Consider the following 132404-nt stretch of genomic DNA (forward strand, 5'->3'; position numbering starts at 1 on the left):
ATTTATAGAACACTTAACATGAATTATTTCATTTGATCCTGGCAACAACTTTGTGAGGCAAGTACTATTACCATCATCTCCATTTTAGAAATAAGGAAACTGAGGCTTAGAGAGGTTAATTAACATATCGAAGCTCCCACAGCCAGAACAAAGACTCAAATTCACCACACTAACCACCATCCTATACATGGGTTTTCTGGAGACTGCATAATGGTGCTGAGTCCTGTGTCTAGGTTTGTATGAAATGAGAACAGAAGCTGTCCTTGGGGACAATTGGCATCTGGATTTCAGTCATTCAAAAAATCTTAAATCTCCAAAATACATAACAAAAGTAATTGGGAAAACAATAGTGTGTCCAAGTCATGCCAAGGAAAATGTATCTCTACTTATACTCCTAAGAAAAAGACAATTTAAGCCAACACATTATCCCCAAAAAAGTATGACTGAATCTTTCAAGGAATGAAAAAGCAACTGTAATACTTGTAGACAGGCAAAAAGACATACAGTCCTTAAGGGAATATGAATTTGAATAGAAAAATTTGAACAATGGAGAACAGTCTGCTTCTTAGATCCCCTGATGTATGAAGTTTGGTCCATTTCCAATAGCAATCAGAAGATGCTGGCAGTGGCCCAGCTGGCCCGCCTGTAAGACCATCTGGAAGAAAGGGAAGTGTCAACCACACACTGGTCAGGCTGACAGCAGCAGTGGATGGTTCGTTCATTTTTACAGTACCTGTGGAATTACTAGGTAAGGTTAAAGAGGAGTGACATCAACTCCATATCACCCTTGACTTCAAAGGAATTTAAGTGTCTCATCGAAATATTAAAGGGGACTTTTCAGCAACAGAATGAATCATGCTTAGAATGACTTACTACCAAGTTTTTTAAAAATTGGTCTGGAGTGCATCTCTGGTCTAATTTAAGGCCAATATTATCTTTCCCCCTGAACGTAGTTCAGGAAAGCTGTCTTTATCATTCTGCTTGTATCTAACAACCCAGACATTAAGTCTCTGACTTGAATATATAGCTTTGAGGTTGAAAACTGTTATCTCCCCTAAACATTCTGTTTTGGGAGGAAATTGTTTTTTATACAGCAAGGGACAAGCCTAATTCTTTACCCTTTTCTAAGAAACAAAGATACAATATTCACAAAGATTCTTCAAACACCAGAGATAAAATACTCGATCATAAAAAAGGTGGTTTTTAAATCTTACTAGATTCATGAAAATGTGGGTACAGAATAGATTTTCAGTAGTGCTTTCCCCATTTTGAAAGAAATACAACGAGAGTTGTTTTATCACAAGTTTACTGAATTTCAAGCCTGTCACAAAGCAACAAGAGGTAAAAAGTTAAAAGAGTAGAGAAAATTCAGAATTAATCACTGTTTAATGCAAATACTCTTTGCAAAATAAAAATTTTACCACAAATCTATCAACGTGATACACCAGATTAACAAAATGAAGAATAAAAATCACATGATCATCTCAATAGATGCAGAGAAAGCATTTGACAAGATACAGCATCCATTTATGATAAAAATCTAAATAAATTGGGTATAGAAGGAAAATACCTCAACATAATAAAGGTTATATATGACAAACCCACAGCAAATATCATTCTCAATGGAGAAAAACTGAAAGCTATCCCTCTAAGAACAGGAACCAGACAAGGATGCCCACTGTCACCACTCTTATTTAACATAGTATTGGAAGTCCTAGCCAGAGCAATCAGGCAAGAAAAAGAAATCAAAGGGATCCACATTGGAAAAGAAGAAGTGAAACTGTCACAATTGGCAGATGACATGATTTTATATCTAGAAAACCCTAAAGAGTCCACTAAAAAACTTTTAGAAATAATAAAGGGATACAGTCAAGTTACGGGATACAAAATCAATGTACAAAAATCCATTGCGTTTCTATATGCTAACAACAAAGTAGCAGAAGGAGAAATTAAGAATACAGTCCCATTTATAACTGCAACAGAAAGAATAAAATACCTAGGAATAAACTTAACGAAAGAGGTGAAAGATCTTTACACCGAAAACTATAAAACATTGTTGAAAGAAATCGAAGACGACACAAAGAAATGGAAAGATATTCCGTGCTCTTGGATTGGAAGAATTAACATTATTAAAATGTCCATACTTCCTAAAGCAATCTATAGATTCAACGCAATCCCTATCAAAGTTCCAACAACATTTTTTACAGAAATAGAACAAAGAATCCTAAAATTTATATGGAACAACAAAAGACCCCGAATAGCCAAAGGATTCCTGAGAAAAAAGAACAAAGCTGGAGGTATCACACTCCCCGATTTCAAATTATACCACAAAGCCATAGTAACCAAGACAGCATGGTACTGGCACAAAAACAGACACACAGATCAATGGAACAAAATTGAGAGCCCAGAAGTAAACTCACACGTTTATGGACAGCTAATATTTGACAAGGGAGCCAAGAGCATACGATGGAGAAAGGAGAGTCTCTTCAATAAATGGTGTTGGGAAAACTGGACAGTCACATGCAAAAGAATGAAAGTAGACCATTCCCTTACACCATGCATAAAAATCAACTCAAAATGGATTAAAGACTTGAATATAAGACCCGAAACCATGAGACTTCTAGAAGAAAACATAGCCAGTACGGTCTATGACATTGGTCTGAGCAGCATATTTTCAAGTCCCATGTCTGACCGGGCAAGGGAAACAAAAGAAAAAATGAACAAATGGGACTACATCAAACTAAAAAGTTCCTGCACAGCAAAGGAAACCATCAACAAAATGAAAAGACAACCTAACAATTGGGAGAAGATGTTTGCAAACCATATATCAGATAAGGGGTTAATATCCAAAATATACAAAGAACTCATACAGCTCAACAACAAAAGAACCAACAATCCAATTAGAAAATGGGCAAAAGATCTGAACAGAGATTTCTCCAAAGAAGAAATACAGATGGCCAACAGGCATATGAAAAGATGCTCAACATCATTAGCTATCAGGGAAATGCAAATCAAAACTACAATGAGGTATCACCTCACTCTGGTCAGAATGGCTGTAATTAAGAAGACAGGAAACAAAAAATGTTGCAGAGGATGTGGAGAGAAGGGAACACTTGTACACTGCTGGTGGGAGTGCAAACTGGTGCAGCCACTATGGAAAGCAGTTTGGAGTATCCTCAGAAAATTAAGGATAGATCTACCATATGATCCAGCTATTTCACTGCTGGGTATTTATCCAAAGAACTTGAAAACACAAAGGCATAAAGATACTTGCACCCCTGTGTTCATTGCAGCATTATACACAATAGCCAAGACTTGGAATCAACCTAGGTGCCCATCAAGGGACGAATGGATAAAGAAGATGTGGTATTTATACACGATGGACTACTACTCAGCCATAAGAAATGACGAAGTCCAGCCATTTGTGACAACATGGATGGACCTTGAGGGTATTATGCTGAGTGAAATAAGTCAGAGGGAGAAAGTCAAATACCATATGATCTCACTCATAAGTAGAAGATAAAAACGACAAAAAAACCACATAGCATTGGAGAGTGGACTGGTGGTTACCATTGGGGAAGGGGGAAGGGGGGAGCGGGGAGGGCAAAAGGGGTGATTAGGGTCACATATGAGGGGATGCACTATAATTAGTGTTCGGGTGGTGAACATGACGTAATGTATCCAGAATTTGAAATATGATGTACATCCGAAAAAAAAAATTTAAATTAAAAAAATAAATTAAAAAAATAAAAATCTTAGGGGGAAAAAACTCCTAAATGTTCCCTAATAATACCCAAATGGATTAAAAAAGACAGAACAATGAAAATTGAGAAGATATGTAGTAATATAAATGTAGATAAATTAGGAAATCTAAAATTCTTGTAGTAGATTTTCTATTTTATCAGTTTTTCCCTTGGAAGAGAATGTGTCAATATTTTGTATGCAGTCAGAGGAGTAATCGATAATGAATTTCTAAAAGAAAATAACTATAATTGCAAACCAAGTCCACCAGTCACTCCATCGGGTTACTGATAATGTAGGTGCTGTCATCTCATTTTCATTCTTTAAAACACTTATCACTCACTTACACAAGTCTCTTCCCTACTGTAGGTCAACGTAATGTAGATTATATATTTATTCATTCATTTAACAAATATAGCAGTAAACTTAACAAACTACCATGTTATATGCCAAGCACTATGCTAGGTGTTAAGAAGACAACTATGAATAGCACAGATGGTCCCCGCCTACATGAAGCTTTGGGAGAGACAAATAACTAAACAGACAACTGGAGCATAATAAGATATTAGGAACTAATGTAATTACAATTATGATAACTCTTAGAAGGGAAAGTGTAGGGTGCTATGAAAGAATATAAAAGTGGGACCTAAATTTGAATATTTATTTTACCAAAAAACTCACTGAGATATTTAGTGTTGATAGAATATCTATGCTGTCTCCCAAATTTTCCAACCTACCCTGTCATTAGGCAGGGTCATGTCATTGGTTCTAGGCAATGGGCTGGGAGGAGAAATGTGTCACTTGGAAGAGGAAGCATTTAAGATGCTACGTTGCAGGTCTTTCCTCCCCTGCCACGAAGGTCATGGAGGCCATGTGTTGAGACGAAGGTTCACAAGATGGCAGCATCCTGGATTGGTAGGTCACAACAAGGAGGACAGGTAATTGGAAAAATTACCAACTTTCCCAAACTTCCTGTGAGCAAGAGATTAAGTTTGTGGTGCTAAGGCACTGAGGTTTAGAGGTTCATTTGTTACCACAACATGGCCTAATCTTCCTCAACCATATGCTCGCAGAAATCATGCTCATTCTCATGACATCTCTCCATTTACCAAAGGAGAAATGAAGATACGGAACAGAGAGTAAGTTGCCTGAAATTAGTCAACAATGAAACAGGATATCTTGCCTTCTGGGTGAGAGCTGTATTGAAAAGACAAGCATTTTTCAAAAACAGGTTGAGACACAGTAATCCAAAATCAATTTATTGGGGCACAACCAGGAATTTTTAAAAAATAAAATGGAACAGACTAGCCCCAGGTAGAAAATATCAGAGTGCATTCCATTATTAAGTATTGTTTTAGGAAACTTTTCTTTCAAATACACATACACACATGTACATTGCATTATGCAGACCCACACATGTGTACACATGCATTAGGGAGTCGCCACGTAAATGCATTTCTTACTGTGTGTTATAGACAAAAAGTTTGAAAAATGCTGCATTATACCACACAATGAGTTGTTCAATGAGAGTCATTTAGATAAAGCAATATAAGAATATTAATGAAGTGGATGCATTGTTTTAATATCATTCATCAGAAGCTTTGTTATTAGAGAAAAATAAAAAGAAGCATTATGGATTCATTCTAAGATGCCAAAAAAAGAAATTGTAAAAACTGCCATTCTACGTTAATTAAAATAATATGAAATGTAAGAGAAAATGTAAGGGAACCCTAGGCAGCAGGAAGATGAAGGCTAGGATTTAGATTCACTCATGCACCCATCCATTCATTCAGAAAATATTTATTGAGCACCCACCACCTGCCAGGCACTGGGCTAGACCCTGAGAAAACAGAGATGAGCTAGATATGGATAAGTTAGAAGTGTTCTCTGCCTCATGGAATTAATACTCTAAGCAGGGAAGACAGACAGTTGGTTTTAAAAATACACATTTTGTTCTTGAGCCATGATTGCAGTGGGTGCTAAGGAAGGCAAGGCCCTGAATGCAGCAATGTGCTGCTAAATGCTTAACAACCCATACTCTGAGACAGAACTTTTTGTGTATATATAGGTACATACGTTTGCTATAAATTTTACTGACATAAAGGATACGTAGCACACACCTTACAAATAATAATAAAATATACAATATTCTTTATTTTAAATACCGTGTAGGCAATTGATTCTCACGGAATGCTTTTGCTGATATTTTGGTGAACTCTTGTATCTGTAGCCAAGGTATGGTTGCAATGGAGGAAAGCCTGTAGTTCCAATATGGGTGTTGGTGGGTATTTTCATTTAAAAGAGATGAGAGTGAAACAATGAAGTTGTATGTCAGAATTTGACTCACTTATCAATGATGTGAATGCATTCTTTGCTGAATAATAGTTCTTGAATACTAGAAAAATATTTCCTTAATTTTTTGTGCTATTCACAATGTAACCATTATGGACATGACATATTTTTAAGTTTAACCTGCATTATTGTCACTTTCTTAAGTCTAACTAATCAACAAAACAATAAATAAGGCCCTGACTTGTAGCCTGATTTACACCATTTCACAGTGTAAATTTCCATGGGAGCACCATGGCCAATTTCAAGCTACCAACATGACATCATAGGACAGGGAGAACACCGAGGTAGAAAGAGATGTGCAGTGGTAGCACACCATTATACTATAATTTTCCAACATATGGACATAATAGACATAAATAACCTCAAGAGCACAAGTAACAATATAATGTAATAAAATAATTAGGGAGTGAGGAGCTTTGAATATATATTATCTTTGTTTTAATATAATTTATTTAGTTTTAAGTGAATATAATTTAGGTTTTTTTTTTAGGAAGATTAGCCCTGAGCTAACATCTGCCAATCCTCCTCTTTTTGCTGAGGAAGACTGGCCCTGAGCTAACATCCGTGCCCATCTTCCTCTACTTTATATGTGGGACGCCTACCACAGCATGGCTTTTGCTAAGCGGCGCCATGTCCCCACCCAGGATCCAAACCGGCGAACCCCAGGCCACCAAGAAGCGGAACATGCTCACTTAACCACTGCGCCACCGGGCTGGCCACAGCATAATTTAGTTTTTAATAATGGCTGAATTTAACAATCATCTCACAAAATTCTTGAAATTTTCACAATTGGCTCTTGTGAACATACCATTGCCTGAACTCCACAAGGATTGCAGAAAGCGCAAACTGAAGGTGGAGGAGGCTCTCGAGGGAGAAATCCTGCTCTTCTCTGTCCTTGGACAAGGAGGGCCTGGTATTGTGGAAGAACTTGGTGACAGTGGGACACAAGCCCAATGACTCTGAGTGTAGCTCCCAGGAATTAGTCTCCATCACTGCCAATAACTGGATGAGCCTCTCCCTTGCTTTTCCTCCAGAATAGAGAAAAGGATGTCTGTGTAGATGAATAGCAAAGTATTTCCAAAATCCTTCCCTCCCAGCCTCTTCTCATCGTCTTTTTATTTTCTCTAAAATACTTAAGTTGTTTTTTAATATGGCATAGATTGCAAAGACTACCCTTTTCTTACCTCCAAAATCTCTCTACCAGTTTGCTGAAATCCCTTTAGCAACAGAAAAATCCTTTTATTCTAAAGTTGAAGCTAAACAACTAAAAATGCGCCAAAGTAACACAGTGATGGAAACAGTACACAGTAGAGACAGGCACATAGTGGGTCAATAAACATTAAGTGACATATCAGATCCTTTCCTAGTTGACAATCTGAAGACACATGATGGCTACTGAAAGGGGGAAGAAAGTCAACTGCAGAGAGCCAAAGTTGGGCGTCTTTACCAACTTACTGGACAAATAGATGTTAACGGGGGTACTATTGGTCTCTACGGCTGTGCACATTTACATTGTGGCTTGAGACAACACAAGAGCAGTGTCTGCATATGCATAACCTAAGCTTTTAATTTTTAACAGAGTCCATCATAATAAAGGAGACTCCTCCTCAGAAGATCCAGGAAGCACTAAAAGGGTTACTCACAGTAGCTGTGACAGATAAATTCCAACCTCACTAAAAATTTATGTGCATAGCTTTTTATTACTTTTTCCCACATTAGATTATTATTATTTGTGTATATGTTTGTTTAACCAAGAGAAGGGATTCTATTCTATTTATGTTTCTATATGTGACACATAGAAGTACCGGCATAGAGAAGGGACTCGAAAAGAGGATCTTAGAATGACTGGGAAAATGTACATTACATCCTTTTTGTTTGAGATCCTCAGACCTTCACTCCAGCTTCACTGCCTTTTCTCTGTAGCCCCAAGGATCATTCTTCTAGGCCCCTGTTTATAGGAGTCAATCTTGCCTGGCTAATGACTCAGGATAAATGTTCAAGCTGTCTCCATGCCCTGACTTACTCAATACTTTAGTATCTGCTATCCACCAGGTTCACTGTTTCCAGATCCATCGCTTTTCTAAAACAGCCAGCTTTTAGGGCAGAGAAGTGGGGGAGAGATCTGATTTGTACCATTGGCCAGTTTCTGTAGTGCTGATTTCAAGCTACCACTGTGACTTCACTGAACACAGATTTGAGAAGAGATATATGTAAGAGGCTCTCACAATCAACTTCAGCTCATCACTGATTTACATCTCATCAAAAGGCTATGGTCACCAGTATGACCTTGGTGTTAGAGCTGGATACTAGTCCCAACTCTACCACTGAGTGACTTTGGATAACTTACCTAACCTCTCTAAGCTTCCGTTTCTTTGTCTGCAAACTGGAGATAATAACAGTAGCTACTTGATAGCTCTTGAGTGTTAAAAATGAGATAATGAATATAAAGTGCTCACCACAGTGACTAGTACATAGTAAGTGCTTAAGAAATATTAGCTACTACAATCATCATCATCATCTTATTAATCCCCTATCCTCCAAAGGTCAGCATCAGTGCTTCCATAGAGCATCAGGACACTACCTTTCCCATCTGCACAGCCTTCCAGTTGTCACAGGCAACCCCACCTTGTCTGGCTTATTGTATAAATATTTCCCTAAGCATTAGCATACCAAAATCCTGCTGCATTTTTGTTATTCAACTTCAAACTAGTAGGAGATAGGTCTGCAATATTTTGAATGGAACTGCTTAACTTCTGTAACAGAGAAATGGAATGTGCATTTGTTGAGTACCTCCTTTGACACCTAAGGCACTGTGCTGGGATTTTGTTACCTCATTTAATCCTCACAACAACCAGGAGATATTAAATCTTAGTTTCATTTCCATGGATGAGAAGATTTAGGCTCAAAGAGATTAAGTAACTTGCCTGAGGTCACACAGCTAGTGACACAGAGCCAGGATTCTTCCAGCTAATTCTGAAGCCGCTCTTTGCACTGTACCATGGTATTAACCTCTTCAAAAATACTCCAGCGGTGAGATGACAGTCTAAAGTACCACGAGAAGGCACTAACTGCCACAACTAGCTAGTAGCAAATGTGTTAGACAATTAAGAATAAATTTAATCTGCACGTAACAGAAACTCAATTACAGTGTCTTAAAGAAGGATTCTTTTTCTCGTGCAACAAGAAGTCCAAAAGGAGGTAGACTAAGCCTCACGCATTTACTGGAGGGAATCATCAAGGCCTCAGCCTCCTTTAGCTTCCTGTCCATCAGTCTTTAGCATGTGGCTTTCTTCTTCATGGTCATAAGAGGGCTACCTTTCTCCAGGTATTACATGTACATTCCAGACAGAAAGAAGTAAAAAGACACATTTCTTGTAAGTGTGCTCCTTTTTTATAAGGGAAAAAATCACTTTCCCAGAACCCCCACCCTGTGGACTTTTGCTTACATCTCATTGGTCAGAACTAGCTCACAAGGTCACCCCTAGTTGCAAAGGATCCAGGGAATTATGTCTTTTTACCTGAACATGGTAACATTCTAACTTTCTAACAACCCTGACTGAATATCAGAAGGGCAAGCAGACGGCCTGATCTCCAGTAGTACTCAGAGCAGCCTGCCATTTTTCAGGGTTGAAAGGAGAAAGGAGAAGCAGCACAGAAACTTGGAATGGAAAGACACCTTTGAGATCATTGGTCTAGTCCAATTTCCTGCCTAACGAAGGAGGCACTTCTACAACTTCTCTAACAAATGGTTATCCAGCTTCTACTGAATACAGACAATGTAGCAGTGTCTGGATGCTTGACTATTACATGCAAGAGAGAAGGACTTAAGGCCCTAGCAATAAACTCACTGCAGAATCACAGTTAAGAGCCATAAAAGAAAAATGCAAAAACAATATACAGTCTAAATAAACAGCAAAGGGGAATATTACAATCTAGATGAGAGAGTGCAGAGTTCAGTGAGTTCTAAGCATGCAGTAAAAACATTTCCATCTTCCTAAACCATAAGATAAAAAGTTGAAAAAAATTAACTAAGTATGAAACCTAACATATGCCTAGGGGACACATGACAAAAGGTGGAGACTTGCCCCCACTGCCACAGCAGACAAATCAACTATGAAAGGCGGCTCAGCACTGTCACTTGTAGAGTGACCCCGGGTAGAGTTACCCTGGTAAGTAGCACCCAGGTCATGGCCTGATTATTTAACTCATTATTATCCAACTCAGTGGTTCTCAAAATGTGATCTGGGGGTGACTGAACCGTTCCTTTCAGAGGGATTTATGAGGTCAAAACTATTTTTATAATAATACTATTGAATTTTTGGCCTTTTTCTCTCTCATTCCCTCACTAGTGTACAGTGGAGTTTTCCAGAGGTTACACGACCTGTGATATCACCACTGTGTGAATGCAGAAGCAGATATGAGAGTCCAACTCTCTTTAATTAAGGCAGACATTTAAAAGATTTACAAAAATGTAAAACAATGCCACTTTTCTCACTAATTTTTTTAAGAATTTTTTATGCCTTAGAAAAAATAGGTTTCTTGTCCCATAAAAATGTATTGTTTATGTTAACATGTAATGGGTTTAGTATTGTTATTTTTAAATGAATCAAAAAATTTTCTTTAATTTCTCAGATTTAATTTCTGTTAATAGTGAATATCAATAGTTATAACGTATAAATAAAAGCCCTTTGGGGTTCTCAATAATTTTTAAGGATATAAAAGGGTGATGACACAAAAAAGTTTGAGAAACGCTGATCTAATTTATGATCCAATGGGGGTGTTTTGAGAACCAGTAACTTTAGCCCAATGGAGATGGTATATCTGCTCATTGGATAAGTGACTCTATAATACCAAGAAGGCATTGAAATAAGAATAATGATTGTGAAGTAACCAAACTCATTACTAATTCGTTTGTGTTAAGTTTAGGAATAAGTTTTATAAACATCAAGAAAATCTCTGGGCCGGCTCTGTGGCCGAGTGGTTAAGTTCGCGTGCTCCGCTGCGGCGGCCCAGGGTTTGGATCCTGGGCGCGGACATGGCGCCACTCGTCAAGCCACATTGAGGCGGCGTCCCACATCCCACAACTAGAAGGACCTGCAACTAAGATATACAACTGTGTACAGGGGGGGTTTGTGGAGATAAAGCAGAAAAAAAAAAAAAAAAGATTGGCAACAGTTGTTAGCCCAGGTGCCAATCAAAAAAAAAAAAAACCTCAGTATGTTTGTAATTTAAGGTGTTTGAAATGTTTAAGAGAATCTGCCATATTATAGAAACTGATATATTAGCCCTATGATTTATTGAAATTTTCCGTGTGTCTTTTTCTACCTATTTTAGAATGCATAACAGAGTTTGATTACATTTATAAAGAGTATTTAAACACTTCAGATATACTACATTGAGAAATCTGTATTGTCTTAGTCTGTTCAGGCTGCTATAACAAAAACACCACAGACTGGGTAGCTTACAAACAGAAATCTAGTTCTTACAGTCCTGGAGGCTGGGAAGTCCAAGACCAAGGTGCCAGCAGACTTGGTGTGTGGTGAGAGTCTACTTCTTGGTTCACAGATGGCCACCTTTTTGCTGTGTCCTCACATAGGGGGAGGGGCAAGGAGACTCCTGGGCCTCTTTTATAATGGCATTAATCCTATTCGTGAGGGCTCTGCCTTCATGACCTAATCACCTCCAAAAAGCCCTACATCCTAATACCATCACCTTGGGGGTTAGAATGTCAACGGATGAATTGTAGGGGGATACAAATATTCAGTCCAATGATATTAATTTAAATGTATTCAGGAGCTGGCCCCGGGGCTGAATGGTTAAGTTCGTGGGCTCCACTGCAGGCAGCCCAGTGTTTCATTGGTTCGAATCCTGGGCACAGACATGGCACTGCTCATCAAACCACGCTGAGGCAGCATCCCACATGCCACAACTAGAAGGACCCACAACGAAGAATATACAACTATGTACCGGGGGACTTTGGGGAGAAAAAGGAAAAAAATAAAATCTTTAAAAAATTAAATAAATAAATAAATAAAATGTATTTAGATTTACAAGAATTGCTTAAATGCTTAGAAAGATTTTGCTTTTTTCAAACCTAACAAGCAAAATGCGCTGCATTTGTATTATTTGAGATCTTCAGATATACAGTAGTTTATCAATTCCAAGATGCACATTTTTTTTTCTCATTATAACAAATCTGCAACCTGAGTATGTCTTACAATCGATGTGATAAGATAGCATTGGTAGTGTTTTCCTTTCTTGGTACTACATAAAATAATGGTGCATCTTACAACTGATGGCATCTTAGATTTGATGCTATGGTATTAAACTTGTAAATAGTAGTTTAAAATGTTTAAGAAAACTCAATAAACTAGTTTTATTTGGGGGAATTTAATCTGTTGAATTTGTAAATTAATGGAACATTGATTTAAAAGGAAAGTGAAAGCAATTTTTCTTAATTTTAACAAAAATTCACAAGATTTATTAATATTAATAATAAGTTGGACTTAGAGATTTAAGAAAAACAAATTTTTCCAATTTATAATTATTATCAATTGGTAATTAATTAAATACAAGTAAATGTGACCAGACCTTTCACACATGATGCCACCCTCAGATATAAACTGAAAGGACATCACAGAATAGCATGCAGAATGGGGGAAATAGTCTCCACTGAGAGTTCTTCTCTATATCTAATGGGTTAAAAATATATCATTGTCTAAATATGCCTGAAGTATTTTAGTAGCAAGCAATTTACCTTTCTCAGTGCTGAACTTTGAAGTTAATCAAAGGTTAATTGTGATAGGCTTTACACAAATGCATGAACTTTTTTCCCATAACAAAAATGCTATGTACAAGAAGTCCATCTACACTGGATAATTTGTCGAGGTGGTTTCAGAGAGATTATCTAAGAGAAGTGTCCTTGTGAGCACTGTTAAGACAGAGGAAATTCATCTCACTAGAGGAAATGCTCTGACTGTAATGGTATTACCTATAAAAGCAAAAAGTGTGTGAGTGAGAACACCTTGTGTGTAAACCCCTCACCTGCCCATGGTTAATGATATCACTTGCCATTCAAGTGGTCAAGCTTGATTCCTTCTCTGTTCCCATGTCCAACCAGGAACCAGACTTTGGTTCTTCCTTTGACATGGTATGAACCTTCCTCATGGTATGAGCCTTTGGTCCTTCCTTTCACACGGAATGACATATGACGGTGGTGGTGAGAATGGATGGGCTCATACCTACTCCCCCATTCTCACTGCCACCATCATACAGTCCAGCCTTTATTCTTTCCCATGAATGCTTTCTAAATATGGAAATGTTTAGAAGATCAACTTTAAGGGTGAGAGGATCTCACTCTTGATTACTGCAGGATTTAATTTAAATAAAAGGCTAGTTTTGCTTTTCTAAGGTAATGCCTTTTGTCTTCAGCAGTTGCTGAAGAACCAATACAGTATGTGTGTGTGGAAATACTAATGAGAATTCTGCTGTTCTTTTTCGGTGCCTAATCTCTCGTCTCCTGCTGAGCACTAGTTCCTCCAGTGTCTATCAGATGTCCCTCCTAAGGCCATCAGATTAGACCCTGGGGCTGCCCTTGCAGTTTTTCTTAGAATGACCAGCTCAGCCTCTAAAGCAAGGGTCAGAACCTCCCAAGAGGGCCTTCACAGCCAATCAGCTGTTTCTTCTGGCTCTAGTTCAGTCCCAATCTGTACTCTATTTAAAGGACTGAAAGTTAGAGCTGAGCCAAAGAAATAGCTAGGAGGTGACAGCAGCTAAGCCCTCAAGGCTTTAAATAGAGTAAAGACACAGCATAAGGAGTAGCTTCCCTGGAGTGTTCCTACTCAGTAAAGGGATCTTTCATAAAAGTCACTCTCTGTGTATTACTCATGATTGCACTGGAATCAAAGGCCTGGTTGCAGTCAAGTTAAGAAAAAGGTGGGGCAGCAGTGCCTACATTGGCCAGGAGACAGATTTCTGTCATCCTAATGTACAGGAAAATACCATTTGTTATGCCAGAAAAAAATATGTCTTACAGGGGGTCAGCCCAGTGTCACAGCAGTTAAGTTCACACGTTCCGCTTCATCGGCCCAGGGTTCGCTGGTTCGGACCCCAGGTGCGGACCTACACACTGCTTATCAAGCCATGCTGTGGCAGGTATCCCACATATAAAGGAGAGGGAGATGGGCACGGATGTTAGCTCAGGGCAAGTTTTCCTCAGCAAAAAGAGGATTGGCAGCAGATGTTAGCTCTGGGCTAATGTTCCCCCCCCACCCAAAAAAAAGTCTTACAAAACAAATGAGAGGACTGTGTCTATTGATCAATTATTATTTCATCTTACTCTATGAATTCTTGAACTTCAGATAAATGATTCTTCACCAGAGGAGACTTCAGTTCCTAAAGAGTTGTCCAAAGGTGGGGCCACACAGGCCCCTAAATGTGTGAAATTAGAAGGTGGAAAATAGGGGTTAACTGACAAGTTCACCGGCATCTAAAGACACTCAGATGTAAACATATTTAAAAACTCTGAACTGGTCTTACAAAACCAAAACACAGCTGCAGCCGAATCTGGCATACATGTGCTGGCTTGCCTTGCTGGCTCTCTGGTTAAGCAAAAAGATTATAAAAATCATCAAAGGCTTGGAAATGCTACTTTTTTTTTTTTAACTATGTGGCTTAATTTTAGATAGCATGAATTGACTCTCTGCTATGAAAGATGATACACTCTTGTTATTTCTCCTACATGTACTTTTCCCCCATTCCATTTTTCATTGCTTATATTACATTTACTTTGCCAGGCTATAAAACATCACATTGTGTTCTGTAATTGTGATACTTCTAGTAACTTAGTCCTTGTTCTTTTTTAAAATGGATCCAGTGCTCATTTCCGGTTCTTTTACCACTCCTAAATTCTTGATCTTCATTCATTTCTTTGGCTGGATTTCAATGTCAAATGGATATTTTTCAAGAAGAGCTCTCAGGTTTTATATCTCTTACACACTAGATTCTAAATACTACTTCCCTGTATTTTTTCATGTTTCAGAAAGCCTGCTTGCTGACTTTATAAACAAGCAATTATTTGGTTGGGTCACAATATCTTCTTCTCAGAAGTTTGTAAATATTGCTCCATTGCATTCTGGTTTTGAATACCGCTGAGAAGTCTAAGGCAAGCCTAATTTTCCTCCTTACAGATGACTTACTTTTTCTTCCTGAACAGCTAAACATTTCTTTTCTTATCCTTGAAAGTCAATAACTTAACCAAAGTATGTCTCAATGCTTACTGTGCTGTATCAACTTTTTCTAGCATGCAATGAGCCCTTATAGCAAAGGATTCAGTTTTGTTAATTTTAGGGAAAGCTTTTTTAATCATCTATCTACTTTGCCTATTCCATTTGTTATCTATATTGGATGGTCTCTGTCTTCCATATTGATTGCCTTTTACATATTTTAATCTTTGTCCCTTTTCTCTGCATTCACCGATTATTGCAAGCATTTCCTCCACATCACTAATTTTATTTCCAACCATTGTCTATCATGTTCCTTGCTCTTCCTAAATTATTTATTAGATCTATAATGGTGCTTGTTGGGGTCTTAGTTTCCTTAGCTCTGAAATTTCCCTGTTCATTTCATTCTGTTGTTTTATTATCACATTTTTGGGCCTTAGTTTTATAGAATAATAGTATCACAAAGTTATTCTATACCTTAAAGGACTCTGAGGAAATCTTGTTTGAAGAAGGTATATTTAGTTATTTTAAAACCCATTTTCCCCCTTAAAATATGTTTTTTTGTACTTTCTTCTTTCTTTTCCTTCTCCTTCTCCTTCTTGTTCTAATGCATTTGCTTACTTGTCATGCCATTTCTTTTCATTTTTCATTAGATAGCTCTGCCCTGACTTCCTATTTGCTGTAATATAACGTTTCTATTTTATTTAGGACCAGTCTGCCTGACCCATTTGGAGCTAATTTACAGCGTTGGAGTTGCTTTCAATCCACTTATCTTTAGCCTGAGGGCATGGTGGGAGGGACGTGAGGGGAGACCCACACTAGGTCGGGAGGAGCCTCTGATTTCTCCTTTAAAGTTGAGTTAAACAACATGCAAGGAGTGCTGACCCCACCCAGTTGTGGCTGTATTCCTCTCATTCACCCTACTCCCCATAGGGACCTGGAAGATGGGAAGACATGGAGGCCTTCCTGCCTCTGTCAAGGCCCCATAGGGGTAAGAAGGGTCAGCTACACTTGAGGCATTTTCCTTTACTTTTCCCAGGGTTACCTACCTACTCCCTCAGACTGCTTCTGTCCAAACTGGAAGACTGTTAAAAATCACCAGATTTCTCGATACTGTTCCTGTGGAGTGGGTGTGAAGAAAAGAGCTACACCAAAACTTCTGTCACTTTTTGAAGTTTATGATGTAAAATCGTTCTCCTTTATTCAGATGCTGTTCATGAATTGTTGTCTTTTTTTCCCCTGCTACTTCTGTTCATTTCATTAGATTTGGAGGAAGATTACTTAATCTGGCTTTATTTTGCAATTTGTATTCAGAGGTCTCTTTACCCTTCCTATTTTCAAATCTTATAAACTTATAATAATGTATGAATAGGGAGCTGGCCCCGTAGCTGAGTAGTTAACTTCGTGTGCTCTGCTTGGGTGGCTGAGGGTTTCACTGGTTCGGATCCTGGGCGTGGACATGGCATCACTCATCAGGCCATGCTGAGGTGGCATCCCACATGCCACAACTAGAAGGACCCATAACTAAAAATACACAACTATGTACCGGGGGGCTTTGGGGAGAAAAAGGAAAAATAAAATCTTTAAAAAATAAAATAACGTATGAAGAGAAAACATCTAGAGAAATATTGCAGTTACATAATTTGTTAAAAAGTAAAAATTATTGATCAGACTGTTTATTGCTCTTGGTTAAACACTCCTCAAAACTGCTGCTGTGTGACAGTGAAGAGGCACAGACTTCAACCCCAAAACTCTGCAGACCTGTGTTCAAAATCTCAATTCCACCACTCACTAGTGGTAGGGTACTGAACACGTTATCTAATGCCTGGAAGGTCTCAGTTCCTTCATCTGTAAAAAGGGGATGATAATAATATCTACCTCATCAATTGTGGGGATTAAATAAAATAATGTACATTAAGTGCTTATCAGAGTGCCTGGCACTGAACCCACTCACTTTCTAAGTTCTATGTGTGGCTTCCCCTTTCCATGATGCAGACCACGCAATAGGAATTTTTAGAATTACAAGGAACCAACCAGTTAATCAGATAAACAGGCCAGTTAGAAATGGTTATGAGCTAAGGAAGACTAGAGTTACAACATCCCACTCACTGGTCCTCCCAGAAAATGTAAGAGACTGTGGCTTTCAGAAACAAGGTCTTCATCTTTGTCGGTGTCGCAATCTAATGTACACGTCAGGATAGATGCGGAGAGGGCTGATGGCCACTCTGAGTTTATTATAACCAGCGTTTCAATATATACATAGCTTACATCTGTTAAACATACTCAGGTGTTCTGGATGAAGTAATTATCGAATGCCAAGAATTCTTAGTGATTTCTCAAGGAGCCCTCCCTTGGCCTCTGTTTTGATATTATCATGTTATTGCTGTGCTGGTATATTTTTATCTCGGAGCAGGCAAGGTCTCCTAGGTAATGGCCCCTCCTGCTCCCGATATCAATATCGTGTCTCCATCTGTGCCCCTAGGCGACCGCACCTGTCTTAGGTTGCCCCGCCCTGGAGGTCTTACCCGTCATTGGCTGACCGGCCTTCTCACCTCTGGGTCACAGTTTGTTGGCAAGCCTTTTCCAGTGATTATTAACCCTTCCTGCATCAGGGGCCGCTACAACCTTTATTGCTTAACCTAAAGGAATGCCTTCAGTGGTAGAAAACTCATGTCATTGGAGCCAGAAGGAAGCTATGGCATCTCATATTTGTTAGAGGTCCCTCAGGGCTATAGCAGACTACTAAACGAAATATAACATGGCTGGGCGAGACTCAGAGGACTCCTCAAAGAAGCCCAAGCACATGGCTACTTAGTCCTGGTATTAAACATCTCAAGCCATAGTGGCTCTGGTGTTGAAGGAGATGGCCACCCTGGTCAGTTTCTCACCCCTTGTTGAGGTTCTAATGTTCTAAAATGGCTCAGAGCAGAGAAGTATCAGGTGACTCTTCTCCATACTGAACTGGGACCCCTGAACTCTCCAATCACCTTTTTCTCCAGTCCCACTTAGACCCAGGCTGGGGCAGTGACATTCCACGCTTCCTGGCACATCACTTGCTCTCAAGCTGCATTTTTTTCCCCTTCCCAGGAAGACTGATAGAGCTGCAGCAGAGCACTGGCCAGGAGACTGGAGAATGTTGCTTCCCTCCAGAGCAGCTCTGGTTAAGGTGCACTTACCTGATGATGCCTGAGAACAGACTCTTCCCTGTGCACAAAATCAAAGCACTTTCTAAGGTTCAACAGAGAAGCTCCACCTACTGAAATGCACTACACTATACTCTTAACTGAAAGCTAGGCCACTCAAAGCATCTAGCTTTCTCAGTAACACTGATTCTATCAATTTTCATAACAAAGGACAAGCCAGAAATTTCCATACAGATAGGTTGTTCGTTGTTTTCATACAAAGTGTATTACTCTAAATAAATTCAAAGGCCAAATCTTTGAAACTCAAACAATCAAGTTATAAGGAGAGCTTCCCTTGCTGAGACCTATAACATATATAAAATAGTTAATTATACTTCATCTTTTAGACTCGGTTTTTGACAACGTATTTTCAACATTTTGCTAATGATGCATTATTTTGCTTTTTTTTTCCTTCACAGTGAATCCACAGTCAACCAGCTTAGACCGATGAGTATCCATTTCAGACTGAAGAGTCACAACTTTTGGCATGCCATATCCATGTTCTCATATTCCCTCAAGTAATAAAACCCTGAGTTTTAGCTGGGTGTATTTCCAGGGGAAGTGTGGCCATATAACTAAGTTCTGGCCAATAGAATGTGAGCAGAAGTGGCATATGCAATTTCTGGGTTGTGCCCCTTAAAGTGGAAAGTGTGCCTTTTATTCTACTCCTTCTTCACCCATCTTGGTGCCTGGAACTTGGACTTGGTGACAAGCCATGTAGAACCAAGCAGATGAGGTTAATATTCTAGGGACACCGGTGGAACTATAGGATGGAAGGAGCCAACATATCAAAATTATGTGAGAAATGAATCAGACTGCTAAATGAGAAATAAAATTCTATGTTGTTTAAAGCCCTGTACGTCTTTGTTAAAGCAGCTTAATCTGTATCCTAATTGAAACACCTCACAATTTTAATTTCAATTGTATTGCATTTAGAATTTATGCTTTTCTTACTAATTGCTATTTCATTTTCATTAGTTGTTACAGAGTATGTAAGTCAAGGAGCAATCAAACATTCCAAGAAATATACACATTTCTGTATAAAGAGGAATGATAAATTTGCTAAAATTGATGGCCATTAACATCACGCAATAGTTCAAAATGATCATTTTATTGGCTAATTATAAAAATCCAAATCCAGTGAACAAACCCTGTTCTCAAGGTTATGTACAATGCCATCTACTCATAAAGAACATTAATGTAATCTGTTAGGGGAAGTGCACCTGAACATTGAACTTGGTTCTTTTTGGAGCAGCTAGGGCAAAAGCTAGAAGTATTCCAATAATTCATGATAAGCAAACAATTTCCAGTTGCTAAATCCTCTTAGCAGATGTAAATGAATTATTCTAAATCTATATTTAACAACATTTGACCCTCAGTTTTAAAGTTGGCTAAGAATAGTTTGTTCAGAAGAGATAATGGACACATTTAAAACTTTCTGATATGCACTTGGATTGTTCTAACTATGAACAATTTTAGAAAGTAGATTGCTATTAGATGCAAATTTCCACACATAAATAAGTCAGCTAGAGAACTAAGTGAGAAAGCAAGTTTTGAGTCATTTCTCTTAGAATTCTAAAGACAAGGAAGCAGTCAGGAAAGGAGAAATAATTTTAAATAAAGAGCCCTAGTGCCTAGAAGTTTTACTTCACTGTCATGTTCAATATGACCATAATTTCTTTTCTACTGTGGCTACCACATATAAAAGACAGTGAAGATAGAAGTAGCATTAGAAGAGGAGAAGAAATGTGTGTTTCTAGTCTGTCTAACTTTCTTTGGGCTACCAAGATTGAGCGAGAGTGGTAAGTCAGAAAACAGAAGCCCTAAATGTTGCTGAAAGAAAAAGAAATCACACGGCCTTCAGAGAACCTTTAGGGAGCATCTGGGAGAGGCTATGAGGACTTTCAGTTTCACAAACCATGAATAAGTCCTAAGAGTCATCTCATTTCAAAATGAAGATTTGTAGCAATAAATTAACTTCTCTCAACTTAGCTATTTTCACTAATGGAAGTGATGCCCATGTCACATGAACCAATCACAGAACGTCAGTCATCTATCCCAGATCTTATCCTGTGTTAATGGACTGAATTTTTTCCCCTCCAAAATATGCATGTTGAAGCCCTAACCCGCAATGTGACTGCATTTGGAGATACAGCCTTTAAGGAGGTAATTTAGGTTAAATGAGGTCATAAGGCTGGGCCCTAATCCAATAGGACTGGTATCCTTACAAGAAGAGGAAGAGCCACCACAGATCTCCCTCTCTCCATGTACACACAGACAAAAGGCCATGTGAAGACACAGTGAGAAAGTAGCCATCTACAAGCCAAGGAGAGGGGCCTCAGGAGAAATCAACCCTGTCAGTACCTTGATCTTAGACTTCCAGTCACCAAAGCTGTGAGAAAATAAACTTTTGTTGTTTAAACCACCAGTCTGTGGTATTCTGTAATGGCAGCCCAAGCTAACTAAGACATCCTGTTACTCTTGTCCCCGCCCGACAGGCACAATGCTCTAGCAGCAGCCCTTAGCTGCAGTCAAGTAAACGTCTCCAAAGACACATCGCTTCTTTTCTATTCCAAACTTTTGCTCATGTTACTCCTCATTATCACTATATCTGACTGTTTTGATAAAGAGCACCATTATTTCTTAAAGTATAACAGTAGGCAAAGTTAGTTAATCTCTCTCTCTCAGATCTTCCTGCCTATGATTGAAGCCTATTTGGAAGAGGAGGCTACAACTAAAGCACTAATGGGGGTTTTCTTACTCTGATTGCAGACAGAGCACACACATGGAACTAAACAATCTCTTCCAACAGGAATCATAAAGTAATTGCTTGCTAAATTTGCATTTGTCCAGCACTTTCACATACATAGATTTCATTTGATGCTCACAGGAGAAGACTAGGAAGCTGATAATTTTCTTGACCAAAACTAGATATAACTATGAAATATTATTTTAAAGTAATTAGTATTCAATATTATAATTTATTGGTTTTATTTTTCCAAGAAAATAAAGTCTTAACATATTTATCTGAAAAAGATTCTATCTACCAAAAATGTCCTTTTTTGGTAAAGGGGATAGATTTGTACTGAAGCAATCAAAGCTCTCACATATATTCACAAAATGGCTCATCAAGATTAAGGATCCCAGCATAGACAAAAGAGATTTCTCCAAATAGAAACCATACTTGATACTTGCAATTCACTTGCATCATATTCTAAGCAAAAAAAAAACCAAAAAAAAAAGCCCATTGAGTTCAAGTAATTCATCAAATTTAGGATATAAGAGATGTAGCAAGGCCAAATTGGAGTAATAAATTTACTAACTACTAAAGTTGATTTTTTTTAGAATACACTATCAGTTCTTTTGTCAACTTTTGAGTATTTCAGGTTACTCATTTACATGAGCACTTTGGTCTTTCCCAGCAAGGACACCTGTTTCTTTCCTTTCTGCTCAGCTACCAAAATAGCTACTCATTTTTACAGACACTAGGTCTCAAATGAGGTTTGAGGTCTTATTTTTTTTCTCTCTTCCAGTAGATGCCACTTGTCACCTTCTAAAGAAGTTTTCTTTTTAGTAATAAAGGTTTCACAAGTTTAGAAATACATCTTAAAATTTAACTGGAACCTTAGAAGCCATTGGTCATATTAATAAATCACATGGATTGGCATATCTTAAAATTTAGTGGTGGCATTATTCAGCAAAATGGGCCTCAATGAAACACAACACTTAAATAAATATTATAACTCCTAGGAAGCATTTCCCAGGGAGGCATTTTAAATTTAAGTTATACTGATTAATTATCAAAAAAAGATTATCCTCTTGGGAGAAATTTTTCTATGGGTCAATAATAAGCTTCTTTTCTATTTTTCAAAGATGAATAAAAACTTACTTTAGAGAGAAGGAAGAAAATATTTCAGAAGACAGAAGTTGGCCTCTGAACAAATTCCTTCTGTGACCGTGCTCACGTGTGAAACCCACGCAAAATAGTTGCCACTGCTTCAGCTTTACCTGGTACAGACAATGGGTGATTTTGTATGATTCAGAGTTTATATCTCACTTGCATCATTACTCACCGTTCAGACTTAAAATGTCACCAAGACTCAATGGCTTCTCTGGGCATATAGGCACAGTCGTACTATTCCTTTTCTGTGGTATTTGAAGTTGTTTATATGATGTGCTGCATAATCACCCCATGGGTAAAGTTTCAACGAAGGAAAAAAAACCAACCTTATTTTATTCTGATTAAAAGGATAATATAGGGGCCGGCCTGGTGGTGCAGCGATTAAGTGCGCACGTTCCGCTTCGGCGGCCCGGGGTTTGCTGGTTCGGATCCCATGCTGTGGTCGGCATCCCACATATAAAGTAGAGGAAGGTGGGCACAGATGTTAGCTCAGGGCCAATCTTCCTCAGCAAAAAGAGGAGGATTGGTAGCAGATGTTAGCTGAGGGCTAATCTTCCTCAAAAAAAAAGGATAATATATTTTCATATACAATATTCAAACAACTCATAAAAATGTATAGAAAAAAGTAAAAAACACCCCAAAGTCCTAGTTTTTATATGTGGCTACTATAAACTATTGTTATGATTTTGGAGAATATCTTCTCAGATGTCTCTCTAACAATATATATATTCTAAAATTTTAATGAACCAATACTAAGTATGTTATTTTTGTAACCTGATTTTTTTCACTTATCAGTGTGGCTTTCCATGTCAGTATATAATTGGTATACATAGATATATATCATATTCTTTAATGGCTGCATAATATTCCTATCCTCGTGTATGTCACAACGTATTGAAACAATCACCTCTTTAGGTTGCTTCCAACTTTTTGAGATTGTAAACTACAATGTAAAGACTATGTGATTTCAATTTTGTGTATTTGTCCAATTATTTCTTTGGGGCAATTTCTTAGCAATGGACTTTGCTGGATAAAAAAATATCCACATTTTGAACTTTTGATTTCTTTTAAATCTATATTCCCAAATTGCCTTCAGAAAGTTCTGTACCAATTTACTCTCACCAGCACTGTATGAGAATGTCTGTTCCCCCACGGCCTTGCAAACACTGAGTTTTGCCCATCCTTTCCAACTCTGGCAATATAATAGGTGTATTAGTCCCATTGCTGTGTCACAAGTTACCACAAACTTAGCAAATTAAAATGTATATAGCTCACAGTTTCTGTGAATCAGGAGTCCAGGTACAGTTTAATTATCTAAGATTTCTCACAAAGCTGAAATCAAGGCATGAGCCAGTGCTGGGGTCTCATGTGAAGGCTCAACTGAGGAATGATTCACTTCCAATCTCACTTACTTGGTTGTTGGCAGGATTCAGTTCCTTTCGGGTTTTTGGACTGAACAGTTCTCAGCTGGCTGTTGGCCAGAGGCTGCCCTCAGTTCTTGCCACATGTGCCTCTCCAACATGGCAACTTGCTCCATCAAAGCCATCAATGAAGAAAGTCTGTTAGCCAGATCAGAATCTTTTTTCTGATCACAGAAATGACCTTCCCTCACTGCTGAGGTAGTCCGTTCGTTCTTAGAAGCAAGTTACTTAAGGGGACAGAATTACACAAAGCTGTAAATATCAGAAGGCAGGGATCACTAAGGGCCATCTTGGAAAATGCCTACCACAGACCATCCTCTGGTCCCCAGTGATTCACATCACTTTCATATGCCAAATACATTCATCTTCTCCTAAGGTCTTCAAGAGTTTCATCCCATTATAGCATCTGCTCAAAGTTTAGAATCTCATCATCTAAATTAGGTCCATGTGAAGATGAGGCTCCTTAGGTGTAGTTTTGTTAAGTATGTCTCCTGGAGCACAATTTAGGGGAAGTGTGAAAGTGAAGAGACAAGTTTTCTTCCTCCTGGATACCCAACATACAACGCTGTGACAAGCAAAAGAAAACAACAATAGACATTCCCAAAGGGGGGAAATGGAAGTACGAAAGCATCAGTGTACCACAGCAATTCTGAAATACAATTCAGCAAATATTGGAAGTTCTTTGATTAGGTTTAAAAGTCTAGGAATAATTCTCCGTGGGTCTTGGCTCCACCCTATGGACTCTTGGTTTCACGTTCTGAGTCTCCACTTCTTTTTCACAAAAGGTAGTACCAGTTTGCAGCTTAGTTTTCTCAGCCTGCCTTCTGCCAGTAGAAGTTTGGAAGTCCAATACCTTCTTTTCATTTTGTACTCTCTGTCCCTTTCAGTCCAAAGTGGCAGTGTTTTTGGTGATACAATTTTCTCAAAAGTTTTGTCAGCTGTCTATGAATTTCACTGAGATTCATTGCATTGGACAAAAACCCCATCCAAAAATCTCTTCTAGGTAAAACCTTCTCTACTTTGGGCCCTGTTGATTTTGCTGAGGAACAATGCCCTTAAACTTCCTAGAAGGTCTCTGGTTTAATTAAGAGGTTCCTTGAGGCACACCCTTCATTTCTTTCAAGGTCCTTTTGTGTGACCGAATATTCCATTCCTTTGATCTTTCTGAGGTTTTAACAAAAGGCTGTATAGTCACATCTTCAGTTTTTTCTCTATGCCACTTTTCCAGTCAGTGCTTGGAAGCCATTCTTAGTTTTAGGATCTTTTCCCATCTGAAAAGGCTGAAAATTTTCAAAATCATCAGGTCCTGGCTCCTTTTGCTTTACAGTTCTTTCTCTGAATTTATTTCTCTCCTCTAACATTTTACTATAAATATTGAGAAGAAACCTCGTAGCACCTTCAACACTTTTGCTTGGAAATTTCCATAACTATATATCTAAATTCATCATCTACACGTTCTGCTTTCCATATAATTGCAGGAGACATTTGGCTAAATTTTCTACCATTACATAACAAAGATGTCCCTTCCTCCAAAGATGCCCCTTCTAAAAACATGCTCCTCATTTCCTTTTAAGCCGCACTGGCATTGTCTTTAACATCTATATGTCTACTGACAGTCTGTTCAAAGCAATTTAGGCTTTCTCTATCAACCTCCTCAAAATTCTTACAGCCTGTGACTACTGCTTGGTTTCAAAGCCACTCCCCCATTTTTAGGTATTTATTATAGCAGCATTCTACTACCAGGTACTAAAACCTCAAAATTGTCTATTGATACATAACAATATTACCACAAATTTATCAGACTAAAACAATACATATTTATTATCTCACAGTTTCTGTGGGTCAGGAACATGGACACAGCTTAACTGGCTGCTTTGCATTAGGGTCTCTCAGAAGGTGTCAGCCAGCACTGGGGTCTCATCTGATGCTCAACCAGAGAAAGATGTTTCCAAACTCACATGGTGGTTGGCAGGATTCAGTTCTTTCTGGGTTGTCAGACTGAGGGTGTTGCTTTCTTGCTGGCTGCTGGTAGGAGGCCACCCTTATTTTCTTAGCATATGGGCCTCTCCTCAGGGAAGCTTACTGCATCAAAACCAGCAAGGGAAAGTGAAAATAGTGTCTATTAGCAAGGTGGAAGCTACAATTTTATGTAACATAATCACAGAAGTGACATCCCATCGACCTTTTCCATATTCTATTGGTTAGAAGCAATATCTCCCATGCTCAAGGGAAGAGGATTACACAAGGATGTAAATACCAGGAGGCAGGATAACTGGGGGGCATGTTAGACTCTTTCCTCCACAATATACTGATGTCTTCAATTTGGAATATTTCTTTGCACCATTTGTAAATACCTATTGTGATTTTTTATTCACATTAACATCAACTATTCTTTTAAATATGTTCTGAGCATCTACCATGTACTAGGTATATAGTACAATGATGAGCAAAACCAGACACAGTTCCTGTTCCCATAGTCAGAAGGAGAGAGAACATCATATGAATAAACATGAAATTAAAATTTTCACAATTATACAAAAATTCATGGTACTATGAAAATAGGTAACACGAGGAAGTGACCTGATTTACTGGTTGGCACAGCCTCTGGTAGAAAATGATGTTTCATTTGAGACATGAAGAATGAGCAGGAATTAACTAGTAAAAGCAAGCAAATCAATTCCATGCCCAGGGAAGAGTAAGTTCAAGGGACTTGTATGAATAGAAAGCATCAAAGGATTGAGGAATGAACAATATGATTGGAACAAAGAAACCAAGAGGTACCTCCAACTCTCATTTCTCCTCTGGAGTCCACACCCATGTATCCACCTGCCTATTTGATATCTTCATCTGGGTATTTTTCACTCCTCAAAATCATTGCGTATAAAACCAAGTTACTAATCTTGCCAAACTTAGTTCTTTCCCAATACTCCTCACTTTATTGAATGGCACCACCATCTGTCCAGTTGGAAGTAAGAAACCTAGGAGTCATTGTCGACAATTCCCTCTTCAATCTCTCACCAAAATCTTAAGGATTTTATCACTGGTTACAAAACAGTGTTCATCATAACCCAGACATACTATGTTCTCTCATGCCACAGGCCTTCACTTTTGCTGGTCCCCATGCTTGGAAATTCCTCCCCACCCTTTCCCTTCTCTTCTTAGCAACATTCTACTCATCCTTCAAGACTTAATCTAAACATACTGCATTTAAAGTGTTCTACTACCCCTGTGCAGAAATAATCCCTCCCTCTTTGGTGATACCAAAACTTTGTAAATACCTCCTCATCTTTGTTACAGGTTGGGTCCTCTGGTAAGCAGACTTTGAGATAGATTAACATATAAGGAAGTGCTCTTGGAACAAATGCCAGTGGAAGGAGGAGAAGGAAGTAGGACTGGGCAGAGGGAGAACTGAGCTGAGATACAGTACAGACAGTCCTCAGCCAAGCCCAGGGAGTGCTCTGGGGCTAGGATGGTCCTTTAAATTCGTCCCAAGTTGGGGCAAGAAAGCCAGAGTTCATACCCCTAGGCTGATGAATCACTGGATGCGGGCTATCCCTGGAAGAAGACATGACCTTGGCTGAAAAAGTTTTCCTCAGGAATCTCCCCAAAAATCTGATACCTAAGAGACGACTTCTGGTAATACTCTGAAAGATGGGGAATAAGTCCTTCATTACTGATGGGGGATCTCAGAGGTGCATTGGCACAGCATGCAGTATGATCCCTTACTATAGCAATAATCTCCTGTATTAAGACTATTTAAGAAAGGGCCCATCATCCTCACTAGGTTCTGAGATTTCTAAGGATAGACAGCATGTATTTAAAGCAAAGAGCTGGGATTTAATAAAAGTCCAGTGAAAAAATGATTGAATAAATGACCCAAGGAGACTGATTAACCAAAAACACAGGAGCTTAACTGATGAAACCAAGTGACAATTTCTTCCTTTACACGAGTATTTCTCAACCATTTTTTCAATATCACCCCTCTTAGGGCCTTTTTAGAAATTTTTTCCCAATCGCAACCCATGAAATTTAATGCCACAGATATACTGTGTATCCGTGCATCTAGTGTATTTTGTCTATACATTATACATTAAAAAGGCGTGGTTTTTTTTGCCCCAAGAACTAATAATTTTCACCCCTATGGGAGCAGTATTGCTCCACTGAGAATGCATGATTTATACTAATATAACTGCTGAGAGGATCAGATTACTTAAGTCAGCTCTTCAACCCATTCTCTCTTATGTAGTAAAGTCTACATGAAGCCTCACATGGGTGTGGTGTGCTGAACATGAAATCAGAGCAAAGGGGGTTAAATGACCTTAGGGGATACCTATTGAGCTAAGATGGCCTAATATACTTTTCTCCACTGTAAGATTATAGCAACCCAGCAATTGTATAGTCAAGGGAACCTCTTATTTTGTCAGGCTTCTGTGCAAACTATTACTTTTGTCACTTAAATTTAATTACAAAGTATTTCGGGCATACAAAAAGTAGAGATCATCCAAGGAGCAGTCTTGTACCCATAACCTAGTTTAAGAGAGAAAACATTATAGATACATTTGCAGCCCCCTGTATACTGCACTCCCCATTTCTCTTGCTTTCCCTAGAAATAACCACTATCCTCAATTTGGTGTACATTATTCCCATGCATGGTTTTACGTTTTTATCTGTAAACTTATTTTTTGAACTTTGTATACATAGTATTAGAATGTAAATATCCTTTGATATGTTTATTGCTGCAAGGCATTCCACTGAATGACTACATCACAACTTTCACTTTTGTTGTTACATTCAGTTTTCTCTGCTTCCTCTGGCCTCTAGCCTCATGCTCTAATTTCAGTTCCATACAGGTTCTCAGCATTTTCTGATCTTTCAAAGAGACTTGGAAATGTCTTTGCACTTTCAGCAACACATTTATAAACCATCTTTCACCTTAGGATACTTCTGCAGATAATTTCCTTATTTACTAATTCTTACTAGATTTATTCTGAGGATAACCCTATCCTGACCATATCTCCAAATTCTTGGCAAACTGCAGTTGCCTGACTTACTGTAAAATCTTCCTCCTAGGTGTATAATTCTGTGACCCAGGAGTTTATAATGGAAATAGTCTACATTTTAAAAACCCAAGCCTACACTTTTCTTTCATCGGTCCTCAAAGATAAGCTACTCGACAGAAGCTTCCTGCACTGTTAAGGACTGAATGTTTGGGTCTCCCCTCCAAATTCCAAAGCTGAAGCCCTAAGCCCAATGTGACTGTATTTGGAGATAGGGCCTTTAAGCAAGTAATTAAGGTTAAATGAAGTCATAAGAATAGAGCCCTTATAAGACACCAGAGAGCTTGCTGGCTGGCTCTCCACCATATGAGGACACAGAGAGAAGGTGGCCATCTGCAAGCCAGGAAGAAATCCCTCACCAGAACCTGACCATGGTGGCACAGTGATTTCAGACTTCCAGCCTCCAGAACCGCAAGAAAATAAATTTCTGTTGTTTTAGCTACCTAGTCTATGGCATTTTGTTATGGCAGCCCGAGCAGACAAATACACATGCTAACCCCAGGAATTGATCACACAGTATACTGAAAAAGGACCAACCAAGGGGTCAAGAGCAGTGGGAAGACTGCGTTCTGCCCTGAGCTCAGCCACTCTGACTCTAGGGTTTGACAACCCTTTGAAGTTTCCTTTTTCTCTTCTATGAAATGGGAGACTTTAAGTAGAACTTCTGCAGCTCCCTTAAAACTTCCAAATTAAAAAGGTTAAATCACATATTGTGGGCTATGGCTCAGGCAATTACAGTGCCAGCATTTTATCCTCAAGAAGTAATTATGGATATTCACAAAGATCTAGTTAACAAGCATGTCCATGACAGAATTGCATTCAAGGGCAAAAAACAAAAACAAAAAATTCGTAAATAATCTAACTATCCAAGAATAAAGTATGTTAAATAAACTACAGTAGAGCCAGAAAATAAGTGAATATTTATTGTGCACATCTGTAAAAACTGCTTTTGTTAACTAACATCAAGGATATAGCTTGATGGATACAGTTGGGAAACCTTGTTTTTTAAAATCATAGATTGTTAGGAATCCCATCAGTGAGAATGGAACATCCCATTCTTGTAAGGATGTGAGCCTTGAGAGTCACTTTGAATTCCTTCATTGAGGTACATTTGACATAAATTAAACTACAATATTTAAAGTATACAATTTTGTAAGTCTTGACATATATACCCATAAAACCATCACAACAATGAAGATAATGAACATGTCCATCACTCCCCAAAGTTTCCTGGTAATCCCCTTTGTAACCCCTCCCTCTCACCTCTCTTTGCTTCTACCCTCCCTCCCCAAGTAGCCAGTGATTTGCTGTCAGTACAGATTAGTTTGCATTTTCTAGCTTCATATAAATGGAAACATATAGTACGTACTCTTTTTGGCCTGGCTTCTTTCACTGAGCAGAATTATGTTGAGATACATCTATGCTGCTGCTTGTATTCACAGCTCATTCCTTTGTATTTCTGAATGGTATTCCATTGTACGGGTCAGGCCTGATATTAACTCTTTTAGACACAGCCTGCTTTACTTTGAGTTTTTCAAAGCATTGCTTAAGTTTTACCTAAACTTCATTCCGCTGCAAGTTAATAAACCTAACTTTGTGGGACTACAGGTGTGTTCCTGGTGAGCTTTATCAGAGAGTTTTATCAACTGACATGAACGTTCATGACCACATGAAGTGCAAAACAGTAAATATTGCATAACGCCATTTTTGTTTTTAAAATTACTTGGAAAGACGACTAGAAAGTTATATATGAAAAATGATTATATCTGTATTACCAAATACAGTAAACATACCTTTTTTAAGGTTAAAAGACAGTCATGGAAAAAAAGAAGAAAGGTCATATGATTTCACATAATCAATACTTGCTAGGACACCAAAAGAACAGGCAAACCCCACTACTATTATTGTATATTAGTTTAATTCATAAATCCACAGATGTTAACCTAGAATGGGCAGTGCAACTTATTAGGAAAGTCATCGCCCTTCACATCTCTAGAACCGAAACATAAATGTAGGATTATAAACCTAATTTCAGAAATATAAATGGAATTTGGAACCTTTTAGAGTTAAAGCACATCCCGATGACACTAAGTTTTTGGCCTTGTAATTTAAGTCTGTATAACGCTTAGCAGGAGCAGTAGTTTATTTTTATTATTATTTACAAAACTCCCTTCCACCCATTGATCACAAGATGCATTACAACACTATTGCAAAATAGGTCAAAATACTTAATACATTTTTGGCTTTCGGTGCTTATTAATATTAGCCCCTTTCTAGTTTTTGAGAAAGCCTGCAGGATTTAGTTCACTTAAGAATAAACAGAGTTTAGGGGTTGGCCCCGTGGCCGAGTGGTTAAGTTCGCGCGCTCCGCTGCAGGCGGCCCAGTGTTTCGTTAGTTCGAATCCTGGGTGCGGACATGGCACTGCTCATCAGACCACGCTGAGGCGGCATCCCACATGCCACAACTAGAAGAACCCACAACGAAGAATACACAACTATGTACCCGGGGGCTTTGGGGAGAAAAAGGAAAAAATAAAATCTTTAAAAAAAAAAAAAAGAATAAAGAGTTTCCTTACAGTAAAATGGAATTTTAAAACCCTAGGGGAGCCTCCAAACATCGTGTAATTAAAAGCTGAAAAGGCAAATTCATTTCCTCCTAATGTTACCCAGAGATAGTCAACACAGCCTATAAAATTTCTCGAAACTCCTTTTGTAGTCTTGGATAAAAGCTTAAAATGCAACGAGGAAGCTCTCTACATGTCAACACAATCTAGTGTGCTTCTCTTATTACTTCTTATTAAAGCTACAAATTAGTAGGAAAATAGCGCCGCCCACGGGCTTCCCAAATTTTGAATTCTGGGGACTAACAACAGCCAGAGCAAGAGTGAATGAGCGACACGATGCGAACGCGCCCTAGCCAGGCTGGCAAATGGTTGGCACGCAATAAGCGTTAGCAGTGGGCCCTGAAGAGAAATACCCAATTCGCGAATTACGCCTAGGCCCTGGAAGAAGAGTGCCCGGCTTCAGATTCAACCGAGCCCACTCTGGAGGGATCTAGCCGACCGGTGACCCAGGGAGAGAAAGCCCCTTCGACCCCAACACCACTTCCAGAAAAGAGATGAAGAAAACCTGCACCTACTAGGGAGACTTTGACTCGTGACCCGGTTCCCCGCTCTTCACGCTTCCCCGCCCGCCCCCTATCTCCCGGGCTTCCTCGAGAGCCCCTCCCCTGGCTCACTCAAAGCGCCACGTCTCCTAGCTGCGGGCCACCAGTCACCCGGCGGAGACTTCCTCCAGTTAACCCCTGCTAGGCTCGCGTCCAGAGTCACCGGCCCAAAGGACCGGCACCCGACCCCAACGGGTCACCCCCAACGGCAACCGCCACGCCCGCGCCCGCACGGCTCCCGCCCCGCCCCACTGGCCCGCACGTGACACCCATGCGCCGCCCGCCAAAGCCCACGTGACCCGCGGCCCTCCCCGGCGTCCGCGCGCGCGGCGTGGATCGCGGCCGGGGCCGCCATTGTTCCGCCAAGGGAGGACAGCGGGGCCTGGCGCCGACACGCCGCTTAGCGGCCGCCACTGGAGACACTCCCTCCCGCCGCCCCCTCCTCCTGCCGGCGGCGGAGTGAGGCTGACGAGGGGGAACAGGGAGTCCCCTCTCCTCCTGGCGGCGGCAGCGGCCGATCCCCGGCTCGGGCGCGAGGGGCGGCCGCGATGCGCTCGTCCTGAGGCAGTCGGCTCGGCCCTTCCTCGCTTCCCTTGACTGTTCCACGGCGTCTCTGCGGCCCGGCGTCATCCCGCGAGTCCCTGTGACAGGACAGGGAAGATGGCTGCATTGAGCTCACCGAGCTGGCTGGACGAGCTGGCCCGGCAGGCCGAGGAGGGCTCGGCCCGGCTGCGGGAAATGCTCTCGGTCGGCCTAGGCTTTCTCCGCACCGAGCTGGGCCTCGACCTGGGGCTGGAGCCGAAGCGGTACCCGGGCTGGGTGATCCTGGTGGGCACGGGCGCGCTCGGGCTGCTGCTGCTCCTCCTGCTCGGCTACGGCTGGGCCGCGGCTTGCGCCGGCGCCCGCAAGAAGCGGAGGAGCCCGCCCCGCAAGCGGGAGGAGGCGGCGGCCGCGCCGGCCCCGGCCCCTGACGATCTGGCGCAGCTGAAGAATCTCCGGAGCGAGGAGCAGAAGAAGAAGAACCGGAAGAAACTGCCCGAGAAGCCCAAAGTGAGTAGGGGGACGCGGGGGTGAGTCGGGGCGAGGGGCGGGCGCCCAGACCCTGGGCGTGCGGGGGGCCGAGAGCCGGGTGCCGATCCCCTGGGAGCAGGAGGTGACCGGTGGACGCGTTACTTGGGGAAGGGTGGGAACTCAGGAAGTATAGGACGGGTGGGAAGCCCTGTTTCGAGGAAGGAAGTTAGACGGTCTGGGGTATGTTTAAATAAAAGCTCCCAGAGGTCAGGCTATTTTCGGGAACCTTGACCGTCAGAATAACGTAGAACCTTGCTTGAGGCCTACGGGTGGCTAGGCTGCGTGTGTAGAGGGTAATGAGACCTTAAGGTGGTGCTGGGAAGTTGTGGAAAGCCTGCGCCTGGAAGACAGATGTCTAGCAAGTCACGTTGAGACGGTAGCCAATGGGGGAAGTACGGTGACCTAAAAACTCTGGGGCTTACAGAGGATTAAAGGTAGCCGGGTCTAGATGCGCTTCCATTTTAGTTGAGACTGTTAGAGGGAAATGGTTGCCTACTCTTATTCCCGTAAATGTGGCCGATGGAGGCCTTAACACGAGCAAGGCGAGAGGGAGTCGGTTGACTAATATGCTTTGGGGTCCCTGGCCCTAAGAGCGAGCTAAGGCAGGTTCAGCGAAGTGGTGTGGGAGGTTTCGAAATAGAGGGGAAGGAGATGACAGAGCAGAATGGTGCGGACTGAGGGATTCAGGCACCGATTTACCGGACCACGTGTGGAAATGCAGAGAGCATTACATCCGTTTCATCATGCCTTCATGTTTTCTACATTCTTTATTGCCATTTCCCCACGGTTCTCCCATTGTATCTTTCGTGGTTGTATTTTTTTTAAAATACCTTATAACTGAGCAAGCAGTTTGGAGGGTGTGCAGAATTAGAAACAGCTCCTAACCTGTTTTTACATCCACTGAATTAAGCTCTTTACCTTTTCAGTGCATAAAGCAGATGAATCAGGGCGCTAAAGTGAAGTGCACTCTGGTGTTTGGTGCGCAGTGGGAGGTATACACATAGGAGTTAGGGTCAATTGTGGAGACCCGTGGTAGCAGACAGATTCATAAATAATTCTAATACTGCATAGACTGATAGGTGCTCTAGAGGTGTGAGCAGTGTTAATGAGGTTAGTATGATACACTAATGGAGAGATTTAGGAGAGTTATTGGAGAAACTGGGGTTTGAGTTCAAATTAAAGTAATGAGAGTATTGTTGGTAACACTACAATGAATAAGGCTGTATTAGAGACGTGACAGATCACAATTACCACATTATTAGGTTTAGATAAGTATTCACATTTTCCCTGCTGATTAAGAGGGTGCAAGACACAAACAAAACCTAGAAAAGGGTACAACTTGGTCAATATGAATACTCTCTTAAGTTAGGATAGGAGAAAAATAGAACTGATTTGGAACATATATAGTTATATTTAAATTTGTAAAGAGCATCAAGGATTACCAGAAAGTAATGTTATGGTGGAAATAAAGAATCTGGCTCAAGATAAGGAAAAAGGTGATCTTGAAAAAGCCACATACATTAATAAGGCTAAGCCCTGTATGGATGAAGCAGGTTGTGAAAATTTTGAAGCCCTGTTTGGGACATCTCGAATTTCACATAGACTCAAGTAGAGAGACAGGTGCTCCAAGAGCCCATCCGAAGTGCATCATAACACTCAGATGACTCATCTGAAGAGGGAACATGGACTACTGTGAAACTTGCACTGTGAAAAATGCTCATCAGATTTAGGGCTTATCTCTTCTACTCTTCATTTAAGTTAAGGAAGCAGGGGATGAATAAATATCTAGTATTAGCTTTGGAGAGTGGAGAATGGGAAGACTAACTGAATGGTTGAACGGTATTTGGTTGCGAAGATAGCTTTGCATACCTAATGGTAAAGATGTGTTGGAGAAGTTTAACAAACATTTACAAAATTGTGACTTTTAAATTATTTTGACTACAACCTACCGTAAGAAATACATTTTACGTTACAACCCCCCCACACACATATCATACTGTTCTGTTTGTTTTTCTTTAATGATCTTTGTGACCCACTAAATTAGCTTCACAGTTGATTGTGTGGCATGACCCACAGTTAGAAAAACAGTGTTTTATAGAACTAAGAAGTATAAGCTGCCGTTTATTTAGTATTCTGTGCTTTGCGCTGTGCTAAGTGTTTACTTGGAGGAAAGCAGGATACTGCTTGCAAATTGAAGGCAGTACAAAGGAATACAATATTCATATGTCTCTCTCTGAAGGGGATACAAAAGTAAAAGCTCAGTTTCTCCCCAGGGAGCTTTTTATTGCAGTTGTGGAAAAAGATATATTCAGAAAATTAACAATGCAACCCCAATGTGAGCCCAGGTGGCCACGAAAGACCTTATCACAGACTTTGGCTTTGAAAATGGGTAGGAGCGGGATAGTGGGAGAGGCTGAAGAAACTGCAAAGGCCCAGGGGAGGAAAACTTCACTCTTGTCAGCCTGGCAGGAATGAGGAACTCTAAACTTGAGTAAGACATTTAACTTTACTCTGTGTAGCTTGTTTATAAATTGAAGATCTTATTTGAGTTCAAGCACTGCAGGATTCTTCAAAGTGTTTTCCCTGACTACTTGCAATAGAGTTACTTTGAATGCTTGTTAAAATTTGTAAATTCCTGAGCCCCACCACAGATGTTAGAAATTCAAAATCTCTGGAACTGAGTTCCAGGAATTTGCATTTTTAATAAGCTACCTTGGTAAATCCTTGCCTGTTAGTTTGAAAATCACTCACTGGAATTGGGCCATAAGATCCATAGTGTAAGAGGGATTTCTCAGTGGAATATGTTTAATCTTATAAATCATCTCTTCATTACTACATCATTCTGATATACATTTTAGGATATACTTAATCTGATTCAAGTGGATTCAGTTAAGTAAACTATGGTTTCTTTGAAAAGACATTGCATATTTCCTTAAATATTTTGTTTTCATCCTTTATTCCATTATTTTTAGTTTTCTCTTAAATTATTCCAAATTTTGCAACTCACGTTTTCAAGATTTGTTTCTATTAGCTTGTTTTTATTTGTAAAGTAGGTGATGTTTAGTTTTTCAAAAACTATTCATAAGCATTTTTTGAAATTTTTCTATCACTTTGGTTTTTATCCCCTAGTAATATCTTGCCATAGGTCTTTTAGAGCGTGAATTGCAGTTTGTTCCCCTATTAAAAGTGAAGAGAGTGGCACTTTTCGCTAGGCTTAGATCTTGGCATTTTTGGAAGTCATTGCCATCTTTATTGTATTTTCCATGACACATAGTTCAATCTGAGTATTGGTACTCAGTAAATATTTTTCACTTGACTTAATCTAAGCAATGATTTAGATGGGTGTGAGATCTCAGATAACTGATCTTTAACAATTGTTGCTTTGAATTTCAACTGAAAGCACATAACCAGGATCAACTTCAAAGAAAGTTTATCTTAGTGTACTAGTTATTTTTATGTTAGTATAGGAATTTTTATAAAGATTTGCTATAATGCAATTGTCAGTATCTATAAAGTGAGTGAATAAAAGAGTAGTGTTTTGTCTTGTTCGCTACTGTATAATCTTGCACAGTACTTGGCACTCAATAAATAATTATTGAATGCATAATATAGTATTTATATGGCTATTCCTATTTTTCATGCCTAATAAACAGCCATACGAGCCACCTTTTTATTTTTGCAGTGAAAATGGCTGTGTTTGCCTCATCTAGCTAAAATTTTGTAAGATCCATCCTTCTAGAACCAATAAATCATTCTAATAGTACACATTGTCTTTTGTAGTCATTACTTCTGTTCCAGTTTCACTGCCACTGCCCTAGTTTGGGACTTTATTACATTTTACTTAGACTATTCTTAAGCATCCTAACTGGTTTTCCTGCTTCCAGTCTCTGTTGCCAATCCTTCCTCACACTCATTCACACTCATGCCAGTTAAATCTTTAAAGCCCAACTCTGATCATGTGACTTTCGTGTTCACATCTTTTCAGTAGTTTCCCCGTCACCTATTGAATAAAATTCAGTCTGTGACATGGTACTTGAGCGTCTTCATGCTCTCACCCCTTCTTAGCTTTCTCTCTTAACATCAACCCTAAGACATTACCATTAGCTAGACTTCTGTGTCTCATTATTCGTATTATTTTCTTCTGTTAAAAGGCCCTTCTTTCTGTATCTTTACCAGTTTCTACCTATCCTTCAAGCCCCAGCTGTGGTGCTACTTCTACTGTAAAGCCTTTCTGAGCTCCCAAGCTAGTGTTAGTCTCTCTTTTTTATATGTGTATTTTATATTTTTTATGAGAGCTGAAACAAGAAGGCAGAGCGTTGCCTGGGAGCTTGCCTGTAGGACAACTCAGATTTTTTGCAGCTCTGTGCATGTCCATGAATAATCAGGAAACTACCTCAAGTATTGATTTTGGGGCTGGAAATAAACTTTAGTGAGTAGGTGAATTTGCCAATATGGAATCTCCAAATATTGAGGATCAACTGTATATTAGTCTGTATCTATTACTGGACCATTCCTCTTATCTCCAGAACCTCATGTCTAAGTATATACTTGATTGCTCCAATTGGAAATCTGACATATGTGTCAAACTTTAACATCTCCAAAACTGAAGTCATAATTCCCTACCCTCTCCCAGTCTTTCCCATTTCTGTAAGTGGTAATGACTTCGGCCATCCAGTTACTTATTCAGGCCAGCAATCTAAGAATCATTCTTGGTTCTTCCCTTTTCCTCACCTCCTCGTATCTTCTTCACCTCATATCTAATCCATCAACAGGTACCATCAATTTTATCTCCAAAATATATATTCAGTCTAATTACTCTCATTCTGCTGTCATCTTGGCTCATTTGTTCAGCAGTAGTTTCTGTTGACTGCCTCCAATCCTTTGTCAACACCCTAGTAAGGAGTCTTTTTAAAAAACATATCACCATCTTGTCTAAAACCAACACATTAGTAGCTTTTGCATTTAAAACCTAAACTGTCCTGTGTAGCCCAAAACCTGCTTTTCTTTCTAAGCTGATTTTAGTTTCCTTTCATTTGCTTTCTCCAACTATAGTGATCTTTTTCAGTTCTTCAAACTCTTTCACAACCCAATGCCTTTACACGAGCTATTATTAACATTTCCGGAATAATCTTGTCCCCACTATTCTAATAGCCTTTAGACCTCACCTTCCCAGGAAATCCTTTCCGCATCATGCTATTTGAAATAGGCATCTCCTTCTATTTTCTGTCTCAACCTCATGTATGTTTCCTTTATGGTAGTTATCACAGTTTATAAATTATTTATTTACTTTTTTGGAGTCTTTTCCCCTCCACTAGATTGTAAGCCTTGATACATAATGGCAAACAGTGCCTGACATGTAAGAGCCTTTGGTAATATTTGTTGAACTAAATGCTAAATGAATTAGCTAAAATGACTTCTCACAGTTGTAATTGGATAATCTGTTACTGGGCTAAACAAATTTGTCTTTTAAGATATTCCCAGTAGAATTATGTCTTTAATCTTAGGTAGTAGTTTTGCTGTACTATCCCAGATATTAGTACGGTGAATTATATTACTTAACACCTGCGGAGTTTTTCTTTCTACCTTTAAATCACTTTCGACTTTTAAAATTTAATTTTAAATTAAAAAAATAATCATTTGATTAAAAAAACCTGAGTGAGGGGCCAGCCCGGTAGTGCAGCGGTTAAGTTCGCACATTCCGCTTCGGCAGCCCAGGGTTCGCCAGTTTGGATACCAGATGTGGACCTACGCACTGCTTGTCAATCCATGCTGTGGCAGGTGTCCCACGTATAAAGGAAAGGAAGATGGGCACGGATGTTAGCTCAGGGCCAGTCTTCCTTGGCAAAAAAGGAGGAGGATTGGCAGCAGATGTTAGCTCAAGGCTAATCTTCCTTAAAAAAATATTTAAAAATTTTAAAAAGGGGGCCAGCCCCGTGGTCGAGTTGTTAAGTTCGCGCGCTCCGCTGCAGGCAGCCCAGTGTTTCGTCAATTCGAGTCCTGGGCACAGACATGGCACTGCTCATCCAGCCACGCTGAGGCGGCGTCCCACATGCCGCAACTAGAAGGACCCACAACTGATATACAGCTATGTACTGGGGGGCCTTGGGGAGAAAAAGGAAAAAGAAATAAAATCTTTAAAAAAAAAATTTTTTTAAATCCAGAGTGATAGGTAAAACAACTATTCCTAATTTACAGGAAAGGAATCTTGAAACTGAGAGATTAAGTGACTTACTCAAGGTCATAGAGCAAAGGCGTTTCAAAGGCAAAACAATATCCTAATTTCTAGTCTAAGAACTCACTTATTTCCTTTATATTGCTCTGGTTTTGATAGCGTGTTCCGGAATATTACATTGCATTCAGAGAACAAATCCAATTTTGTTATGACTTACTTTATTGCTTTCGAAATTTATTTTTAGAATCAGAAGTTTCTGCTGAAAATTATAATGACCTTTGTAAGCTCCTGAATTTTGGTTCCATTTGTTTAATTATATGACAGGACTTTTTCATCTCATCATTTTATTCTGCCAGAGGTCTACACAGAGAAGAAGATCTTTAATAGTTCTGACAGAAAAGACCTTTAGTAGTCATGCTCACCTTTTATGCCAAGAGCAGCAATAAACCCTCTGAACAGTTGTTTGTTGCGCTTTGGCATTGTTGATTAATATGCTACTTCTCAAGGTTGTGAAAGCCTTGAAAGTATTTTTGAATTATTATTATTCAAACAGAATCAAGAAGTCTAAGTGAGGAATTGGTGTTATTTGACCAGTTTTAAAATTTACTCAGTTTTCTTTCCAACCATGCTAGTAGTTTTCAAATTCTTCCACAGAATGCTGGTATCCCAGAAGGCATCCATCAGGATCCAAGAAAAGAAGTGCATGGATATGTGTCTTCTCTGTCACCTGTAGTCTCAATACCCATCAAATGGAAAATCTTGAAAATCAGCGCTGTATTTAGTTTTCCAAAAATCATCCTTAGCATAATTTGGCCGTGTGACAGGTATTGAGTGTCATCCTTCTATCATATGAAAGTAGCCCTGAGCATCCCTGATGCAGTCAACAAGGAGATGGTTTAGAATTCCTGAAGAGTTGAGTTTTTGGCTAGCTGTTTACAAGGTACAAGGATCTTTACCACTAAAGGGAATATCTCAGGATATATAGCAAGATTTTGCAAATGTAGAAGTTGAGCCTTAATCTCAGGTTTGTCCAACTCCAAAGCCCGTGGTCTTGTCATATTCCAGTTTTTGATAGTTGGTAGTCTGCCCTTCTAGTTTCCAAACTTAAAAGGTTTCCAATAACTTTTAGTTACGGTTTTTACATTTTGTGGCTAGAAATAAAATTTACATAAATAAATGGAAACAGGCTTCTAAATGATTTCATTTTAGAAGTCAAATGTAAAACCTTATATATGCTTACTTTAGCTACAGATTCCTTTGCAATTTAGAATCAGCTTAGCAAATATGTAAAGGCTGCTAAAATGGAGTAGAAGTCTATTAAGCATATCTTTGTATTCTGAACTTTAAAATTCCTGGAGGGCAAATTCCTTTCGTATGTCCTTGTTCCTGAGATCCCTAGCCCATTGCCTGGTACTTAATACTTAATAAATATTTACGGAATTAATAAATTGAAGATTGACTAACATGAAGAATTTTATTTCCTTGAAATCAGGAGTTCCTAAATAAGACCTTACTCTCCTGCTATGTGGCCCCTCCTCCATTTTATTTTCCTGATTGTCAGCTAGGTGTCTTCTTTCTGGTTTATCGCCACCCCTTCCAATACACATGCATACACACACACACACAACATGTTCTTTTGTGAATGCATTTTTAAAAAGGATCTGGGATGGGAGTTCAGGGAATGTATAATAATAAAGCAGACATGGCCTTCCCTACAAGGAATTTATCCATCTAAAAGTGATTATATCATTTCTGTTACTGGTTGATTTTCACCAAATATGAAGGACATTCTTGGGTGGTCTGATTTGAAATATAGCTTGTATGCTATACATGAAATTAACTTTGGTTGGCCCTACAGGGGAACACCTCACAGTTCTCCAGAGAATTTTACACTGGGGTACAATGAGAGACCTGTGTAATTGCTAATCTGTAGAAACATACCATGTATGTTAAGGCTCCATGATCTGAGAAAATAATACTTTCATATAAAACCCAGATTGGCAGTCACATTGGATTTGAAGTGTTGGTTTGCTATTAGTTACTTTTCATGTGAACAGATCTACATAATAGGCTCCCATTTAGGGATTTGCTAATTTAAATATAGTTAATGATTTTCCAGGACAAAGCCTTCTTGACTAGCAGAATAAAGGGACAGATTAGTGCAGCTGATGGCTAGGAGAGGCACAACCACCATAGTGTATCCTTTTTCCCTGCTACCCAAGAATTCTGTTGACTTCACTCTTAGGATAGGAGGCTTATTGTTTCATGGTATCAGGCATTTATGGGGAGTTGTTGGTGACTTATGGAATACCAGTAGTTATGAGAGCTATATAAAGTCCAAGAGTTACTGGAAAATTGGGAAATCTGCATAGACCAGAGAGAACAGCTGCAGTTATAGTTGTTATGTAAGTTGATCTTGCAAAGAAGAATGTAAAATTGGCACAGATTGGAGCATAGGACCACCTTTGGCTTGCTGATGTTTCAGAGCCTATGAAATGGAAACTGAGTGTTACAGCTTTCAATCACTGATTGAGGACTTGAGACTTTGTATTTGTTTGAAAGGAAGGATTGTTTCACCTTTCATTTGGAAAGCTGTATCAATAGTGTTTCCAGTTGATCTCAAAGGAATTGCCTTGAACTTTTTCGTAGTTTTTTAACCACTTAATTCCTCACCTTTTAGCAGTTAGATAAATTTAAACGACTCAATGTAGTCATTTACTTGAGTAAAATGGAGGTGCTATGTACATGACTATGATGGAGAGTTTCCTCAAGGGATTGGTTAAATGCAGTTTCGCAGATGTAAGCCTTGTGAGCTGCCAGTTGAAGAGATAGCAGACTGTGGGATCGGAGCTGCAAGATGATTCACTTGGTGCAAGGCTTACATAGAAAGGTGAGGCTGAACTCAGGAAATTAGAAAAAGTAATATGAACCAAGAAATAGCATATAAGAATTGACAAGTGAAATTAGGTGATACTGGAAAGTAGAATTAAACAAAGTTTTACTTTCCTGATGTGGTTGTGGCTCTAAGTCCAAATTCCTTTCTGGAGTTTCTTACCTTTTCTTTATGCACTGCCTCCTCTCTCCCACCACATATGTATTCACACGGAGAGGCATTGGGGGCAACATTAAAGTGGCAGAACAGCGCAGAAGAAAGAAAACCAAGTCAAGAGTGAGGAGTCTTGGCTTTGGCGTTAGCTGTCTGACTTTAACAAGTTGCTTAAGACATGGCAGATTAAATTTGGATTAATTAGGAATTTAATCAGCTGAAAGACAGCTTTCTTTTTTAATTTTTCTGCCATCAATCTTTGGGGAGCCTACAAATTCGGTTTTAGAATATTAATGGTCTCTTTCCAACTGCATATCCCTGATCGTTTTTAATAAATGCAGGTAAAGTCATATTATAGAAACTTTGAACATTCATATTGTTTTCTTGACTATAGCTCTGCTACAACTAGTAAACAATTTGGTGGAAGCACATTCTGGCAGAACTGGAAATAAAGCAATTGACACTAGTACATTGATTTACTAACTTACTGTGTTGAATATGAGGAGAATAAGCAAGTGAAAAGAAGTAGTAGGATCCAGAAAGTTTATGTTTTTTTGAAAACCCCCGAAATGTGATTCTGATTAAAAGCCAGATTTGAGATTCCCAGACTTAATTCTACTCATGAACACCTCTAGGTACTGTCATTTTATTGTAGGAAGGTTAGGAAAGCTAAGGTAGCCTTTTTAAGCTGTGACAGTAGGTTGGTAAAGCTTTTTAATCCCAGAATGGTAGAGCCCTTAGATTATAGAATTATAGGAGACATTAGATATTATTTAATACAGAGACCGAGAAACTATGGTCCATGGACCAAATCTGGTGCTCCACCTGTATTTGTAAATAAAGTTTTATTAGAATGCAGCCACACTCATTCATTTATGTATTACCTGTGGCTGCTTTTATGATGCAATAGCGGAATTTTGTAGTTGCAACAGAGACTCTGTGGCCTACAAAGCCCAAAATATTTTCTATCTTGTCCTTTAATGGAAAAGTTTGCTGACTTTTAAAATAGGTCAGACCTATCATTTTATAGATATAGAAATAAGACTCAGATGATGAGTGAAATATTTGAGATTACATGGCTAATTGGTGGTCAGAGTGCAGAGACTTTACTTCTCCTTTTTCCTGCTTCCATTCCATTGTTTTTTGTTGGAGGGACTGATACCTGGGTGAGATATGAAAATACATTTATGCTACAGAATTTTGTTTATGAGTTTATTATATTATTATATTACAAATCACAGTTATTAGGGGCAGTACTCCATCAAGTCTTAAATAACATGGCTCTCCAAAAACCTTTTTAATTCAGGTCAGGGGGTAGCATTTGATTGTAGTATATTCTGTTTCCTGAGTACAAATCTTTGGTTTGATCTGCCAGGCAGTTTGATAACAAGATTCTTTTTTGTTGCTTGTACAGCCAAATGGACGGACTGTTGAAGTGGCTGAGGAGGAAGTTGTCCGACCTCCTCGAAGTGTAACAGCAAAGCAGCCATTAGAGACAGACAAGAAAAATGAAAAGGTAAGTTTGGAACATATGAAATTATATGCAAGGTTCTTAATGAAGAGAGTGGCATATAAAAAATGATGCTTTTCCGTTTCACGAAATTGTACATATAACCCCCATTTAAGGAATACTGATCATCTGAATTTATTGTAGCAGATGTGTGGGTGATAAAGGTTTAAGTAGGTGGGTTTTTTTGTTATTTTAGAAGGAAAGATATATCACCAAGTATTTTAAATATTGCTGTGGCATTGTTAAATCTTCATTATGCCAGAAACAATTTATATGTGATTTGAAAATCTTTTACGTGAGTAAGTTTCCAGATATGTAACATACTTATTTAAAAATAGAATTGTGTTCCTTTGTTAATAGTGCACTTCTGGCATTAAAAAAATAGATTTCTCTTGTGATGGAGACATAATTGTCTACTTATTAGACACTGTTGGACTTGATTTAACAAAAGAATATGTTTTATACTATTATTAAAAGGTTTGGATATGAATTCTTAAGTTTTCAAATAAGACAATCTGTCATCCTCCATAAATGGTACATTCCTGGGATTTTATTCATTTTTCTAGTTGCCAGTGTTAGAACTGACCCATTTTTTACTTGACTTAATTTAGTTTGGAAGTAGGCAAAATGAACAAGAAACTGTTAACAGTAGTTTCTCCTGTTGTGAGTGAAAGACTTTTCATTTCATTCCTTTTGGTACATTATTCTCCCCCACCTCCACCCTTTTTTAACCCTATGCGTGTATAACTCCTTTTCAGGAAAAACAAATAAAAAATAACCACAGGTAGGTAAGTGTTTTCTAGGAACCAGGGTGCAGCAGTTCCAGCCCCATAGAATAGTGGTGTGAAATGGTTGCTACGGTTTCTTAATACTTGCAATTTCAAAATATCTTTGAGGAATTGGTGAGTTCATTATCCCCCTATAACCCAGTAAAATTGGTCTAGACCAAGACAGCTGCAGGTAGGATGGCTTCAAATGAAGGATAGTTATGGGAAAGAATCAAATTTCTGTCTGACTTGCCTTTGGCAGAAAAATAAATAGTAAATGACTTGTATTAACAGATAAGCATATAATTTAGGGATTGTGAATTTATATCATGAATAGTTTATATGCATAATACAGATTTGTACGTCTCCTATATGGTGTTTCCTTGTTTCTGAGCTTCCTCTCTACTACTGAGCATTTTATAGGCACTCCTGTTTCCACTCCCTGAATTATCCTGAAAAATTTGTGGTTGGAGTAATTAACAAACTACCTCTGATTGACGAATCATATATAGATTGGCGGTATCAGGATGTAAAACCACAGTTTAAAATTTGTAATCATTCTGAATTTTTTTATGATAGGAAATAATTATAATAGTTGACATTTAAATATGGCAGGCATTGCAAGGTGAGGTACATGTTTAAGTATGAATACCTTTACATATATCTAGTAGGGACTACTTATTGGGCGCTTACTAAGTGTACTTTTAAGTCTTTATATGTATATATGTTACTTTATCCTCAAAAGAGCACTGAGGAGGTGGTGTTATACATACTATCTTACAAATGATAAACCTGTGGCTTAAGTTACCTAAGCTATTAAAAGTACAGTCACTTCTAATTCAGACCCATCTGATTGCAAAGTCTGTGCTTTTTACTGCTCTATATTATTTCTGATTCTTTTAAGAACTCTGCCAGGCAGAGACTAATAGCCCCATTTTACAGCTAAGGGCTCTGAAGCATAGAGGGATTTTGTAATTTCACTAATCCCCTACAGTTTCTGAACTAGGATTTGAACTCAGCTCATTCTGATGCCGAAGCCCGTGTACTTTTTAATCGCTTGGCAGTACCGGCTCCTTTCAGTTGCTGTGGCTTTTTCAGTATGAAGCTTGTACCTCTGGTCTGTTGTCTATTTGATTTGACTTTTTGCATAAAAATAATGCTATAACTCATGGCTAGTGTTTCTTTTTGCCATCTTGTGTCTTGAATTTATGCTTTTTTAGCTTGGTTCAGTTTAAGTGACTTATTTCAGTTCATTTTCTATGCTATTGCACTGTGTGTGTGTGTGTGCGCGCGCGCGTGTGTGTGTGTGTGTGTGTGTGTGTTTTTAAAGATTGGCACCTGAGCTAATATCAGTTGCCAATCTTCTTCTTTTTTTTCCCCCCTTCCCTTCTTCTTCTTCTCCTCCCCAAAGCCCCCCCAGTACATAGTTGTATATTCTAGTTGTAGGTCCTTCTGGTTGTGCTCTGTGAGATGCCGCCTCAGCGTGGCCTGATGAGCAGTGCCATGTCCACGCCCAGGATCCGAACTGGAGAAACCCTGGGCCACCGAAGTGGAGCGCACGAACTTAACCACTCGGTCACAGGGCCGGCCCCTTGTGTGTGTTTTTGTGTGGGTTAAATATGTGATGTTTTCTTAGACTTACTATCTTTCTTTGTGAGCAAACATATCTTAGATCTACTTATGCACCTTAATATACATTGTTGTATATTCGTTTTCCTCTCACAGCCACTTGGGCACTTTGAGAAATCCAATTTGCCTGTAGAGTAATTGCACTATAAGCTGTGATACTGAATACCTTCCCTTGTCATTGAGTAAGCCTTATAGATAAACCTTTGTCTAAAAACTGTGTATGACAGGAGTTATAGATCTTGGGTCTATAAAGCAGGTTAAACTACCATAATTTTTTAGGTCTTTATTTGGATATGAAGGTCAATGTTTCATTGATGATAGTCTCTAGTAGAGGACACATAGGACCATTAGTCAGGCTGAATGCATTGTGCTACTAGATGCTGAAGGGAATAAAGAGAAATGTAAGATATACTTGTCCTCAGAGAGATTACAGTCCAGTTAAGGAAAGGCAAGCACAAAAGAAGGCATCAGGTAACGTAAGGCATTGAGTGCCAGGTATTCAGAGGAGAAAGGTTATCCTATTTTGGTAGCCAGAAAAGATTGACTTAATTGGACTGTTAAGGATAGGGATAGTATTTCAGTAAGTAGAAGTAGGAAGGCCAGTTTTGGCAAGGGAGAGAAAAAAATGAACACAGTCGGACATTATTCAGCTGAAACAAAAGAAAATATTCAGACATAGTCAAGGGAAAACTCTAGACAAGTTTGACTGGTCATGGTGAAGTGAGAATGTGATAAAAACTTAGATATGTTCAGCTGGCAGCAACATTTATGATTAACAGGTCAGTCTTGCGTCTGTGATTGTAAGGGTCTGAATTAAGATAGAAGTGTGAAGATTGTTAGAAAAACAACAGAAGCAAAAATGTATAGAATTTGCTCATGATCAGCTCATTCAGGATGAAATCAGAGGTATCTTACAGAAATACTGATGTCATTCAGTATAAGTATTAATAAGCTCTTGGGTTTTTGTGATGCTACACAGTATATTTTCACATCTCTTAATCCTGATAAGCAATTCCAAGGGGGGGTATTAATCCTTTTTTTTTTTTATAAGAATTATGAAAAAATTTAGTGAATTGCCCAACATCACATAGCTAGTAAATAATGCTCCCTCAATTTCTCTGAGGCAGCAGTTCTCAAAGTGTGGTCCATGGACCCCAGGGACTATTTTGTTGGGTCCCAGAAGACAAAACTACTTTCATAATAATTAAGACATTATTTGCCTTTTTCACTGTGTTGTTACTTGCACTAATGGTGCGAAAGCAATAGTGAATAAAACTGCTGACTCCTTAGCACAACTCAAGGCAGTGAGATCAAACTACTCGTAGTCGTATTCTTCACTGTAATCCACTCACAGTAAAAAAAAAAAAAATGCTACTTTCATTTGAGTGTCTTTGATGAAGCAGTAAAAATGATAATTATTAATTTTATTAAATCTTAACCTTTGAATACAAGCTTTTTAATTATTCTGTACGATGAAATGGAAAGTATGCTGTGTACTGAAGAACAGTGGTTGTCATGAGGAAAAACACTTGTACAATTGAATTGCAAGCTGGACTAGCCACTTATTTTATGTTACTCCATTTTTAGTTGAAAGAAAACTGTTAGACAAGCCATGGCTATTTAGACTTGGGTATTTCTAGACGTTTTCTCAAAAATAATCAAGATGATCCTGTCACTTCAAGGAAAACAACTGATATTTGTTGCAAATGATAAAGTGATGTGTTGCCAAGTGAAAATTAGAAATTTGGAAAATCTGCATCCACCACCATGAGCTAAACAACATGCCAGGATTTAGAGAACTTCTGGTGAGATCAGACGTGATATTAACAAATGTGATTTTTCTTTTTTCTTTTTTGCTGAGGAAGATTAGCCCTGAGTGAACATCTGTGCCAGTCTTCCTCCGCTTTATATGTGGGTCGCTGCCACAGCATGGCTGATGAGTGGTGTAGGTCTGTGCCTGGGATCAGAATCCGTGAACCTGGGCTGCCAAAGCACAGTATACCAAACTTAACCATGAAGCCATGGGGCTGGCCCTGTTATTTTTTTATGTTGTTTCATATTGATTTTTAATATTGTATATAATGGAATGTTTTAACATTTTGGAAGATCTATATAACTCAGTGAACCAGTGTTTTCCAAATGACCAATGGTTACATGTTACAAAATCAGGCAAGTGTAAAAGATTCATTCAAAGTGCAAGATAGACCAATGAATCTTAATGCAATAGAGTATAGAAGGTTCATTGATGCAGTCTCAGATTCCATGTTGCAACAATTTTAAGAAACTGCCACTTGACAAGTTTTGGTGTCGTATTTTTTCCTTCCTCCACCTAGAATCTTTCGTGACTTCCCATTGCTCTTACTCCATAATCTTGAACATGTTCTGAAGGCTGTGCCTGTGGCTCAAGTCTCTTCTTCTACCTCTTACCCTCTCTAACCTCCAGCCACGTTGGTTTTCTTTGTTTATTTTGAGATATACCATAAAATTCACTTCTTTTAAGTGTATGATTTTGGTATACTTACAGAAATGTACAGCTGTCACCACAATCTAATTTTAGAACATTTTCCTCTTCCCCAAAAGGACATCTTGTGCCCATTAGCCATTGTTCCCTATCCTCCTCTCCTCTCCTGTCCTTAGCCCCAGCCCCTGGCAACTACTCATCAAGATGGTGTAATATCAAAGAGTATCACAATTATCTGAAAAGACTTTTAAAATACTCCTCCCTTTTCTAATTACTTGTCTATGTGTATGTGGCTAGATTTTCTTCATATACTTCAATCAAATCATATCACAGAGAATTGAATACCAAAGCAGATATGCGAATCCACCTGTCTTTTGTGAAGCCAGACATTAAAGATATTTCCAAAATGTAAAACATGCCACTTTTTTCACTAAAATGTATTTTTTTGAAAATATAGTTTTTTATATAGGTATAATTATACAATATGTAATTAGTTTTATTTTGAAATAAATTAATACACATCTAAACAATTTCTTAGTTTAAATTTATAATATGGTAGATATTAATAGATATAACCCACATAAACAAAGGCTCTTTGACATCCTCAATATGTTTTAAGAGTATAGAAGAGTATCCTGTGACCAAGAAGTTTGAGAACCACTGCTCTAGGAGTGATCAGTGTTTAGAAGACTAAAGATAAAATTATTCCGAGGCAGCATAGGTTTTAAACAAACCTAAGCTATTGGAGCTCTTAGCAAAATAGAGAATACTGGCATGGTCATAGAGGTTATGTACATGTGTGTTTTACTTTCATAATACATCTTAGAAACTGTGGTTTAAAACCTGGGATTGGCAAACCAAGACCTACTGGCCATATCTGGCTCTCTGCCTATTTTTTAAAGTTTTATTGGAACACAGCCACACTTACTCATTTATTTATTGTCTATGGCTGCTTTTGCACTACAGCAGCAAAACTGAGTGGTTGAGACAGAGGCCTTATTGTCTGCAAAGCCTAAACTATTTACTATCTGCATCCTTTTTTGCTGAACTCCTATTTTAAACTCCTAATATAGTCTTTTGGATTCATTAAAATGTTTCATTATCTGGAGTGCTTTGATTTAGTTTGATTCTCTAGGTCTCGAACTCGAGTTTTCAGCCTCCCTTGTGTCGGAGTCTATAGCTTCATGCTTTCTTGGCTTCCCACCCAAGGAATTAGTTTTCAAGGTTCTCTTTAAGTTTACCTTAAAGTAGTTTTTTGTAAAAGAGGAAATACCTTACCAGAGAACCCTCATGTCTGCTCCTTGACTTTTTTTGTCTAAACACCTAACAAATAGTGGAACTAAGACTCCTGCCCTAGCCCATCATTTTTCCACAATACAGTGATTGTATTAGGCAGGAAGTGGCTAGAGGAGATTGAAATACAGTGAAATGGTGAATTTGGTTTTAAACATGCTAAGATTGAGCTGAGAATGGGATCTTAAAGTGGAATTAATTCATTAGTCTATTAGAAATGTGAGAACTATACCTGGGAAGGAGTTCAGAACTAGATAAAAAGAGTTCTTAGAAAAAGTTTCTCGTAAATTTTTTAAGATTGCGATTTCATAGCCATGCTGCTTTTGTGGTGTACCATAACTTAAGAGCTCACACCAAACATATTTAAATAATTTAATGGCTTGGATGATGGATCAGGTGTACAAATATGATAGCTCAGAGGTTTGATCTGGGGGGACAGTGAGAGTTGGACAGACAGGGCTATATGTAATACAGTCTTGCCTTAGGCTCTTTCATTTGTTAACCAAATATTAAATATCGTTTATATGCAAGGTACTATTCTAGGTACTAGGAATACAACAGTTGGTAAAATGATTGATACAAGAGTCACTATTCTCGTGACGTTTAGTGGGGAAAGCAACTAAAAACAAACAAATATATTCTCTAATGTCAAGTGATAATTCTGTGGAAGAAAATAACTAAGTAAAGAGAAAGAGGTGAAGTTAAGTTGTGTTCACTTCCCTACACCTGCAACTCTACTCATCACTTCCATTCAGGAGAATGTATCAGAAGAGTAGTGAGTGAAATAATCTTGACTCATTTAAATTACACCCCTCCCCCCAAAGCAGGGGAAATCAATTGCAAGCCTTTCTACTTTTAAAAAGGTTTGTGAGACTTTTCTTCATTAATCTCATCCTGAAATTATGTCCCCAAGTTACTAAGATTAGGAACTGCTAGAATGGATAAAGTTAGAGAATTGTAATTAGTATGCCCTTTGAACCATCCATCCTTTGCCATTTAACCATGCCCAACTCATCTGTATGTTTGAGATAAATGAGAAAAATAAGTAAGGCCAGAGTGTGGAGCAATATAAAATAGGGACTTTCCATATTTGTTTAGGCAGAACCTGGATGAACCTGATATTGAAACAGTGGTTTCAGGCTTTTCAAGTGGCAGTTGCTAAAAGTTTCAAAATAAATTTCACTGACTAACAATTTTAATTTTAAGTACATTTTTAAACCACCGTTACCATTACAAAAAAAGAAAGGAATTTTGATACAACGGAAGTAGAAAGAACAACAATCTCAGAAAATAGATCAGTTTTGCCATGAGTTAGTGAAAAACCTTATATACCAGCCATTAGTCTGCAGACTGCAAAGCATCATAGTATCCATTTCTAACCTTTAGAAATACTCAGCATTCCTTTTTTTCATGCTCCATTTCCTTTATCACTCCTGACATTACCAGCAGAGACGTTAGATGATTATAGGGATAGACATATTAGAGATGTCATTTCACCAGAATTTTAAGGACCAGTACATTCCAGAATAGAGAATAAATTGAATAAGGATTACATTCAGAACCTGGCTACTTTCCTTGTTTGTAAATAGCTAATTTTAAAATGAAAATATCACTTAAAATTTGTACAGTATCCTTCTTATGACAGTTTTGATGCTATACGAATATTAGTTTATATTCCCTAAGTTGATCTTCTCAGCATGAATTGGGCACAGCTCTACCTACTTTGCAGTTCTTTAAAATAGCAAAATCTGCCAAGAGAGCAGTTAGCCCTTTGAGTAGATCTACTTTTGCTGCCAACATGTACATTTTGCCACTCTAAGTGATATCGCTTATTTTGGGGGTATTGTCTAATATTAGGACTATTCATTCATGTTAAGAAGTTAAAGGTAAAGGATGAGTTTAATTATGGAAATCATTGTTGTGTTTTCTTTGATAACTAGCTCATAATTTTTTCGTATTTTAGGTTCTGTGAATTTGAGAGCAAATTATGCGTAGTCCTAGAACTACTTCAGCATGTGCTTTTACGACCACAGGCTCCAAGTGGCGCACACAAGAAGATCCGTTGGGATAAGGAATAAAATATTAGGCTTTCTTTTATACTGAGTTTTTTACCAAAAAGAAAAAACCCAACCAATTAACCTTTCTCATATTTTACATAGGGCTAGTCATTGGCACCCTCGTTTGAAATGTTAGAGGGTAGTGAGACAGTATGTAGGAAGGATCCTGAGAAGAATGGGAAGCTACATTTGAAGAAGTAACCTAATTGATTCTTTGCTTATAGCATATTCTTACAGATTGCTATTTATGTTTGTTCAATTCCGTGGGTTGATTGTATTACCCAGTGTAAGCTAAACTAATCTCTAGTAAACAGACTGCAAAGAAGCTGCAGATTGCAGATGATAATAATGCAAGTAAACAGGTAGAAGAAGAGAGTGGACACTACTTTTCCTACTAAGAACTCTATCTTCCACATCATCATGAGGTTAAGATGATTTTTAACCAGATCTGATAAGAAATTGGTCCCCACAAAATTAAAATCATCAAGGAAGATTTTTAAAATAAGAATGCATTTCTACTTTTGGTAAGAAACTTTGGCCATTTATAATGTGCCTTGAGATTTTAGCTAATGATATTCTGAAATTATCCCAATTAGCACACTGTCTAAGCATTCAGAATATGAAGACCAACCTCTACAGTTTTTTTAGAGATGTTTATTTATGCAATAGTCAATATGACAGAATCTCACTAAATATAAATGCTTAGTAGCCTCTCTTGAGGTTTCTTGTTTAAAGGGAAAGACATACCATGGGGAAACACTTGTTCTTTCTGCCATGGTAAAATTAGCAAAACCAATATGATAGTCAACCAAAACATATTCCTTCGTCAGTATGTATTGTTGGACACAGTGTAAAAATGTTGCTGATAATTTAAGTAAATCAGTAGCAGAGTAAATTGCACAGTCTGGGAGGGAGAAAGTACAGATATTTCTATCATTACAGCTTAGGGAACTTGCTAGATTCTTTTTCAATAATGAAATGTATAAAGAACTATTTTTGTGAGCAACTAAAGATGATACCCACAAAGATATATTCTCAACAGTAGATCACTTATTTGATTTAAAAATTTTTTGTGGAAAAACTGAATAAAAACCACTAACGGAGGGGCACTTTGACTGGAATTAAACCCAAAACATAAAATTTGGGGGGTAGAGAGATAAAGTTATAGAGATAGCACCACACATGAAATTCATTCACTACTTTATTTCTAGAAAACTATGATGTCATAAGAGGTTTAAAGCCAGACTGCAAATTGAAAAACCAAACCTTTAGATTATATAGTAAGGGTGAAGTGGTAGTCATCATCTTTTATTCTGCAAAGAAGAGCCATTGATTATATTGTGGCAAAATACTTGTATAAAGCCAACCAGCTTAAAAAGTGAGCCACAGATTTCTTTTTTTTAAATAAAAATCAAGTGTTTAAATATATTGATCTCGTTTATAACGACAAATGGTTGTCTACTTAGCAGGTACTTTTGGAAAAAATTTATACTTAATTTGTCCCTTGGGTGTTAAGGAAAGTTTAACAAGGTATCAGAAAGTAGTAGGTGGTTTTTTAAAGAAACTTATGCAATGAGGAGTGTATTCTGAAAAGTTTACATCATTAGGTGCTTTTATTGTTAAAAAGGATGTGTCTGTTGTGAAAATTCTCATATCTGCACAACTTAACAGCTTGAGAGCAGTTTTCTAACAGAAAAGTAACATAGCCCAGATTCTGGAGCATGGTGATATGGTATGGGATCAAATCCCAGCTCCGACACTTACTAATTATGTCATCTTGGGGTTGGTTAATCACTGTGTACCTCCCTTTTCTCACCTGTAAGGTGGAGTTAGTAGCATATGCCCCATAGAGTTATTTTGAGACTGAAATGATTTAATTAGAAAGAGCTGTGTAAGTGATAGCAATAAACCAGTTTTTAAAAACTTTCTAGGGACTGGCCTGGTGGTGTAGTAGTTAAGTTCACACACTCCATTTCAGCAGCCAGGATTCGCGGGTTCAGATCATGGGTGAGAACCTGTGCACTGCTCATCAAGCCGTGCTGTGGTGGCGTCCCACATACAAAATAGAGGAAGATAGGCACAGATGTTAGCTCAGGGCCAATCTTCCTCACCAAAAGAAAAAAGAAAACTTTCTAAGTGTTTTTGGTGAATCCACTTGCTAAAAATACCCAAAAGAAAGTAGAACCTTTAGATTCAATTGCAGGAACAACTGAGTGATGTTGAGGAAGATTTAATTTTTTTTTCTTTTTTTTTTTGAGGAAGATTAGCCCTGAGCTAACGTCTGCTGCCAATCCTCCTCTTTTCGCTGAGGAAGACTGGCCCTGAGCTAACATCCGTGCTCATCTTCCTCTACTTTATATGTGGGACGCCTGCCACAGTATGGCTTTCTGAGAGGTGCCATGTCTGCACCCAGGATCTGAACTGGTGAACCCCGGGCGGCCAAAGTGGAACGTGCAAACCCTAACCACTGCACCACTGGGCCGGCCCCCAGAAGATGAAATTTTAATAGAGTTAAATTTCACAAAAAATATTTAGAGGATGAGATTGAAAAATTTATGTCATAATTTGGCAAGCATGGCTAATGGTGTATGTCCTCCATTCGGATCACTTTACCTTTGTCTGATACGATAGTTTTAATACCAAATATTAAAATGAATGAATTTAGAAGATTATCAAAAACAGTGAAGCATATTCAGTCATATTGCTCTCACTAAAAATATTTATGTTCTACAAATGTATACACTATCAATAGTAGGGTATGTATAGATTTCATAAATAAGCATTTTGGAGTATATGCTCAATTTCTTCTCATAGAAGTGTAAGAACAAGCTTACTTAGCCCACTGCTTTGAGAGTGAATAGCAAACCTCTCTACCTGGCGTACTTACTCAGGTGTTTAAGTGAGTTACCATGTCTTCCGTCCATGGATTGCCAGTGGAGTATTGGTGCTGCTTATTTGCATATTTGGTTAACTCCTTCTAGCGATATTTTAGAAATCTCTAAACTCTATTTCTTAGGCATCACAATTTCCTAAGGAACTATCAATCCATTGTATTTTGTATATATTCTTTAGCAGTTTTCAAAAGTAGTGATAGTAGATCTAATGATTATTTATCAAAGCTTTTTCATTGTCTAGATTTAGAACAGTAGAGCCATTTGCTATTCAAGATGCAAATATTATTTTGAGTCCCAAGCCACTAAGTATCTACTGTGTGTGTTTTCATTGTTCATTCTCTCTTAGGAGTGTTGTTTATTTTTATATGTGTGTGTGTGTGTATAAAGATTTTGTCTATGCACACACACGTGCATACATACATATATACATATATATTTAACATATAAGACTGACACAGATTTCTTCTAATGAGACTATTATAGTTTCAATTTTTTGTAGTATCTGTATTCTGTGCATTTGAAATAGAAGACAAAATGTGAAACTATAATGGAAGCCAATAGGAAAGGATTTACTTTATGAACAAATTTTTAGGATCACTTCTAATGCTTTAAGTGATGTCTGTTTCAAATAATGTTTGGAGGTTTTTGATTAAGGGTACTTTGCTTCATGCTACATCTGAGCCCCTGCTAATATGTAATGATAGACAGACCTCCTCAAGAGCAGATTTCTTTTCTTTTTTTTTTTTTTGAGGAAGATTAGCCCTGAGGTAACATCCGCCACCAGTCCTCCTCTTTCGCTGAGGAAGACTGGCCCTGAGCTAACATCCATGCCCATCTTCCTCTACTTTATATGTGAGATGCCTGACACAGCATGGCTTGATGAGCAGTGTGTAGATATGTGCCTGGGATCCAAACCAGCGAACCTGGGCCTCTGAAGCGGAGCACGTGAACTTAACCGTTAGGCCACCTGGCCGGCCTCAAGAGCAGATTCTTTTTTTCCCCTTCCTCTTTGTATATCAGTGCCTATCATGAGTCATTCATATTAAGTGAAATAGAGATTCTATTGGGAATATAATGAAATATCTCTTATTCTCTTGCTTTCAAGAAGTTCATGTTATCATTAAAAAAAACTGTGAACACTTGCACAGTAAAACAGCATTGGAAATGTTACCAGGAAGTTTGTAAGAAATGGCCAAATTCATGGCAGTTTTAAATGTTTAATGAGTACAAGTCATTTCAGGCATTGAACGTCAGTAGGGGAGCAGATGGTTCAGGGTGCAAAGAAAATCACCCTCAGCACCCTGGCTGAAGCACTTTATTTTGAGAGAAAAATTCACAGCGCAGCTTGGACAAAGATGGGGAGTGTTTAGAGGTGACAGTCTTGTTGGAACCAATGGTTATCTATAAATAAAAGGATATAACATTGAGATTAATTTGTGGAAGACCTTACATGTCATATAAGGAAGTTATTAGACTTTATAGGTGGTAGGAAGTGTCTGGGAATTTTTTTAATGGGAAGGTATATTAATTGGACTTGTATAGATTTGTTGGAAGGTGAGCATTGGAGGAAAGCCACTGAAGATAAGAATTTCTCCTGATGTCTCATTTACATGTCTGTTTCTCCTATTAGATTATAGCACAGCTTCCATAAGTAGAAACTTTTATTCAGTTCTATATTCTGAGCTCCTAAAACAATGTTTGACATATGTAGATATTTGCTAAATCTTGATTGCATGAAGACCATTCAAGAGAGGCTAGTTTAATAATTCATCCAGCTCCGTAGTGGAGCTTGACCACAAATGGGTGGGGAAAGAACTATAGTAACAAGGGAACCAGAGATTTGTGTTCACAGTTTTCCTTCAAAAGTGTTAACTGTAGTGGAGCAGCTCAGAATAGCAGTATGTATGCATATTTATTTTAAAGCTTTTTGTAGTGTATTATGTTATGAAGTCTCATCTGAGTGAACATTATTTTTTGGTTAGTTTCTTTTAAAGGTAATAGTAAAATTAAACCAAGACAGAAGCCTAGATAACATTCCTTGTTTTTCCACAGATTTTAGTGATAAATCACAGTATATTTCAGTGTGAATGTAATTTCTATCCTTTTTCATAGTCTCCTTCCTTTAAAAACTCTTACGTACACTGCTTTGTAGTTAGCAGTCTGCTCTCACATCTTATTTAATCCTTAAAAGAACCTTATGTGAGGTTAGTAGGAATTTTTGTCTCATATGACATTTGGGGTAAGGGTTTAGTATGACTTAGCCCAAAATCACATAGCTAATACAAGATTAAATTTGTATTTGGACTTAAATGTAGAGAGACAGAATATCAGAGTATTTGCAAGGGCAGGCTCTGGAGTCAGAACTGGATTTTAATCCTGATTTTACCACTTAATAACCCTATGATGTAGGCAATTTATATAATAATCTCTTTATGGCCTCAGTTTCCTTATCTGTAAAATGGGGGTACCTGCTTCAGTTAATTTCTGTAGGTCTGCACTGTACTATATGGTGTCCACTCGTCCCATGTGGCTCTTTACTAGTCTTTTTCATACTATCTTATTAATAGTTTTTAATATTGATTAATTGATTACGTTTTGAAGTGGTAGTATTTTGGATGTATTGGGGTAAATAGATTATTAATGTTACCTATTCCTTTTAACTTTTTAACATGTGTCTGCTAGGAAATTTTAAATTACATATATGAGTTACATTGTGTTTCTATCGGCCAGTGCTTCTCTAGACCAGGGGTTGGCAAACTCTGGCTCCCAAATCCAGCCAGATGCCTATTTTTGTAAATAAAATTTTATTGGAAAACAGTCACGCTCATCCAATTATATACTGTGTATGCCTACTTTCATGCTACAGCGGCAGAGTTGTGTGGTTGCTACACATAGAACCTTATGGCCTGTAAAGCCTAAAATATTTACTATTTGGTCCTTCATAGGAAAAATTTGCTGACCCCTACTTTAGACTGTAATTCGCAGATGTTTATCTTTACTTAAAAGTGGATACAAGCAAGGGAGAGACAGACAAAAAGTAGATTAGTGGTGGGTGCCAGTGGGAAAAGGTAGTGGGAGGTGACTGCTAATGAGTACTGGGTTTCTTTTTGGGGATGCTGGAAATGTTCTGGATTTAGATAATGGTGATAGTTGTGTAATTTTGAATATACTCAAAACCACTGAATTATACTCGTAGGGTAAATATTATGGTATATGGGTGATATCCTGATTTTTTAAAGTGAATATGAGCGTGGTTTAGTAGATGTAATAGAGCAGTACATTAAACATGATACATGTTAATGATAATGAGAACATGCAAAGAAACAAATGCAAATCAACCATGGGAAACGTAAAAAAAAATCTTTGGTAGTTTTTTAATATGTTTCCATTGTCAAAGATAATTTTAATTGCCTTTAAGAGGTCATTCCATTTGATAATATTTGCAAGTAGTTTATTGATAGGAAAAGCAATTAGCTGTAATTTTTTACTTATTCAAACTGTCATTTACTACTTACCCATAAGAAAGACTTACTGTAAGGATCAATCTCTTTTTAATTGTTCACCTTAAGATAGTGCACAATAATACTTGCATAGCCAATCTCAATAAATAGTTAAATGAATGAATACAAAGTATAAATAAAATTGCTATTTTATGAACATTCTCTTCTGGAAGCACTTATCTAAATATAGAAATGGCTTTATGAAGTTTTTAGCGAGCTTTTGAAAGGAGAAAATAATGTTAGCAGAAGGAAGTTGGAAGGCCATTCCAAAATGTCCATATCTTATATGTGTGTGGGTATTTTTCTTTAATAAATTATTAAACATCTACCATATACAAGTCCTAGGTATTTTCACAGTGCTTTGAAACTCACAAAATATTACCTACTTTCTACAATTGACTCATTAATTTGTTATGCATAGGGTATGTCAGCAATCTGCTTTATGAAGTCCAAAACCAATAATCAGTACATCATTTTCCTCATGAACACTAGTTATGGGTTTTTGTTTTCTTGCTCTGGAAACACCGTATTATAGTACCTTAGTTATGATGTGAGTTAGAATAGCGTATCTAAGGGCACAGACTTTGGAGCCAGATAGACCTAGTTCCTAATTTGACTAGAATTTACTAACTTAATGTGACCCAGAATAGCCATGTAATATTTAACATCTGTAAGTCTCCATTTCCTCGTCTCTAAAATGGGAATAATACCTTCTCCAGTGAGTTTTTTAAAGGAATAAATAAGAAAATGAGTATAAAGTACTTTAGCACATAGAAACCACTCAATAAATGGTAACCTCATATTATTGCCATTTAATATGTTGTTTTTTAACCAAACATTATTTTTTTTAATTGTCAGCATCATACATTTCATTATGTATTTTACTGACTCCTACCTTTTCAAAAACATAATGAAATATTAAGTAACATTCTATTTTACTTTCAGTCAAAGAAAAATAAGAAGAAATCAAAGTCAGATGCTAAAGCAGTGCAAAACAGTTCACGCCATGATGGAAAGGAAGTTGATGAAGGTACTTGAGCAAGTGAAAGGACTATAGAAAAATTTAATCCTTTTTTATCAAGGTGCATTATATAAAGGCTGCATTTGTTTCGCTTAATCGTATATCTTGCTCTTCTTTTTAATAACTATAGATTTTAATGTACATATCTGTGACATTGTTAGGAAACACTTTTTTATCTAAATTATTTAAAGATCTAATAGTGCTTTTCCTGAAAGGAACCACCTTGAACTTTAGGGCCCAAGAGCTCAATGTCTTGAGCCATTGAAAAGCCATTTGTTTTTGTTTCCTAGAAGTATGGTTTGGGTTTCTTCCCCATTGTTCTTACATATACCATCTCTAGAAGGCTGTGTACAAAATTCCTGAATAAGCCATTTGTTGTTGTCACCTAATAAACCCATTTTTTAGTAATTATATATAACACTCTCCTATCAGTTCTATCAAGCAAGGTAAAAAGATATCTATCATTTTTTCTAAACCATAGATGGCAGATTTGATAAAAATTACCAGCATAAATAATGGCAATTAGCTGCCTAAAACACCGTAATGAAATTAGAGTACGTTCTTAGGGTGAATTACTATAATCAGCACCCTTGGTTTTTAGTTTAATATCTAAATTTATCATGTTATTTTGTGTGCCCCGCCCCATTTTCCCCCTCAAAACTACAACTTTTTTGTCTTCCCCTTACTGAATAACATTTTTTTTTCTGGGGCTATGTCAGGAGCCTGGGAAACTAAAATTAGTCACAGAGAGAAACGACAGCAGCGTAAACGTGATAAGGTGCAGACTGATTCTGGTTCATTGGATTCAACTATCCCTGGGATAGAAAATACCATCACAGTTTCCACCGAGCAACTTACAACTGCATCATTTCCTGTTGGTTCCAAGAAGAATAAAGGTATATTAGTGGAACATAATAAGAGTGATACATCAAATCCAACTCCTTTTAATCAGATATACAAAATATCATTATGTCGAAATCTGACTATTTTGAACTGCCTACATCATTGTGCTGATATACCCTTCTTCATGAGAGCATTGTGGACCACATATTGTTTTAGCTGATCCCAGCGCTGTTGTTACATACTGCCTAATGAATGGCTTATTAAATTAAAATTGCCTTTCTGCCTTGGGTCACATGAGAAAATGATGTTGCCTGTTTTTTCTCATGTGTATTGCTTTGCTCCAGCTCTCTTATATCTGTTTCTTATGGTGGACAATACACATAATTAAATAAGATTGTTTGTCACCATTCTGCATGTTGAGTGCTTTCATGCCAAGATGAAACAGTCATATTCTGAGTAGTGCAGGTTCTATCTGGATTTCTTACCACCCCAGCTTTTTGAGAATGCCGTAGATGTTTGATAAAGCTAGACCAGAACTTCACAGGTTATTGAGCTAATATTCTTCCCAACTGTTCGAAATGTTCAAACTAGGCCAATACTGATGGCTTCTAGGTAGCTGTTTACATTGCCATCATTTTTACCCTGGAGACATCCATCTGCAGAGTGATACTGTTCAACTTGCTTCAAGGCATTGACTTATCTTCCTTTACCCTTTTGTTAATTGCTTCCCAGCCCCCATTTCTTTCCAGATCACTTTCTTAGCCTTGTTACTTTTTACTTTGTTGCTTGATGACTTGGTAGAATTTATTGCTTTGGTACAGCAATGACTTCTACTTACCCATTTTCTCTGTCACATATTAGCCATGCTTTATGAGTTTCTGTTGGTGACCCTTTTTCACTGTCTTGTGCATGCCTTCCTTGCTAGCACAATCCTCTGTCATTCTGGTTTTTTGATATGTTGTTACCGTTATTTTTTTAGTGTCATAGAAATAGTATCTTTGTTATAACATATATTCTCACCTCTTGCCGTATTTCCTAAGTCCTGGTCCCAAATACTAGCAAAGTTCTTCTTAAGTTGATGTGTTTGCTTCCAGGATTATTGAAAAGGCAGCTGGTATTGTTGAGAGGTGGCAAAGTTGAATCCAATTACAGAGCCCAGTTTTCCAGTTCCTACTTAAAAGAATCTTGGTAACCATTGCAGAACAGCAGGCTACATATACTTGGGCGATTTTCCAGGTCCTTTATTGGCATTTTAGTTGACTAAGAATATGGTAACTAGAGAACTCAATTCCTAAGGACATGTTAAATATGTTGTAAGACTGACTGTTTTCTAGTGTAAGAATTTAGTACTTGAAGGAGCAATTTATTATTAGAAATAGTAGGTAAAAATTAATTTGTATATTACTCCTAATTTAATGTGCATAGTGGCCTATTTAGTATTAAATAAATTTTATTTCTATTTCAACCAGGTGATTCTCATCTAAATGTTCAAGTTAGCAACTTTAAGTCTGGAAAAGGAGATTCTACACTTCAGGGTGAGAGAAATTACGTGTAACTTAAATTGAAGGCCCATCAAAATAGAAACTTATGTACATGTCTCTTTCCTCACATGAATGACACAGAAGGGAAAAAAGACTTAAAAGTGATTTTTAACTACTAAAGTAACATAAACACAGTCCAGAGATTTTGGAAAATAGATAAAAGAAAAATCACTCCCACTTCTAACAGTTGTTGGTGTGTTCTAGTTGCTTGCCCATGTCCCCTATATGTAAAAATATTCTTTTAGTAATAGTTTATGTGCAATTTTGCTTCTTGCTTTCATCATTTAAGCCAACAGAGAAAAGAAGGGTTTTTTTTAGACTTGGGTTTAATATAGGCATATATGGGGTAAAAGACTTTACCACTGTTTATTAAGAAAAAAGCATGAATACTTATAATATTTTTAACTGCTTTCTTAACAAATATTTCACAGTAAATGGACATATCGTTATGCAGTGCTTCACAAATAGAAAATATATTTTATTTACTTGTTTATGATAAAGATTGAATTAAGTAGAGTGGTATACCTTACCTAAAAACTAAAGTGTTGTGGTAAAACATAAATTTAGGAATGAAAAAGCAGCTGCTTGTTTCAGGCTTATTCTTAACACTGTCGGCTTCCTTCATTCACATGGTTCTCAATCCTGGCTACGCATTACAATCATCTAGGAAGCTTAGAAAAACACACGTGTATGAAAAAAGATATATGTACTTATACACACACACACACCCCCATGTGTATTTGTGTGTGTGTATATATACACACATACACATACATATACATATGTACATATACCTGCGTACACATATATACACACATAGATGCTGATGCCTGGGCTCCACCCCTAGAGATTCAGATTATAATTGGCCTGGGCTGAGGCTCCAGTATCTATTTTTATTAAATTTTCCAGTTGATTTTAGTGTGCAGCTGGGTTTTAGAATCACTGTCTTATACATAGTATATATATAAATATTTGAGGAAAGAATGTGTAAGGAGAAGTCTTCTTATTCCTAGAGGGTGAGTATTCTGAGTATACCAGAACATGTGGAGTTTTCCTGTTTGCTCTGTAGTACTTCCTTTGAGCAAGTCATTCTGCTGTTGAAAACATCTTTAATATATATATATAGTTATTAAGTTCAAACCTACTCTTAGTTTTTAAATTAATTAAAAGTCATCCATGATGTTCATTCGCTTTTTAAATTCTTCTTTTTATCTTTAAAGCTCAAGCTATTTAGAGGACAGTAGGGGAAAAAACTGAGTGATAAATATGAACCAAGCAATCAGAAGTTTGAAAATATCCCAGTTTGTACAAGGAGTCATGTATTAGTTTTTAATCTTTCCTTCCTTTTCTTTAAGTTTCTTCAGGATTGAATGAAAACCTCACTGTAAATGGAGGAGGCTGGAATGAAAAGCCTATAAAACTCTCCTCACAGATGAGTCCAGGTGAGGAGAAGTGGAACTCTGTTTCACCCACTTCTTCAGGCAAGAGGAAAACCGAGCCGTCTGCTTGGGGTCAAGACACTGGAGATGCTAATGCAAATGGAAAAGACTGGGGAAGAAGCTGGAGTGACCGTTCAATATTTTCTGGCATTGGTAAGAGCTGTTAGAAAATTTTAAGTTCATTAAAGTTCCTTGTCTGGTACATTTTGAATTTTCCAGGAACGAAAAACGATCCATGAGTAGAAAAATTAGTAAGGCCATACAGAAATAATAATATAGTTAACTCTCTCAGATCCTTTATAGGGAGCAGAGTGGGAACTAAATAAGTGAATAATAGCATTTATTGTTTACTCTTTACTTAGTGCTTTCACATACTTAATTGTGTATTTTTAGTGATGTAATAAGTGTAATGTGTGAGTAGACTTTTTGATTAATTTAAATAGTCTATTGAGTTTAGATAAAAAGAGTAAATGGTAGGGAGCTGGCCCAGTGGCACAGCGGTTAAATTCGCACATTCTGCTTCTCGGCGGCCCGGGGTTCGCTGGTTCGGGTCCCGGGTGGGGACATGGCACCGCTTGGCAAAAACCGTGCTGTGGTAGGCGTCCCATGTATAAAGTAGAGGAAGATGGGCATGGATGTTAGCTCAGGGCCAGTCTTCCTCAGCGAAAAGAAGAGGATTGGCAGTAGTTAGCTCAGGGCTAATCTTCCTCAAAAAAAAAAAAAATAGTAAATGGAAGTATAGCTTATTGCATCCATTTTTATACTATTTGACAGTCTACAAAATGCCTGTTTCTAGTTAACTTTTCCCCTGGATTTTGATGATAAAGACCAGTAGTTGAAAAGCTTTTTTCTGTTGAGAACCATCAAGTTAAAAGCAACTTAATTTCGAGTATGTGTGTATTATAGAAAAGAAAGACATGTTTAATGTGGAAAACTGCAAAAGGAGAAGGAAAACCTCACTGTTATCACACCAACCAGTGACAACCACTGTTTTTCGTATTTCTTTATGGTCTTTTTTTCCCATAGTCCAAATCAGACAAGCATTTTTATGTTCCCACCTCCAACTTAATGTTGTAACATAAACATTTTCTTTACTTTTTGTAGTATTTTTACTTAATGGCCCTATTATATATTATGTAAGCATACCGTAAATAACTATTCCCATATTATCAGAGAAATAATTTTTCCCTTTTTTATCTGCTGTAAATAACATTACATTAACTATATTTGGTTTTGAACATTACGTTGAATATATTTGGTTCTGGGTTATTGCTTTTAGGATAGATTCTCAGGAGTGGTATTATTGGGTTAAAGGGAATATGGATTTACAATGCTCTATGACATATTGTCAGAGTGTTTTCTAAGAGAGTTATTCTAATTTATACTGTCAGCATCAGTATGAGTGCTATTTATCATGTACTTACCAAGGCTAGATATCCTTATTTTTTAAAGTCTTTTCTAATTTAATAAGCAAAAAATACATAAGTTGTTTGGTTAACTTTTTAAAATCACTAATGAGGTTGAATATTTTTCACAACTTTCTTGATCATTTCTGTTTCTTTTATCGATTGTCTATTCATGTTCTTTGCCCATTTGTCTAATGGCCTCTTACTGTTTGGGGTTTTTTTTATTAAGTTGTAATTCTTTGTGCATTAAACATGTAATTTTTTCTATTGTACTTGTTGCAGATATCTTTTGTTTATTTTTTTTAGTTTAGAGATGCAATATGCTACAGAGTTTTTAGTATATAAGTAGGAAAAACTGTTTCTTCCTATGTCATTTGCTTTCCACATCACTTTTAAGGTTAGAAAGACTCATGTTGACTAATGTCCCCAGGAAGAAAACTCTAGATCATTCTAATATTGTTCTTAAGCTTGTTCTCCCTCCTCCCCCTGCAGTGTCCAAAAATTGTGTGGAAATGTCAAACTTTATTTGGAGGAAGGAACAACCCCTAAATTCCCAGCCTCCTTTTCAGCAGTGAAGAAAGCATAAATTTCTATGCTATAAAGCATCCTTTCACATTTAATAAAAGATTGTCAAGTTTTATTGAGTAATGTTAAGAACTATGACCTTTTGAGATATTTGGAGTTTACTTGTAAAAGCTATGTAACATTTTCATAATTAGGACATAAATTAGGTGGTACTTGCTTAATATTGCTACAGATAAAGTTAAGCAGCAGATTAGAGTTCCTGCCTACCTGGATTTGGACCTTTGTTGAGATTGAAAGGAAACTATATTAAATTAGGTTTGCAGTGAGTCACTGAGGAAAGATAGGTGTGATTGGTCTCATAGATGTATGTGTTCCTTAAAATACTCATATATAAGTAAGAAATCTCTTAAAAATGTTAAGAAGATGGCACGATGTAGTGGAATGAGCATGGATTAGTTCAGAAAGACCTATTTGGTATGAATCCCTATTCTTACACATACTAGCTTTTATGGAAAATAGGCTATTTAACCTGTATGAACCTCATATTTAAGTAGTTGTGAAGATTGGCTAAAATGAATGTCAAGTACCAAGTTCAGTGCCTGGCCCAAAGTAGTATCTTGATTAAGGTAGATAATAAGGTAGCTGCTACAGTGGGAAGAGCTTAGGCTTTGGAAAATCAGCTGAAGTCCCAGTCATGGCTCAGCTGCTTTCTAGCTGTCAGCAAGTCACTTTACTCTGAAACGTAGCCTCGTAGGGTTGCCCTAAGGATCAGAAGTGGTTGGTTGTAAAGAGCCCAGCGCATGTTAGACAGTCAATAAATAGTAGCTATTGCTGTGTTAAGTGGTTCTAATTTCTAAAATTATCTTTAAGTATTGTTATCGTAGTTTTAAATCTGTACATATCTTTCAAGTTTCATTGCAAATTGAAGGTTCCAAGTGACGTTCTTTATTTTAACAGCTGCTTGGTCTAGTGTGGATAGGGGAATGAATACCTCTGAACAGAATTCTGCTTCTTTTGCATCTCTCACACTTAACTCTGCTGTTTCTGGTATGTGAAAACAGTCTTTCATTTAGTTAAAAAAATTTGTTTAATTTTAGCACTTGCCATTTAAAAAAATAATCAGTGTCAAGTACTGCTATCAACATAAATAATAGCTATATAACATAAAGTGTCAGAGGCCTTAAAAAAGGTGGTGAAAGAAAGACCTAAATTCTTATCTGCAAGTGGCTTAGTTCCTTTCTGTAGTGGAGATAGGAAGATTCTGTGGCCTAACGTAACTGAAAGTTTGTTGGCACACAGGCAAGTGCCATTTGAAGGCCTTCCTTTCAGGGTCATGACACTCTTCCATTACTAGTGTACTCCTACCGTACTTCTACTTGCAGTTTGACGTTTTCTCTCTATTTGCTCTTACTTATCATGAGTTTACAGCTAAGCCTTTCGGGTTATGTGGACCTTCGCATGTTAACTCTACTTTGAGTATCTGTTGATTTAGAAAATACATGATTGCTTTAAAAACTACTATCAATTCAGCTTCACTTAAATGGATATGCCTTTTATTAATCATATAGAAGCTATATGTGCTTAACAAATATTACATAAACGTGGGAGATGTTTAGTTTGTAATGCTTGGTTCACATGGAATTCATGGATTTAGTGTTCTGATTATGTAGTGCCACAGTGTCTGAAGTCACTAGTCTAAAACAGAGGTCAGCAGACTTTTTCTGTAAAGTGCCCAATAGTAAATATTTTAGTCTTTGTGGGCCATACTGTCTCTGTTGCAAATACTTAATTCTGCCATTGTAGCAGGAAAGCAGCCATACCTGGACAGATGAGTGTATCTGGTTCCGAAATATTATTATTCAGATTTTTTTTTTGCAACCATTTAAAAATGTAAAAACTATTCTTGGCTAATGGGCCATACAAAATAGGGGTGGCTGGATCTGGCTTATAGGTTGTAGCTTGCCAACCCCTGGTCCCATTGACTACATTTCAGTTCCAGAGGTAGAAGTTAATTGCTTCCTTCATATGGTGACTTTGTACAACACAAATGCTATCCTCTTCATACATTTGGAGAAAGCAGCGTGGGCTGCTAAAGAAATAGCAACTGTGTTACTGTACTGCTTCTAAGCAGCTAATGTGCTAATAATATATGAATTTTGTAGGGGTCACTCTGTTTGTTAAAGTTTATATAAAAACGTAACTATTTTCAGTATATATCAAGCAGTTATGTTAGTGGAACGCTAGTAAGATCATTGTAACCAAGTGAAAATTTGTAAGTTAGTAAGGACTTTGATGAGAGGAAGTGATTGTATGTAAGTCTTTTAACCATTTCTTTATATCAGTGGCTCTGAATCCAAAGTGAGTATCAGAGTTACTTAAGGACTCTGATACATATGGAAATTCTGGTTCAGAAGGTCTGGAGTATATATATATCCCTGATGAAGAACTACTGTGGTAGATTTACAGTGTAAAATTTATGGCCATAGAGCAAGGGTTTTTAACCTGGCATCCATGAACTTTATATGCCTTCAAAACTATGTACAAAATTTGTGTAAGTTCTGGCCAGTAGTCCACCACAGCTTTCATCAGATTCCTAAAGGACTGTGTGACCCCTACTCTCACCCTACCTGTTCTCCACCACCCCCCAAGAAAACAAAAACAGAAAAAACTTAGAAGATAATATTCTCTTCTCTTTAAATGTACCTGAACTTAACTTGCTCTCTTAACCACCAATACAACTCTCTTATCTCTTAGGTTTCTCTCTGCCTTACCTCTCTAGATAATCATCTGTCTATTTCTTTAACTTTTCCTTAGGCAGAAGGTTCTAGCAAACTCAGACATGTTTTTGTTCTCTCCTTCAGGGTTCTGAGGGTATAAACATACCCTGAAACATCCAAGATTTCTTCTGTGCTTTATTATTTTCCATTAAGAAGAAAAATAAAACAACTTTTTTGACTTCTTGAAATTGTTCAATAACCTGTTTGAAGTATATATTATAAAAGACAAAATCTAATGGATTGGTATAGGGAAAAAGTAGATTTCTCATCAGTGAATTAGATCAAGTGATTATCATGCTTAATCTAAAATTACCCTCAGTTCTACCTTTCCTTCATCTTAACTCTTTTTCTAATGTCTGAATTTTTCCTTTTAGGAGAAATAAAAAATAATTAAGTCTCCGTGTGCAAAATATAGAACTATTGTTATGAAACATCATTAGAAAATTCCATTTTTAATTTTATTGCATTCGTTTTCATTTAAGGGTCTACTGCTGAGCCAGTTTCTCAGTCTACCACTTCTGATTATCAGTGGGATGTTAGCCGTAATCAACCCTATATCGATGATGAATGGTCTGGGTTAAGTATGTCCTTTTAAAAATTATGGTTTTTTTGTTGTTTTTTGATTTTATTTTTCTTCAGAGTTTTCTTTCTAGCACCCTGAATTCATGCTTTATGTTTAATTCTAATTCTAATTTCTCACCTTTTAGGTCATAGTAATATAATTTAATACCAAATGTACTACTTGAAAATTGATTGTTGAATACCTGTAGAATTAAAACTAAATTCACTTTTCATGTTGAGGCAATATTTAAATATGAAGTTTTCTTATAATTGCTCCATAGTTTTTCTAGTTTATAAAATTTTTGTTTTAAGTGAATGTTCTGTTTCTCTTCCTAGTTTAGTGTAATAGAGCAAATAGAATATATAGGAATGACTTTGAATGTGTGAGGTGTGCAAGTTTTGGTATTGGTAGAAAACCATTTTCTTAGCCTAATTTCCAGTAGAACCATAGGAAGATTAAAGGCAGGAGTCAGAAAAAGAGGAAGGGAAAAAGAATATAGTTTTTATGTTCAGAAAGCTCATACCATCTTCATTTAAAAAAAAAATCCGAGATTTTTTTTCCCCCACAACCTCAAACCTTAGAATTTACTCCTTTCTCAGAATTTTCACAGCACATCCTTTCTACTATTTATTTAGCACTTATATGTTACCTTGTACAAAAATGTTACCTTGTGCAATGTTCCACCATTTTGGTCTTTGTAAAAAAAAAAAATATTTTCAAGAATTTACTTTGTTTCTTCAAGTAGAGTTGAAAACCTCTGAAGATAGGAACTCTCGCTTACTCTTTTATATCCTCAGTATCTAATGCAGTACTTTACACACAGGCATTCAGAAGTAATAGTGATAAAAGCAAACACCTGACTATGTGCCAGGCACTGGTCTAAGTCTTATGCATAATTATTAAGTTAGTTAATGCTTTTGACAATTCTGCAAGATAGGTATTATTTTTTTCCACACTTTCCAGATGAAGAAACTGAGGCAAAGAAAAGCTATCTAACTTTCCCCAAGCCACACAGCTAGTTAAGTGGAAAGAGATGGTATCAAACTTTGCTAGTCTGGCTCCAGAGTTCATGCTTTTAACTGCCACATGATACAGCCTTGGTGATGATTGTAATCACAAAGGTAAGCTTGCAACACAATATAAAGATTAGTCTATAGACTAATTAGTCTCTATATAGATTATTTAAAGCACAATTCTTACAGATTAAGGGAGATGAGATTAGAACAGTAGACGAGGAAGTGCCCTGTTGTGAAAAGCCTTGACTTGCTGGCTAAAGATTAGGGAGGTGAGGGTTGGAGTGCTAGTTTAGAAGGTAGATCCTAGTTCTAGTCTTGACTTTAAAACGTAGTACATCGTATGGCTTGGACATTGTCACTTATCTTAGAATCTAGGTTAATTGAGCTGTGAAATGGAACAAATAATCTGCCGTATCTACTTCCATAGATTATTGTGAGGTTTTAATGAGGCAATGACTGATCATGAAAGCTCCTTGTAAATTATAAAGTATCTTGTAAATCCAAGATATTACAAGGGTGTGAAAGCACTGTTCTTGGAAAGAAATAGTCTATCTGTACTTTGGGAAGAATGATCAGCTACGTGCAGAATAGAATTGAGGATTACAGGAATAGTAGGAGTGATTGTAAGAAAATAGCAGTAAGGTGTCTTGGGCAGCTGTGGGTTGAGGGCTGAGGAAAACTGAGCAAACAGGGCGCTAGGCTTCCCTGCTTGGGTAGAATAGCTCCACTTTTATCAATCTTAGAATTCTTGTAATGTGAAAAACATGACTGGCTGCTAAAATAAAAGACTGAAAAAACATGTATCCGCAAGACTCTGTACTTAAAGTAATAAGTATCAGGAACACCATCTTTCTCAAGTTTGTTTGCTCTATTGGCAGTCTTTTAAGTCCAAAGTTTCTCTTTAACTTCATTTTCTCTATGAATTTCATTTTTTGTGTTATCTTTAATGTGGCTAATTTTGGTACTGAGTGAATTTAATTATTCCTTCTAAATTTATAGACTGCATGATTTAGTATTTGAGATTACTAATCCACATACACACACACACACACACACACACACACTAGCCTTACAGTTTTAAACAGTGTGATATGATTAATATATTGACCCTCTGGTTTGAGGCCTAGACATCATTATCTGACAAAGAGGCATTGAATCTACCCAAGCACTTGTATATAAGGTTAAGATGCCAAAGTACAGAAGATAACATTTTTAAAGGCAGATGTTAAATCTATCGATTATTTTGACCATAAAGGAACATCATCATCATCTTAACCCCTGTGAAAATTCAGATTTGGAACATAACTTTGTTTTTGTTGGCACACCAGAGTGAATGAATTGGCTGCAGCATAAGTGAAGGGGTTAAGAGCATGAGCTTTGAGGATGGACTACCTGGGTTTGAATCTTAGCTTCCTTGCCTTTGCCCTTAGGCAGGTACGTGATCATCCTATGCCTCAGTTTCATCGTCTGCAAAAATAATAGTTCTTCCCCTACAGAGTTGTTGAGAGAATTAGATGATATTATACATGTTGAGCACTTAGAACACTGCCTGATACATAGTAACTATTCAGTAAGTGCTGCAGTGCTGTTGTTGATATTCTCCCAAGGGCAAAATTAGCCTACTCAGTGGGATTAATTAGTATTGTCTGTTTAAACCCTGGAGAATGTCTTTCTAACATAATTGTTTTGTTTTATTAAAGTTAATGCTGAAGTAAGTTCTGACAAGAAACGCCAACAGCTATTTTCTTACTGAGATAAAATAGAGACTGGCTATGAGATGCTCAAACCTAAAACATTATTCCACAATCAAATTGAATGGAGAGACCAATTCCTTATCATTCTGAGAAGATAGCTAATATGACTCTTTGAAAAGACACTGGCAAACTAATGGAAGAATTTTGAGAAATGAGAAATTACTCTACTTAAAAATAGAACTATACTATGAGTGAAACTATACTACATGATTTCTGTAAGAAGTTTTTTAACATATTAGCCCCATGAATCTTAAGAATTATGCATTGAGAAATCTCCTGATGACAGTTTTTAGGTTTAGGAGATTGAACCGTTGTTTTAAAGCAGTTTTATTTGATCCCAGTTAATTAAAAACAAGCAAACAAAAAACCAGTCTGAAATCAATAAAGATGGAAAAATCACCGTAAAGCTTTATAAATCCAACAGAGATTTACGCTTCTGTTAATGTTCTTATAGAAGTTAAACCATAAGCTACAGTTATTGCCCAAACTCTGTGGCCATTTAAGCCTTTTAAAAAATAATTTTACTAAGTGCTTTACCAGATTTTATCTCTTACACCCCTTCCCACCATATTTACTAAGAAAATAGTTTATATATTAGTATATGCTTGTTAAAGCTTTGAGGGTGGGTGAAATACCTAGGAAAAATTTAAAGTATATATTGCCCATTCACTTGCCTAAACTTTTTTTCTTAATAAAAGAAAATAAAGTTTCTTTTCTGGCAAGAGGCTTTAGAGACCTGGCTTATGGACACAGTTTTCCAAATCTGAGTTTCTTAGATTTGTGAGGTTTAAGCAAAATCAATGACAGCTTTGGCATTCTAATCTCCTAACACTATGGTTGATGTGAATGCTTGGTGTAAGATTGGTTCCAGACATCTACTAGATCCCTTTATACTTGTAAAAATGATTTCTGCATTAAGACATACCAAGTATATCTTATTGAGAGATTTATCAAGATTATGAGAAATAAATTCTTATTGCCTGATAGCTTAGAAACTGGCTTTCTGTTGTTGATGTCATCAGTGGTACATGAAAACAATAGCGACCATTTATTGAGCACTTACTGCATTGCTATGAACTGTTTTACATGTATCTCACATAATCCTCCCAGAAACCCTATGAAGTTGGTATATAGCCTATTGAGATTAAGAAATTTGACCAAAATCACATAGTTATTAAGTGGCAGAGCAGTATTCAGATGTAGATCTGTTTGACTCTGAAGACCATGCTCGTAACCTCTTTGTTAATACTCTGTAATACTGGCTCGTGTAATACCTGCTCATGGTAGTAAATTTAAAAATATAGGACGAGGCTTCCTTTTTTGTAACACATTTCACACTTGTAATCACTTGTTCTGAACAAGTGCATATGTTTTCAGTCTCTCCCCATCTACTGGTTTAGCCCCTCTTCTCCCTTTCTCCACCCCCAGTGACTGTAGCTATCACTGTACTTAATTGTCTGTTGTGCTTACCTGTCTCCATCCCTGAATTGACAGACTGTGAGCTCCACATGGGGAGAGATTATATCATCCTCATTTTTTTATCTCTCGTACCTGCCTAGCTCAAGTTCTAGTACATCGTAAGTGCTTAATAAGATGAAATTCCTATAATTCCACTGTTAAGATATATCTATTAATGTATTATTTTCTTGTATCTCTTCCTCATATAAATTTGGGATCATACTCTATAGCCAGTTTTATCTATGATTTTTTTAACCATTTTCCTGGATCATTATATATTCTTCTAAAACATACATTTCAAAGCCTTCATAAGGATGTATCATAATAGCTCCCCTTTAAACAAAAGTAAAAGAGTTTGCATGGAAAAAGAAGAATAGCAAAGCAAATAAGAGTAATGCAGGGAGATTTGTCATTCTAGGTACTAAAACGTATTAGTTACATTATGTATAGCACTATCTCAGGAATAGATCAGTGTAATAGAATAGAAATTCCACAAACAGACTGAAATGTATATGAAAGAATTTAGTATTTGGTAAAAGTAGTATTTGGCATTAGTGGGAAAGGTAGGATTTTTTGATAAAGCAGTGTTAGAATGACTTGTTAACCTTTTGGAAATAAAGCCTAACCTCTGCCGTCTTAAATCAGTGTGAATGAAACCTGGCTGTGAGTGTAGTCATGCACTGCATAATGACATTTCCATCAGTAACGGACTGCTTATACAGTGGTGGTCCTCTAAGATTAGTACCATATAGCCTAGGTGTGTAGTAGGTTGTACCATCTACGTTTGTTTTTGTAAGTACACTCTATGATGTTTGCACAATGATGAAATTACCTAACGACACATTTTTCAGAAGGTATGCCCGTCGTTAAGCAAAGCGTGACAGTAGTCATTACAGGAGTATATATGGAAGAGTGTATGATGTCCAGGGAGACGAAGGAAGGGTTAACTTAGGGCTACTTATTTAACTAGGGTAAAGCCAAAGAATATTTTTCCCTTTTAGAATAAGCCAGTGATAGCTTCCCAAGGGAGGTAAAATTCACTTCCTCCTAGAGTGAAAGAAAGGAATTTGGAAGTCTAGAATAAAAATTTATTCTTGGGGCTGGCGTAGTGGTTGTGTTTGCCCACTCCACTTCAGCAGCCCGGGATTTGCAGGTTCGGATCCCGGGCATGGACCTGCGCACCTCTCATCAGGCCATGCTGTGGCAGCATCCCACATACAGAATGGAGGAAGATTGGCACAGATGTTAACTCAGGGCCAATCTTCCTCACCAAAAAAAAAAAATATATATATATATATATGTTCTTGAAAATAGGACGGTAGAAGCCCTAAAAGTGACTCATATATTTTGGCCTGATGAAAGTAGCATTGTTGGGGCCAGCCCTGTGGCCTAGTGGTTAAGTTCATTTGGCGTGCTCTGCTTCAGTGGCCCAGGTTCAGTTCCTGTCACAGACCTACACCATTCGTCGGTGGCCATGTTTTGGTAGTGACCCACATACAAAATAGAGGAAGATTGGCAAAGATGTTAGCTCCAGGTGAATCTTCCTCAGCAAAAATGTAGCATTGAATAATCTGAAAAATGTAAGAATGTACAGGTTAAGTATTGAAAGAGCAAGAGAAAAAGAAAAGATTAAATATTCTGTCATGACTTGGTGAATTTGAAGAAGAACCTGATCTTGAAAAGCTTATAAGAAGAGGAGGAGGTATAGATAAAATGACAGGTGGGAAGCATAATTTTGGCACTACTGTTACAAGATGGACTAATGTGTACCCTAGGAAATAAATCAATTACAAAAATGTTGTAATAATCGGGGCAAAAAAATGACCATATCCTAGACCAAGTTAGACATAAACAGGGAAAAGAGCAAATTCAGGAGACTGCTGATAAAGTAAGTAGGGAGAGTGGATTATATGGTTAATTCATATGTTTTCTGGAGTTTTTTAGAAATTCCACTTAATTAGCGATATGATGTGCCCTGCAGAAGTTGGGTAAAGGTTTTTACCATCATGTTATGGGGTTTTTTTCCAGTTTAAAATGTGCTTGGGAGAAAGAAGAACAATAGTTAAAAATTACAGCTTAGTTCAAGATAAGGAATTGTAGTTTTTGCATTTTAGTTTTTTGGCAGAAATGGATACCTAATTCACACTGTTAAATTTTAGATGGTCTGTCTTCTGCTGATCCCAGCTCTGATTGGAACGCGCCAGCAGAAGAGTGGGGGAATTGGGTAGATGAAGAAAGAGCTTCACTTCTGAAGTCCCAGGAACCAATTCCTGATGATCAAAAAGTGAGTCAAGGGATTGGCGGGGATGTTTATGTTTCTGTGCACCGAACTATGTTAGAATTATTAAGGGTTACATTCTGTGTTACAAATTTTTCCAATGGTGGAATTGCTTCAGAGAGGCATTCTGATCATATTCCCTTCAATCATCGTATACCTTCTCTATATCTCTGTTTATTCTTTTCACAAATTATTGAGGATTCTGCTATGTAGAAAGCACTGTTTATACACTGACAAGAAAACAACACAGTTTCTGTCCTCTTATCAGAATTATTACAATAGCCTACTAGCTCTTAGTGTGTTTAGAGAAGAGTAGATTAATTCCCAAAGAAAGCTTAAGGAAGGGTTCAGAGCAACAGAAAGGGCACCAAGGCAGAAAATAGGTAACACTTTTGGTGGAGAGCTAAATACTACACATGTGTGGAATCAGTTGGTGATAGGATCAATTGTTTAAATATCTGTCTTCCCCATCTAGGCTGTATTCCTTAAAGAAAGGGGCCACGAAGTTTTTATCTTTACAGCTCTAGCAACATGCTTGGCATTTAGTAAATGAAAGAAATAATATATACTTTGCTACATTTTTATGGATTTCTATAAGTAATGAGAACTGGTTGACAGCTTTTAAACTAGGAATAACTTAATCATCAATAGGATTAGGCTGGATTATAGCAGAAAGACAAGAAAACCAGTTTGGGAGGCTGTTTTACTGTTTGGAGTAAACATTGAAGAGGCCAGTACATGAACAGAGTAGAAGGTAATGAACTAAGTTGATAGCTTTGAAAAAGAAATGGAAGTGGTATTTATAAGAGACATAAAGCTACTGATCAAACTTTGCTACCAGTTGGTTATAGGAATAAGGGTGAAAAGTCCAAGAGGCTCTGAAAATAATAGGACCATCAATATTCAATAACCATTAATTGAGCATCTACCATGGGTCAGGTATTGTGCTAGTGGAGAAACAAAGGTAAATAAGATACAGTTATTGCCTTCAAGGAGCTTGCAGTCTAGTTAAGGAGGAGAGGAAGGAGACAGGCATATCAACAAGTAAGAGTAATGTTGCAGTATGTGTTGGGTATTGTGGAAGCACTTGGGAGTTTTAGCAAAGGCATCCTGGAAGTAAAAGCAGAGTGAATCAGAGTGGTCAGAAATGAGACTGGAGTGGGAGGCAGGGACCAGATTCTAGAAGTCCTTGAATGTCATGCTTAAAACCTTGGATTTTATCCTATAAATAAGGGAAGAATTTTAAGTTAAAGTGGTTTTTCGGCTACTGTGGCAGCCCATATAGAAAAAGGAGTGGAGGCCTATGTGAATGAAGGCAGGAAGACCAACTTAATGGTGGTTTAGTAGTCCATGACGTTAGTGGTAAGGATAGTTAATGCGGAGTAGGGGACAGAGTTGAAAAATTAATTGAAGTAAAATCAACAGAACATGTGATTAGAATTAAATGGAGAGTTATCAAAATGACTTCCAGGATTGTAGCTTGGATAACTGGGAGAGTGGAAGTGGTGCTCCCAACTGGAGAATATAGTAGCAAAAACTAGTTAGTTGGGTGAAAGATGTTTGGTTCAGTTTGGGATGTGTTAAATGTGGGGTGTTTTGTAGATATACCTAAGAGAAGTTGGTTGTAACAGGTTTAAGTTTAAGGAAAAGATTTGTGTTTGGAGGTTATTAGTATATGCTTGTTAAAGCTTTGAGGGTGGGTGAAATACCTAGGAAAAATTTAAAGTTGAAAAGATCAGTGGAGCAAACATAGAAGTCTGGGGAACTCTCAACTTTTAAGGAGAATCAGAAGCCCATGAAAGAGACTACAGGAGGAGAGTTCTGGGTCACAGAGGCGAGATGTTTGCTCTCTGGTAATTGAGAGCAGTTTCATTAGAAATCTTGGAATAGTAGCCATACTGCAATAAGTGGAGTAAACGAAGGCTAAAAACTAGTAATAACAAGTATAAGATTTTAAAAAAAAATAACTTTGGATAGGAATGGAGGAGAGGTAGCGTGATAACAGCGAAGTTGTGATATCAGGAAGGGTTTTGTTGGAGGTTGTTTGTATTTTAATGATAGGAGAGATTTTAGTGTGTGGGTTGGTGGGCTTTCTACTAAAGGGCCGTACAGAGGTGCAAAAGTGGCCATAGCCAAGGTGGAAATGAACTTTATTTACAAAAACTGGCATTTGACCAGATTTGTAGTTTGCCAACCCCTGCTTTAAAGTATCTGTAGACAAAAAGGAAAAGCATCTAGAATAAAGTAAAAGTTATACATAAATGGAAGAGATGTGCCTAATAGAGTATGATCTTGGGAGTTGGGATAGGGGAACTTTAGGCACAAGTGGACCGTGTGTTGGCCTTTAATAGCATGTAGTGCCTCTCATCTTTAGAGACCAGAGAAAAGGAGGGGTACTAATGGGATTCATTACTAAGGGTGTAAATAAATGTAGAGAGGGACAATTAACAGGTAATAAGAAAGCTGAGGGGGAAAAGTGGGTTTTAGATTGGACCTACAAAAGCTTCCTAGAGTTTCCAGGATTTGTGGGGAGAGAGGGATGATTGGGCAGAGCATGGAGGGTGTTTAGAACAGCGAAAGTACTCTGTATGATGCTGTAAGGGTGGATACATATCATTATATGTTTGTTCAAACCCACAAAATATACAACACCAAGAGTGAACCCTAAGGTAAACTATGGACTTTGACTGACAGTGACGTGTCATCACTTGTAACAAATGCACACTCTGGTGGTAATGTTGATAATGGCGGAGGCTGTGCATGTGTGGGGGCAAGCAGGATATGGAGATCTCTATACCTTCTGCTCAATTTTGCTATGAACCTAAATCTGCTGAACCTAAAATATAAAGTCTACTTAAAAAAAAAAAGCTTCCTGGTATAATACCTTAACAAGTAATCATTCTGATATTTGTTGAATGTTTAGTGAATCTACAACCAAAGTCTATTTCTTCACCTAGAACTTCCCTGTGCCTGATCATCAGAATTAAACAGTAAAACCACTGAATGGAGTAAAGACTATTACATATCATAGCAGTTCTTTTTCTGAGTATATTCAGAGATCATCTTTTACATTTCTAAGCAAAAATGAGATGCTATCTAAATGCCCATCAGTTGGGAAATGGAGAAATAAAATGTGATGTGTTTGTACAGTGGCATATTAGGAAGATGTTAAAAATCAATGAAATAAAGCTACATTAATATCAATATGATTAGAATCTAAAAATATACTGAATGATGAAGAGCAAGTTACAGAAAGATACACTGTGATACCATTTATGTAAATTTTGTATGTGTAGATACTCATAAATTTATAGAAAACTTGATTAGATGGACACAAAAGAAGTTCATGATAACGGTTACCCCTAGGGAGGTAGTGTGGGAATGAGATTGGGAAGGAATATAAAGGAATTTTAAATTTTTAGTAATATCTTACTTTAAAAAATCTAAAATAAATTTGTCAAAATGTCAGTTCTTTTATGTGAGTTAAAAGATGGTATGGAGCTGATTACAGTCTTTTCCCTATGAACAAAAACAGTATTTTGCCACAAGGAACTACATTTATCTTATGGTTGGATTATAATTGGCTGAGAAGCAGACCAAAGTCCTTGTGACCTGAATATCCTTCGTAGGATACATCTTTTCACGTGGTACTTTAATCATTATGAGCTTATGGTGAAAACTTCTACGGAAGTTTCTTCACAACTGGGAGCCAACTTGGACTGAAAATCTCTTAGCTAAGTTTGTGCAAGATTTTTTTTTATTTTGTTTTTCTCTCTGCTAGTAATTTCTGTAAACTGTTTGGTGGTTCATGAAACTTCCAAAATCATCCTAATGACTATGGTGCTGAGCAGAGAAAGAGCAGTTCTCCAAAATCAGCTCTTCCTATAAGGATAGCCTAGGATTCTCGGCTGTCACCTGTGCAGAATGAACAAAAAGCACTTTTCCATAGAAAATTCAACCATATGGTATATGTGATAAGATAGCATCGTGTATACTAATTTAACAGTGTTAGTTTGCTATTTTTGTCATACGGAATGTTACTTTCAGTGACATTCCTGCTGAAATTCAATTTTTTTAATTAAGGCTTTTATTTTGAGATAGTTCTACAGTCACACACACTTGTAAGAAATAATACTGAGATTCCCCTGTCTGTACCCTTTACCCAGTGTCCCCCAATGGTAACTTTTTTTTTTTAAAAGATTTGCACCTGAGTTGACATCTGTTGTCAATCTTTCTTCTTCTTCTTCTTCTCCTCCTCCTTCTCCTCCTCCTTCTCCTCCTCTTTCTCCTCCTCCTCCTCCTCCTTCTCCTCCTCCTTCTCCTCCTTCTCCTCCTCCTTCTCCTCCTCCTCCTCCTTCTCCTCCTCCTCCTCCTCCTCCCTCCTCCTCCTCCCTCCTCCTCCCCCCCCCCAAAGCCCCCCAGTACATAGTTGTAAATTCTGATTGTAAGTGCCTCTGGTTGTGCTATGTGGGACGCTGCCTGGGCATGGCCTGATGAGTGGTGCCATGTCCATTCCCAGGATCCGACCTGGCAAAACTCTGGGCTGCCAAAGCAGAGTGCACGAACTTAACCACTCAGCCATGGGGCCAGCCCCTCCTCATGGTAACATTTTGAAGAACTATAATACAATATCACAACTAGGATATTGACATTGATGCAGTAGGTACAAAACATTTTCTTCACTGCAAGGATCCCTCATGTTGCCCTTATTTATTTATTTATTTAATTTTTGCTGAAGAAGATTCACCCTGAGCTAACATCTTTGCCAGTCTTCCTCTATTTTTCTTTTTTAGTGTGTGGGCCACCAGCACAGCATGGCCACTAGCAGAGTGGTGTAGGTCCACACCCAGGAAGCAAACCTGGGCCACCAAAGCAGAGCACACTGAACTTAACCACTAGGCCACAAGGACTGGCCTATGTTCTCCTTTTTTATTGCCACACTTTCTTCCCTCCCATCCCCACCTCCTTTATAGTTCCTGGCAACCTGTAATCTGTTCTTCATCTCTCTAATTTTGTCATTTCAAGAATGGTATATGAATAGAATTATATAGTATGTAGTCTTTTAGTACTGTTTTTTTTTCACTCAGCATAGTTCTCTAGAAATTCATCCAGTTTGTTGTTGTGTATCATTAATTGGTTCTTTTTTACTCTTCTGAGTTAGTCTATGGTCTGGATATACCTCAGTTTATTTAACCATTCTCTGGTTGAAGTACATCTTGGTTGTTTCCTGTTTGGGGCTGTTATGAATATTTGTGTACAGCTTTTTGTGTGAACATAAGTTTTCATTTCTCTGGCATAAATGCCCAGGAGTACAATCCCTGGGTTGTATGGTAGTTGCATATTTAATATTTTAAGAAACTCCAAACTATTTTCCAGAGTGGCCGTATCACTGTACGTTCCTGCTGGCAGTGTGTGAGTGATCTGATTTCTCTGCATCCTTGTCAGCATTTGCTGTTGTCACTATTTTTTATTTTAGCCATTCTGATAGATTCGTTGTGGTTTTAATTTGCTTTTCCTCATGGCTAATGATGGTGAACATATTTCCATGTGATTCTTTACCGTCAGTCTATCCTCTGTCATGACATGTCTGTTCGTATCTTTGCACATTTTCTAATTGGATTGTTTTTTTTTTTTTTACTGTTGGATTTTGAGTGATCTTTATATAGTCTAGACACAAGTCCTTTGTTGGATATATGACTTACAAATATTTTCTCCCACTCTGTAGCTTGTCAAATTCAATTTTAATGCAAATACTTGTACATTTAAACTCTGAAATAAAACAGAATTACCTTTCCAATGAGTTTTTAAAAGCAAGGTTTGCACAGCTCTCTACTTGAGTGATGAAAGTTGTAAGAAGTGTTCTATCTTTAGACAACAGGAGAATGAAATTCCCTGTACTTTATTTTTTAATTATGTAATTTTAGATCAGTTTTCTTACTTATTGCTGTCTTATTTAGAATTTGAGAGATAAAGACTGAACCTAATGTATGAAATTATTCCATAATAATTTTCTGAATAATGAAAACCAGCTGGTTCACTTTAATACTTTTGCTTTTAACATCAGGTTTCAGATGATGATAAAGAAAAGGGAGAGGGAGCTCTTCCAACCGGGAAATCTAAAAAGAAAAAAAAGAAAAAGAAGAAGCAAGGTGACGATAACTCTCCTGCACAGGTAGAAAATCAAAACAGCAAACATTGTTCACTGAGCACTACTGCTGAATGTGAAAAGAGTGATATGCAGACACTGAGAATATGTAGAGATAAAAGACAAAATGAGATATCAAATTTACCTGAAAAGCATTTGGAAACTTACAGAATGTTTTAAAAGACTTTATACATTATACTGTAATAAAATGTTTATTGCTCTATAAAAATCATATCAAAGGTATGAATCCAAAAGTAAGTAAATAAAATTCTAAATTAGTCTGGTGGATTTTGGTTTATATTATAGTGAAATGGAAACGGAGGTACAGTATGTCACACTTAGAGAAATTTCTTTGGAATAACCGGAATTTAGAATTTTAGCACAATTAGAGAAAAGCCATGTGTATAATAAATGGGGTCTTTCACTTGACTGTGTTGGCTGGCTGTTCCACTTAGTATCTTTTCCTGTTTTTTTCTTCTAACAGAAACTTTCTATCATACCTACATTTTCCTTTTCTTTAGTATTTCTTACCTGGGGAGAAATTTTTAGATTACAGTGTAGATGAGAAAAAAGATATTTTAATTTCATACATACTAGATTACTAGAAATAATCATGGATTTATTTTTGAAAGCACTATATCACCATTATTTTACAACTTATGAAAATCTTATTCCTTACTTACAACCATGTGGCTCATTGTTTTCATTCTTTTAGATATAGGAGATTGCCAGTATTTCTAGAGGATAGCCTACATAGTAATTTTCCTATTTATTGTTCTATTTGTAGAAGTTTCTGCATGACTTTTTAAGACAATGTGTTCTTTTTTGTTGTGGGAAGCAAAACCCTTCATAAATGATACCAATCCATTTATCAATATAAGTTTTTTTCTCAGTAGTAGTAATTGGTGAGCATTAAGGTTAATGTGACTAAGATCAGTGGGTGAAAAGACTAAGACTAAAACTACGTAATAGATGTGCTTTTCTTGTTAGCTGAGCTAGCTGATGGGAAATGTTATTGACAGCTATCCTCTGTTAATAATACTATCTGAAATCCATTTAGCCAAACTTTTCCTAGACTTCTGTGACTTAAATTATGGCCTACAAGTTACTTAACTGCATAGGTTGCTTTGAGAATTAAATGAGATGTCCATGAAGTTCTGTGTAAAGTACATAGCACATAGTATCCTATCCATAAAAGAGGATATTTTGGAATTTATTCTTTTTTTCAATAGAGTTCTTTTTACTTGTTGGTATGTGGTTAGCAGGATTCTTTACTGTTAGAGTTCACCTTAGGATGAAACTAACTGAGGTCTTCTCATTAACTTTCTACAGATTGCAAATCCTACATACATACTTCCAAAATACTTGCTCAACTTAAATTCATAACGAATTTTTAAATACTCTCTAACCCCACTACCATCCTGAACAAGTTTTATCAAATATCAATGTTGGAAGGAAACTTTCAGGATCATCTTAGCCAGTTGTTAAAAAGAACAGTCATATATATGTATGTGTTTGGTAAAGAACAATACAATTCACAACGATGGTCCTATTTAATGTATTCTCGTTCATACTTATTTCATATACCTAAGCATATAATGTGCTTTAGAATTATTTTGCTGGAACTTTTTAAAAATCTGAAGGCCTAAGAATGGACATGTTAACATTTGAACAGAACGTTAGAAATTATCTAGGCAAATTTTATTTTACCATTGAGGAAACTAAGGTTTAGGGAAACTAAATGATTTGTCTTTGAGATTATACAGCTAGACTGTGGGATGGCCACAATTGAAATTCCTGTCTCTGTCCTGTCTACTGTATAAGCTTAATTTGTCTAGAAAATGTACTTATGTATAAGTATTTCATTCCTTGAGGAAGTCATTAAGAGAAATGCTATTTCTAAAGTCTTAGTTTGAGTATCAACTAATTCACTCTACTTTTTTTTAAAGGAAAAAATATGAGTTTAGTTTGTTCTGTTTGAGTTGGTTTGGTAAATCAGAATGGTTCCCATTTGGGGATGTGAGTGCATCGTTCTTTAATTCCCAGCTGATTTAAACCCCCGCGCAAAGAGGGGTGATGAGTATATGTTTCAGAGGCACCTACGTTTCATGAATCTTTGAGGATGAGTTTCATATGCTCTTTCATGCTATTTAGATAGTTTCTGAAGTAAAACTGTTCTCTTGGAATATCTTCTAGACATTAGTACAGCAAACCAAATAGATTTTACATAGTAAAAGTGAGTGATTTATATCATCTAATAGACTACTTTTCTCTCTAGGACACAGGAGAATTGGAAAAAGAGATTAGAGAAGAGCTTCCAGTGAATACCTCTAAAGTCCGTCCAAAACAAGAAAAACCTTTTTCTTTGAAGACCATAAGCACTAGTGATCCAGCTGAAGCACTCATCAAAAATAGCCAGGTAATTTTTTGTTATTTAAGGAATAAAATTTTGATGACTTGAGAATTGTATCGTAATTAATTTTTTATTGAAGCACTGTGCTAAGCATTTAAAATACTCTAAATAATTTAGTCCTTACACCACCATGAGAAAGGGAGAACCTGTTATATAAATGAGGTTAGAGAAGTTGAATAACTTGTCCAAAGTCGCATAACTATCAGTAGCAAAACCAGAGCCGATAGACTGTATTTTCTCCCATTAAATTTCTAGGCATACAAGGGATAGATGGCTTAGAGGAAATGTGACTGCTTGCATTTTCCTGAAAGCATTCACATAATATGACTCTGGTCCAACCTCTTGAAATGTAACATATGTTTAAAATTTGGTGACAGGTTCTTAAATATATGCCTTCTGTGGAAATTTTTGGTGTGTCAGAAGGCAGCATTTTACAAAAGGTCTAGGCCAGTGACCCAAAGACTATGCCTCTTTAAACTGTGATTTCTAATTAGATGAATTATATCATGCTGAAATATATGAAATTCTAGAGTTGCATGGTTCATTTATTTACTTATTCAAAAAAAATTTTTGAGAATCTACTACATGCCACACACTATTTGAGATTCTGGGGATACATCAGAGAACAAAGCAGATGAAAAACCTCTCCCTTTGTGGAGCTTACAAATATACTTTGTGTATTTAATGAAATATATTTGTTATATTTAAGGTAAATATACTTTGTGTATTTACTGAAACAGCTTTAGACAAGAACCTTAGTTACCACTAAGAGAAAGAATGTGTAACAGTCTTGTACTAAAACAAAATCTTAACCATACTTCTTATTTGGATTTGATGTTTTCATTCCCTAAGTGTATTTTGTGGTAAAAGGAGGCACTCTCAATACCTGTTTCGGTTTAATAGTAGGGCTGCAAAGGGTCATTTGACATTTGGATGTTTTACTTTAGTCATTCTTAGAAGCCATCTTGTAAGGAATATTTGAGTCCTTCTGTGATATAATGTAGATAAATGAGAGAATAGAAGGGAAAAGGAGATTTAAAATATGTAATAAAACTTTGGGGTATGAAATAAATACAGGGAACATTAAGAAAGCTAAACTGAGCAACATAAATGCAGCTTCAGATACCTGAAGTAGGAAGAAGGAATCCCAGTAATTTCCCGAGTGTACAAAGCTTCTCCTCTTGTTTCCTGTCCTATTGTACTTTGTTGAACGACGGAGCCTGGAAGAACAAGGGGCAAGAGAAACATTATTTACCCTTGTTTCTGTATTCAAAATACTGGTCACAAGTAAAGCTAAAGGGTGAGATGATCTACTCATCTCTTAAAGCCTCAAGGTACTTCAGGTGTTGGAGTCTCTGTCATTACCTGGTCCTGACCATTCCTTAACAGGCCTCAGAGAGGCGAATTGGATCATTTACCCACTTTCTGCTCTCAGGTTGGAGAGGAGAAAAGCAAGGCTCAAGAGTCTGGGCCCTTGGGGCCAGCCCCGTGGCCGACTGGTTAAGTTCCTGCGCTCCGCTGCGGCGGCCCAGGGTTTCGTTCGTTCAGATCCTGGGCGTAGACATGGCACCACTCATCAGGCCTTGCTGAGGTGGCATGCCACAACTAGAAGGACCCACAACTAAGAATATACAACTATGTACTGGGGGGCTTTGGGGAGAAAAAGGAAAAAAATAAAATCTTAAAAAAAAGAGTCTGGGCCCCAAGCATTAGGGTCTCACTACCAGACTGGATAAAACTCTGAAGATTTGGACCTGAGTTTTACTAGCTGCTTTCATCGGCAGGACTAGTAGCCCTAGTCTGCTTTTGTATGAGGCCATGTTTTTCCTTGGGTAGGAAACTGAAGCTATTCTTGCTGCTGCTTAAGATATCCCTACCTCTTGAGAAGGAGAAAAGGGGATATCACCTAGTGGTAGTTCTGAAATTGGCTATTTTCTTTTTGTCTTTCACATGAAAAAATTTTCAGAAATTCAGAGTTGGTAGGAAGTGGACAGAACCACTGAATTGCTAACAAGTGTACAATCATGCGATTTGTAATGGAAAAGAAAAATATGGAAGTTAATAAAAATGGAATTATTCACTCCTATTTGAGATTCAGTAAACATCTTGTAAATTCATCCATTTTTATCTCAACCTGTATTTGTGGTTATTGTAGGTAAAGATCTATCAGGTTATGTCACTAGAGGGCAGGCATGAGTCGGAGCACTTCTGGAAACCATCTTAGTATTTATTTGCTTAGTATTTACTTACAACCTCTTGGTATTACTATGATATTTAATTTTCTTTGAAACTTTTTACAAAAATCTAAGATCATTTTATTCCAAAATAGCCTATCAAGACTCTTCCACCTGCTATTTCTACCGAGCCATCTGTTACTTTGTCAAAAAACGATTCTGACAAGAGCTCTTCCCAAGTGCCACCGATGCTACAAGAGACAGATAAATCCAAGTCGAATACTAAGCAAAATAGTGTGCCTCCTTCACAGAGTAAGTAATCCTCCTTTTTGGTTCTTTTGTGTGTTCTCTGTACTGTTTATAAGTGTTAATATCTTAGAAATCTAAGATAGTTAGACTTCTGATCTTAGACGTCTAATGGATTAATAGATCAGCCTTTTCTTTCCCTCGCCAAGGCTCGACTCCTTGGAACCTTGTGGACCTCCATTGTAAGGTCCAAGGAGCTAAAATCACTCCAGTCAAGAGTGGCTGGCCAAGAACCTACACAGAGGACTTGGTACCTGCCCTTGTCCACCTGGTCCCTCCCTTTCTCTGTGCACATGTTCTCAAGTCTGCAGATGGATCTGTGTCCTTTTTCCCCCCTCCTTTTCTCCCTCTACTACCTTTATTGTCCATTTTACCTATTTTCACTTTTGTTACTTAAATTAAGCCATATTAAATGATGGTTTTTCTAGGTCAAAACTGGTGAAATATCATCCATGTGGTTAAACCAAATAATACACTGGAATTGAAAGGAGGAAGGCAGACAGAATAACCTAAAAACGTGGAACTAGAACTTAAAAACTTAAAATTTAAGGCTAATGCATTATTAGTGGATTTCAAACATGTTTTCATTGATACTGCTTTTACATTGTGGAGACAACAGTATTCACTATCTTCCTAACTTTTTTCTCTTCCCTTCCCTTTTTTCTTTTTTTTCGCCCCATTAGCCAAGTCTGAAACTAGCTGGGAATCTCCCAAACAAATAAAAAAGAAGAAAAAAGCCAGACGGGAAACGTGAATATTTTTTTTCCTGAATTGGACATGTGTTTGCAAACACTGTCTTGAAGATTATGCTGTTTATGCAATAATTTGTGAACATGTACAGAGTTTTATATAAATTTAAACCAATTTTTAAAACAAAACTGTGAACACAACCACCATAAAAATGGAATCAAAGGAAAGTTAATTTATGAAATTAAGAGGTCAGCAGAATATACTACAGTGCTGGAAGACATTTGGGGAAAGTCTTTTCAATTTAACAAGAACGATCCTAACTTAAGAATATTATCCTGGTTTTACAACAGTGCCCTGTTTACAACAGATTGTGCCCTATCTCATCTGCAGCCGAGGAATAAAGGATTCTGATTAGAGAGATGGTTGCCTGCAAATTGCTAGGCAGCTTCTTGGATCTTATGCACAGAACTTATACCATTTGTTTTATGCTTAAATCAAAGTGCTTTGATCAAATGCATAATCTGCCATATCTTTACATATTTGTTGGTAGCAATTTGTATTAAAGGAATCACAAGTGCAAATAAAAAGTCATTTAATGTTTGTTTAACTAAACTGTCATGGTTTAGTTTACAGTTTTTAAAAAGTTCTTAATTAAAACATTGAAAATGCAGTAGACACTTGTATGGCTTATGAACTTATTTTTGATAGTCTTACATTACTTGAATTGTTCAAAGTACAGTATATTTTAAATTAAGAAAGGTAAACTATATGTATTTGTTTTATACTTTTAAGATTCAGACTCACAAACAATGCTCTTGTTTATGATTTAAGAACTTTCAGGCAAAATCCAACTTACATTTTTCCTTTCCCTAGCAATTACTTTTTTCCAGTGTCAACTCTTCTTCGTTACTGATACTTTTTGACTTCAAAAATAAAATCTTTCACAAGCTAGTTGTACAAACAGAATTGTGAGTATATGATGGAGAATGAAAAACTAGAGTCAGACAGCTTTAATTGACATTGTCAAGACCTCCAGTTATCAGGAATACATTTTTTTACTGCCTTAACCTGTAGTGAGTAGAATATGCATCAATTTCTTGAAGGGGATTCATGTTTTTATAAGAGTTTTCATGTAATTATTGCAATTGTGATCAAATAAGGAACGTTTCCTGCTTGAAACTGTATTGATTTAAATGATGTGTGAGATGTTTCACCATTTTCAGGCACTGTGTAATTTTATTGTAATAAACTGGCAGGTATCTTTGTAATTATAAATAGTGCATGCTCAGCCATGTACACTGTAAATAGCCTTTACCAAATGTGTTTGACAAGGACCATAATTAACATCACTTAGTGAATTGTGATAAAGAAAAAAAGCCATGATTTATTGGATGTGATTGGCTTAATTGTTTTTATGTGGCACCAAGAATGAAACCGTTTAACAGCTGTAACCAATGGTACTGATCTATCCATCCAATGTTGTCTTTATTATATTTGTGGTTTGATAGTATTGCATTGTCAGACTAGGAAAGCTAAAGAAACAAAATGGTTTTAGTTTTGCTGAAGACTGGCCTTATTAATGGACAGCTTTCCTAACAAATGATTATTAACTTTTATCAGATTTAACATCTGTTTCAGGAACATGGCAGTATGTTTACATGTCTGAAGTTTTGTTTATGATATTTCTAAATTGATTTGTTTAAATAAATTCAGCAAATGGATAGCATTGTTATTATTTGCTTCAGTCTCTGGGTAAATAAGCTAAAGTGCCAGGAATGGATTTCTTCAAATGACTTTATTAGCTTTACATAGATGTTTCCTAAATAGATGCAAGAATTCCTAAGTTTCCAGCACTTTGTAAAGGTATCACAAGGGAGAATTCAATAGGGAGTCTGTAATTTTAGAATGTGCCGAAAGATCTATGCCCCAAAAATTTAATTGAACTCTCTCAACTCTACCTCACCATTTCTTTATCTTGGAATTTTGTTGGTTGTGTCAAATGTTGGACTTTATTTCTCCAGATTAGTATGTCCCGTTCAACCATCTACACCAGGTATTAGAGACACTGTCTTTTCAGGAGAGATGTAGGGTGGAGATGGAGAAGTGCATTGCTAAATTGGGGTGAATCAAGTGTGGAGATATCTCTGTCCCTTCCCCTTGGCTCAAGAGCTAGGACATGGATTTTATGTTTTAAGAGATGGCAGCTATGAGTGATAAAATTAGTAAGTTCAGGGGCCAGCCTGGTTGCGCAGTGGTTAAGTTTACACATTCCACTTCTCCGCGGCCCGGGGTTCACCGGTTCAGATCCCGGGTGCAGACATGGCACCGCTTGGCACGCCATGCTGTGGTAGGCGTCCCACGTATACAGTAGAGGATGATGGGCATGGATGTTAGTTCAGGGCCAGTCTTTCTCAGCGAAAAGAGGAGGATTGGCAGCAGTTAGCTCAGGGCTAATCTTCCTCAAAAAAATAAAATTAGTAAGTTCATTCTCTTTCACATGCATGAGGTGCAAACCCTTGCACGATTAAAGTATCATTCATTGCTGTCTACCTGTTGCGGAAGATCTTTATGTTCTATTAAAGCAATTTCTGGAATCTGAACCCAGGAACTATTCTCCATCATTAACTCGGAAGGCACTAAAATCATGGTAGGGATTCAGGGAGGAGGGAAGAGAGAGGAGCCTGTTGTCCTTTGGAGGCTTTGATTAGATGGTCCCCAAAAGGTTAGTTGGTTAGTTGGGAGTTAACTGCTCCCTTTCGGCTTTGTCAAGCCTGGAGGGGAACCTTGTTCTGATTAGCAAACAAGGCATCCTAGAGAAACTACTTAAAAATCTCTCTAATCCTGACCTGTCTGCACGTACGTACAGAAATCCTTCCTTATTCGGGAGCAAGGGGTAGTGGTTTAGGAAGTCCCCAGACTGGATCCTACCTATCTGTACCCTGGATTGAGTAGAACAATAGTTGAGAGAGTCCAAAAAGAGTACTGAAGGAAAATGTCAGTACTGTAATTTACCATGTTTACTCTGCGCATGCGTCTGATTGGGGTTGGGGGGCAGTGGAAATAATTCATCCAAATCTAATGATATTATTTCATAAGCTACTCTGGTTTGTATTTGGGTTAAAGATGTTGAAAGGCAATACTTAACTACAGAGTTTAGCTTTTCTTAATTAAAAACAGTCCTCTATTAATATAGTGTGAAACATCTTTCAAAATCTGGAGTTTAAGATGTCTAATAGATGTCTTAAGGCTTTCCTGTAAACTCTTTGCACAAACTGGAATTACTTTCCAAAAGACTTAGGGAATGCAAATATGTTATTTGTCAAATGTGTTGAGTATTGTAAATACAACAAACCATTTTTGATTTGTTTAAATTGCTCATTATAGTTCTTATGAGAAGGGACTTCTCAGTCGTTTTGCATGCTAAGCTAGTCTAAGGCAATTTACTCTTTGGTGTTCTTGATGTTTCTTTCTAAAACCATCGGTGTACTTGTAGGCTAGTTGGAAGTCAAATATTTGGAGTTAAGCCCCTCTCAAAATATCTCTGTGACACACAGTGTTCTCTGTGGGAAACAGCTTCCATCTTACATCATCTTAGCAATAGATGGAACTGCCATCAGGTGCAATATATCACTTGTATCAACCTTTAGGTTAAGGAAATTAGGCCTAAACTTGGTGTTACGTATTAGTTTGGCTGTGTCCCCAAACAATAGTGATTTAAATGAGGTGGAAGTTTCTTTTTCTTGCATGTAAAAGTCTGGGGAGGCAGTCCAGCGCTGCTGTGACACTGCAGGGTCAGGGATCCAGGTTCCTTCTGTATTGCTCTTCACTGTTCTTAACATGTGGCTTTCAGGTCATGGTTGTACACAGCTGCACCAGCTAGAAATTTATCAACATTTCTGCCCCTTCTTTTAAGAACTCTTCTTACAAGTTATTCACACCACATAGTCTTAATCAACACAACCTTGACCCGACCCTACTAGTTACAAAGAGGGATGGAAAATAATAGTCTTTACTCTGGGCTGTCAGGGGCCAAATTAGCATTTCAGGATTCGTTACTGAGGAAGCGGCAGAGAATTGGATGTCGAGCACAGCTGGGAGTCTCTATCACAGGGTTGACATAACACTGTGTATATCCTGCACCCAAACATCATTTTAAGATCAGGTTTTAGCTTTTCTAACTGAACAGAAATTTTGAAATCTGGATGCTGCTCAGAGTAGCAGCTAATAATGTTCCAACTTATATGTAATAGATTGTGGAAATTTCTGCCACTCAGTGACTGCTCAAATCCTAGGGACAGGCTGAAAGAAACTTAGTAGCCTGCTATCACACCAATACTGCGAATATAGATTATAACAAGTTACAGTAGAATTACCTGGTGTATAAAGTAATCTTTTTTTAAAAAAAAAGGCATTACTATTCTTTCTAAATACTTTAACAGAAGATTGATTTCTAACCCTAGCATCGACAGGTATATGAGGTGCATTGCAAGATGCTTGCTAGTAATACTAAGAGTACTGAGGTTTATTTGAAGAAAAATGTAAACAAATTCAAGGTCATCTCCATGATAATGGCATTCTTACTTGTATATATGTGCTTTTTTATTTGTCTCAAAGCCTTCAAAATGAATATATGTAACCTGTACGTAAATTACGAAACATAATAAAATGAACACCTCTGAAACCACCATTCTGCTTAAGAAATAAAACATTACCAGTAGGGGCTGTTGTGGGGAGAGCTTGACTTTTGTTGTTGTTTGGTAATGGGATCAAGGGGCGAAAGGCATGGATGAAAATAGCTGCTCTCAGATGCCCCACTTGGCACAGGTGTTTCTTGGTGCCAGAACTGACTAAGGGTCCCAGGTAACATCTAGCCTTGTTCCAGAACGGTGTCATGGCAGCCTCACTGGTACTCCTTCCTCAAGTCATTCTACTGACATCTGTTGGGAAATTAATAGCTATAAATGGGTACATGGGGCTGGCCCGGTGGCGCAGCAGTTAGGTTCGCACATTCTGCTTTGGCGGCCCAGGGTTCACCAGTTTGGATCCCGGGTGCAGACCTATGCACCACTTGTCAAGCCATGCTGTGGCAGGCGTCCCACATATAAAGTAGAGGAAGATGGGCACGGATGTTAGCTCAGGGCCAATCTTCCTCAGCAAAAGGAGGAAAATTGGTGGCAGATGTCAGCTCAGGGCTAGCCTTCCTCAAAAAAAAAAAAAAATAGGCACAATGACTGGTGCCCCGGAGTTCTGCAGTGCACACTGCATGGCACCCTTTCCATGAGGAAGAGGAGTAGCGAAGCTCTCTTCTAAACGGGAGCCGCCCCCAGAGTCAGAAGGCAGCAGGTGCCTTGTCTAGGGTGTGAGTTCCTTGTGAGGTTGTCAAGGGGCTGCAGACTTTCTGACAAGCACAAGGGGGTTTATAGCACAACAGCAAGAGCTGTTAGTAATTTAAGATAGTGGAATTATGAAGGATTTCTTTCCCTACTAAACTGTCTTTAATAATTAAAAACTTTATAGGATTACCTGGAAAAGTTGCAGCTATTCCCGTTTCTCATCAAAATTGAAATGACCACAATAATGAAAGATGGAAGAAAACCTGTCTCAGCACTGGAACTAGGAAATGTGGCATTTCTGTTTATTAGCGAATAAAAACCAATGGTTTATCAAAAGAATAAAACACCTACCAAAGATGCAAGTGTGGGCCAGTGTCAAGAAATCTAACATATTTCATCACAAAATTAAGGCAGAAGAAGTATATGATCATGACACTGCTGAAATATTTTACAAAATCCAATAGTCGTTCCAAATTTAGATTTTAAAAAAAATGAAATACTAAAGTCATCTCGATTAAAATCAGTGCAAGGTAGGTCAACATTGTCTTGGAGAACTTAACAGATAAAATTTTAAAATTGTATAATGTCAGTCGTGGAAGCAACCTAAATGCCCATCAACTGATGATTGGATAAAGAAGATATGGTGTGTGTGTATATATATATATATATATAATGGAATACTACTCAGCCATAAAAAAGGATAAAATCATCCCATTCACAACAACATGGATGGACCTTAAAGGTATTATGTTAAGTGAAATAAGCCAGACAGAGAAAGACGAACCCTGTATGACTCCACTCATAGGTGGAAGTTAAACATAGAGACAGAGAATTGATTGGTGGTTACCAGAGGAAAGGGGGGTGGGGCACAAAGGGTGAAGTGGTGCACCTACAACATGACTGACCATAATGTACAACTGAAATTTCACAAGGTTGTAAACTATCATAATCTTAATAAAAAGTTTTAAAAAATTGTATAGTGTCAGAGAAGAAGAAATTATCTCTTTTTTTTCTTGATTGTATACCTGAAAACCCAAGTGAATCTAATAAAAAGCTATGAGCACTAGGAAGAGAATACACTAAAGTGGCAGATATACAAAAGCCAAAAGAAGTTTCTGTACTAAAATAAGCACCTAGAAAAGGAAATGGAGGAAAAAAATTCCAAGTACATCACAACTAAAGCTATTATATCTAGAAATAAGATTTTCAAGAAAGACACAAGACCAGATGAAAGCTATGAAGTCTTATTGAAGGACAGAAGCAATCTAACACATGAAAACCTGTATTATTCTTTATTTGGAAAACAAAAATACCAATATTTCCAAAATTAATATATGAATTGAGTTCAGTTCCAATAAGAATGCAGATTTTTAAAAGTACCTCAAAGATTATGAGAACGATTTGAAAAAGAGAAGAGAAAGTAGTATGCAGCATCGGGAGAGGGGCAGGGAACCTGCCTTACGACTATGAGATAACAGAATAAAATGTGAAACAGCTTGTATCTGTCAGGGTTCATAGTTGTAAAACCCAGGATCCCCTCTGGCTAGTGTAAGCTGAAAAGGGGTCTGGAAGCCCCAGAGATCCAGGCGCTTACCTTCCAGGAGTAACACCTAGCCGTGTTCAGAGGCTGCTCCAGCAAAAATAATCCATCTGCCAGCTCCTGTGAGTACGCTCAGCACTGAAGGTGTGAGCTCCACCACGGCTGCCTCTGCCGCTGGAGGCCACTGTCCCATGTGCCCACAACTGGTTTCTGCTCAGGCTTCTTACCTCACTGCTTTCCTAGTTTCTTTGGGAGAGGCAAGGTCATATCTATGTCTATCAAGCAGTGAGGAATACTGGAGAATGAATTTTGACTATGTGGGATAGTCAAACATAAAGGACATTCAAAGTTAATTTATTGAGCAGCCAAAACCTGATTAATGTCTACTGTATCGATGTAATCTAATAAATTATTAACAAAAGCATAGTCAAACAGGTCAGGAGAGCAACGTAGGGAATCCAGAAATAATACAGTCCAATATACATGGGAATTTTGTATATAATTTAGGTGGTGTTTTACTTCAGTGGTAAAAGGATGATTTTCTTAATAAATGTTATTAGCATAACTTATCTAACTGGAAGAAAATAAAGTTGGGCCCCATCATACTTTAGATGAAAATAAATTACAGATGGATTAGGCTGAAACATTTTTAAAAATCTTAAAAGACAATCCAGGAAACTACGTTTACAACCAAGAGGTTGGGGAGATATTCTTAACCAATACTGGAAACCTAGAAGCCATAAAAGAGAAGTTGGCCACATCTAACTTAGTACCTTTCTTTTAGACTTTTAAAATGTTTCATTTCAAAATAATTATAGACTCAGAGGAAGTTGCAAAAATAGTCCAGAGAGGTCCTCTGTACCCTTCACCCAATTTCCCCGATTGTAGTCTTACATAACTATAGTACAATATCCAAACCAGGTAATAGGTCTCATTCGCACAATTGACAGATCCTATTCAGATTTCACCAGGTTTCACTAATATATGTGTGTATGTGCAGCCTAAGTAATGTCGCATGTGGATTCACATGATCACCACCATGATCAAGATACAAATGCCTATGGTCACAACGGAACTCCTTTGTGCTACCTATTTATGGTTACACACGCACACTTCACCCGCACTCTGCCCTCATCTCTATCCCCTGACCATCACTAATCTGTTGTTTGTCTCTACAGTTTTGTCATTTTAAGAATGTTATATAAATGGAGTCATACAGTATACACCTCTGGGGACTGGCTTTTTTCACTCAGCATATTGTCCTTGGGATCCATCCAAGTTGTTGCAAGTGTCAATAGTTTATTCTTTTTTTTTAAAGCTTTTATGTTTCCTTTTCCTCCCAAAGCCCCCCGGTACATAGTTTCGTATTTTTAGTTGTGCATCCTTCTAGTTGTGGCATGTGGGATGCCTCCTCAGCATGGCTTGGCGCCCAGGATCTGAACCAGCGAAACCCCTGGCCAGGCCACCGAAGTGGAGCACACGAACTTAACCACTCGGCCAAGGGGCTGGCCCCTTTTGCTGGGCTTTAATGCAAACCCAGAGCAATGAGAAGTCTCTTTGAGACCCTAAGTGGTAAGTGGGACAATACAGTCAAAGTAACAGCTGGAGAAGACAAGGGTACTGAGGTGGTACTGAGGGCATCTTTGACTCCAAGCAAATGATTTTGCTGGTAAGTGAGTGCCCACTACTGACCCCCCGCCTCTGTGCCTACCATTGCAAAGCCAGAGGGTGGGTTTAAAAACCTTAAGGAGGAATCTGAAACCACCACAAGATGGCGATTTAAACACAGGACATTCTCTCCCCTCTACTCCAGCCCCTAACTGCCATTTTTCAAACAAGGAAGCGCTAGAGAATTGGGTTCTGAGTTCAAGAGGACTTTGCTTAAAATATGAAATATCTCATACATTAGGCATTGCTTGTAATAGTGAAAGACTGGAAGCAGACCAGGTGTCCATCAAGAGGGACTGGCTGAATAAATTACATTACCTTCAATGATGGAGTTCTATGCAGCTACAGAAAGGAATATGGAAACTCTCTACTAATACCTCCCGATCCCCAGGATATATTGTTAAATGAAAAAAAAGAAAGATGCTGCTCTTCATACCCCTGAACTTCCATCCGGGTCCTTCACAATCTGATTCCAATTTGCTGTTCACATTCATCTCCTGCTGCCCCGTGCACACCCCTCCCTGCCTGTTCTTGCTGCCTGCTCCACCTAGAGTGCCCTTCCCCATCTCGGCATAGTCAAATTCTAGGCACATATGGCCCCACAGAACTTTCTCAGTGATAGAAATGTCCTGTATCTGTGCTGCCAAATGTGGAAGCCGCTAGCCATATTTGTTTAGCCAAATATATTTATAATTTAATTGTGTTGTATTTAAATTTAAAGAGTGACATAGGCAATCACTTCAAGATCAGTCTAAATACCATCTCTGGGAATCATTCTCTGATCTCCTCAGTCCTCATCCCTAACTCTACACACACACACACAGAGACTGGTCCCCCTCTGCACAGCCCTGGCCTTCATCTGTCTCCACCCAAAGGTGTCCATCACACTCCTATTCCTGCTGCCCTGTGTTCCTCAGTGGGCTTCTGTACATTCTTTGAGGCCCTCGATGCCTGTCATCCCTTTGCACCCCCACAGTGCCTTCCACACAGTAAGAACAAAGAGCCATTTGTTGGATAGATGTTTTTTAAGTGTGACAAAATAATTGTTAATGTCCAAACATAGAAACTGGCCTGTGGGAAAATTTTCAGCCTGGATGTGCGGAAGTAGAGAGCCCATTCTGAGCTTACAGAATAAGAAACATAATTGAAAGTTCATTTTTAGAATTTATTTTTTCCCTTTTTCTTCCCAAAGGCCCCCAGTACATAGTTGTATATTCTTAGTTGTGGGTCCTTCTAGTTGTGCCATGTGGGATACCGCCTCAGCATGGCCTGATGAGCGTTGCTATGTCCGCGCCCAGGATTTGAACCAATGAAACCCTGGGCTGCCGCAGTGGAGCGCGTGAACTTAACCACTCGGCCACGGGGCCGGCCCCTTATTTTTAGAATTTATTGAGAATTTACCTAGGTTTCTTTCACTTTATGCTGCTCTTATCCTTGCATTGACTTCTAGAGGATACTGATACCAAATTGCTTTCTCGATAACAGAAGTGATTTATAACTTTCCTGAGGCCTACAGGTCTGTTTTGCAATGTATACCATTCCCTAGTAGGAACCAACAAAAATTTTTCTTTTCTCTGTAATAGTCTATCAGATTTAAAGAATTGCTTACCCTGCAATATATTCAGCTACAAGCAAAACCTTTTTTTAATTAAACGTTTTTTATTTTGAGATAATTGCAGATTCATATGCAGATGTAAGAAATAATACAGGTGAAGAAATAACCTTCACCCAGTCTCCCTCAAAGGTAATATCTTGCAAAACTGTAGTACAATATTGCAAGCAGGGAACTGTCATTGATACAACCCACCATCTTATTCAGATTTTCTCAGTTTTACATACCTTTCTGTGTGTATTTAATACTGTGCCATTTTATCACAAGTAGATTCATGGAATCAGCACGTCAGGATACAGAAAAGCTCTATCACCACCAGGTTCCCCTGTGCTGCCCTTTTACATACACTTTACACACACACACACACACGCACACTTTCCCCAACCCCGTCCCTGTCCCTAACCCATGGCAACACTTAGTCTGTTCATCTCTATAATTTTGTCAATTCAAGAATGTTCTATAACTGGAATCATGTGGTGCATATCTTTGTGGATGGACTTTTTTTCACTCAGCCTAATTCCTTTAAGACCAATCCAAATTATTGTATCAATAGTTCATTCCTCTTGTTGTTGAGTAGCATTCCGTGGTATATATGTGCCACAGTTTGTTTAACCATTTGCCCATTAAAGGACATTTGGATTGTTCCCATGTTTGAGCTATTCTGAACAAAGCTGCAATGAACATTCGTACACATATTTTTATGTTAACATAAGTTTTCATGAACCTGTGATAAATGCTCAGGAGTGCAGTTGCTGCATTGTAAGGTAATGGCTTTTTTTGTTTTATAAGAAACTGCTAAACTTTTCCAGAGTGGCTGTACCATTTTGCATTCTGCAAAAGCAAGGCTTTATAATAATGGCAAATTTGAAAATAAGCTCAAATCCTTTTGAAAATCTGGTATTTTATTGAAATGTTTACCTCCACATCAGATTCGGCTACTGCATAACGGACCATAAAATACACTTGGGGACGGTTATTTGGTTTGTTATCATAGGGAGCCTGATTGTGTCAGAAATCGTTGAAGCAAACGGAAAGTTCTAAATAGTCATCCCCTCATGTGCCCCACGGCTAGCTGATAAAAATGTGGTGAGGCCAGTGAGTTCTGGGCTGATCGTGGTCATTAGGGATATATTAGAAAAAGGAACAAAGATATTTTTCATTGTGAAATGTTAAGCACTGTTGAATTTTAAAAAATTATAAACCCGTCGCAGAAGGACACATACTGCATGATTCCCCTCCTATGAGATCTCTAAACTAGTCACATTCCTGGTAACAGAGAGCAGAGTGCTGGTTGCCAGGGGCTGGGGGAGGGGCAAATGGGGAGTTGCTATTCAGTGGGTAGGAAGTGTCGGTTACGCAAGATGAAGAAGTTCTAGAGAGCTGCTGTGCAACACGGTCCCTGTAGACAGCACTGTATTGTGCACCTGAAAATTTGAGAAGGGAGGTCTGATGCTGTGCTCTTACCACAATAACAAATAAATAAGTAACCCCAAATTCTTTCAAACAGCCTTACTTAAAATCAAGAACACAAGATTCTAACAGCAACATCCTTGAGAGATTGAGAATCCTTGAGCTCTGACATGAGACTATGGGAAGAGAAGGCACTGACTCAGCCATTGCCTTCTATTACTCAGGGGAAGATAAAGGCTGGAGGGCATTCCAGATGGGATACCTTGAAGACATCCACAATATAAACAGGAGTCAGTCTGGGGTAAAAGTCCTTCTGAAAAACTGTATATGTACTCTGTATACTATCGTCATAAATTTAAATACTTTATTTTCAAGAATCTCTCTTTCTAAGAACTTTAGTGATTAAGTGTTCTATAGCTTTAAACTTCAACACTGTGTAATACAGTAAACATCTGGCCATAATGTCTGTCTGGATCCAAAATATTTAGTACCATAAATCACACAAAATATGAGGTGATGTTCTGAAAAATGGTGAATAAAACTATTTTTCAGCCTGACTCTACTGTCTCATAAAGCACAAAAGTAGAGATAATGGTACTTTCCCATGTCTGATCAAACCCTGGTCCAAGAAGGTTTTGAACAATCATCACAAGGCAGTCCCTTCTCAATCTCCCCCATAAGAAGAAAAAGACTCCCCTTCACTGTTCCCTTTTGCCACCCAAGGATGGGGGCCGGGCAGAGGATGGAAGCTATCTAATTATGTTCCAATCCCTCCTGTCTCAAGGCACGTCATGTCTGGGCTTGATGTGTTTGTTTGTTGTAGAAAATTATGTTTACTCGCATGTTTGTAATAGGATATTGAGTTTTCTAGTATTTAACATACTCTCTGTGACTTCACCAATCTCTTTAAAGTTAGCTTGGCCAGTATAAAAACTGTTTCGATCTTCTTGGAGTTAGGAAAAATGCATCAGATTTCTTCCATGTACCAATTCTGAAAGATGGAAAAATAAAGAGTGATCATAGCAGGAATGTTTTTAAAGCACAATTCAGAATTTAGACTTCTTAATTGCACCTCACACATTTGATTGTTCTTACTACAAAAGCACCATTGATGAAATATACATACTGGTGGTAGGATGGGTTATGATTGATGTATTTGTGGGGATAGCTATCACGGATGGAGCATCTATTCTATAGCAGGTGCATATGTGAGTTATCTCAGATGCTCACCAAAGCTCAGGAAGTTAAGTAATCATCTCAAATCTCAAAGAGGTTGTGCAGCTAGGAAGGAGCAAGCAATAGAACCAGCATCTCAGTCATCTTACTAAGTCAAAATGTCCCAACCCAGTGTTCTGTGAAACACTTTTGGGAGTTATTACTAGTTGAGTCTCAAAACTGTTCCAGACTCAAAGTTCAGGAATTCCAGTATACTGCTTCCTCTCTCAGGACTCTGCCATTCACATCAGCATATTAGAGTTTCAGAGAAACCTTGCATTAAAGAAAAGTGTTTAGAGTGATGTCAGCATCATGGCAGAGTGAGCTGTTCCCTTAGTCTCTCCCCACTAAGTTACAACCAAATGGACATTCTTTAACCAATGAAGGATTCCCTACGAAGCACAATAGGACATCTGAGAGATCCACACAGCCATAGATCTGAAGGATGGGCGTACTGGATCCACAGGGAGCAGTGGAAAGAGGTAAGCAGATCTCTTGACCCCCAGCAGCGCGATCTAGGTCACAGGTCCTCACGCAGCAGCTGGCATGAGACTGTAAGAGGTGGTGGGGGAGCAAGCAGACCTGTGCACAAACATTTTCACTTTCAGACTTGCAGGCCAGCCCACAGGAACACTCCACACTGAGTGGTGAGCACAGAGCGGGCCTGCACTCATGCAAAAGAAAGCACCACCACCACCTCCACCACCCCATCCCACCCCCTGGCCTAGGGCACCAGCTCAGCTGGTCTCTGGCCTAGGCAGCAGACTTGCACCCCAGTGCCTGTGTATGTATGAGTGATCTGCCAAGCAGCTGTGGCCAGCAGGCAAATGCAGAATAGCCCTACATGCACAACTTCCCAGGGTTCAGAAAACACAGCTCCTTGCCCTCCCAGTGGTGGCAGGTGGAATCTGCTACCTGATACTACCACTGTGCACCAGCAAAGGATCACTTCATCGAACACCATGAAAAACTACATTAACATTCCAGAGTAGAAGGAAAATGACAAGTCTCCAGAAGCCAATCCTGAAGTCAAAGAAATTTACAACCTAAATAACAGAGAATTCAAAAAGAGTTATAAAGAAATTCAGTGAGTTCTAAGAAAACACAAAGAGAGTTCAATGAACTCAGGAATAAAATTAATAAGCAGAACACAATGAATGAGACAAAAAAAATCGAGAAACCATAAAAAACAGAGCTGACATTGTGTAGGACAGAATTAGCAATTTAGAGGACAGAATATAGAAATGCTTCAGGTAGAGGAGAAGAGAGAATCAAGGCTTAAAAAAAATGAAGAAATTCTTTGAGAAATATTTGACTCAATTAGGAAATGCAACATAAGGGTTATAAGCATTCAATAGGGAAGAGTGGGAGAAAGAAGTAGAGAGCTTGTTCAAAGAAATATTAACTGAGAACATCCCAAACCTGGGGAAAGAAGTGGACTTACAAGTATATGAAAACAATAGAACTCTTAATTACATCAATGCAAAAAGACTCTCTCTAAGGCATATAATAGTAAAACTGGTAAAAGTCATTGACAAAGGAAAAATGTTAAAGGTAGCAAGGCAGAAGAGAATAATCTGCAAAGGAACCTCTATCAGGCTTTCAGCAGGTTTCTCAGCAGAAACCTTATAGGCTAGGAGAGAGTGGAATGATATATTCAAAATACTGAAAGGAAAAAACTTCCACCCAAGAATATTCTATCTAGTGAAACTATCTTTCAGATATGATGGAGAAATAAAAACTTTCCCAGATAAACAAAAACTGAGGTAGTTCATCACCACTAGATCTCCCTTAAAAGAAATGATCAAGGATGCCCTCATACCTGAAACAAAAAGTCAAAGATTTAGAAAGCCTTGAGCAAGGAGATTAATAGACAGACAAAGTCAGAAAATTGCAGCTCTCTATCAGGACAGGTTAGCAAATACTCAATTATAACATAAAAGATAACAGAAAGGAAAGCATTTAAAATAACTATAAACACTTCTTTTTCTACTATAATCACAAACTCACAACATCAAACAGGATAATTTGTTATAATAACTTAGATGGGAAAGTGGAGAGGGAATCTGTTTAGGCTAATGGAGATAAGAAACTGTCAGACAATGGACTATCTCATCTACAAGATCTTTTATACAAACCTCATAATAACCACTAAACAAAAAATCAGAGCAGAGACACAAATCATAAATAAAGAGAAAACTGAGAAAACCATCACCAAACTAAAATGGCAGTCAGAAATACAAGGGAAGAAAAACAAGGGAAATATAGAACAACCAGAAAACAAGAGATAAAATGACAGTATTAAGCCCTCATATATCAATAATCGCTCTAAATGTAAATGGATTGAACTTCCAATCAAAAGACACAAAGTGGCTGTGTTGGTTAAAAAACAAGCCCAACAATGTGCTGCCTCCAGAAAACACATCTCACTCTAAAGACAAACACAGGCTTAGAGTGAAGGGATGGAAGATGATACTCAGAGCAAATGGCAAGCAAAAGAAAGCAGGTGTTGCCTTACTTACATCAGACGAAGTAAACATCAACATAAAAAAGACAATGGGGCAGTATATAATGATAAAAGGAACATTCTACCAAGAGGACATAACAGTTATGAATATATATGCACCTAACACAGGAGCACCAAAGTATATAAAGCAACTATTAGCAGATCTAAAGTGAGAAATTAACAGCAACACAATAATAGTAGGGGACCTCAACACCCCACATACATCAATGGATAGATCAAGACAGAAAGTCAACAAGGAAATAGTGGACTTAAATGAAAACCTATACCAGATGGACTTAATAGATATATAGAGAACATTCCACCCAAAAACAGCAGAATACACATTCTTCTCAAGTGCACATGGAACATTCTCAAGGATAGATCATATGTTGGGAAACAAAGCAAGCCTCAATAAATTTAAGAAGATTGAAATCATATCTAGCATCTTTTCTGACCACAATGCTATGAAACTAGAAATCAGCTACAAGAAAGAAGCTGGGAAAGTCATAAATATATGGAGACTAAACAACATGCTACTGAAAAACCATTGTATCAATGAAGAAATCAAAGGAGAAATAAAAAAAATATCCAGAGACAAATGAAAATGAAAATAAATCATACCAACTCTTCTGGGATGCTGCAAAAGCGATTCTAAGAGGGCAATTCATAGCAATACAGGTCCACCTCAACCAACAAGAAAAATCTCAAATAAGTAATCTTAAACTACACCTAACAGAACTAGAAAAAGAAGAACAAACAAAGCCCAAAGTCAGCATAAGGAGGGAAATAATAAAAATTAGAGCAGATGGGGCTGGCCCCATGGCTGAGTGGTTAAGTTCGCGTGTTCGCTGTGGTGGCCCAGGTTTTTGCTGGTTTGAATCCTGGGTGCGGACATGGCACTGCTCTTCAGGCCATGCTGAGGCAGCATCCCACATGCCACAACTAGGATGACCCACTATAAAAAAAAAATTACACAACTATATACCAGGGGGATTTGGGAGAAAAAGGAAAAATAAAATCTTTAAAAAAAAAATTAGAGCAGAAATAAATGAAATAGAGACCAAAAAAAACAGTAGAAAGGATCAATGAAACTAAGAGCTGGCTTTTGAGAAGATAAAAAAAATTGACAAACCTTTAACCAGACTCACTAAGGAAAAAAAGAGAGAGGGCTCAAATAAGCAAAATTAGAAATGAAAGAGGAGAAATTACAATGGATACCACAGAAATATAAAGGATTATTAGAGAATACTATGAAAAACTATATGCCAACAAATTTCTACTAGGATAACCTAGTAGAAATGAATAAATTCTTAGACTCATACAACCTCCCAAAACTGAATCAAGAAATAGAGAATCTGAATAGGCCAATCACAAGTAAAGAGATTGAAACAGCAATCAAAAACCTCCCAAAAAATGAAATTCCAGGACCAGATGGCTTCTTTGGCTTCTCTCTCTGGAGAATTCCACCAAAGATTCAAAGAAGATTTAATACATATCTTTCTCAAACCATTCCAAAAAATTGAAGGTGATGGAATGCCTCCTAACTCATTCTGTGAGGCCAACATCCCCCTGATACCAAAACCAGACAAGGACAGCACAAAGAAGGAAAATTATAGGCCAACGCTGCTGATGAAATAGATGCAAAATTCCTCAACAAAATATTGGCAAACCACATACAGCAATACAGTAAAAGGATCATACACCATGATCAAGTGGGGTTTATACCAGTGACACAGGGATGGTTCGATATCCACAATCAATCAATGTGATACACCACATTAACAAAATGAGGAGTAAAAATGACATGATCATCTCAACAGAAGCAGAGAAAGCATCTGACAAGATCCAACAGCCGTTTATGAAAAAAGTTCTCAGTAAAATCAGTATGGAAGGAAAGTACCTCAACACAATAAAAGCCATATCTGGTAAACCCACAGCCAATATCCTACTCTATGGTGAAAACTGAAAACTATCCCTCTGAGAACAGGAATGAGACAAGGGTGCCCACTCTCACTACTCCTATTCAACATACTGCTGGAGGTTTTGACCAGAGCAATTAGGGAAGAAAAAGAAATAAAAGGTATCCAAATTGGAAAGGAAGAAGTGAAACTCTCGCTGTTTGCAAAAATCATGATTCTTTATATAGAAAATCCTAGAGAATCCACCAAAAAGCTATTAGAAATAATCAACAACTACGGCAAAGTTGCAGGGTACAAAATCAACTTAGAAAAATCAGTTGCATTTCTATACACTAATAATGAGCTAGCAGAAAGAAACTTAAGAATACAATCCCATTTACAATCACAACAAAAAGAATAAAATATCTAGGAACAAATTTAACCAAAGAAGTGAAAGACCAATACACTGAAAACTATAAGACATTTTTGAAAGAAATAGAAGATGATGTAAAGAAATGGAAAGATATTCCATGCGTACATACAACAAAAGCATACAGAACAACAAAAGACCCCAAATAGCTAAAGCAATCCCAAGAAAAAAGAACAAACCTGGAGGCATCACAATCCCTGACTTCAAAATATACTTCAAAGCTATAGTGATCAAAACAGCATGGTACTGGTGCAAAAATAGACACACAGATCCATGGAACAGAACTGAAAGCCCAGAAATAAAACTGCACATCTATGGACAGCTAATCTTCAACAAAGGAGCCAAGAACATACAATGGAGAAAGGAAAGTCTCTTCAATAAATGGTGCTGGGAAAACTGGACAGCCACTTGCAAAAGAATGAAAGTAGACCATTATCTTACACCATACACAAAACTTAAACTAAAAATGGATTAAAGACTTGAAGGTGAGACCTGAAATCATAAAACTGATAGCAGAGGGGTCGGCCCAGTGACGCAGAAGTTAAGTTTGCAAGTTCCACTTTGGTGGCCTGGGGTTTGCTGGTTTGGATCCCAGGTGCAGACCTCCACACCACTTGTCAAGCCAGGCTGTGGCTGGCGTTCCACATATAAAGTAGAGGAAGATGGGCACAGATGTTAGCTCAGGGCCAGTCTTCCTCAGCAAAAAGAGGAGGATGGGCAGCAGATGTTAGCTCAGGGCTAACCTTCCTCAAAACAAAAAACAAAACTCATAGCAGAAGATATAGCTTGTACACTCTTTGACATCAGTCTTAGCAGTATCTTTTTGAATACCATGTCTACTCAAGCATGGGAAACAAAGAAAAAATCAACAAGTGAAACTACATCAGACTATAGAGCTTCTGCAAGGCAAAGGAAACCATAAACAAAACAAAAATACAACCCACCAACTGGGAGAAAATATTTGCAAATCATTTATCCAACAAGGAGGTAATTTCCAAAATACACAAAGAACTCATACAACTCAACAACAAAAAACCAAACAACTCAATCAGAAAATGGGCAGAGAGGGGCCAGCCCCATGGCCAAGTGGTTAAGTTCACGTGCTCTGCTTTGGGGACCGAGGGTTTCACCGGTTCGAATCCTGGCGCAGACACGGCACCACTCATCAAGCCATGCTGAGGCGGCGTCCCACATGCCACAACTAGAAGGACCCACAACTAAAAATATACAACTATGTACCGGGGGGCTTTGGGGAGAAAAAGGAAAAACAAAATCTTTAAAAAAAAAAAAAATGGAAGAAACAAATGATATTGAAACAAAAAAGACAATAGAAAGGATCAATGAAACAAAGAGTTGGTTCTTCGAAAGAATTAACAAAATTGACAAACCCCTAGCCAGACTCACCAAGAAAAGAAGAGAGAAATCGCAAATTAATAAAATTAGGAATGACAGAGGAGAAATCACAACAGATACCAATGAAATACAAGAGATCATAAGAGAATACTATGAAAAACTATATGCCAACAAATTGAACAACCTGGAAGAAATGGACAAATTCCTAGACTCCTACAATCGCCCCAAGCTGAATCAGGAAGAAATGGAGAATCTGAATAGCCAATCACAAGTAAGGAAATAGAAACAGTAATCAAAAACCTCCCCAAAAATAAGAGTCCAGGACCAGACGGCTTCTCTGGAGAATTCTACCAAACATTCAAAGAAGACTTAATACCTATTCTCCTCAAACTGCTCCAGAAAATTGAGAAAGATGGAGAACTCCCTAACACATTCTATGAAGCCAACATCACTCTGATCCCCAAACCTGACAAGGACAACACAAAGAAGGAGAACTCCAGGCCGATATCACTGATGAACATAGATGCAAAAATCCTCAACAAAATTTTGGCAAACCGATTACAGCAATACATCAAAAAGATTATACACCATGATCAAGTGGGATTTATACCAGGGACACAGGGATGGTTCAACATCCGCAAGTCAATCAACGTGATACACTACATCAACAAAATGAAAAAAAAAAACCACATGATCATCTCAATAGATGCAGAGAAAGCATTCGACAAGATCCAACACCCATTTATGATAAAAACCCTCAGTAAAATGGGTATAGAAGGAAAGTACCTCAACATAATAAAGGCCATATATGATAGACCCACAGCCAACATCATACTTAATGGACAAAAACTGAAAGCCATCCCTCTGAGGACAGGAACAAGACAAGGGTGCCCACTTTCACCACTCCTATTCAACATAGTACTGGAGGTGCTGGCCAGAGCAATTTGGCAGGAAAAAGAAATAAAAGGAATCCAAATAGGTAACGAAGAAGTAAAACTCTCGTTGTTTGCAGACGACATGATCTTATATATAGAAAACCCCAAAGAATCCACAGAAAAACTATTAGAAATAATCAACAACTACAGCAAAGTAGCAGGGTATAAAATTAACATGCATAAATCAGTAGCATTTCTATACACTAACAATGAACTAACAGAAAAAGAACTCAAGAACTCAATCCCATTCACAATCGCAACGAAAAGAATAAAATACCTTGGGATAAACTTAACCAAGGAAGTGAAGGATCTATACAATGAAAACTACAAGACTTTCTTGAAAGAAATTGGCGATGACATAAAGAGATGGAAAGACATTCCTTGCACATGGATTGGAAGAATAAACATAGTTAAAATGTCCATACTACCTAAAGCAATATACAGATTCAATGCTATCCCAATCAGAATCCCAAGAACATTCTTCACAGAAATTGAACAAACAATCCTAAAATTCATATGGGGCAACAAAAGACCGCGAATTGCTAAAGCAATCCTGAGCAAGAAAAACAAAGCCGGCGGAATCACAATCCCCGATTTCAAAACATACTACAAAGCTACAGTGATCAAAACAGCATGGTACTGGTACAAAAACAGGTCCACAGATCAATGGAACAGAATTGAAAGCCCAGAGATAAAACCACATATCTATGGACAGCTAATCTTCGACAAAGGAGTAGAGGGCCTACAATGGAGAAAAGAAAGTCTCTTCAACAAATGGTGCTGGGAAAACTGGACAGCCACATGCAAAAGATTGAAAATTGACCATTCTTTTTCACCACACACCAAAATAAACTCAAAATGGATCAAAGACCTAAAGATTAGGCCTGAGACAATAAGTCTTTTGGAAGAGAATATAGGCAGTACACTCTTTGACATCAGTTTCAAAAGAATCTTTTCGGACACTGTAACTCCTCAGTTGAGGGAAACAATAGAAAGAATAAACAAATGGGACTTCATCAGACTAAAGAGCTTCTTCAAGGCAAGGGAAAACAGGATTGAAACAAAAAAACAGCTCACTAATTGGGAAAAAATATTTACAAGCCACTTATCTGACAAAGGGTTAATCTCCATAATACACAAAGAACTCACACTGCTTAACAACAAAAAAACAAACAACCCGATCAAAAAATGGGCAGAGGACATGAACAGACATTTCTCAAAAGAAGATATGAATATGGCCAATAGACACATGAAAAGATGTTCATCATCGCTAATCATCAGGGAAATGCAAATCAAAACTACACTAAGATATCACCTTACACCCCTTAGATTGGCAAAAACATCCAAAACCAAGAGTGACAAATGTTGGAGAGGTTGTGGAGAAAAAGGAACCCTCATACACTGTTCGTGGGAATGCAAACTGGTACAGCCACTATGGAAAACAGTATGGAGATTTCTCAAAAAGTTAAAAATAGAAATACCCTATGACCCAGCCATCCCATTACTGGGTATCTATCCTAAGAACCTGATATCAGAAATCTCAAGAGTCCGTTGCACCCCTATGTTCATCGCAGCATTATTTACAATAGCCAAGACGTGGAACCAGCCTACATGCCCAGAAACTGATGATTGGATAAAGAAGATGTGGTATATATACACAATGGAATACTACTCAGCCATAAAAAAAGACAAAATTGGCCCATTCACAACAACATGGATGGACCTCGAGGGTATTATGTTAAGCAAAATAAGCCAGTCAGAGAAAGACGAACTCTATATGACTCCACTCATAGGTGGAAATTAGTATACTGATAAGGAGATCTGATCGGTGGTTACCAGGGAAAAGGGGGGGTGGGGGGAGGGCACAGAGGGGGAAGTGGTGTACCCACAACATGACTAACAAAAATGTACAACTGAAATCTCACAAGGTTGTAATCTATCATAACATTAATAATAATAAAAAAAAAATGGACAGAGGATGTGAACAGACATTTTTCCAAAGAAGATATTCAGATGACCAACGGGCACAGGAAAAGATGCTCAATATCACTAATTATTAGGGAAATGCAAATGCAAACTACAATAAGATATAATATTACACCTGTTAGAATGGCTATAATTAACAAGACAGAAAAACAACAAATGTTAGAGAGGATGTGAGAAAAGGGAACCCTCGTACACTGTTAGTGAGAATGCAAACTGGTGCAGCCACTGTGGAAAACTGTAAGGAGATTTCTCAAAAAATTAAAAATAGAAATACCATATGATCCAGCTATTCCACTGCTGGGTATTTATCCAGAGAACTTGAAATCACCAGTTCAAAGAAACTTATTCACTCCTGCATTCACTGCAGCATTATTCACAATAACCAAGCCACAGAAGCAACCCAAGTGCCCTTTGACTGATGATTGGATAAAGAAGATTTGGTATATATACAATAGAATACTACTCAGCCATAAAAAAGACAAAATAGTCCCATTTACAACAACATGGATGGACCTTGAGGGTTTATGTTAAGTGAAATGAGTCAGAGAAAAACAACTACTGCATGATTTCACTCATGTGTGGAAGATAAATACATGGATAAAGAGAACAGGTTAGTGGTTACCAGAGGGAGGGTATCTGGGGTGGGCAAAAGGAGTAAAAGGGGCACACACGTTTGGCGATGGATAAAAATTAGACTATTGGTGGTGAGCACAATGCAGTGTACACAGAAACTGATAAATAATAATGTACACCTGAAATTACACAATGTTATAAACTATTATGACCTCAACAAAATAATTGGGGGAAAAAAAGAAAAATGTTTAACTCTGTTTCGCTTAGTTGTCCCCAGATATGTTTGGACCTGGAACTTTTTTTTCCCCAAGGAATGCCCAGTAGCATCCTGGAAATTTACTATAACTGACGCTGAGTTGAAGTTTTCCCATTGCCCTGGAATTGACTTCTGAGAACTACAGCTGAGGACCAAGGGGCATTAAGTACCCCACGTTCTAAAAAGAACTGCCGTCACTTGGCACCGTCATGATCCATGCCCTCCCATCTCATCAATCCCCAACCTCCACCCAAAAGACTGGGAGCGGAGATGGGAAGAGTCACAAGAGTAGAACGTTGTTGGCTTTGATGGGGCTGAGGGCGGCCGCCCCAAGGTGTGCCACTCTGGTATGCGGACTATTTCGAGCTGAAGACAATGAAGCCTCAAAAGACTCAGGAAAAGCATCTGACCTTCCCCCAAACTGCCTAAAGAAATTTAAAATAAAGGCTGTCTCCAGGACAGGCCATCACCAAAGATAACTATCTAGTACACTTGGGGGGATCCTTGCTAAGTCCACTTTTATCAAAGTCCTGTTTATCAAACTTTTGCATTCCATCTCTATGTAGACTGTCTTTCTCCCCTTTGAAGTCCCAGATCATTATGTCCTCCTTGTCTGTAGCTGAGGGTACTTAAATCGGTGGACTCAGCCAGGTGGCCGAGTTACTCAGTTTACCCTGGGTTTCTCCCATGTATACATGCTGTTAAATTTTGTTTGATTTTCTCTTGCTAACCTGCCTCTTTGATTATTTGACCAGCCATAAGAACCTTAAGGAAAAGCGGTGGGGGGAATCCTCCCACTTCCCTGACGGCTTAGAGCGGTGCACTGTGGCTTTCCCTCCTCTCTTTGTGAGGTGGAGAGAGGAGTTGTCCTTCACCACCACCCCAGCCAAATGAAGAGGTGCTCCAAGAGAAACTCTTCTGAAGATTTGGGTTTCTGCCCTGCACATGGACGCCATTGACACAGACCAGTCAGTGATGGCAGAGAAGGAGACAAAACCTCTTACCAGCATTCTCCAGAGAAACAGAACCAATAGACTGTGTATACACACACACACTATGTGGGTGGGCCTCATTCAATCAGTTGAAGGCCTTAAAGTGGAAATCTATATATATACACGAGACCAAAAAAATTTTTTTTATTGTGGCCACACTGGTTTATAACATTACACAAATTTCAAGTGCACAGCATTATATTTCAATTCCTGTGCAGATGACATCATATTCACCACCCAAAGATATACGATATTTTTAAATGATTGTTTTAAGTAAGATTTTACTTTTTAGAGTACAGCAAAATTGAGCAGAAGGTACAGAGATTTCCCATGTACTCCTTGCCCCCACACATGTACAGACTCCACCATTATGAACATCTCCCACCAGAGTGATGCATTTGCTGGTGGAGGACAGGGGACACATCCTTATCACCCAAAGTCCATAGTTTACAGTAAGGTTCACTCTTGGTGTTGTACATTCTATGGGTTTGGACAAATGTATAATGACATGTATCTACCATTATGGTATCATTCAGAGCATTTTCACAGCCCTAAAAATCCTCTGTGTTCTGCCTATTCACTTCCCACTCCCACACCCTGGCAACCACTGATCTTTTTACTGTCTCCATAGTTTTGTCTTTTCCAAATGCCATATGTTGGAATAATACAGTATGTAGCCTTTTCTGATTGGCTTCTTGCACTTGATAATATGCATTTAAGTTCCTCCATGTTGTTTCATGGCTTGATAGCTCATTTCTGAGATTTATTTATTTTATTAATTTATTTTTTGTGTGAGGAAGATTAGCCCTGAGTTAACATCTGTTGCCAATCTTCCTCTTTTTGCTTGAGGAAGAATGGTCCTGAGCTAACATCTGTGCCCATCTTCCTCTATTTTGTACATGGGTCGCTGCCATAGCATGGCTTGATGAATAATGTAGGTCCGCTCCCGGGGTCTGAACCTGCAAACCTGGGCTGCCGAAGTGGAGCATGCCAAACATAACCACTACGCCACTGGGCTGGCCCCAAGAGAGATTTATTTATTTATTTATTTTTATTATTACTGTTGTTTTAAAGATTGGCACCTGAGCTAACGTTTGTTGCCAATCTTTGTTTTCTTCTCCCCAAGGCCCCTCCCCCCAGTACATAGTTGTATACTCTAGTTGTGGGTCCTTCTGGTTGTGGCACGCAGGACGCCACCTCAGCATGGCCTGGTGACCAGTGCTAGGTCCTCGCCCAGGATCCAAACCGGTGAAACCCTGGGCCACTGAAGCAGAGTGTGCAAAATTAACCACTCGGCCACGGAGCCAGCCCCAAGAGAGATTTATTTTAAGGAATTGGCTCATGCAATTGTGGGAGGTGGCAAGTCTGAAATCTGCAGGACAGGCTGGCAGTCTGGAATCCTGGTGGGAGCCAATGTTGCAGTCGTGAGTCCAAAGGCAGTCTGGAAGCAGAGTTTCCTCCTCTCATGGGGACTTCGGTCTTTTCTCTTATGGCCTTCCACTGACTGGATGAGGCCCATCCACATCATGGAGGGTGATCTGCTTTACTCAAAGTCTACTGATTTAAATGTTAATCTCACCTAAAAAAATACCTTCACAGCAACATCTAGACTTGTGTTTGACCAAACAACTGGGCATCACAGCCTAGCCAAGGCGACATATAAAACTAACCTTCACAACCCCGAAGAGAGCATCAGCAGTCAGGAAAAAACGCAGATCCAGTTTATCTCCGAGCTGGTTACTTAACACAGCGGAGAAACTGGAGTATGGAGGAGGCAGGAGTCCCTAAAGGAGATCTCGAGCCCCCTTCTCCATCCAGGTGGAAGAGAGAGAGAAATGAAAGCGCAGAGCAAGCTCCGTCTACCTCCAAATCCCTAGGCTGTAAGCCTGGCAAGTGCTGGGCAGGGGAGGCAAGTGTGATGTTTAACCCGGAGTTATAAACGCTTCTAGACTTTAATTACTGAAAACGACTGGGAAACGATGGGGATCTTCCAGGAACATCGCTAAGGGAGAGGAAAGGAGGATTCAACAGAAAATGGATGAAGGAAGGCACGGATGGAGCCAAAGAAACCATTCTGTGTTTAGACTCCACTGCACTGACATTAATTAATAAAAATGGCAGAATCTTGTTTGGGAGACTCCATTTATTGCGTTGACACTAATAAATTGGTAATATGTTGTTTGACAGATCCCTAAGTTAGAACATACTGCTTTATTTCCATCACCATTACCATAAGAAAGGCAGGTGAGCAGAGAAAAGGTTTAAATACATATTTATGATTAAAAATAGAAAAATATTATTTTTATTCCAATAATTAATTGGAAGTGAGCTCATGTTCTCAGATGTAAGCTTAGGGAAACTGTCTTTGAAGAATCTATATGGAGATGTGACAGGAGATGGGGGCTTTCCTGCCACACCAGACCTTAAAGCTAAAACCTGGGACCAGGAAAGATAACACTGTGCAGCACTGTGTGGCTCAGTTCACTCTAAAAACCTATTCTGCATAAATTTCTACAATCTCCAAAGTTCAAAGGAAAACCGTACAAAATGTTACAGAGATACATCCCAGGAAAGGGAATTAGAATTCATATCCAGTCCTTACTATCCAATTGTTCATTTCTTTGGGGCTATAAAACTTAAAAGGGAAGAATGACCAAGTAACATTTTTAAAGAGGAAATTGGGATGATAATGAGGACATTTAAAATCCCCCACTTTGTCTTTCTTGTTTCAACCAGTGGCTCAGTTGAGATTTATTGAATACTTACTGTGAAAAGCACAGAATTAAACTTGTCTAAAAGAAAAAGGAAGGTGAGCCCAGCAAGGCTTAGATCTGCTACCAGGAGTTTCTTTTAAACATAGTACTGAATAAAGGACCTGGTCTGCTTGGCTCACCGCGGCATCTCTGGCACTTAGAACCAGTAACTAGCCTGATTTAGGTGCTCAAAAAAATATTTGTTTAATGACTACATAAATAGATGGACAACATGACAAATGTGTTGCTCATCTTATAATGAAGGTGTGGTTAACCTAACAATGCAGACAAGTGTCACCCTGTCCCTAGGTTAATAGTCATGAAGCTGTGCTTTCCTTCTGCAGTACTGAGTACCTACAATGTTCAGGACGGTGTCAGGTGCAGGGATACAACAGCCGATGAGGAAACATGACAAATCAACCCCTCATCTTACCAACTTGCCCTTAGAGAGATGGCAAACAAGTCAGCAGATGGTTGTGAGACAGGAGGATAAATGCTAGCACAGGAGAGGCACAGAGTGCCAGGAGGTCACACAGAGAGCTTACCCTGATAGAACTCTTGTTTATTCGGCATGATGCTGCTCCCTCCTAGCCCCCTCTGGAGGTGGTTCTGGGGAGGAGACTAGTTATGGGCATACTCTGCAGTGTCAGTGGGCCAGGGAAGGCTGCTTGAAGGGACCTGACTCACTTTGTGATTTGTGCCTGGGTCTTAATTTATAAAGGAGACTGAGTGATGACATGGAGAAGCTAATGCCGTGGAAAGCAGAATTTATTACTTATAGTTCCCAAGAGGAGAGGGCACGCCACACCACGCAGGGCCACATGGGGAAGCACCAGGTTTGGTCAGGATGCAAAAGCAGGTGCAAGGGGAACACATGGGCCACAGTCTTTATTGTGTTTTCCAAGGGAAGGCAAGCTTAGCACTGGCTAGTTTGAATAATTCCAGCAGGCTTTGGGGCAGAGGGGCTGTCCTTAGTTGTCTGGTCCCTGGTCCTGGGTTGATGTAGGGTAGGAGAAATATTGGCTTGATGTGTGAGCATTAGATAAAGGAAGTGGTTCAGAGTATGGGCTCTGTACCACAGGGGAGATGCAAACAACTATGGCCATTAGTTTGGTCTTATGATTAATGGATGCCAATTAGACAAATACAGAATCCAAAACACTTTGCCTGTGATGTGGGCAAGACAGCTGAAACAGTCAGCCTGGACTATGAGGTGATCTGTGCTAGGACGGGAGAGCAGAAATAAAGGAGCCTGGGTCCCCAGTGACTGAGCAACTGCCAAACTGCCCTGGACCATCCATCTCCACACTCATTTTACACGAGAGAGAAATTGAATTTCTGCCTTGTTAAGCCTCAGTAGTCACAACTCTGTTACGGGTGGCCAAAAATTATCCTGATACAGACACCTATCTCAAATAGGGTAAATCAGAGAAGACTTGCCTGAGGAGGTGACATCAAAGACAAGACCTTGGCAGACAAATCAAAGAGGTGGAGAAGAGTGTTTGGTTAGAGGGACCAGCGTGAGGGAAGAAGGCCTGGGCAGAGAAGTGTGCCTCATGTACAGGCCGAAGGACGCATGTGTGACTGGAGCCTGCAGTGCAGCTTGTTGGGGGAAGTTGGGTAGGGTGAGAAGAGGAAGGGTGTTGATGAGTGATGAAGCCAGGGGGACAGCAGGGGCCGAACCAAAAAGAAGGCCTCGTATGCCCTGTAAAGTGGCTTAGTTTTAATGATGCTAGGAAGCCGTCAAAGCGTTTCCAACTTGGGAGTGACATGACCATATTTGTCTGATCTTTCTGGCTCTTCTGTGGAGGATGGATGAGAGAGAGGAAACTAGACGAATGCGGGGACACCAGGAAGAGGGCTGCTCAGGGTAACCAACTTGTCCTGGTTTGCCCAGGATTTCCCCAGTCTTAGGACTGGAAAGTCTGCCTTCCGGGAGCCTCCCCTTCCACCCCTTAACCCCCACCCTGAGTCCCAGGCAAACAGAGACAGTTGGTCACCCTGAGGCTGCTGGAGGACTGCAGATGAGAACTATAGTGGTGGGGACAAAGGATGAACAGAAGGCTCCAGGTTACTTCACAGTGAGGCAAACGCCACTTGTCTGCTATTGCTCAGACAGAGCTCTCTCACTCAGAAATCACACCAGGGAGCCCTTTGTGAGCAGAAGGCTGGGTAGGCCAGAGCTCCAGGGCCACCGAATTCCAGGAGAGGGACAAATCATGACGATCAAAGTCTAAGAAATTTCTTATCTCAAAAAAATAACATTTTGCTTTTTTGTTTGTTGTTTTGAGGAAGATTAGCCCCCAGCTAACATCTGCCGCCAATCCTCCTCGTTTTGCTCAGGAAGACTGGCCCTGAGCTAACATTTGTGCCCATCTTCCTCTACTTTATGTGTGGGATGCCAACACAGCATGGCATGTCAAGAGGGGCCATGTCCGCACCCAGGATCTGAACTGGCGAACCCCGGGCCGCCAAAGTGGAACGTGCGCACTTAACCACTGCACCACCAGGCCAGCCCCACAAACAATCTTAATATCAGTCTCTATTATTCTTCTTGTTACAATTATCCTCGTTTGATGGTTGACATCATTTGACCTGTTTATGGTCAGGACAGTGAGAGCTGGAGGAAGCACAGGAGAGTTCTGACCTCTTGTTCTAATACCCAATGATGGTCCATCATTTAAATAAGATAGATGTGAATGCACGAGTGTCCAAACACTTAGGAATTCCGTCTGACTTTAGCCAGTGTTTGTCTAGCTCTCGTCTCATACTTTACAACCCTTCCATGTAGTTGTCTGGACTCCTTGTGGAAAACTACATCAAGATGAACTTGATTTCAAATTATTATTTTTACTACAAGTTTTATACATTCCCTGGAATCCAAAAGAAAAGTAACTGCAATAATTGATGTGAGAATTATAGTACAGGCAAAAAATAGCATAAAGTCACAGAATCAGGAGGTTTTGCTATGCAGCAAAATGTTTTATGGGGATAACAATGGTTTCCTGTCAAGTAACCAAGTATATTACTCATAGCACAGAAGAAACGTTTGAAATAAGATTGGACTACAGACTTCAAGATAAACGGTTTTGCAATTGTGTTGCTAGAAATAGAATAGATATGGAAGGGGTAGTTGATTTAATAGGAGACAAATAATATTTAGAAATTTTATTTCAATCATCACTCAGTTGCCAAAACAAACCCTAAAAATGTGTTTTGGAGGGAATTCAGTATAAAAAGTATTATTTCAGATTTAATCCTCTCAGCAACAGCTACCCAACAGATCTATTGCAGGTGCTAGCATTTTGAAATCACAGAATTAAACACACAAATCAGCAAGCATTTGCCTATAACCTCCTAAGCTCCATTAGCAGGGATTTCTAAACTTAAAGGATTTTTTTGGTCAGAGAAGAAAGTGGGGGCTTGTGTGTGGGTGTTTGTGGGCGGGGCCCGGAAGAGGCATATCTCACTTTCACCCATGACTCATGGCCCAAACTCAGGGATATGGCTCCACTTAACTGCAAGGAAATCTGGGAAATGTGGTCTACATGTGTGTACAGAGGGAAGGGAAGTGGGTCTGGTGAGTTTCTGTTCAATCTGCATCCAGTAGAGCACCTGGCATGTGCTACATACTCAATAACTGTTGAATGTTTGTCTGGCCTGAGGTTCCAGAGCCAACAGCTGGAATTCCAGCTTCTTCCCACCAAGCCAGGCTGTCTGCTTCTCCACCAACCTGCATGCATAACTTTCATGTATTTAAACAATTAGAGGAAGAAGGAGCCCAGTAACAAACTTCTACCTCATGCAAAACTAATTAGAGAATACTACAGGCTATACTTAGGTGCTAAACCCAAAATGAGGGTAAGATGCAGAAGTTAGATCAGGTTGCGATCTGAGCCCTATGGAAGAGTTGTGTAAGGAGGAGAGGAGGTGGGGAGGAAGCAAAGGGCAATGTAGGCAAAGCTAAAGGGTGAGAGAAACTCTATCAAGTGAGATCTTCTCTGTCTTGAAAGAAGTAAAGTTTAGCTGTGAATTTTCAAACTAGAGTTGATTAAACTTGGGTCAGGACCAGCCCCAGTGGCCTAGTAGTTAAGTTTGGCGTACTCTGCTTTGGTGGCCTGGGCTCTGTTCCTGGACGCAGATCTACACCACTCATCAGTGGCCATGCTGTGGTGGTGGCTCACATACAAAAGGAGGAATATTGGCAACAGATGTTAGCTCAGGGCAAATCTTCCTCAGCAAAAATAAAAATAATAAACTTGGGTGAAATTTTGTGAATCTGGGGGATATAAAACTAGCTTTTGTGAGCTCTTTTTGAAAGAAAGCAGACCTTATATTTTAGCCTCATGATTAAGAGCACAAACTCTGGAGTCAGACTGTTGGGAGTTGTTTCCTAGCACCACTACCTGCCTGAACTGGAGCAAGGAATCTAATCTCTGTGCCTCAGTTTCCTCAATGTGAATTTGGGCTAATAATTGTACCTACTTAATAAGATTGTTGTGAGGATTTAATGAGTTTTATATGGAAAATGTTTAGCATGGTGTCTGAAATACAGTAAGCTCTGTATGTATTGGCCATTATTATTATTATTATTATTATTGACAAGAAGAATTTTGTGTCATGGGGCCAGAAGGCAGGTGGCATTCTCCTCCCTCCCTTATACCACTCCAGACTATTTTTCCTCTGTCTTCTTGTAAAAAACCCCCTACTTTGAGGTTCATGCCATCCCACTATGCCATTTTCCCCGCCTCATCATGATCATCTGCCCAAGGCTGATGCTAGGGTGCCCTTTTCTCTGGGTGAACACAGCCCAGCTCCATGGCACCAGGCTCTTATAGTGGAGTGTGGGCTGGATTTCAGGCTGGCTTGCCCAGCTAGGCAGAGCACGCCCACCCAGGTGCAAAGGGGCCTGCATCTACCAAGCTCTGGGGATCTCCCCACGTGGAATTAAAGGCTTTAGCACCTGGCCCACAGTCTCCCCATCTAGACCTTTTGCCATCATCCCAGGTGACCTCCCGTGTCCATGTAGATGACTCATCTACGTCCCCTTGGCTTCCCTGGGGACCCTCTGCCCCACTCCTCTGCATCCTCTGGAGCTACTCCTACATCCATGTTCTCTCATTGCAATTGATCCACCCGCAGCTGCTCTCAGACCCTTGAGCCTTCTATCTTCCCTCAGTCTCTCAGCCCTCATCCTGGACCCTTCTTCCTTCAGGTTGATGACTGAGCACTCTCTTGCAGGGATCCCATTTCTCCTGAGCCGCTGTTCTTCTGCAGCCTCCCTGGCCCAATGTGATGCTCTATCAACTCCACCACGCACTTGGGCTACAAACAGACTGGTGCACCCACAGAGACCCAACGGCCCATCTCAGGGGGCCCCTCAGATCTACCCAAGAGAAGACGCCATGCCTACATACCAATGGATGCTTGTGCTTCTGGAGATTTCTGGGTTTTTAGTGGAGAAGTTGCCTCTAGAGGATGAAGGAGCTCTTCTGAGATATCTGTGAAGCTCTCCTTTGGGGCCCAGGGCCACACAGCCACCTAGATAGGAGAGAACAGCTCCCCTGACTCTGAACAGAATCCAGCCCTGCTCTGTTCCCTTGGGACATATATGTTTGGAAGTGTCAGGAGACCAGCCCTGAGGCAGGGTGCAGGGGAGCCTCCTCTGAGCTGCTTTGTAACCAGTGGACTCCATCAGAGCAAGAGGAAGGGTGTGGGAATGGATGAGATGTGAGAAGCCTGAAGCTGGCAGACTAGTTGTCAGCAATGAGAGCCTCCTCTTTCTGTCAGCTCTTGGGTAGGGGCTTGAAAGAGGCAGGAGACCCCAGGAGAAGGAAGGGTAGGAGCTTGGGTCTGGTGTTATTGATGTGACTCAATGCTTGGTGACATTTGGGTCTCACACTGAGAGCATTCTAGGACATGACGCATTCACTGACTGATTCTGATGCTCAAGGAAGGGAGCACCTGTGTCTCAATCAACTTGGGTCCCAGGGACATGGCACGAGGTAGTTACCAACAAATGCTGTGGGAATGAACTGAAACACCTCCAACAGCTGCTCCAAAGGGCCCCAGAGCCGTTTTTCAGCCAGTCTCAGCTCAACGGAAGTGCCATAAGGGCATTTTTCACATTAGGGTTGAGGGTTGCCCCCGGTTTTTCAGTGAGGCTGTCTCCTAATCTTTGTACAGAACACTGGGGGAGGGGGCTCCTCCCTTCCTTCACCACTGTCCCTGGAACTCAAAGAAACACCAAACGTCCTCCACTCTGTCTCTACCAAATGACGAAGCAGACTGCTACTAGCTGCTGAAAACTGGATCCATTTTTCTTATCAAACAGTACACAACAAATAGTTACTGAATTCTCAGTTTCTGAAATATTTTGTGATCTTCTCCAACCTCGCATGTTGTGTCAGATCTTGAGAGATCACAGTCAGGAATGCATTGATGTTAAATACATTTTTTTAAAGTGGAGGGTGGCAAGGGAACTTTACCAAAAAACAATTACAAGAAAACTGTAAGATTAAGTGAACTGTAAAATAAAAACTGTCACACAATGGGTATTTTCATTAGAATGATGAAGCCTGAATGAAAAAGGTGGAAAGAGCAGAGTTAAACGAGAAAGACTTGAAGTCGAAAACAGCATATTTATTTGCTTTAAATCCTTTAGCCAATAAAAAAATATTTATATAAAATTTGCCAGGGATTCTAAGGGGGGGGGGCATTGGGAAAGGGGTAAGCAAAAGCCACTGTGAGAAGTATCACAGATTCATTTAATTTATTAAAATGTTTATCATATTTTCATTAGCTCACAAAACATCCTATTTGTCCTCTGTAAGGAAGATGATGAAGCTAAATTACTTGGCATAGGTGGTGCCAAAGGGAATTTAGAGTTTTCCAAAAAGTTTTAATGTTTATCTGAGCGTTTACAAAATCTGTCTAGAACTCTCTTAAAATAATTTTCCGCTCTCCTCAGTTACAGCACAATTCAGTTTTTTGTCCTTGTCTTTTCAATGAACTTTATTTTTTAGAACAGTTTAGATATACAGAAAAATTATGTCTGTGATACAGAGTTCCTACATACCCCACACTCACTTCCCCCTATTATTAACATCTTATATTAGTGTGGCATATTTGTCACAATTAATGAACCAGTATTTGTTGACGAAAATAATCCATAACCAATTTATAAATGAAAATTTAGGAGAGTTTATTCTGAGCTAAAATCTGAGGACCATGGCCCAGGGCCTTTCTTCCAAAAGGAAGAAAGGGCACCAAAGAAGTGAGGTATACAGAGTGGTTATATACCCCCAAAGAGGATGCTTTACATATGATTGAAATGTCCCTCCCACAATAGTCACAAGATTGCCCTGTTGGCACAGCGCTTGATGGACACAGCAGGTAGTGGGTCTGCTATCTCAGCGGGTGCAGAAGGAAGCAAGTCTGTTGTCTGGAGCTGGGTGGTCACAGGTGAGCGCAGCAATCAGTTCCCAGCCTAAGGAAAGATGCTTAATCCTTAAGGAAATGCCAATGTTGGGACGGGGAGGGAAGTTGCACCTTTATCTCAAAGGCCTTTGTTCTTGCCATAGGGAATGTCTAAAGCAGATATACAATGCATGCTCAACGGCCACGGTCAGGCCCTTTTGGAAAAACAAAAAGTCAGGCCGAATTAGGTTTACCCCAAATGGCTTCCTCATATACTCCAATATATCCTATTGCTTGCCATTTCTATTTGTCAACTGATACACTATTATTAACTAAAGTTCTTACTTTATTTGGATGCCCTTTGTTTTTCTCTAATGTCCTTTTTCTGTTCTAGGGTCCCATCAAGGAGACCACATTACAGGTAGTTGTTACATATCCTTAGACTCCCCTCGACTGTAACAGTTTCTCATTTTCCTTGTTTTTGATGACCTTGACAATTTTGAGGAGTACCGGTCAGATGTTTTGTAGAATGTCTCTCAGTTGGGATTTGTTGATGTTTTTCTCATAATGAGACTGGAGTTATGGGTTTTGGGGAAGGAGATCACAGAGGTAAAGTGCCGTTTTCATCATCACACCATATCAAGGGTACACACTATCAACATGACTTATTACCGTTGATGTTAACCTTGACCACTGGCTGAGGTCTGTGTGTCAGGTTTCTCCAGGTTACTCTTTTCCCCGACTTTTTCCAGCCCGCTCTTTGGAAGGAAGTCACTATGCACAGCCCACAGTTACGGAGCGGGAAGTTATGCTCCATCTCCTTGTGGTCAAAGTTATCTTGATAAATTACTTGGGATTTTTCTGAACCAGGGAATTTAACTCTTCTCCCTCATTTATTTGTTCATTCATTTATTTATATCAGTATGGACTCATGGGTATTAGCACAGTTCAGTTTTCCAAGTGCAAATTTTTTTCTCCATGGGGAAAACAGGAGAGTCTGCCAAACATTTTCATAAACAAAGTACCCTCAGCCTTTTCTCAAGCACATCTCAGGAATGTGTTAAATCCTCTCTGTAGCAAGGATCTTGGCATAGGTAAAGACGGATTGCTTCATGTGATCTAAAATGGTTGACTCACTAAATTAAAATACCCTGGTGAAAACTTCCCTGGTATTTGCTTAATCTAAATCTCTCATTTCAAGAAGGAAGCAAAATTTAAATGCATTCTTTGCTTCTGAGTATTATGTAAACCCCAGCAAAATATAAAAGAATCAACGTAAAAAAAAAAAAGGCATAAAACCTCCCTCAGACTATAAAAGCGAAAATAAAACACATGACAACAATGCCCATGGATGATTTGCTCAGAGAAAAAGGGAGGAGAAGCAGCGAAGTTCTCTATGCCTCACACCTTTCTGGGGTCCTTAGAATCCTGAGGCCCCATAACTCAGCTTCACTGCAGGTTTCGCCAAGTCCTAAGGCCAGCTCAAGAGAGCTGCCAGCAAGGCTCCTGTTTGTCAGGGTGACCCCAGCAGGCAGCACTTGCCTTCAGACAACCATTGCAGTCATGGTCTTGGGGCACAGTTGATACCAAGCCTCTTCATCTCAAGTTTGTGTGCCCGATGCACAGCAAGCCAATCACTGAGACACTGGTGCTTGGAGATGGAGAAAGTTTTATTCAAATTGGCCAAAATGAGAAGGCGGAAGGATAGGTTCTCTCAAATCTACCTTAACAAGAGAAGAAAGCAAGGTGTTTTGCAGAGCTAAGGGGCTTGGCAGGAGGAGTTTTGGAGAAACAAAGGGGAAATCCATGTTCCTTTCACTCCAGAGAAGCCCTTGGGCAATCAGACTTCTGGGGTCAAGAACAGCTGGGGGCTGGTTATCTGGTGATCATAACTTCCTTGAAGGCACTCTTTTTCTTCTGCAAAACAGGCTCATAAATCCCTGTGACCCTTGAGTCACCCCTGAGGTTAAGCAAGAAAACAGCAAGTTGACAAGATTATCTTCTTTTTATTACAAGGTTGAAAGGCAATCTTACTGAATATTTACAGTTACCCTCAGGTACCCAGCTACACAGTCACTAGGCATTTCCTGACTTCTTAAGGGCTCCAGGCTCCACTGGAAGGAGAGCAGTCCTTTCCACACGAGTGCCCCTCTCCCTTTCCAGTCTACATGTCAGCAATATTCTTCTCATAAAGCTGCCTGTACTTCACGCTCACAGATAGCTGGCCTTCCCCTTTTGGTCTCTCTTCCTTACTAGTCTTGGAAGGTAATGTTATGTGGGGATAAAGCTCTAGCTCCGACGCAAATTATCTGTGTGACTTTGGGCAAGTTGCTTTGCCTCTTTGGGCCTCAGTTTCTCAACTGTAAAATAAAGACATGATTCAACTTGGCTCCAAATCCTTTCCAGCTCTGAAACATCATGATCCTGTTGAATCCTTAAGAGCGAGGATAATATTGCTTTCCAATTCTATGCAAGCATAACTGGAGAAAACTGTAATGTAGTCATTAAATATTGTCTTATCTTTCCATCAGTTCCCTCCTCTGACTGGTTCACATTTGTAATGATTGTCTTGTGTTTACACTAGATATGATAAACTGTTTCATTTTTTAAAAAAGTATGCGTCTCAATTTTGACATCAAAAAGGCGTATTTTTTCTAAGTGAGACTTTTACTTTGACGGTTCCTCGTTTTGTTCAATGCCTAACTTACTGAGTTGTAAATGTGGACTTTTTAAAAATGAAAAATAGGACCAGGGAGGGGTATGCAGGAAGCTTGAATTTATTGTATTGTCAATGCAAAATAATGAATAACCATTCTACAGACAAGAGAGATGAAGTGAGTTTTGCTTGAGCCAGGGTGAGGATTATAATCCGGGAAGACAGTTTCCACAAAGGAAGAAAGTGTTCCAGAGAGCACGGTTTCGGTAGTCTTACACCTTTTTAGAACAAAGAATGTACATTAAATACGCCCAGGAGGCATATTCACCAAAGTTTCTAAAAGGTACTCAGTTGCCAAGTAGCAGGTCAACATGGCTCTGATGCCTGGAAGGGACCAACACCAGCGTTAGGAGGGGGCGCAGGAGGGAAAATCTGCATTCTAACCTCAACAGAGTGTGTTCTTAAATGGTTAATGCAGATGGTCAACACGTCTTTGATAGGCCACAAGTCAGGCTGCTTTAGTTCAAGCCAAATTAGTTTTGAACCCAGATAGTTACCCCATATACCTCAAGATGTGAAAATGTCAGTGTAGGGGAGGAAGACATTTCCTCTATCCAAAGTGGGTTCATCTGGCCGGAGAATGAATTAAATTCACATGAAACAGAATAGCAAGAGAAAATTAAACAAAGCTTTATGAGGAACCATGGCCTGGGGCCTTTCTTCCCGAAGGAAGAAAGGGCACTGAAGAAGTGGGGTGCACAGAGTGGTTATATACCCCCAAACAGGGTGTTTCACATATGATTGAAATGTCCCTCCCACAATAGTCACAAGATTGCCCTGTTGGCACAGCGCTTGATGGACACAGCAGGTAGTGGTCTGCTATCTCGGAGGGCATAGCAGGAGGCAAGTCTATTGTCTTGAGCTGGGTGGTCACAGGTGAGCGCAGCAATCAGTTCCCAGTCTAAGGAAAGATGATTAATCCTTAAAGAAATGCCAACGTTGGAAGGAGGAGGGAAGTCAGCTACAGGAGGTTACCAGAAACAGGAATAAGATTATTATGCAGATTTAAGTCCTTGCCTTTGGTATTGATTAAGAGTTTCTAGGGAGATCTTTACAGATGGAGAGTTCCTTTACAATGTAAATGTCTCCTAAAAAAGGGCAAGCAAGTTCTACTTTTCAGTTGCTTTCCTGTCTGCAAAGAAACTAGCCTCAAATAATCATCATGCCAAAGAGACATATCTTGGGGTGGCCAAATCCAGGTCCCCACATCAGTATGGGTAATGTTTTATTTCTTTAGAAAAAACAGGAAGCAAAGACAGCAAAATCTTAGGATGTGAATAAATCTGGTGATGGAAATAAAAATTGTCCATTACATTATGCTGAATATTTTTCACTTTAGCTGAATCATTTGCTTAAGAAACTTCTCATATCCTTATTGTTCCTTTTTTTGACCTTTTAATTATCTGGTATTTGAAAATGCATAGTCAGACAATTAAAATAGGACAGAGAAGAGGTGCAGCCTACTCGGCGTCCAACATCCTCCTTTCCCTTCACAGCTCACACTAAGTTCTAATTCCCCTGTGGAGGCTTTCTGTTTGCCTAATCTCCCATAGAAACTTTTCAGCTAACTTTCTGGTGCCTTTGCTGTAGGTGCCACTTTCAGGCACTTAACCTGCTGAAGCCAGGTCCCTGAGGGTTACTGTAGATATTCAATAGGAACATGATTGCCTTTTGACCTTGTTCCCAGCACAGACATAGACAAATCTTGTCAATATGCTGTTTTCTTGTATAACTTGAGGGGTGACTCAGGCCTTGAGGATTTGTGAGCTTGTTTTGCAGAAAAAAGAGAATGCTTTTGGGGAGGTTGCAATCACCAGATGGCCAGCCCCCAGCAGCCATTGCAGATTGCCCAGGGGTGACCCCTTTGTTTCTCTTAAGTTTCTCCTGCCAAGCCCCTTAGCTCTATAAAACCCCCCTGCTTTCTGCTCTTGTCAAGGTGGATATGAGTGAACCCATGCTCCCACTTTCTCCTCTTGGCCAACTCAAATGGGGCATTTCTCCATCTCCAAGCACCGAAGTCTCAGTGTTTGGCTTGTTGTGCATGGAGCACACGAACTTGAGATTAAGAAGTTCAGTATAGGGCCGGCCCCGTGGCCGAGTGGTTAAGTTCGAGCACTCGGCTGCAGGCGGCCCAGTGTTTCATCGGTTCGAATCCTGGGTGAGGACATGGCACCATTCATCAAGTCACACTGAGGTGGCGTCCCACATGCCACAACTAGAAGGACCCATAAGCGAAGAATATACAACTATGCACCGGGGGGGAGCTTTGGGGAGAAAAAGGAAAAAAAAATAAAATCTTTAAAAAAGAAAAAAAAGAAGTTCAGTATCGCTGCTACTTTTTAATGCTCTGCTTATGTGACAACCACATTTTCATGCATGGCGCACTGACACCCTGTATCCTCAGGATGGGTGAGGTCACTCTGTGCTAACTAACAAGCCCACAAGTCATTTCTCACCCACACTCCATGTCCAATGGGTTGGCTGTGCTCTGACCCATGCCATCTTCACTCTTGGACTGCCAATGGAGCAGTCTTACCCGTCACATTGCCTGTTTCCAGGCAGAGGAGGAAATCCACTTGGTAACCGTCATCTGATTCTTAAAACTTCCTCCCACATGGCTTCTAACCATGTTATTGGCCAAATCAAGTTACATGAGGACTCCTGAGTTCATGAGGGCAGGGATGTCTAATCTTGCTGGTGGGAGGGCCATCACAGAGAGGGAATTAGATTTTTCGATGAACAGGTCCATAGTACAACCAGCACACTCTCTTAGGAAACATTTCTTCTGCTGAATTTGAACCTTTATCTTTCGGTTGACAAACTGCCATTCTGTGATCTCATCTGCTGCAGCAATTTCAGCAGTGCTGCCCTCTTAAGGAACTATTTGTACAAACATTGAAATATTTTATTGCATTTTAGCCCTTATTAATTTATAACCAATGATGGTAAATGGAAAATTAAAGTGCTGATATGAGTCATAAGAAACATAGGTTTCATAAACTTAAAACACTTGAGAGGCATCCTTAGGTATGCCAGAAGCTGTGAATATCTCAATCAGAGGTTCCCCAGACAATTGAGGCTAATCGACTCTGTTCATTTGTGAAGGAAACAAATTAAGAAACTTGTAAAAAGCTAAAGAAATATCATCGAAGCATGTGTTTAAAAGTTTGGGTGTAATTAGAAAGATTTTTAACTCTCCAGGAACAGAAAGGCATCAACTTTTGGACATTCTGGTTTCATATATATATATTTTTAGGAACACATCATGTAGGGGCTACCTATATGGGCTGATGTTTTTATTTGGTGCTTTATACAGGTGCTTGTTCTTCAGCTTGTAAATCCCTGAGGATAGGATCTAAGTGGCAGCACGGAGAACAGAATGCACTAAGGCTCTGCAGTGAGACCGTCCTAGATCCAAATCTCGGCCCCGACACTGCCTAGCAGCAAGACGCGGGGTAAGTGACTTAAAGTCTCTGAGCCTCAGTGTTCTCATGTGACAAATGGGGATTTTAGTACCTAGCTCCCAAGTTTTTTGTGAGCCTTACCTAATACATGTACAACACTAGCAGGTGCTACATAATGTTAAATTTGCCTAAGTCTATCATTTATTACACTTAGTATGTGCCAGGCATGTAACATGCTTTACTCTGTAATAACCTCCCAACAACTATAAAAGTAGGATTATCTTTTCCATTTTATAAAATTCACAGAGATTAAGTGATTCTCCCAAAGACGCAATCATTGGCAAATTATGTCTTGAACTCATGCGCTTTTATTACAAAATTCTGCAAACTGAGAAAGGGGAGATTCACTGATCTTCTTGTTTCATGACCTAAGGCATTGCAAGATTCTGCCTTTCTAGATCATCAAAGAAGATAAATTATACTTGACAACATTTCCTGGTTGGATGTTGCACTGCCTAGATTAACTTGCCTGCTTGCTTTCAATCCATTCCCCGTCTTCCCCTGCTCTTTGCCGTGTGTCTGTGGTAAAATATACATAACATAAAATCTAGCCTTTTAACCTTTTTTCTTTTAAGATTTTATTTTTCCTTTTTCTACCCAAAGCCCCCTGGTACATAGTTGTATATTTTTTGTGGGTCCTTCTAGTTGTGGCATGTGGGATGCCGCCTCAGCATGGCTTGATGACTGGTGCCATGTCCACACCCAGGATCCGAACCCGTGAAACCCTGGGCCACTGAAGTGGAATGCGCGAACTTAACCACTCAGCCACGAGGCCGACCCCTTAATCAGTTTTGAGTGTACAATTCAGTGGCATTAAGTACATTCACATTGTAGTGCAACCATTACCACTATCCATTTGCAGAAATTTTTCATCATCTCCAACAGAAACTCTGTACCCATCCCCACCTCTCCCACAACCCCTGGTAACCTCTATTCTACTTTCTGTCTCTACGAATTTGCCTATTCCTGGTACCTCATATCAGTAGAATTATGCAATTATTTTTCCTTTTCTGACTGGTTTATCTCACTTAGCATAACGTTTTCCAGGTTCACCCGTATTGTAGTCTGTACCAGAATTTCATTCCTTAAAATGCTTTTTTTTATTATGGTAAAAACACATAAAATCTACCATCTTAACCATTTTTAAATGTACAGTTCAGTAGTTAATTATATTCACATTGTTGTGACACAGATCTCCAGAACTTTTCGTCTTGCAAATCTGAAATTTGATCCCAGCGGAAAACATCTCCCCTTTTCCTCCTCCCCCAAGCTCCTGGCAACCACCATTCTACTTTCTATTTCTACAAATTTCACTGCTTTAGACACCTCATATAAGTGGAATCAGACAGTATTTGCCTTTTTTGTGACTGACAACTTACTTTCATAATGTCCTCAAGGTTTACCCATGTTGTAGTGTGTGACACAATTTTCTTCCTTTTTAAGGCTGAATAATATTCCATTATATAGATACACCACATTTTCTTTATCCATTTATTTGATGGATTTGTCCATCCATTTATTCGGTGGACACTTGGGTAGCTTCCACTTTTTGGCTATTGTGAATAACGCTGTTATGAACATTTGTGTACCTCCTGCTATTTTTGTATGACAGGAAAATATGTCTCCCAGGCCGCTTGTCAGCTGGCTTCTGGGAGTTCAGCCAGCGGGAAGCACTGATAGAAGACTGGAGGACGGGAGGACGGGAGAGGCCAAGGCATTTCTCCTCTTCCCTCTCTGCTTTGGGAGGGCTTTCCAACAGCGGCAGCATGTCTAACAGCAGCCCTACTTCTGTTGGACAGCCCTTCCCGCCAAGGTCTCAGCTCTAGCCGGGCGGGTGATGGCAGCTTCCTTCCTACTTTTGCCGATATCTGGGTTGCCTCTCTGTCTCTTGCCTGTCTTCTCATCTGTGTGCAACTGTGGTGTAAGACTTAAGGTTTATTCCTATGGTGGGACACAACACAATGGCGCTTGGATGAAAGGCAGGACTTTTTGCTGCTTACATCTCCAAAAAGAGCAGACCGCCAAACAGGGCCACAGGGGGGTTGCACCTGGGGACGGGGGCACAGCAAGGTGGAACTGTAGGAGTTGGCTTATTACGGGAAACGGGGTGAGTTTAGCTAGATCTCCAGGGCTTCCTGGGGATTGGGCATTTTGAATAATTCTGTGGACCCAAGGAAGAAAGGGCCATCCCTGGGTGTTAGGTCTCTGGGGTCACTGGTCTTGGGTAAGTAAATATTGCACCTGGGCGTGTTAGAGCCTGATAAGAGAAGTAGCTGGAGTGGGGGAAGTTAAGGGAATTTTCCTGTGAAGGGAAATTAAGAGTTTTTAGCTATGATTTCAAAACTGGGTCAAGATGGCACCTGTGAAATATTTTATTACAGTAACCAATTCCCTGCATTACATTCCCCCAGTTTGAAATATCTAGAACAGTTTCTATTTTCCTGATTGGACTTTGACTAATACAAATGTATTTGATTGTCTTCCAAATCTTTAAACATTGATAAACTATATAGAGTGCCATATCAATATCACTATTAATCAGAATGCTGTTGCTTTATTGTTAGCCACAACATCTACCGCTAACGACTCCCTCTGCCTACCTTTGTCTGTCTCGTTATTTTATGTTTCTTGGAGGCAGAGTTTGAATCTTATGCACTCTTTCTCACAACCCCCAGGTTAGAACCTGACCAAACCCCGAATTTGTGTTTTAATAAATCTATGATTAATTACATGGGTCTCTGAGAGCACATCAATCAGGATTTTTGACTTCCACCTTGGCTGCAATCCAGGGCTGGAGCCAGCCCCACATTCTGACCTTCACAGTCCCGATCCCCAACTGGGACAAGATCCAGATCCTTTAATGAATCATCTGGCATTCTACTTATTTTCTTCCACACACTCCTATAAAATTGGCATTTATCACAGCCTCCATGAGCAGTTCTTTGTTTTCTGACAGAAACAAGAGACTGCTCTCTCATTTTTTTTTTGTTGTTTAGTTTTGTTTTTAATTTCTAAGAGAGATATGAGGCCTATCTCGAAGGCCGGCTTCATGGGGATGTGTCCAGGGCAGTAGCAGACTCCTGCACTTAGAAGGGCCCACGTTTGGTTTAATACTCCACTGTTGCCATCTTGAAATTCTTCTTTTTTTTTTAAAGATTGGCACCTGAGCTAACAACTGTTGCCAATCTTTTTTTTCCTGCTTTTTTCTCCCCAAATCCCTCCAGGACGTAGTTGTATATTTTAGTTGTGGGTCCTTCTAGTTGTGGCATGTGGGACACCAACTCAACATGGCCTGACGAGCGGTGCCACAGCCGCGCCCAGGATCCGAACTAGCAAAACCCTGAGCCGCCAAAGTGGAGCGGGCGAACTTAACCACTCAGCCATGGGGCCAGCCCCCGTCTTGAAATTCTTAATACTTTTTCAATGAGGTCTCACATTTTCGTTTTGGACTGAACCTCACAAATCATATAGCTAGTCTTATCTCGCTTGTATGTACCTTAAGCTGTGACATTAATTTATCATTGAGTCATATTGGTTTAATATTTATGAAACTCTCAGAATTCAGAATTCCCATTTTCCTCAGGAAATATACTCCAGACCTCTCAGTTTAGCATGACATGAAAAGCTTTTCATTTTCTGGTACCTCCCCTACCTACACTGACATCCCCAGAACTTCCTTAGCCTCATCTCTCTCTATTCTGCCCTCCTTCCCTTCAAATGTTAATGCCCGGCTATTGTACTACTTGCTGTTTCTACACTTGTGAGTTGCAGGCTGCTGGTTCCCTGCATAGCTTGCTCCCATCCTGCCTGGGGTGGTCCTCTGTCTTTCTCCCTGGCCAACTCCAAGTTATCCTACAGGTCTGGACTTAGATGTCACCTCCCTGATCTTCCCAAAGCTGAGATATGGGGTTCTCATAGCATCCTGTGCTAAACATATAATTTCTTTCTCTATCTCTCTCATTAAATTGTGAGCTCCTTATAGATGGGCACTACTGCATGTTCTCTGAGGTGGCAGCCATGCTCAGCTCCAAGAAGGGGGACAGGGGGATGGATGATAAGAGGGAGAGAAAAAGTGGAGTTCAAGAAGACAAAGGAAAGGACTTAGGTGAGAAAGAGGTTGCAAGTTCTAAAGTCCAAAAGGAGACAAGGGTTTAAAATTCAGTAATGAAGGCATCATGGAGACAATGAAGAATGGGAGGGGAAGGATGAGTGAATTGTGGGGCAACCTGACCAAAGTTACAGAGGCTGTGGTCCTTTACTCTAGCAGAAAGGAAGCAAGTGTGGGCCTGGAAGCTGAGGCTCCTACGGATGAAAACAAGGCGACTTGCCTAAACAACTGTGCTACTACAATCAGTATTCCAGTTAAATATGCTGCTGTTTGAAAATGAGTGACCCAGCTGTGACTAAGCTCCTTGGGAAGCCTCTGTTCTTTTCTTGTGGCCAATCACCATATTTTCTTGCATCCAAATAAATACAACTCCAAAGACACTGACTTTAAAGGTTTTTTTTCTTTTGGTGAGGAAGATTGGCCCTGAGCTAACAGCTGTGCCAATCTTCCCCTATTTTGTATGTGGGATGCTGCCACAACATGGCTGGATGAGCAGTGTGTAGGTCCACACCTGGGATCCGAACATGCGAATCCTGGATCACCAAAGCAGAGCGTGTGAATTTAGTCGCTATGCCACCAGGCTGGCCCCTGACTTTAACATTTATTTAATAAACTTCACTTGCAGATGTGTTGTTTCTCTCTCCCTACCTCCTTTCTCCAGCCAGGTTTCCTCTACTCTCTCTCTCTTTTCTTATCTAGAGCAAATTGGCAACTGTCTGTAAATTTGGATCTTGAATAGTAAGCTTTCTGACATACAGAATTCCCTTGAATCAATGAGTCATTTGCATAATGAATCTGAAATTCTGGTGGGGAGGGAAAGGCAAGAGGTAATATGGGAACTTGCTGGAATTTATTTATTTATTTTTAAGATTTTATTTTTTCCTTTTTCTCCCCAAAGCCCCCCAGTACATAGTTGTATATTCTTCGTTGTGGGTCTTTCTAGTTGTGGCGTGTGGGACACCACCTCAGTGTGGCTCGATGAGTGGTGCCATGTCCCTGCCCAGGATTCAAACCAACGAAACACTGGGCCGTCTGCAGTGAGGCGCGAACTTAACCACTCTGCCACGGGGCCAGCCCCCTGGAATTTAGAAAATAGCACTCCCCATCCTGATTCCGTATTACCATTCGTTCTCAGAGCATGAATGCTAGTCCTATAGCTAGTTAGAAGTGGCTACGGGCATAATTAAATATTAAATGGAAGATCCCAAAGAGAAAATTGTCTTCTACGTGAAAGAAAACAGAACTTCGTAGTAAGAAAACAAAACATTCTTGTTTGATATTTCTGATTAATTCCCACCACGATGTTACTCATTATTTCTGATTAAGGGCCCACACCTGACCTTTCTGGGGATGACTTGGGGGGGGTCCCTTCGGATCCAGGTTTAAGCTATACAGTAAGAATGTGACAGCTTTACAGCCTTGTAAAACTAACCAGTCCTGCACTTCAG

At 38.8% G+C, this 132404-nt stretch overlaps 1 protein-coding gene and 1 long non-coding RNA gene across 7 annotated transcripts; one reads left to right on the top strand and one right to left on the bottom strand.

Moving 5' to 3' along the window:
- The first annotated feature begins 32322 nt into the window (after window positions 1–32322).
- MTDH (metadherin) lies at window positions 32323–88510 on the top strand. 6 transcript variants are annotated; one of them, XM_023648741.2, is made up of 13 exons: window positions 32334–33091; window positions 43745–43846; window positions 59387–59471; window positions 60182–60358; window positions 61775–61840; window positions 63202–63438; window positions 66174–66263; window positions 68476–68574; window positions 74943–75067; window positions 81126–81233; window positions 83485–83625; window positions 85949–86105; window positions 86783–88510. In XM_023648741.2, the coding sequence occupies exons 1-13, from the start codon at window positions 32702–32704 to the stop codon at window positions 86851–86853; spliced, it is 1848 nt and encodes a 615-aa protein (XP_023504509.1). In that variant the 5' UTR covers window positions 32334–32701; the 3' UTR covers window positions 86854–88510. The 6 variants fall into 6 exon arrangements, with proteins under 6 accessions (XP_023504511.1, XP_023504509.1, XP_023504510.1 ...); XM_023648743.2 differs by lacking the exon at window positions 66174–66263 and having other exon boundaries at window positions 32323–33091; XM_023648742.2 differs by lacking the exon at window positions 61775–61840 and having other exon boundaries at window positions 32702–33091.
- Window positions 84008–93855, bottom strand: LOC138915607 (uncharacterized). The gene is made up of 2 exons (XR_011421637.1): window positions 93717–93855; window positions 84008–84839 (listed from the first exon to the last, which is right to left on the bottom strand). It is a non-coding gene; the product is annotated as an uncharacterized lncRNA (long non-coding RNA).
- Window positions 93856–132404: the final 38549 nt, after the last annotated feature.

The sequence above is a fragment of the Equus caballus genome, chromosome 9 (genome assembly GCF_041296265.1).
Source record: "Equus caballus isolate H_3958 breed thoroughbred chromosome 9, TB-T2T, whole genome shotgun sequence".
In the NCBI taxonomy this organism is placed as follows: domain Eukaryota; kingdom Metazoa; phylum Chordata; class Mammalia; order Perissodactyla; family Equidae; genus Equus; species Equus caballus.

Excerpts from the sequence above, each read along its gene's own strand:
- MTDH (XM_023648741.2), top strand. The coding sequence starts at position 32,702 with ATGGCTGCATTGAGCTCACCGAGCTGGCTGGACGAGCTGGCCCGGCAG. Across the intron at positions 63,439-66,173 it reads TTCAATATTTTCTGGCATTG|CTGCTTGGTCTAGTGTGGAT; the intron begins GTAAGAGCTGTT and ends TTATTTTAACAG. Across the intron at positions 83,626-85,948 it reads CACTCATCAAAAATAGCCAG|CCTATCAAGACTCTTCCACC; the intron begins GTAATTTTTTGT and ends ATTCCAAAATAG.